We start from the raw sequence: 142,501 nt of genomic DNA on the forward strand, positions 1-142,501 counted from the left end.
TTCCTGTACATGGCAACACATTTTGTGCAGATTCTTGTTAGACCATTTACACACACACACACACACCAGTGAGGGTATAAACAAAGAGGGCTAAGATTAGAGCTTACCCTTAGAGAGATTGCAGTGTGAGGGTGATTGGAGGCAGAAACTAGAGAGAGAAAATTGTGCAGCAAAAGTACGATGAGCAAGGAGGTGGTTGTGTAGTAATGATATGAATTAAGTGAAGCCATGAAAGCATATCATATCACCCCTTAAAGTCATTCCCCATCTAAAAGAGAAAACTAGGTGGCAGAAATTAATGAAAGCTAATTGAGATCTGGATGGCAGTCCCTGAAGAAACTTTATCAAGTTGTGAAGAAGCAAGGCGAGAGAGAGAAAAGCAAAGTGAAGCAGAAAGAGAAAAGATGAAAAAGGAAGAAGGTTTTTGCTTATTTTCCAGAATAGAGTAGTGGTTTTCTTGCCATGGCGTATAGCCTGAAGGAAGAGAGGTACATAAATTGGAAGATGTGTTGGCAGCAAACAAGTAGAGAGGGAGAGAGAGAAAGGGAGGGTGCAGAGTGCAGAGTGTAGCAGAAAAGTGAAAGGAACGACTCAAGAGAGTTAAGCAAATTGGGAGAATCCACATCAGTATCAAGGGCCCCCCCCTTGGACACCGTTCTATTAGTAGTTTGAGGCTTGAGACTTTGAACCTAGTTATTAGAAACTGCTTGGATAACAAATGGCTTTGTCCTTTCTGTGTGTTTAAAAATATCACAGACAGGAGAGGGTAGTTCAAATTCGCATTTATTATGCTAACTAATTTTTGTCTCAGTTCTCAGTTACAGATTCACCTCTTTGACTGTCATTGACCTCTATTACTTACATTCAGGACTCTTTGCACCTGATTATGGCTGCTAGTGCAAATCCTTTCTGTGCCTTGTGTTTGCTCTCTGAAAAATGTGCTGTAAATTAAGGAGTAATGTTTTGGCTCTAATGTAAGATTTTAGATGTTTAGTGTGTAAAGCATGGATTATTACTGACCCCTCAAGTTCGAATGCAGACCAAGAAATTAAATGATAAGTACTTGTATTTATTACCTATTTTCCTTCAAGGAGCACTCCCTACAGAAGTGGTCCCTTAGTTAATATCATGTTAAATTGATTTGAAGGGGACTCGTATTAAATATAACTTAAGGCAATTTATAAATTGCAATTATTGTATTCAATATCATATTAACAACGCTTTATGTAAACACAAAAACTGATATTACAGCAACAAGCTGTACAGTTTTGTTGGAAAAAAAATAAAAATACTCACAGTATTTCTCTGCACTATGCACACACTGTATGATGTGAGTCGAGCAAGATAATAGTAATTTTCGTTTTTCCTTGACTTAATGCTTTTGTGTAACACCGTCCGTTGTAGTACGTAGGTTATGGGTGAAAAATTCTCATACTTTGTAACGAAAAACAGTAAACAGAGATTTGAACAGAAGGTGTTTGTGAAAATTTTGGAAATGAATTGGATGGCTGTCATATATCCTAAAAGGTGGATTTCTAAAATTGATCTAGCACGCATCGAGAAAGCATTTCACACCCAATAAGTTTAAAGGGCATGTGAAACTATTCTCGTTTCAGTTTCCTTTTCGAGGTTTCGGGATTCCTTGCTGTGACTCTACAGCTTTCAATTAGTCAAAGCTGCCATTAGAGTATTGACATTGCACTGAGAGGGTGAGAGGGATTGTGACTGTGTGAGTGACCAGACCTACGCATCTTTCTTACCACTGAGCAGGAAAAAGATGTCTCTGCAAAGATAAAAAATCTTTCCATTTTCTACAGCTTTACCCTTTCTTCTAAACTCTACTAGTCACTAATCAAATGATGTGCTGATCATCATCAAAAACAACTAAAGAGATCTTTTCTTTTTTTCATTCCTTTTTTTTTCCCGAGGTTTCTAATCGAGGATTCGATTGCTTTTACCATTAGCGGAGTACAAAGGTCTCGCAAAAGACAAGGACACTCTTGCTTTGCTTCTCTTACATCTATTTTAATGTACCTTGCAATTCCTTGCTTGCTGTGAATACTGAACATCAATTTTATTGTTTTGAAAACAAAGTACCATGGGTTGGGTTCACATTCACATGCAATCCCTGATTTAGTGGCGTTGATAGTTTCGACGATTGTGACCACAAACAAGGAAATGAATAATTGCAAAGTGAATTGTAGCCTTCTAGGCAACCCAATCCAGTTTTGCGTAGTACCCGAAAAAAAATGTTTGTTTTTTTATCTCAATTTTAACCTCTCATTTTCACTCGTTAAATTCAGATCAAAGGTAAAACAACAGTTGACGTCCTTTTCGGTTTTGCCATGTTTTTAAATTAAACCTTAAAGCTCCTTATTCTTTGCCTCCGTAAATTTTATGATTTATTATATTTTTAATAAGGTTTATGATTTTTTTTTAAATAAGGCTTTATGATTTAAAAATAATTAACGAGATTTTAACATTCTGTGCAATTAATCATTGAACGAATTGATACAAGGAAAAATGGAGTCTTTAAAAATATTAAATACATAAAAAAACAACGTAGAAAAAGAAAAAAAAAGTATAAAATCTCAAAGTATAATCAGCCGTGTGAAATGTGAGAACATAGATAGACAAAGAAGCACGGATTGGGCTATACCATAACCCCGTGAATTACTTTGAAACCTAAAACATTCTCTGTCGACTGACCTTGTCCAGAAGTTTAGAACATCTATATACCACATTCTATTTTGTTCCTTGAAGGAACATCCATAAGAGCTTTAACTATGACAAGGAAGCTGGCTTATAATGGGGATACAATAGGCAAGATCGATCTCCTATTAATTTAATTTAATAGCGCAAGCAAATCAATTACATTTCACTATCTCAATTAAGAACATTGGGAGGAGTTATTTGTTTAAAAAAATAACATTTTTCAAAAGCTCTAGATAATAATTTATTTTATAGCTTGTTTCAACTTTATCTTTTACTTATTTTTCTTTTCCGAATTTATTTTTTCATTTTCCCCTCAACTAAAGGGCATTAAAAATACTCTAAAGTTAACAAAAACAGATAATTATTTCTCCAACATCATCAGTGTATTTGGTTTAGTGAAAAGAAATATAGAAGATGAAAATAGAAATGAAATAAATTGAAAAGAGAATAGGTAAAAAGAAAAAAAAAAAAACAAGGGACACCATACAAGGCAAGAAACGTAAGGCTGAACCGAGCGCCAGAAAAGGGGTATACGAAAAAAAAAAAAAGATGTGAGTGGGGAATTCTGGTTTCTATCTCAAAGGGACAACATACAAGGCAAGAACATCAGCTGAAAAGTTTGCCTCGATAGATATGTGGCCAAGATATTTAAATAACTTGTTAGCAAGATGCCAAATAGATCTAACAAAAAAAGAAATAAATCTCCCCTAAAATTTATCTTGAAACCCGAAGATTGTGTGAGCTGTAGTCCCAGTCCCTAGTGAATACCCTAAAATTCCACCTTTAAAATTCCACCCTAGTGAAACCTACTAACCAACTAATAAAATGGCCAAGGTGATCTCAGGGGTTACAACCTGAAGAATACTGGTGAATTTGCAAATTCGAAGCCCCATCACAGTTCAGTTTCAGAAATTCTTCATTAGGAGGGGAGTGGGATAAGACAGTTACTTTTATATCTACCGCTGGACGATTTCATATTGGAGGAAGGAAAAGATTGCAACCGATGAAGTAATCGTCCAAGTTACCACAGTAAATAAACTAGATAGGATCAATCAGTTTAGCAGTAGCAGCCCCCCATAGGTTGAGCAGTCGTTGAAATGCTGATTTCAGAAAACATCTTATATTGCAGGGATAAAAAGGTCCTTGGCCTATAAATCTTAAACACGAATATCCGTAGTTTTTTATGGCTCTCAACATTAGATTTCAATGTATAGGAGGTGCCGAAGCCTCGAATAGATTTTGCTTTGGGTAATTCACCTTGACCAATAGACATTTCAAAAATTATGAATGAATACTGAAGGTTCATTTTAATATATATATATATATATATATATATATATATATATATATGACACAGAAATATGCAAGGGACAAAAAATGTTGTACCGAGCCCTAATACTACCAATATAAGCATTTAAAAACAAAATTGATGAACAGCTTATAAATTTGATTTCAAAGTACATGCACCGACACGAAGAACCAGCAGATCTTTCCTAAACTTTTACTACAGAGCTGGACAGAGTTCAACAAATGCTCCTACCTTAGTATATCTTACCTCTCTCGAGTAATCTCCTCTCACCTGTATCCACAGCAAATTTGAGGTATTCTGGAAAAAAACGAGTAACCATAAATTATGTGCTGATAAGATTTTGGTAATTTCGATTGTGTAAAAATCTATGATTCAGTGTACACAGAAAAAAGTATAGAATATTGCACCATGATTTGCTACTTCAAAATTTCAGGAATTTCCTCCTATTTTAACCCAATCTTCATATTTGGTGCACCTCCTGTTTTATCACACCCTCAGCCGAGTTTGACATTTCTAATGTATCTTGTCGATCACTGGTTTCGGGCTTGCTTTCCCATAGCTTACCAGCCTTCCCGATTGCAAGAATCAGATCAAGTTGTTTTCGCTGTTGTTCCTACGTGAACGCTCAGACACAACCAACATAATTCAAACTGATGATAAAAAAAAAAAAAAAAAAAAAAAAAAAAAAAAAAAAGAGGATGCTTTGGCAAGTAAAATGGTCAAGAAAGTTTTTTATTAACCAGTTAAGGACAAATTGGATACAAGGTCAAAATATAACCTTTTATATTACCAGAAAAATAAAAAAACAAGGTGTTCTATTGGTTAAAGATTTAGTAGTTTGTAGGACTTTGCCAAAATACACCCAATTGTCCACACTACAAAAGTTCCAACTGCAAAATTTTAGACATCGTCCTTTGAATACATGTCCCAATTATACTGGGCGATCCAAACAAATTCTACCAACTGTAAAACAAACAGGCCACGAGTTCAAAAGTTTGCTAACATACCCCTAAAATTTGAGTATATCTCATCCCCAGTTGTCTAGCTAACATACACTGCATAAACTAAATACATAAATATAAATATATCTTTTGTTCCTGTAATCTACATAAATTTAATTTTTTTAGGTTTTAGTTTCTACTATCAGCAATATACCACTTAACCTTCAAGAGATAGCCATATCAAGATCAATGTCTAGTCAACTATATAAGAATTAAAAAACCTAAAGGGAAAGAAACTATAGGGACCAAACAAAGTCTAGAAAAAAAAACTATAAGGGCTAAAAAACAAACTTTTAAAATAGGGAGCAAAAGCCAAAATTGAAGTACACAATAGAGACCAAAAATGCTTTTAACTTTGATAATTACATAATAAAATTACAAACAAAATAATTCAAACAACAAATGGTGCCTACACTGTCATGCAGAATTCAAATAACATAGGGGGTAGGATTACCTGCATTGCTAATAAAACCTGTTGAATTTCACCTAGTTCCTTCTCTAAAATGTCTGATTGCACTGCTAATGCTCTAGCAGCCTCGGAATTTTTCTGGGCCAAAGCTGCAGTCTTCAGGAAATAAACAAATAATTAGTTATATTTTCCATACATTAAACTTCAAGCATTCACTCAAAATAAGGTATTGCCGTGTGGGAATATGATATATAAATGGCAATGCAAATTTGTTTTTACGAAAAAAAGTGTACAGAAAGGCATAAAGAATAAATACTAAAAATAATTAAAATGTGAATAGTTATTACAGTATATTTTACAATATATTTCATTTAGGAAGTACCAAAGACAAATTCAAATGTTTGTGCTATTGTGTAAACAACAAATAGAGAACAATGAGGGGGCAGACGCTCTCACCTATTTCAAGATTTTTAATACAACTACAGTTTAAAGTTGCCATTTAAGCTTCTTTGTCTCTAACTTTAACCATCATAGTAATTTTTATCATACTATTTTTTTCATGTAAAGATAAGTTGTCACCACCACACATCATGCCTGAGTATGTCACTGAAATTGAGTAACATCACTTCATCACAGCTTTCCTTGGTTCGGCGCTGCTATACTTGTCTGGCTTCCTCTCTAGCCTCCATGTTGGCCTTGTTGAACCTATTCTTACCAGGTTTGTTGTGCTCTGTTGGGATATTCCCCAATTGGATTTGACTTCCATTGTTTGGAACTAGTTGGTGTTGCTTGGCACTGTTGTTGTGTAGGATTGCAGTGTTTCTGCTTCTGGTTGATGGCAATTATATATCTATCAATATGATTTTTTTACTACTGCTGATCAGGACATATGGCGGTGAATTGTTGTTTTCTGCTCAGCAGTGTGGCTATACATTTTATGAAAGTAAATCCCTATATTAAAAGGAATCCAAAGGCCTATCTGAGACACGAGAGACGTAGGTTCAGTTCCTTTTGGTGGTTGAGGTACTACCACACTACCCATCAACTTCACCAAGGTACTTGGTCAATTTTAGTGCCTTGCCGAATTTAATCAGGAGTCAATCTTAAGCGCTGACTGTTGATACTAGTAAAAGGACAAGAAGACAAGCTAACTTGATAATTGTGATGCTAGAGGGTCTAAACATAATGTAAACAAAAATAATTGGTTTCAAGCACCCACCGACTATTAGCAGCCTGGTGTTTTGTAAACAAATCAAATTTGAGAACAGTGGAGGATCACCATCAATCATATTGATGAATGTGTTGAAGATGAAGTCTCTTTGGGGGATGACAATGAAGAACTGACAAAGGTGACAGCAACTGCAAGGGATCCTAAACTCACTTCATATCATACCAAAATCCTAAACTCACACCATATTACTAAAGCTCAGTTGTTAGTATTCAGAAATTTTAACCATCCAGAAGTTGCCAATTATGCATTACAAATATGATCCTCACAGTGATCGGTGAATGAAATATAAGCTAACTCACCCAACAAACAACTATATTCCAAACGTTCAAAAAAATCACGCGCCTAAAAAGAGAGATTAGTTACCTCAGCTATGGGATCCTTCAAGGCCTTTCTCGTAACCCTAAACCTAATCCCTAATTTCTCGAGCTGTCTGGACAAAACCCTAACAACCGTCAGGGAACTCTTCAAATCCTCCTCCAATTTCTCAATCCTCTGGAGAAAGTTAACCTCCAACCCATTCTTCCCGTTCTCCACACACACGCGCCTCCACTGGCGCCTCCGAATCCAAACGCCGATCAAAACCCCGATCACAAGCATCGTGACGCCAAACGGAGCGGCTCTGGTGCCGATCCCGGCCAGTAGCTCGTTCTTGGAAGCCGCGACCACGGTGGCAGCGGAGGACGCGACGGCGGAAGAGAGGAGGCAGGAGAACTCGAGGAAAGAAAGGAGAGAGTCAAAATTGGAATCGGCAGTGACATGTTGGGATCGGAGAGGAAATGAGTTGGCGCTGACTGTGAGAGAATTGAAGCGATGAGCGGTGAGTTTAAGGTTTGGAGTGGTGAGGTGGAAGGGGCGAGAGGTTATGATGGAGAGGGAGAGTGAGAGGTTGTAGTTTCTGTTAGTGGTGATTGCGCCGAGTAAGAAAGGGTGGTGGTGACACGTGAGTAGCATTGTTTGTTAGAAGTTGCAAATTGCGTTACTGTGTATGGAGTAGAAGAAGCAGCATTGATTATAGTATGAGTGGAGATATCATATCATGGTTGGTTTACGAGTTTTGGTGACGATAGTTTCGAGGACTCCGTATATGCACCACCTCCATATCACCGCTCCTCAGTACCTCAACTAGGATTTGATTTCATCATTTTATTTACCTTTTTCTTTCACTCAAGACCATTTGAAAAATCTGATATTACTTTGGGAGTGCTTAACATTTTGCTTATTAAAATGTTGTCTTTATTACTTTTCACAATTTTTAAAGGATTTTTTAACAGTTTATAAGGAGGAATTAAATGAAAACATAAATAGTATTTCATGTTAAAAAAACGTTTAATATTTTCTTTACTTAAAACTTTTAGAACTGCTAAATTTCAAACTGACATTATTAAATTATAGTTTCCTCTTTTTCTTTAATTATTAGATTTTAGACCTGTTCATAACTTTAATACAATTTAATGTTTTAACTATTTCGGCTTTATACATAAGTATTTGTAAGCCATTAACGTCCTAATAAACAGATGCAGAATTATTATAGTTAAACATGACATTAAAACTAAAGCATAAAAATTCAACTCGGTTTTTTTAACCCGAAGTCAACTCAAAGAAGTTACATGTTGTAAAATAAACATCAGTATGGAAATTAGAAAGGACTGAAATCCCTGGACCTGTCTTTCTTCGCAGTAATCTCACCCAAATGGAAACAATTCATCGTCATTATGCTTAAGATAGATCGTTAATACAAAAATCTCGAGATTCTTAGCCAGTCTAGAAGTAGAGCTTCAAAACAGTTTAAACAGGTTTTCTCTGCCTTCATCGGATAAACACAAACTTGTAATCAGGAAGCGGTTCAAACCAGAAACAATCCACAGAAAGGTAAGTAAGAAATTAGGGATCTGCTGTTCACAAACCTTTGCTATTACAATTACGGGTTTAGAGTGCACAATTCGAACTTCCGAGAGATCGAAAGCTTAGAATTCTAAGAAAAACAAGAGGACCTTTTAGCTGATTATATCGGTTATCCAACCATTTCAAGAAAATAAGTAACACAAATTTAATTTAAAAAATGAAATGGATAGTTTTATGTTCAATTTCAATTGATTTTTACTATACAATAAACATAATTGTCGATGAATTTTATAAACCAGTTAATATGAACATCCTAGTATAAAAGGGGGAAAATATAGAAATTGTCTAATGACCCACGTCATAAATCGTAAACCAAAGTGCTCCAGTAAAACGCCATTCAAAATACAATTATAATACGATTATATAATTTTAAATTAGTGATTTGATCCAAATTCGGTGCGACCAGACAGAGACTGGTAAGTTTACCAAAGGGTACATCTTTGGTTAGTATAAACTATAAAGACTGAAAGAAAAGTCACTAACATAACATAATATTCAATGGCAATTGTAAGCCATCATCCAATAACTACGCAAGAAAAGTAAAAGTTCAAGCATCCTAAGACTAAGACAAATGGACACTCAATCACAGAGTAGATAATACTGAATGATGACAGTGTCAATGCCCAAATAAAAAAAATTGCCCCAGGATGCACCATCTTCGTACTTTAACACATTTCGTATGAAACTTCTAATAGTACGGCATGTAACGATTTGGCCTTCTAAACCTAGGAACCTTCCTGCAGGATATTTTATGAATATGAAATAAAAAATCAAAACATCAATCAAAACCAGAGTTCACAACATATGCAAATTGAGATTAGGGGTGCAACATACCCATAACCATAAGGGGAGTAAAAGTAAGGAGGAGTATATGGCCTCCTGAAGCCATATGCCATGTAAGGATTAAACCGTCTAGGACGATGTTGTTTCATTCCAGGTACATTGGTCCTCTTAGGTAAAACCTATAAATACAAGTATCCAAATGATTAAATACTACTAAATTAACTTAACTATCACTTGGCTGATTCAAACAATAGTAACCTAGTTCAAATAGTAACTCAATGGACACAGCGTACCTTCAGTTGTCTGCCATGCAGTTCAGATTCATTCAAGAGGAGAGCCTCTTGAACAGCTTCAACTTCAACAAATTCCACATAAGCAAAACCTTTAGGCTGGCCAAACTTGTCTGTCAGTATAGTGACCCTGTTCACAGTACCACAGGATTGAAAGTGTTGTTGCACTTCTTCTGGTGTGCATGCATAATCAACCTGCACACACACAAATCAATTTCAAGGGATTTTTGATGCCGATAATATCAAGTTAATCAGAAAGGAGCTTACACTTGACTGAGTTATCTTAAAAAAAATAAAATAGATTCCAGATTTACATCCTGACATCATATAAGTGATAACATTGTTCAAGTAAAAAATTATAATATTACACAAATATTCAGAAAAATGAATCCTACTAAATATGAAAAAAATATATATATATAAAAGTGTACAACTTAATTATGATATTTAACTTGGAATTGCATAAATCTAAGGACAATTCAATTGAGAAACTCTTCAGAGCATAATTTCTCTTATCCTTCAATTCTATCTCCTCAATATCACCTTTTCTATTGAAATCTTTACATTAATACTTTTATCTAACATTAGACCTCTTGAAAACGATGGCAGACAGATCACCCTGCTACTGTGACAAATGTCAGTGCAACTCATCAACAAATATGTATTCGCCAACACCTCAAACAACAGAATAATTCACCAGTTCTTACTTCATGAACTCTTTCAAACTCATCAATTATTATTTATAACAACAAAATGCAGAGATAACCATCTTCCCAACTCCTCAAACATCAGAATTTCAACATTTCTAACTCCATAAACCACCAATTCCTATCACCAGGACGTCCAAAACACAAAAACCTTACCAAGCTACACGCTATTCATGTAAATTTAATTTATGTCCATAGTCATTTTACAGGCTCTTCTCAAACTTCAGATAAAACCCTTCCCTTCTACTCCTTGGTTTCAGCCTTTACAAATAGCACCAACATTTTTCTGGCATACAACTACTCCCAATGATGGGCAAAGTAGTAAAGGATGTACAAGAAAAGCCTAAACATATTAATCATAATTCTAACTTTTTATGTAAAAATTTCACTATTAGAATTTTGCATGATGTTAGAAGAGGGATAAAGGGGGAAAAAGTGTAAAATAATCATTCTCTTGAAACTCAATGATGTGTGAAAACACTTTATATGAGAAAGAAAATACCTAAAACACCATTTAGACTAATTTTACAGAGATGAAAGCAATTATGAGATAAAAGGACAGCAGGTAACAGTGGTTGCATGCCAATGGGCATGCTGACCAAATGGAACACAACAAAGGCACTACAGACCACACTGCAATCAACAATAGGGCTCTAACACTAGGATTGCATGCCCAACACTTACATAATGTTCTTCCAAAAGAACCACAAGCTGTCTCCTCCAAGGGTGAAGTTGATGCATCTTTAACACATTCTACTCCAGCTGTACCAGTTTCAGCCATCCATGAAATGTCACTAATAGTTTCCCCAACATTTTTTTTTTTCTCGTCTATTTACTCATTTCTTTTTTCTTTTTTCTCAACATGATCTATTTTTCTTTCTGTATAATTTTTTTCACTTTTTTCCTTTTTTTCTTTTCCAAAACTTAGTTTTTTCCTCCTCAATCTTTTGTCTTTGTTTTCCTTCAAGTATCTTATTAAATTTCACAAGCATAACATACTTTCTTTTTTCCCTCTAGTACAACCCTAAGAGACACCAATCACATTGTCCCACATACAAAATACAATGCAAGCATCCCAGCGCTAATTATAGAACCTGAGAAATAAGAATGACCCTGCGATCATAGTCAGACAAAAGTCAAACCCTGCCTCCGAATATTAACAGTATACACTCCAAAACAAAAGAATATGCATTTTCAAATATATAATAATAAAAAAATACAATGCATAAGAAAGAAACATCTAGAATTCAACTCAAGACCCATTCAACCAAGGTTTCTATTGAAAAATCTAAACAAATAACAGAATGCTTCAAAACCGGCCAAATTAATAGATAGCCCAAGATAGGACATGTCCGTTATACCCAGTGATAAACTGCGGCAATAAGTTTCAAATTTTAGAATTATCAAATGTCAATCAGAAAGGGCATGAAGGTGAAGCTTTGCTAAATACCTTATATGAAATCTTTCATAGATCACTGCTAATTTCCAACATAGCATTGGTAAAACATTAAAAAAAAAAATATCCCCGTAAGTTCTGAAGAAACTACTCAATAAAACTCAAATTTCCAATTTAATAGAATTATTTATATTTCCAATTTAATAGACACCAACTACCAAGATCTCTTGCATGTTTTTCACTACTTTTTCCATGTATCACATACAAACACAAAGGATCGGCACGACAATTTGATCCAAATTTTATGGACCCTGTCACTGGTCTAAGGAAAAAGCACGAAGAAGAAATATTTATCCAACTTAAACAGTTATGGATGATAATAATATTCACTTTTGATTGCATGAAATATCAAATATGTAATCAATGTATAATTTCTACGCATCGTACACAATAGAGCAGCACTCTTAGGCACAAAGAAACTGAAACATAATGCCATTGCCGAGTATAATCTCCACGATTTCACATTGGTTAACATTTAAAGTAACCCTGACATATGAGTAATGCCTAGTGTACCACATCCATACTAAAATTGGAAAAATTAACTTTGATATGAAAAACATTATAACCACTGCCATGGGGTGCCAAATTAAAGTGGAAAATGTATAATCAAATTTGGAATGATAAGGGAATAAATAACATACTGAAAGTTAAGTTACTGCAAATTACAATCTCCCAATTACATAAACTGTTTCACAATTGTGCAACTTGGTTACAGAACCTATGAAGGGTGTATTGAATATTATATTGCACAAAATAACATAGGATTAGGATATTTTTAACAGTAGAAGATTCATAAAACAATATATGGGGAAATTAAACCACTTGCAAACACCATGTCTCTATGTGTGTGTCCAAATAAACTAATATTCTTTTGCAGCTATGCATAAAGACCATAGACCAGTTATAAGTAAAATGTAAATGGTTCCTGCAGTTTTCTGACCAATTTATACTTAGTTAGGTGGTTTAATAGCCAGTATGCAAGCTATCAGTTCAAAGGCTGGACCTAACTATTTGGCAGATCAGTTTTTGATTTTTGGTCCAACTAATCAATCCAGTCGTACTGTTTCAACTTACACGACTTGAGCTAAATAGGACTAATAAATATGTACTAAATACAGTTCGTATTAACCAAATCAGGTCCTATCATTTAAGTTGATTAGGAAAAAGGCATCGATTTTGTATCCAACTAAAAAGAACTGTCGAATGCAAACTTACACATAAATAAGGCAGAGAAGAGAAATCATGATTCAAAAAAAAAAACTAATGAAATAAAGAAAAAAAAGAGGATAGGATGTGATTCATACATTGCCAACAAAAACAGACCGAGAATCTGCCTCCTCCTTGTTTGCTTGAGAAGCAGCTGCATTGGCAGGATCTGCAAAAGGTATTCAATCTTGAAGTTTAAAACAATATGTGGGAACTCTATTTAGACAGTAGTCACTCGATTTGGTAAAATGAATAGATTTCACAGAATATAATTCCGCAAAAGACATTGTGTGTTTTACCAAAATTTTAACCAAAGACAAGTATACAAATAAGAATATTTCAAATAAAATAAATTGATTAGAAACTAAGAATTAATCACAGTTGTCAATGGCAAATAGTGATGTGCGGGACAACCGCAAAAAACACTATAGTAGTATGGCACATAGCAAAAAAACTATAGTGGTATAGTGTATAGCGGACTAACTGCTATTGTTCGATTTCCTGTAATATCAGGAAATTTGACGGAACCACGACTCCAATTTGAAACTTTGATCTCGACTACGACTTTAGAGTGATTTATATTCAATCTCTGGTGTTTTTAGGTTTATCAATACATCAAATTTACTCAAAAACCTGGTGAGTTTTAGGTTTATGAAAAATGATGAAAGATGTTTTGCTCCAGTTCTGGTAAGTTTTAGGTTTTATCAATAATCGTAAAGGACGAATTTAAAGCAGACTGGTATTTGGCTGTGGACAAAGCTCACAAGAAACACAATTCTGGTAACCAAAGAGTTTAACGTTCCACAAAAGAATTGCATAACGATGATGATGGGAGTACTCTCAAGCGCCATCAAATCGACAACAGGGCTTGAACAAGATCCAAGTAAAGCGAGATGAGAAAACTCGAGGATCGGTTCAAAATGGAAATGAATATTGGCTAATCAAAAGATGATAAGATAAAATTGATTAATTGAACTGAGGATAATGAAAAGATGTGATGAGAAACCTTGAACGCTGCCAATTTCCTTCTCCACCTTGGCTTGCATCTCGCGAAGCGCTGCGGCTTCCTCCTCCATCTCCTTCAATCGGCGCTTCATCTCGTCGAGCTCCTTGACCGCGGCGTCATCGTCCGCGGCAGACATGTCAACGTCTCCTTCCATCTCACCCTCGTCGGGGATCTCTCCTCCGTACACCTCGTGCTCTTCCTCCTCCATCTTTCGATTCCACAAAAACCCAACGCAACAAAGCCTTTTATCTACCCTACACTCCCTGCCAACAACACAATTGTTGCAATGGAAATTAGGGTTCTTCTACTTCTTCTTTATTTATAATTATAATACACTTTACGTGTTTGATTTTTTGGGAAATTACACGAGAGTACCGTGTGGTGTTATGTTACCGCCTGGACGAGTTTAGAGCATTCTTTTTACTACGATTTTAGCACTTACGATAAAGTTTAATGTTCATATAATTAAGCCAAAATAAATACCATATTCAAATATATGATATTATAATTATATATTTACAATAAGAAATTAATATTATATATAATGAAAAGGTGTATCATAAAAGGTGTATTTCTTGTTTATTGTTATAACCTATTAGGGAAAGACAAAATTAACCTAATTACACTAACTTATAATTAACTGTATTATATTAAACTAAAAAAGCTAAATTATTTATAATAAAAATTGAACAATTTAAAACAACTAAACTTTTATCAATTAATTATTCACTACCGGTTGTTCATAACTATGTTTTTTATTTTATTTTTTTATTCTTCTTGTTCTAGACATATAACAAGAGATTTCATTTCTAATTCAATCACCATAATTAAGACAGAGATCAAGAACTTCTTATCTTCGGGTGTAGAAAGCCTTGTCATTGTCTTTCCTGCATCATGTTAAACATGAGATGATGTCTTTATCTTCTTGGATTTTCAATTTTAATATATACAATTTATTTTCACTTCCATTTTGTTCTCCATTTCGATCAATCTTATCTTTTATTGGAATGAACCTGTTAGGAATTGAAAAATCGATAATTTCTTCATCAACAACTTGAAATACGGCTGAGAAATATGGCTAAGTGGTCGTTATTGATTATTTTATTTTGTTCGTGAAAATTATAAAATTTAGAGGTTCTTATATTTATTAATTTTTAACTTGAGAAATACTAACCATTTTACTTAAATTAAATGAGACGAGACTAATTTCTTTTTATTAATCATATGTATGCCTTCTTTTTAACATCTATAAAAATTCACTATCATTCCCTAAACCTTGAATCGATAGCGAACAAGTATCGTGAGAGAAAGATGAAAAGGACTTTGAGAAGAGAGTCAAAGAGTGCTTGAATTATCGGGAGCGAAGTGAATGGGTCAACGATATGTCTCCATCGGATGTGGAGCGGTGAAAGGTCTTCCGATCAATTTGAGGCATTGATCGATGCGGATTGTGATGGTGGCCCAAGCCCGAACTGTTGAAATGCTCGTGGAAACGTTATCGTCATGATTATGGACGACAGTGCGTAGTTCAAGGCACCTCTGGATAAGTGCGTGCTCCAAGCGTCGGCATGTAGACTTCCCATTCGGCCCGTGTTGAAACATAGACCAAGAAATCTGACATGTGTGTGAGTCACAAGTGAGAAAACTCATAAGGCGCAAGAAAGCTGATTGATAGGATCACCTTGTGGGTTGCACCGCCGACTGACCCTTATTATGTGTGAAGGGTTCGAGTGAGAGCATACCTGTCAAGACCTGAAAGATGGCGAACTATGCATGAGCAGGATGAAACAAGAATAGACTCTGATGGAGGCCCATGACGAGTTAAAAATATATATAGATAGATAGATTAAAATGTAAAGTCTAAAACTTATAACAAGTTAAATTTGAGAAATTAAATTAATAAATTTGGTTTAACATGATGAGATCTTATTTATTAAAATATGCATATATGTAATTATATTTTATATTAAGAGTTAAAAGATGAATTTAATTATTATTGGTGATGTTATTTCTTAAATACTTGTTGGTCATTTTTAGATAAGTTCTACAATCATTTTCATTAAATGGCTAACAATTTATATTGCTTGAATGTATTACACAGCGCTTATGCGATTAAACATGATTTTAAAGGAGAGAAAAGTGTCCTAATCTCTAGTTAACTAAAGCAATTTTATAATATATAATGATGATTACAATTATTACACATCACTTGGGTATGAACAATAACATATTACTTAAGCTATATTTGACCAAAGAGTCACACTAAACAATCATAAAAATGTATGCATTTCACATATATTCAAAACGATGATTTTATTGGAGAATTTATGCAATCACATATATTCAAATTTTAAATAGTTTATAATATAAATATATTTCAGGTAGTATAACAATTATCACATTATAGAAATATAATATAAATTCATTATTTAGATTAAAGTGTGTTTTAATCAACAATCTCTATATATTTCTTCTCACAATCCCAACAATATAGGTAAATATCCAAAACTTAACTCTACATCAATAATATTTCCTTTTCAACTATCCACTTAGAATATAAAGAAAATAATATACACTATAAAGAAGAAAATAAATAAAATCAAAGTAAGATTAATTATTTTTATCATATCAAAACTTCAACCTATTCAAATCAAATTGTACTACTTTTCCAAGAGTTAGAATTGAAACAAAAAAAAAATGTCTAATAGCTAACTACAAATTTTCATTTTTATTATTATTTTAAACCTACTATTAAAACAATACGAGAGTTTTCTATTTACATATAAACTAACAAACCAATCAAAATATTATATCATAAACCTAAATTAATCTACAGTGCCTCTTGTTCTAATAAAATAAATACTCTATATTACATGGTTGATATAGAAAGAAAAGTGTATTACCCACCTTCTCAACTCTACTTATAGACCTCGATCTCTGGATCTTGACATTTCGATTTTGAGTTTTTGCTCCCATCTTCTTAATTTTAATCTCTCGGCCGTAATAACTCAGTCTTGAGTTCTCGTCATTGACTTCTCAGTTTCGACCTCTTCGTCTCCATATCTCGATCCTTAGTTCTTGTCTTTGCCTTTTTAACTTCAACTTCTCGACCTCAATCTTGACCTCTCAATCATTATCTATCGACCTAGAAGTCAATCAACACTTAACATAACTAACGGATATTAGATACAAGGTAAAGTCTAAATTATGGTTAAGTTGTGATTGAGTCTTCTTTGATCATATAAAGGGCAAAAGCCCACTGAAAAATATTAATAGATAACAAATAAGGTAAAAGAAAAAGATTTTTCTTTGAATTGTATTTGTTTATCCAAAAATAGACTATGAACACATACTAACTTAATCGTCAAAATATCTCTATGGATACCTCATTATCCAAGACCAACAAATGTCTCAAAACCAACCACTCTTCCAAGACCAACTATTGAAGCTCACAATCAAAATCAACAATCGAAACCAAAGACCGAAAACCACATCTTATTAATTTAATTATGTGAAGTACATTGATCTTGTTAAAACAAAAGGGACAAATACACAAAAATTATTCTATTACAGATGGAGTGATAGGTATGTTTATTTTGACAGGATTTTAAAAAGATACATTAAAATCAACTTATGATTAATTGAGTGTGGAAATTGTTATATTCAGCTCCATTTCAGACAAAATTGAAGTTAAAACTTGTTATATACATTTTTTTGGTGTATGCATTTGGAGAGTAGCAACGAGACAACTCAGCCGAGAAATCCGCAACGCGTAGAATAATGTGGTGGGATCGGTGGAAAGTAAAATACATAATAGAGCTGTCTTCAACAACCGTTTCACTCTTCTTCAAACACTCTTTTATGCAACCGAACCAACTAACTTATAATTGGTGTGGGGAAACACGTTTCTTCGCTTCCACCTCATTCCAACACGTGCCACCCGACACGTGTCGCTCCAAAAAAATACCAAAAATTAAACAACGAAGAAATAAGTGCCTCCTTTGATTGATTGATGGAAAAAAAAAAGGAAGAAAAAAGATTGTCACCTTTTATTGTAGTTTTTGAGGTGAAAGGGAAGGAGAAGGTAGAAAGAGAGTGGAAAATGGCAGGTGCGGGTGTAGGAGGAGGGTATGGGGACGCGAACCAGAGGATAGACTACGTCTTCAAGGTGGTGCTGATTGGTGACTCTGCGGTGGGGAAGTCGCAGATTCTAGCGAGGTTTGCGAGGAACGAGTTCAGCTTGGACTCCAAGTCCACCATCGGTGTTGAATTTCAGACGCGCACTTTGCTCATCGATCACAAGACCGTTAAGGCTCAGATCTGGGACACTGCCGGCCAAGAACGGTACTCTAACTTTCCTTTTTCCTACTTTCTTCATTCTTAGCTTCGCTTTCAATCTCTTATCTGCGCCACCGCCTCGTTTCGCGCGTGATCTCATCGCCGCCGCCGCCGATCCTCTCTTAACCAAGCTTATCTCATATCATCATCACGCGATCACGTTCTAGATTCGTGATTGAAGCAGCAACACGAATAGCACGCGGTATTCAAGAGCATGTGCTAGGTTTAATTAGTATCTGGAATTTACCATGAAACAAGGAAAATTGCTTATTCGAGAGAATTTTTGTTGTTGGACGAACAGTTGACATAACTCGTCACCGTGATTTTCGGTAATGATCAAGAAAACTTAATTTTCAATTTTGTTAATTATATTAAAATGTAAAATATCACCGAGCGTGTATATTAACTTTTATGAAACAGTATCAGTTAAACCGGTTGTTTGGAGTTCTAGGTATGTTAGTCTAACTTATGTTCAGAAAACCTTGATATTGGGATTGTAATTATGGTTACAATCGTAGCTGCGGTGTGGTCACCACTCTCGTTGATACCGTGAAAAGCTATGGACAAATATTGTGATATGGTTGCAAAACCTGAAAATTCTTGATTTTGTGGCTAGATTTATGATAGAGTACCCATTTTCTAATCTTGGTTGTGCATTAGAATCAGTTATTTGTGTTAATGCTCTTGGTCGCCGAAATTGTGGGGTTGCTCTTGGTTAATTACCCCGTTGAATTTTTTTATTTTTAAATTTGCAACGGTATTTTTTTCGTGAAAAACTGCTGTGGAAGAGTTTATGGCCACAATGTCATTGTCTTGCAGCATTTATTTTTGTGAATGATGTAGTTATAATCCTGGTAGATTTAATTAAGTCTGCATTTCTCATTGCTGCTTTTGTCTTTCTTCATTTTGGTCAATCGTCGCTGCTATGGTTTAAGTATTGATAAATTTATGGATCAACTTCACCGGAATTGATAGTTATGCCTTTTGATTGATTGTTAGCTTCACAAAGATGCTGACTTTCTTCTTACTCAATTTACTACATCTTATATTCTCGAACTATATATAAAATCATCATTTTCTTGCATGGAAATTATATCTATTTTCTGCTTCCTCTCGTTATTGATTACTGTTGTTTATTTATTGGTTGGAATGGTTGACTTACAAGTTCATCAAATTTCAGTTTACCCTTATATAATATATATGAATGGCTTATGATATACAGCTACAGAGCAGTTACAAGTGCATACTACAGAGGTGCTGTGGGGGCAATGTTGGTCTATGATATCACTAAACGCCAAACCTTTGATCACATACCACGCTGGTTAGAAGAACTGCGAAACCATGCTGACAAGAACATAGTGATCATTCTGATAGGAAACAAATGTGATCTTGAGAACCAGCGTGATGTGCCCACCGAGGATGCAAAAGAATTTGCTGAGAAAGAAGGGTTGTTTTTCTTAGAAACCTCAGCACTAGAGGCAACTAATGTTGAAACAGCCTTCGTAACTGTGTTGACAGAAATATACAACATTCTCAACAAGAAGAATCTAACTGCTGATGAAAGTCAGGGAAATGGTAACTCTGCATCTTTGTCTGGCCAGAAGATTAATATCGTTCCAGGCCCTGCACAGGAAATTCCTGCTAAGAGGAATATGTGTTGTCAAGCTTCTTGACTTTATTTATGATTAGTTTGTGTTTAGTGTATCTCATGGTTGTGTTCTTGTTACCAAATTTTAAAGGTTTGGCGCATTGCTTTTTGTACATTTAAATTTAATTTGTTTGGGTTGCCGAGTAAACCACCGAAATGAACAATTGCTTGGTTCAATATATACGTGATTTTTGTAGGTGAATTGGTTGGACTTGGAACGTTATCGCATTTCACAATATCATCACTCTTGTTTATAGTTTGACATGGCTACACTTCTCCAATGGGGTCATTTTGTATGTGCAGATAATGGGTTTGTCAGTTTTACATTTTGATAAACTAATTGTTAAAGAAATGAAGTTGGAAAACATTTATTTGTTGAAAATGATGTTCTCAAAATAATTTTGTACGAATAAATATAGTGAGACTACTTTTAAAGACGCAGTTATTGCAATAAAACACGTAGTCATGTAATTTGAATTAGAATAAATATGTTTGACCGTTTACTAAATACAATGAATTTAAATTATTATTTCTTAGTTTTGTTCCTTATTATTCAAGTTATTAGTAACGTGACGTGTAATTAAATGTGTTATGGCACATCATTCCAAATTAATAACAGAGGTTAGGTATATCTCACTATATATCGAACATTAACCAATAACAGAGATCATTTTAACTTTTACGTTTCATTTGGTATAAAAAAACCGAGTGAATTAATTGAAAAATATTCAAAATGACTATAGAATAACTGTTAAAAGTTAATAACACTACTATATGACAATTTATATTTGATCAAAATGTTGAAATTTTGTAATTTTAGAAAAGGTTAATTTATGAGGACCAAAACAAACTTTTCTTTAAGAGATTAAAACCAAAATTCGTGTTGTTTACTTATACTACAAAAAATATCCAGTCTTAGAATCTAAATGGCTCTATTCGATTATTCAACCCAGTCTACCTAATTATAATTAGGTTGAGTTGGATGTAATTGCTAACCAAAAAATACATAAACTCAATCACCACTAAATTTAATTGGATTAATTAAATAATTAGATTAAATTACTGAACCTACTTACACTGCTTAACCATAATACTAACTGATTTTAACTAAGTGTAAAAAAAAGTCTAGACTCTCAAAATGCATTTTAAAAACTTAACAGGGAAACAACATAAGAAAATCTAACCAAAATTTGGACAACATAATATGTTAAACATAAAACCATTGTTTTTTTTTTCAAAATGGAACTCTGATTAAACCAACTTAACCACTGATATTAGGTTAAATAATTTAATTATGATCAAACTTATATCAATAAAATAAGATAATTAAGTAATACATAAAGAAATTTTAATTTAATATAATAACATACTTTATGCCACTGAAAACAGAATAAAATATCATTTTAAAATATAACACTCAAAGTACACAATCTAAAACATAAATATGTGCATTAATAATAAAAAAAATTATCTAAAAGAATAAAAAATTAATACTGTTAAGAATCAGAGTCACGATATAAAAAATTATAAATGACTATATTATATTGATAAGAATGAAAATAATATTTTATGAAAGAATTTATACCCAATTTGAAATCCCTCACACAATATTATTTATTTATTTTTAATCATTTTAAAATTAAGAAATAAAGGAAGGTTCAAAATGATTTTCTACATCAGTTTTTACTTACCTATTTTCACTGGGTGTGAAAGAGTCTGATTAAAGTTTCCGATCGAACCATTTAAATTGGCCGATCTGATAATAACCATGATTTTAACTACTCCAACAAGATATTTAAAGCATTTTCAAATATAGAAAACACACAAACTACGTCCATACTCAAATATGGTGCATGTATTTTGGATATGTTCTCCAAAACTATAAATAAAATAAACTTCATAATTAAAATAAATAACATTATATAAATTACAATTCAATTTTTGAAGAAATCAACATAAAAAAAACTTTTACAAAATTAAGTTATGTTAGCTTTATGGAAAGACATTTTACTTTTCTTCTCCTATAACTATTTACGGAAAAATTATTAAACATTTCAAAAGTTTAACATCCCAGGGCTCTAAACCGTATAGCAAAAGAGTTTGAAGAAACAATTTATGAAACCAAAACTATAGAATAATTCTATTGATACAAATATGGACCAATGTCTATCTATCTTTGAAAATAATGACGGGCTTAACAAAACAATAAATTTTCACTAACGTTTCATGGGTGTAAGTGATAAATAGCATAAATATTGGTTACAACAGAGTAAAGAATATCTGTTATGTAGTGACCTTTAACCCAGAAGCTTTCACACCATCATTGTCATCATTTTACTGCTTTACTCTTGCACAGGTCGTATTTCTTCCTCAGTATTAGAGGATTTGTCGTCATGCCCAGAGGAACCATTTACGTTGTCAAAACGTATTAAAAGCCTTTCAAGTAGTTCTTGGCAATCCATTGCAGTAACCATCACAGACAACCTCGCTCTTCCTTTCCAGCATCCAATGGCTATCGTTGACTCATCCACTTGGAGAGACTCTACGGAAGTTGTGTTTCCTGCAGAAAAAAGGCCATATAAACAAATATGTCGATGCCAATGGGAATTAAACTTCTCTATGGCGTGGTGACACATACCTACACTCAGAATTACCACACAACAACCGGGCAATAGGTTTGCCGCCTTCTCACCAAACTTGGCATCAGTAAAATCTTCAAATTTTACTTCTTTGTTCTGCAGAAGATGCTTGAAGTCTGCGGGAGATGCATGCAGAATCTGTTTGGTTATGTATGGGAGAATAAGGGGCAATCCTTCAGACGATATGCGGAAAGAACATGGTGCAGAGCTACCTTCACGTGCTGTTTGTCTTTCCTGTAACATGAAATCACTGGGGCATAAGAATTGATCAAAGCTCATTTCACAATTTAGGACTGACCATTTCTCACAAAAAATGGTCAAGATCGTGCCAGTACAGTCCACTTGGGACATTCTAGAATGATCCACAAGAAGAAATTGAGTATGTAAAACAGTTCGACATTCATTATTTACTTATTATATCGAAATAAATTTTTAGCATATGTCAAAATTAAATGAGCAGATGACTATAATTCAGATCAATAAATCAACATCAACATGAACTTAGAGAAACTGACTCAAAAAAACAAAAATACAACTGCCTAGGTACTGAAATATCATTTCACTCTTTTAACAACAAAATGTCAAAAAAATAATACAATTTACTTTTACTGATCAAATTCTGACTAAATGTGTCTCCCAGGACTAGATTGATCTCCTATGCCCCAACAAATATCCACTTACCTATACTTTTGGATAGCTTCTAATAAGAAATTATTTACATCAACATGAATTATTCATACAATTAGTAGCATGGAGAATAAATAAATCAATCACATAAAGTAACACAGTACGAACATAAACAATATCTTTCAATTCAGGACAAAATATACTTACAAACATCTTCAGGCCAATTGAGGTTATTTTAAGTTGCTGCCCTACTTTGAAGTTCAACTCAAGAACATCTTTGACTGACTTCGAGATATAATAAATTCTTTTCACATGATTTGTATCACTATTTCTTGTAACAAGGTGACCATCAAATGCAAAACGCTCGTCAATTCCATAAAAATCCCTTATACTATTAATTATTGTTTCATCTTTGAAAAAGACAACAGGGTCAACACCCCTCCATTTTCCTTGAATTTGTAGCTTTCTCTTGCCTGGAATCCTCTTCATCGTGTTTTGTACATTATCAGGCACTACAGTTTCCTTACTTTTCTGTTCTTCACATGCAACAGGATCATCTTCCATATCTTCAGTATTGGGTTCATTGTCATCTACATTTTCCTCTAAAACTGCTTTGAAGTCTTCTTCATGTGCATTTTCCGGTGAAGTGATCTGTTGTACTTGCGCATCATTAAGACTCTGGTTTGCTGGATCTACACATTGATCATTAATTTTTACTTTTGGTTTTTCTGGAATTACTGAAAGAAAAAGAAAGTTAAGAACCTGTTATGGCAAGCAAAGAAAGGTCTGTGACAATGAATATAGACAAGGAAGAAAGGTAAAACTTGGAATTATTAGAGACGAGAACTTATAAAAGAGTCGGAGAGAGAGTGAAACAAATGTAGTCATAAATCATAACTAGAGTACTACCTGGCAAAGGAGAAACTTTTTGCAGAACAGCAATGAAGAAGGCTCCAGTATTCTGATCATGAGGCACTATCCTCATACAATGCTCTAGAGGGAAATCAGAAACTTCCTCGGCAGATTCAGACATCACAGGATTCAGTACTGGTTGAACACTATCTCCAGCGCTTTCATTAATATCTCCAGCGTTTTCATGAATACCATTAGTACCAACCTCTACGTTAACATTACAACTACTATCAACAACATCGGGATGTCCTCTTCCAGAAGGAAACATACTGGAAAGAATTACACTTCTACGATACTTTGGAACATCATTATAAGAGACAAACCAGGAGCCCTTGTCATATACCTGCATCTCAAAAAATCAAACACGTTTAAAAAGCCTTAAATGCATGCAGCTACAAAAAGTTAACCCCTTCCATATTTGAATCACATCAGAACCAACAGCATCTATTTAGACTACATGTTCAATTTCGGTTTCGAGAGTTTAAAACTTGATTTTATACCATGGGCTTGATGGAGGGAATAACTTGACAGAACATCCAACAGATAAAAATCATATAGAAGAATGATATACGCACTAAAACTTTGGCATGTATAGTAGGGAAAAAAATTTCTTAAATTTACATGTTTTCTCCAAAACTGCAACTTCCTAAAAATAAATAAATGGTAAGTTGGTCACGGAAAACACACCTTCCATCTCTTGAGACCTGGCCGACGAATAAGTTGTGGAAGCTCACTAGAGACATCAACAAGTTTAACAGAACCTCCACACCTTCGCAAAACCTGCAACATGACAAAACGGGTGGGTGGAAAGATAAAAAGGCTAAGCAGAGCTTCAATTCATATTCTCATCCATTTTTTCTAACATAAAAAAAAGCTTTTGTACGGAAAAAAGTGTCCAATATAAAAAATGCTTTTCCTAAAAAATGCCCATTGAAGGTGCAGTGTTTGTTACCGAATGAAGTTATTGATCACGTCAGTAGAGTTTGCCACTTGGATATGCTATTGATCTTTCATTGAAAGTGGTCTTCGAATGGTTATTCAAGACACTTGAAAGTAGTACTAACATTTGGCATGCGACCTTGCAATTTAGTGTAGCCTTGTGGACTATGGAGACAGTAAATATAATTGCTATAATAGTAGTAAAATCTGTAACTTAAAGGTCTAGTTGGTGATATTGGTGTAAGTCAAGAGGACTTTATTGTGCTTTTTTATGACAATTAGAGTGCAAGTCAGTTAATCGATAACTAGATGATGCTTTGGTAGAAAAAAAGATACTCGTAATAATCTAGAGGGCCTGAAGACAAAAGTTCTCCCGTCAACATTGTTCAAATATGGACTTAATTGGCATAACAAGTGCTCGTTGACACTAGAATAAAAACAACCATGTTAGTCAATGAGGAATGATGCTTTTGATGTAAAGAGGACAAGAATCAAAAAAGGTAGAAAAGAACTGCTTGGGCCATATTCCCCTGTTTGGGCAAATTTTGCAAGTCTATATTCAAGTCATTTTTCTGAAAGCAAGTATCTAAGTCAATTTGCTGATCTTAAAATATGAAAGTACTTTTATCAGTAAACATAAGAACTACCAGAGGTTATCTAAGTATAGAGCATTCAAGGTAGATTACCTCAGCAACCACAGCTTCATTCTCAATAGGATTCATTGAGCAGGTTGAATAAACCATTCTTCCACCAATTTTGAGTAAAGATATACCTGAGAATATGAATATTCTGTTGAGATTTCGAAAATCTTCCTAAATAAAGATCAGCATATCACAAACTATAATTCATTTCTATTCGCTAAGGCAATTACGAGTAGGGTTTCTTACTCCAGTAATTTGTCTCCAAAAGTTATTAGAATGAGGAAAAAAAGAAATCAGTTTAAAATGATAATATGAGATTATTGTTTGGTGTAAAAATGTCTTTCTTCTTCAGAAGACACATAACAAACACAACATGTGTAGAAATGAGAAGTGTAGGAAAGACACTCCTTCTAACGCACATTATTGATTGCAATAAATTAGAAATTACAAAATGATAGGGAAAGTTCATTAAATAAGGACTAAGGGCCAAGTAAATTTCAGTAAATAATAGAATGAGTTAGAGAGATTGATGGAGGGACATGAGCCTTTGGAACTAGGAAGTATGTGTCAGGAGAAAAAAGAAATTAGCTTCAGCATATATTATCGTCATTTCATTGCTGAACTGTTAAAAGAGGCTTATGTGGCAGTTATTTTTGTGGCTTATTTGGTAGATAATTGCATTTGGGTTTGACAGTTATTACTTCGTTTGTGTTCCAGTTATGAAGGTGGATTATATTCAATGTAGTTTTGTTATTTGCTGAGGAGAATACTTCTCTGGAGGGAAAACCTTGCTGAGTGCCCAGAAATCTGATCATCAAAACCAGATTTTCTGAAATACAAAAACTATTTTGTGTTTCTAAATGTTTGAGTTCAACAGTGTCTCGTTCCTCTTGAGAAATTACTAATCTGATAAGGCCCAACATAGTGTGTTCACTTCCTAAGAAAAAGCATATTTATAGGTTAAAAGTAAACTTAACCTATAAGCACAAAATTTTCACTCAATGATACTGGTCAAATATTTTAAAAATATGAATGGAGTAGTTCTACTCAGAATGAACATTCTGTAACCCAAACTAGTTGACAGTTGCCCATGCTAGATAAATCGTGAGGTCAATCTGTAATCATCTGCTAGTTAACAAAACTTTAACAAGCATATCATATACTTAAGTGATCTTATTATCAATTTGTTTTATGATGGTAACAAAATTTGAGGGTGAAGGGAGGCTATCCTAAATCCACGGCAAGGACAAACTACCAACTACAGCAGAAATACGTAGCGATTAGAGAATGCTATACTGCCTAAAGCAAGTATCTTCTAGAAAAAGGTCAATGTGAGACAACCCTTCTTGATTATCTAGCTGAAAAGGTAAAATGAGACTGATGACTGCACAATATAAGGAAACAAAGATGCAAGACTAATGATAGCAAGCACCAAACTGCCGATTAGAGAAAAGAAATGAAAAGCACCTCGCATAGCAATTAAAACTTGTAGGCTGTGAAGGCCATGTCCCATCCCTGTGTTCCTGCAGAAAGATAAAATAAATTATAGAAAATAGTTTGGTGATTGAAAAGAAAATAAAGTGGAGCTACAGCCCAGAGAAAGAAATAAAAACTACCATTTTCTCCAGAGATCAGGTGCCTTGCGAAGGGTACCATCTCCACTGCATGGGACATCACAAAGAACACGATCAAATAATAGTTGGCCAATACTGTGATCTAACTCCATCCTTTCATAATTTCTGTTTAATCGGCATCCTGGGAAGTTTTGTGCTTCATGATTTGTAACAATTAGATTGGCTGTGCACATTCTTTTTGTTTGGTGGATGAGAAGATTGCATCTTTGGACATCAAGATCATTTGCTATAACCTAATTATAAAGTTATAAAAAACACAATAAAAATATTGCATATGTAGCTTGCCCAATCATTACAGGTCAGATTTAAATAACTCTTTTGCCAGAAACACATATTGCTGCTAAACACTACGTGATAAAAACAATGAATATGGGTAGAGAAACAGAAGCAACGTTTTGTAATTAAATGATACAAACCATTCCATCAGGCAGTGATCCCGATTTACTTGATTCGTGTATAATCTCAAGCAATTGAAATGTTTTTGAACCTGGTGCAGCACACACTGAAAAGGGAACGGAAAATTAAACAATAAGAAACACTGAAGTTTGAACGAACTCCAGATTAAACGATATAAAAATGTGTAGGTAAAACGAAAAAAAATATTTTATGCACTAGAAGTTGCTTACTATCAAGCACAAAATGATCTGAATGCACATCCAAGAAGAGAGGAGGAACCTAAGTTTCCAACAACCGTTAGTGACATTAGTTAAACTCTTGAAGGGTTAGAACAATAGTAACCTTCAGGTACTAAAGCATTCAAAATTCTAAAACAACATAAAGTCATTCTGTATGATCATGAAGATTTGAAGCGCATATAAAGAGACTCACCATACTGACAGCTTCCTGTCTTGTGATATTTCCAATCTCGTTTTCTAGCTTTAAAAATTCATGGAACCTGCAAGAATTAACTTGATCAGAGCAGCAATAGATATAACATTTTAATGTATTGGTTGGCTTGGCAGTACCATTTTCATGTATTTTGTTAACACAAGAACAAGAGTGCCCAATCATTTCCCAAAGAGTAGCAAGACCAAAAAGACCAACTAAGTTACAAATTTGCTAATTATAGAATGTGTATTGAAACGGTCCCTAAACACTTCTCTAGAGGAAAAAAAAGCATGTAAAACAGTATATTGTATACCAGTCAACATTATATCAATACAATAAGTCTGTAAACAAAAAAGAAGAATGTCAGTGAAGAACAATGACATTTCTTGTATTGCATCATGCCATCATCATAAACAAGAAAATGCATGACCTGATTTGTATTTTAGTGTATATTATTATTCAATAAATTTATGTCGAGAAATGAAATCAAGTTTCCTATAACGCATCTCCCAAAATATTCAATCACATATTACGTGATTTCTGAACTTCTAAACCTAGTGTTTCTATTCTCCCCATTTAATATGATCAGGCACAGATACCATTACAACCAAGGAATACCAATACTCTCCAAGAAAGAGAATAAAAAGTTCAAATAATTTTAAACCAAGAAAAAGTATAACGCAGGCCCAAAAAGTTGTTACTTAGAGCACAGAACCAAATGTGAAATGTTCATGAGATACTTGGGATGACTCCTAAGGAGCTCGTATTTCAGCAATCGTGAAAACCACCTAGGTAGGTTTTTCTATAAAAAATAAAAAATAAAATCGTAAGTTAGGTCCATTGGATCCATATCAACATTCATTTGGTGATAAACTGACAATTTTTCAATTAAAATACTCATACACATAGATATGAAATATTCAGTGTTATATAAATTAAGGAAGGGGAGAAATATACCACATGTTACAGTCATACAAACAACACTAATAGAAGAAATGAAACACATGCAATGATGTCACAGTGACTAGCTCTATCAATGCCACGCAAACGTATATAACTTATAGAACATCAGAAATTCCATTCACCTCTCGAGCGTTTGATTCTTCCTAAGCTGCATCCTAGAAAAATTTGAATGCCAAGCAAAATTCCCAGGGTACCACAGCAACGGCCGAATAGCCTCAGTCTCACCCCCTTCACCAACCTACAGGGAACAATCCACAACAAAATAATAAACACTAAAACTAAAAAAAAGAAAGGAAATAAAAACCGTAGGAAGTAACATACCTCATCGCGAAGTGAATGCACGAAATCATTTTCCAACTGAGAACGAATGTCGTCGGAAAACTGGCTACTGCAATCGCGAAAGAGAACATCATCTGAATGAGAAAGAGAATACAAAAGAAAGAACATAATCGAATAGGAGAGTCTGAAATTGTTAGTGTTGGTTTACCTAGAGTTGATTCTGAAGGTTGCGGGCAATGGAGTTCGGAGAACAGCAACGAATTGGTCCCATTGTTGAGAATCGACTATTCCCTGCTCTTTGTAGTAGAAATCGAAAGCGGCGTTCTCGGTGGCGAAAGGAGTCCACGAAGGATTGTTTTCTGTTGAAGAAGGATCAGGATCCGATTTGGAACGCTTCCACACGTTCTCTCTGCCCTGGCGGAAATGCTTTCGTTGAGTGCGAGACCTGCCTCCTCTCCCACCACCCCCCATGGTTGTCGTCTCCGCTTGCTTCTGCTTCACAGGGCGGTTACGCCGTTCAGTTTTTAGTAGGGTTTTGGCAAATCCTGCGGTTAACACTTATTGGGCTTTGTACCTCAACACTTGACCCAAACACACTTAACCGTCCCCAACTTCTTTATTTCCAAGTTCCTTCCCATCTACAGTGAATTTTCTTTTCTTCGAAAATGAGTATTTAATATTAAAAAATATATTAATATATTTCTATTATAACTTCTAAAAAATATTGATTACATTTAATGTTTGTTCTAAAGATTGAAAAAACCATAATAATAGATTAACATCTTTTAAAATTATCTTCTTTGATAATATAAATTGTTTTATGACGACAACATATTTTATCTTATAAATTGCTTCTCTAATGGTTTTTGTACTTATTTTTTAATTCTATTAAATCAATTAGAGTCAAGTGATATAAAACTATTATATTAATTTTGCTATAGAAGTCATATCAATAAAGAATTTTATTTCTCGTTTTGGAAATAACCTTTAAACCTCTCCATCAAAAATGTCTTTGCATTTCTTGACCTCTCTTAATATCTCATCTCACCTCCATATTTGACCTCTCTTATTAAAAACATTCCAACAAAAACTAGTGTATATATACACACAAAAGTATATATGTATGCCAAGTAGAAATTGATTATTTTAATAAAACAATGTTAAAATTTGGTTAAAAAAAACAAAAAATCTTGCATATACTAAATCATTAACATATTACTTAATTAAATTATGATACAATTATTTTGATTTAAAAAATATTTGTATCCGAATGCTACTATTTTTTTTTTGTGTTAAATAAACTCCAATTAAAAAAGAACAGACGTCAAGATTAAATTTATAAATATTTTTATAAAAATAAAAAATAAATAGTTATATTTGTAAAGAATATTAAAAGGTATATTTTAAAATAGAGTGGCTTATTAATTGACGAAGATAACGACATTAATTTCCGTTCGTAAATGAACCTGACCAACAACAATATAGGATCCCTTCATTTTCGTTAAGTTTATCCCAGGATTCTCAGTATTTATAAATCATAGTAAACTTCGACTGAACTTAAAGGCATAGAACTTTTTTATCGTTTATTTTTTATTCAGACTTTACTAAAAAGTAAAACAAGTTTAAGTCACTTTAAAAATATTTAGTGAATATAAAGTCAAAAGGTAAATAAGATTAAATAAAAAATTTGAACGAAAGGTTTAATATTTTAATTTTTGCGGTTCGTGAAGAGCATGATGATGCATCAGCATCGCTCATATTCATTAGTTATATCGTGCTTTTATAACGGATGCCGATACAGTGACAACGATAGATCACTTAATATTCAAATGTGAATTTGTCATTTCACGATTATAATAATTGTAAAGAAGAGACATCACATTCGAAAATCATTATTTTTATACATAAAGAGAGAAAGTGAATATAATAACAACATATCTTACAGTGTGATTATTTTGGCCAAGTGCGAAAACACTAAACCAAGAAAATCAGTAACATTCCCAGAGAAGAAGACAACAACATTGGAAGCATCATCATCGTTCACAAAGCACAGACAAAATCACCGCTTGTTTCAATGTCATCGATGTCAGCATCTGCATCAATGTCATCAAGGTCCATGCTGCCCCCAACAAATTGCTCACCAACTCTTGGGCCCTCACCCGGTTTTCTAGCCTCTTGAATTATGGACAGTATTTCTTCAATGCTTTGAGTCTCACATGATTCGTTCATGTCATTTTGCACTCCCTCCTCCATGAATTCTAGTGGCAAGTTCTTCAGGAACCAAGGGTGCATTTTTATCTCTGGTATGCTGATTCTCTGCTTCAAACAATGTAACCAAAGTTAGGATACTGAAATTTATATATATATATATATATATATATATATATATATGCTATCAACACATTCAACTAATGGTACCTTTTCTGGGTTGGCCACAAATATTCGAGACAAAAGGTGTCTACACTCTTTACTGATACGTACATAGTCTGGAATAGAATAGTGGACGCTGAGAATTCGCTGTCAAAATTATCCAAACTGAATTAATAAATTGTGTGATTAATTAGTGATGATAATTAGTGACATTAAGTGTACACTTGGACAAATAAAGGTAACTCCTACAGTATTATTGGTCCAACAAACCTGAAGTGTTTTTCTGAAGTTTCTTGGGTCTTCTGGGTCTTCAAAAGGATATGCACCAACCAACATCACATATAAGGTCACCCCACAAGACCAAACATCTGCAACCTAATCATTCTCAAGGATAAGAACATATACCAGTGGCCAAAAATTAGCTCCAAATGAGTGAATACACGATTACATGATTGGAAAGGGAAATTTAGATGTGAAGTTAAGTTATACCTTCCCATCATATTCTTTTCTTGACAAAACCTCTGGTGCAATATAGGCAGGGGTTCCTACAGTAGATTTTGGTTGGGAGTGCAGAACAGATGACTGAAAAAAGATAAGTAATGAACCGGATGGTTAAGAAATGAATTTTTAGTGTAACTCAATCTTATAAAACCGATTTATAAACACGGACTGTGAAATAAAAATTTAAGTTAAGAGTTATTGCCTTTGAGTAACCAAAGTCACAGATTTTAAGTCGTGGTGCTGAGCTTCCATCCAGAAGTGTGTTTTCCAGCTTAAGATCCCTGTGGCAAATTTCCTGCAACAAAATTGCTTCTTCAATTCAGCTGATGAAAGTGACCATAACCATTCGTTGAGAAATCAACCATTTAGATCCAGATTGGACAAGAAAAAGTTACCATTGAATGGCAATAGCTTACTCCGGAAATCAATTGCTGAAAGAAATATCTTGCCTGTGCAAAGAACACGAGAAATTAAGACAAAATTTTCTCTTTGCAAGTATCTAGCATGCGAAATACTATGCATAAAATAAAACAAAAGGAACAAAGTGAAGTAATTAGATAATAACAGTGTGTTAAATGCGAAAATTGAAAAACTGTAGGAATAAAATATGTTAATTATCAAAAAGCAGCGAACATGCCATCAACTTGCCATTGGAAAATTCATGCACTTGTATTATATGTATTTGTTTAAAGAAGAAACAGTACTCCTATTTTGTTTCATGCAGAGTGTACAGTTGATACAATCTTAGTTTATTACTGTTTTGGAATCTAGAAAATTAAGTAATACAATGGCCATGTTGGACAAAAGCACTATCTTAAAAACACCGAAGCTTTTCCTATCAACTATTACAAATGATTCAAGTCTAATCTACCTCGTCCTCACTGAATCTCCCAGCACTGCATATTCTTTCAAACAGTTCTCCCCCGGAAGCATATTCCATGACTATTGCAAGATGAGTTGGAGTAAGTAACACCTGCAATGAATGGCCATTTTATATGTCAAAATCAGAGTGAAAGACAAAAAACAAGTGTTATAGACAAAAAATGACTCGTAATAAAGTAACAACAATGTATATAAACGATAGATGGCAAAAATGAAAATAAATATCTGGAGAAGAAAGAACTAGCAATTGAAAAGGAGCAATGACTGTTCCTCTTCGCCAGATATTAGTTTTACTTGTATGCATTATTTTTGTAAGAAAAAGTAATCTTTACAAACCAAATCGAAAAGATTTGTTGATTAGTTCCTTAAGAGATTCTGGAAACACCCTTTAAGCAAAATCAGAGTATTTGTTCCATTCTGGGACAAAACTGAATTTAGGAGCATATTCATATAGCACTGGATGCATATTCATTGAAAGAAAAAGTCTGGAACTTTGTACCTCTTTGAATCTAATGATATTGGGGTGCTTCAAAGACCTGTGATTTATAATCTCTCTTTGCACGTGCTCATCAATCTGGAGAACCCAATAGAACCCCATTAACGAACCAAAATCCAAAGTACATGAAAACAAAAGATGACAGCAGAAAAGAAGATGAACCTTGAAGCCTCTCTCAATGAACTTGACAGCGTATAATTGGCCAGTCCATTTTTCCTTGACGAGCTTTGCGACACCAAAGTTCCCTGAGCCAATATCTTTGATTATCTCGTAGCGTTCCATGGTTAAGCAAAGTGTGTGTAAGTACGAGCAACAGGGAATTGTGTTAAATGAGGTGAGAATTGGGCAATCTTTCTATGTTGCTTTTCTTGTTGGAGTTGTACTAGTTGTTTGCGTGTAGCATCGCATCTTTTTTATGGCCTCCAAATTCCAATGCGCAAAAGCTTGCAATAAAAGATGATTGGGTTCTGGGTTTTGATGCCTTTGTTGCAAATTACAATTGGACTGTCACTATGCCCTCAGACACAGGACTTTAGTATGTCAGAAATATATATTTAGTTTAGGTAGGTATAATTTATGAGGGATGACATAACATATCCTCTTTTCACTATTTTTCTTGATAACCACAATCTTTATAAATATATATATATATATATATATATATATATTTTATACTGTATTTTCAAAATTAGTTCATTTAACATTTACAAAATACGGCCAATGATAATAATTATTTGTCTTATTTCACGTGATTGAACTGTTATTTGATATGTAGAAATATTATGTCTCACATATTAAAAATAACAATAAATGTATCACGTATTAAAATAATTTCACTCCTCTGATAAATAAAATTAGTTTGACTTATAAGAAAAAAAAACGTAATTAATTTGAGATACATTCGAGAAAAATGCTTCATTGAATTATGACAACGTCAAAGCTTATAACTAAAGTGTTTACCAACATAATAAGACCTGCACATTTATATGTATTATTTTTATTTAGTGAATTGAGTTACATCAACCTTCTACTTAATACTTGTGTTTGAAACGAGGAGGAAAAGGTAACGAAGGAAAGAAAAATTGAAATTTTAAATTTGAAGTGAAAGAAAAGGTGAAAAAGAAATATTTAGTATCATTGTTTTTTTTTCTTTCTTTTTCGTAAAATAAAGAAAGAAATGTCATTACCTTTTTTCTCGTTATCAGACATACTTTTGGAAAGAAAAAAAAAGTATAGGTATAATATAAAATTGAAAAGAATAAATAAAAATGCTAAGAATGTATGTAGGTTTATTTTTAATTATATAGTATAACATGAAAAAACCTATAGTGATTTTTCTTCGGTACACAGTAAAAAGATAAGAAAAATAATTAAAGAAGTAATGCATAATATCTTGTAATGAAAAAATAATTAGTATACACATGAATAAAATCAGAAGATGGAAAGTGACACGTGGCGGGAATTAATTGGTTGGAAGTAGTAGCAAAGGAACAAAGATTTTGATCCGAGAAGCAGTGAATTGTTTCCGGACCAAACATTGGGTAAGGAGGGCGACGCGTACTCGCCCTTCCATTCCATTAACAAAACACGCGTGATGAAAGTGAGAAGGTGAGTCAATGAGTGTTGACTATTTTGAGCGTGTGAAAGGCGAGTAGAGAAGTTTGGTACGCGCGGAGAGTGGGTGTGAGTGCGCATTAAAGAGAAGAAAGAGGCGCGTGAATGGGATAGAAGTTACGAGTTACGAGGTGGAGGAGCATGGACAGGTCAGGTCACAGCCATGCCTTGCTTAGACAAATTTGGAGAAAGGCTTATCTGACACCTCATCACACACCTTCAAAATGCATCATGTATCACATTAAGGATTTTATTTATTTACTAAAATAAAATTTAAAAAGAAAAAACAATTTAATTATATATTTTATGTGAATAACAAATAACTCTTCTTTTCCTTATTTCAGTTTAATGATTTTATTTGGTAACTCGTCTTAAATTTAAATACTTGTGTTTTTACTTTAAGTAAGAGTGTGAATAATTTTTAAAAGTCATGATTAAATTATTAACTAAATTCAAAAGTGGAGGTATGCGCCTAGAAAACAAAGGGTGCCAAATATCAAAAACTTTCCTCTTTGAATTTTTAGAAAACACAACATTCCTAATCCTTTCTTTATTGTCGTTTCCCCTCTTTAAAGAAAAAAACGTTTTTCTCCTTCCCTTGTGCTTTTTTCCTTTAAACTAGCCATTAAAGTGGGAAACATGAACCTTAAGCTAAAGTATTTTAGGTATTTTGGAGTTTGCTCTCTCGCCTTTTAGAGTGTACAAACATGAGAGGGATCTCATAGGAAAAAAAAAAGTAATTTTGCAAAATTGAATTGGTGGTACAATGTTTGGTTTCTACAATAAGGTGATCAAATTATTTTTTAAATATTTTTTTATCCCTTTTTCAATCTATAGTTTTTTAATCCAGAAAGAAGTAAGAAAATTTAGTTTCGTCTATAATTCAAACTAAAATATAAATTAAAAATTGGAGTTAATTGTATTCATCATCTTGCACATTCAATAGTTGACGAATTATTTTATCATAGGAGAGTTTTGATATAAAAAGTTTGAAATCTTGAAAATATAAGAAATTTAGCTCGAAAATACTCGTGATGGATCGTGTGTATATATATATATATATATATATATATATATATATATATATATATATATATATATATATATATATATATATATATATATATATATATATATATATATATATATATATATATATATTTTTTTTCATGAGAGGTGAAGTCAGTTATCAGTTATGATAGATGTCAAGTATCTGACTTTGTTCAATACACGAGTCTTTTGATAATAGAGTCAGATGTCTATATTATGATTGAGAGGGTTGTGTTTGTGTTGTGTAATAGATATTTGATTCATGACGTGAATATATGATTTTGATTATGATAATTATATGTGTAGTTTGTTTTAATTTTCACTAACTTATCTTTGTTTTTTGTTGTGTTATAATTTTCTCACCTACAATGATCATATATTATATGTGAACAATGATTATAACATATAATAGTAATACAATAACTCATTGAGATGGTAATGTGGATTGTGAATGTATATTTCATTGATCAATAATTTCTCCGATAATTGTAATGCTTTTTTATAAGATATTTTATAAAGAAATTAATTGTACACAAACAAAAAATATACTAATAACTTTTCACATGACAAAAAATTGCATCACTTATATTAAAAGCTGGAACGTAACAAATTTAATTGGTTTATTAAAATAAATTATTTTAAAATAAAAAATCGAAGCAATTAAATTTTCAGGGATTTTAAATTTCTCAGAATTTAAAATTTATTTTGATGAAATTTTCTTAAAAGCTGAGTCGTATCAGTTGGCATGTGTATGTTGATTTTTTAAAAACCTATACTCTGTTTTATTTAACTATTCAATAAACTTGATATTTACAGGTTTACACTTCCTAAATTTAATATAAATTCATTTTAGTTTGTATATTTAATTAATCAAATTACTTTCAAAAAATATTCCAATTTATGGTTTTATATCTTATTTAGATTTAAAAATATTCACATGATACTAAATGTAATTAAAGAAGACAATAACTTGTATACTTGGTAGAAGGTGTGTATTTATTGTATATTTTATGTATCTGGATTTTATTGTATGTAGTCTCTAACCTTCGTTTTTGTTGAGAAAGATGTTTCCAACTTTGGACTTTATCAATCCTCAGCTCATGTCTTCCTCAGTTTTAATGTTTTGTCTAACGTGTCAAACGAAAATATCTTTGAACTGTTTTTTTTTTTTTCTGAAGAAAATTAGGTTTTAATGTGGGTTTTTGACGAGAGAATCTTGTAGGATCCTTTTTTCCATAAATAGATAAACAGAACTTTTCTTTTTTCACAATAGCAACGACAACATTTTTTGTTTTTTTGCTCTTATTGTATATTCATAGATTCTTTCTTTTACACTTGTTTCGTGGTTAAATTGATGGAAGAGGATGAATGAAGAGGAAACTGGAATTAGATGATTGGTGGAAAATAACAGAAGAAAAATAATTTAAAAAACTTGGAATTTTAAAGTGTAAAGTGTAAAGTTCAAAGAGATAATTTTTTTAATTAAATTATTAATCTTTATCTTTTATTTATTTGAAACTTTATTTCTATTAGAAAATTAGGTCTTACGATTATCAATTTTAATGTTATAAAATATTATATCAAATTAATAAAAACAATCATGAATAACTGAACTGGAGATCAAAATGACAGATAATTGAAAAGTTGGGACTAAAATTATGTAAAAGGATTGCGACGCCAATTAATAGACTAAAATAAAAAATGAAAAAGACTGAAATAAAAGATTTATAAAATATAGGTATTAAAATTACAATTACGCGGAAAGCATCTCGATCATACAAAATAAATTATGATTTTTTTCTAATTATGTTTTTTCTCATGCCAATTTAGTCATCATCTATAAAAATGTATAGATTTATTCTTTTTAATCTAATTTTATTAAATTTATTTAATATTTTAAACGAGTTTTGTAAGTCATTTTTTACAGTTATATTCTTGGATCTGACCTTTTCGTAGGCCCAAGGTCAGTCCAACAATAGGACCCCATACCTTTTATGCTTCCTTGTTTCTCTCTGTCTGGATTTTCAGAAATAGAGCTCCCTCTTGTCTCCCTCTACGAAGCAAAGTTCTACTAGGACACGTATCATCTCCCATCTCCCAACTAGTAATATATAAAGGAGATTTCTCTTTTTGTGTCCACTTTTCATTTTCTAATTTTACCCTTAACTATTATTTTAAAAAGTAATTATTTTTTCTTTAACTTTTTTTTTAAAATTTTTTTAATTTTAATTGTTATTCTAAAAACTTTTTTTAAACAATTATTTTATTTAACAACTATTTTAAAATTTATTATATATATTTTAAAAATAAATATTATTAATATTATAAAAATAAAAAAATGTGAATACATGACGACACGACAAGCGCCGTCGTACATGTGTGTTCTCTAGTTTTATCAAATGCAATTTCCTCCGTTTTAGATTTAGTGGATTTGAGATTTAAAGGACAAAGGATAAATATAATTACTAACAAGATTGATAGTGGTAAAATACAAGCGTAACATTACTTTGTTTTATACAGTGAAAAGGGGAGAGAAAATAAATAACAGCAAATAAAACATTTTAATTTTGAGTTTTTTTTTTAACGAAAACATACGGAAGGAAATAACTATTTTTTGGGTGAAATCTACCATAAATTTAATTTCCCACAAATTAAAGAGAAACAATTATGAAATAACAATGTGCTTTTATCCTGACTTTTAGAAAACAAAATGATGGCATTTCATGTATATTCTTTACGTATTTTGACATTTTTTAATAGACACATAAAAAATGTCTCACTTCTCCTTAATTTCTTTTCTTCTATTTTTGTTATTTAACTTTTTTTAAACCAAATAAGAGAAAAGGGTTAACAATCATTGCCTTTCCTGAAGCATTTTAGATATCTTAAAGATATATCCTTATTAATACTCACTAACTAATTTATTTAGAAATAAAGATAAATAATGTTATTATTGCCTTTTCTATTATTTGTTTCATAGATGTAATTATGAAAGAATTTACTTTTAGGAGTATAGTAAGATTTTAAGGTTAAATGATATTTGTACTTTAAAAGTTATGATGTTGATTCGATATATATCTTAAGTTAAATGTTCTGAAACTGATTTTGAATTGAACTGAAAATTGTAGGATTAATTTATTTATTGACCATGACGTGTCAGTATGAATCTTTGATTCTTTAAAAAAATAGTAATACATTAATAATAATTCATATTAAATTATGTTAAAAAATAAAAATAAAAATAAAAAATGAAAATTAGAATATCATTGTCTAAAAAAAATAATAATGATGGAGGAATATTTTTGAGACTAAGGGAAGGTGGTGGGACCCGCGATTTGTTAGTGTTGGGGATTGGTGGAAGAAAGCTTAGGAAAAGTGTGGATCGAAAAGAAAGAAGAAGGAACGGTGGTGGTGAGTGTCATCACAACGAGGAAATCTCAGTGCCTACCTTTCTCTTTTTTTCTTTTTTTTTCTTCTTCAACTTGCCTTCAGCAAACACTGCCAATTCATTATCTTCACACATCCTTTTCATAAATAATATTTCAGTTACCAACACATGCCCATCCTTTCGTGCCTTCAATTCAACTACATCTACTTCAATTCAGTATTAAAAATAAACTGTATTAATATTTTAATTTTTTTTAATATATTTTAAAATATTAAAATTAGTGATAATCAGTATATTATAAAAACATAAAAAAATCTGCAGAGAATTTAAATTTCAAAAATATCCACTTAATTAAGTTTAACATTTTTATTTTTCTAAATTATCAAATTAAACTATTAAACCAATTAAAAAAATATTATTACATACCATACTCATACTCATTACCCAATCCGCTTATAAAATCAAACTAGTTCAAATTGGGTTGAGTTCAACCCAATCACAAATAAAACTCAATCAAACTTAATTGTGTTGGGTTTTGATGAAATTTTATTAACTACTATAAACACCTTTATAATTTATAATGTTTATCTCTTTATATATCATCTCATATATTTTTTTGATCTTAAATTTATCAAGTGTTACCATAATTAATTTTCAAATATCAACCACGATTATGATTTTAATTTTTTAAATAGGATTTAAATAAAAATAGAGAGTAGAAATATCACATCTCAAAATAATTAACATTTATCATCAATCACATGGAAAAGTTTTTAAATTCATTTATTCTAGTTTAAAACTAAACGAAATCTCTTGATTTTGATTAGTATATATATAAATATGATTGACTTAACATATAATATATTATGAATATTAGGATTTGTTTGCACATTTTATATAGATGCCTATGAGTTTGGTATGTAAATATTTAATAGCATAATTTAATGAGTATAATTTAACATCTCTTTAACGATAAGTTGATTCCTTTTGAAGATGTATATACGAAGATCTCGTAAGCTCGTTTCCAAATCACAACAATCAAATTTACAACAAAAAAAATAATAACATGAAGAAAAAAAAGGTGAATATCATTGCACCGAAATAACATGTCTTTTTGGTTTGTGATAAATCGATATTATATTGAATATTGTATTAATCGATACTTTAATTTGGATCATGTATCTATATTTGACGTGTACTTATGTTTACTATTTTATTTTATAATATTTTATTAATATCATCAGTAAATCTTACTCTTAAATTACTATAATTTTTACTCTCAATATTATCTTATATTTTAATTTAAATATATTTTATTGTGTTTTAATTTCATATTTATTTTTTCACTTTTTTATTATCATAAATATTTATGCAGTAGTAGTGCATACATGTTCTTTATCTAATTATAAAAATCTGTTTAAGATTTTTTTTAAGCTATACATAATGTGAGCCATTAACAAATCAGATATAAAACGGAGTGATAGAAATTCTAATGAAGATTTATTGTCTGATATGGAATATTAACTGTTTTTCTTTCAAACAAAATGAGGGTTTAAGTTTTATTGTATATTATTGTCTGTTATGGAATTTAATTCACTATGGCATTTGTGTATATATTTTTAAAATTTTAATTAATAATTAAAAGGGTAAAATTGAAAATAAAATATAAAAAATATATAATTATAAATATAAATAAAATAAATTTTAGTCATAATTAATATTGTGTAAATAATTTTTGTAGATAAAATAAATTTTAGAAATTGAAATAAAAAATATTATAAGTATTATTGTGTAATTATAAGTAATTATTTAAATTTTAAAAAATAGTTATTAAAATAATAAAATTGAAAAATAGTTTTTTTATTATGAATAATTATTTAAAAAACATTTATTAAGAGATAAAATTAAAAAAACAAAAAGATAACAAAGAAAATACACTCTTTATATATACTAGCAAAAATACATGTGTTACAAACAAATACGCACAACGTCTTTATGTTTATATTTTTTTAGTTTTTCTAAAAATTTGAGTTACGATGGATGAAAAATATATAATTAATTTTTAAAATAGTTGTTAGATATAAAATTTAAAAAAATGAGATATGTAAAAAAAAATGTTTTAAAGACAAATTAAGCATTTAGAATAACGGTTAGTAATACTTTATTTATAAAACAATTAATATTTAAAATAATAACTAAAAATAAAATTAAAATAATTAAATATGGAAAAAAATATATTTTTTATATATTGTTATAGATAATTATATATAGATAGATAAAAAATGATGTATACCAGAACAATTAATAAAACCTAATAAAAAATGCAATAAAAATAGAAGAGATGTTTCATTAAATTTTTTGAAAAGAAATAGAAATATTTAATTTAAAATTTTTATTTTCTAACATTATTGTTTGTTAACAAGTGTTGAAAACGTCATAAGATAAAATGAATGAAACTTCAACACGTTCTCCAGTGCATGAATCTTAGTTGTTCTGTCGCTTTTGAAAAGTTCAGAATCAGGTTCAACTGAATTTTCGTCAATGACGGCGCAATTATAAAGATTTAGATAATGTGTGGAAAATCACTAAATTAACACGTATAGATTATAAAATGGACTGATATGTGTAGAGTTTTAAAAATTATAAAAACATTATAAATTATCTATAATAATTTTGTAAATTTTCTGAGAATTAATTTACATAATTTTGGTGAAATAGATTGTAAATCTTAAAATGGGGTAGAAAAATTAAACTAACATATCTTGAACCAAAACATTTATGGGAACTCATAAAAATATACACTATAGAGTAATGTAATTAAATTTTAAAAATAAAGGAATGAAGAACCGTGACTTCTCTTCCAAGAAAAATAAGAGAATAATATATTTCTTTTAAATGTTCATCACTATTCATTATCATGCTTCTCTTCTTAAAGTAAGAGGAATAATGTTAATTCTTTTATGTGGATCTTAATAAGTTTTTATGTAATTTCGAATTTATTTTATACCGTATTTTTTTATAATCGTCGTTACTTATTTTTTTTTCTTTATATAGCTATAGTGGTTATTTTTCTATTATAATTATTCAAGTTTAATTAAGTAAGTAATTTATTTATTTATTTTCATTTAGTTTAATCTTCAATAAAAAATTATCTACTTTTACTTATGTTGAGAAGCTTACCTTTTATCAGTTAATTTGTTTTTAACTTTTACAATTTACTTTCAGTTATTTATTTTATCTATCATGATATTTATTCTCCAATTAATAATTACCCTTGTTATTATTTGTTTTTCATTTAGTTATAATTTATTTTCAGTAATTAGTTTTTTTATTTATTTTTCAGTTCTTTACGCTTTTGCCATTTAATTTCCCGTTATTTTTTGTCGTTTTAATTAGTTTTTAATAACTCGTTCTTCATTATTTTTCATTTACTTTATTTATTTATAATATCTGCCATTTAGTTTTCTTACTTTAACTCATATCTTACTTCTCATTATTTTCTATTACGATATGTGATTAGTTTTGTTTGATTATCCAACGTAAAAGAAATTCTCAAAATTTGAAAAATGTCATTTAAAATAATTTTCAAAAGCAATTTTAGAAAAAACTATTTTTTTAGTAATTTAAACTAAGAAAATTAAATAAAAAATATATAAATTAAATAAATTTAATCAAACTTAAGACAAAAATACACATATTTTATGTACTATTAGTATTCCCACACTTTTTTATATATTGTCTTGATTTGTGTGTAAATTTTATAAATTATTTAGTAAATCCTAATCCTAACCAATCCCAACAAATTAGATCTTATGTTTAATTTATGGGACTTTGTACTAACCTTGAACTTTTACAAACTTTTTATTAAGTTTTTGATCTCTCTCATTTTTAGTCAATGTGAAACTTTAGACTCACATTTAATCATATCATCCCCCTCTAAGTGGATGGATAGATCTTTCTAATTACATCCTAGTCATCTTACTATTTTTTTTTACCCGAGATGTTGGGTTTTAGACTCAATGAATCTTAACAATTTTTCCTCAATAGGCTTTTGGATCCTTTTTACTTATATAATAATCATTTTACTCATATTTATCTAATGTGGGATTTCACACTCACATAGAATCCTAAATCTCTCATTCTTAGGTTTTTGAGTCATTCTACTTATATAATTGCCATCTTACTCACTTTTATCTTGAGCCCTTGACTTTAAGCCATTCTCCTTACATATATTTAATAACACTCAATTTTATTTGATATGAGATTTCAAACTCGTACTCAATACTAATAATCTTCCCATCAATAATAGGTTTGCGAATCTTTTTTACTTATATATCAACGATCTTATCATTATTGCCTGTGTGGGACTTTGGTCACATATTGAATACTATCAATATCCTTCTACTTATATATTCATCTTATAAATTTTTACCCTAAACCCTAAGACTTACCCCTTCTACTTATATATTCATGGTACTCATTTTTATCCAAAATCCTAACCCTAAACCCTTTTACTTATATATTAATCATCTTACGCACCATGTTCTTATTGTGTTTCATGAATTTTTACTAGTTGTTCTTATTGGAATGTTTAAATGCTTATTACATATAACTGTGATGCTCAAGGCAATGTTCCTAAGGTGGAATGTTATTATGTCTCTTGTTAGTTGTAGGTTGTATTGGTTATGAGTGCAAAGGTGAGATTATTTTGATTCCGCTAGTAATTTCAGTCACATAGACGATAAATTTATAGCAATAGGAGTTGAGGAAGGTTCATATCTAGAATGATGGTGTTAATCATACTTAGTAGAGGTACTAAAATTACCTTGTCTAGCTTAGTGGATGGGGAAAAATTTTCCATTCAAAATATACTTATAACTCTTGATAGCAAGAGAAATCCAGCACATACAGGTGCAAAATCCCATAGCACTAACCAATACATCGGTCCTTCAGAGGTTGAATCTTATTGAGTAATAACGTATATTATATCAGATACAACATGTTGAAATGTTAGATATTTTGTAATTTAGACTATTTTTGCTGAAAATAAAATTATATGAATATAGTCTTTTATAAAACTATAAGTTTTAAATCATATATAGTTTATCACGTTTCTTGTTTATGGTGGTATTTTCTTTTTCTATGACCATGGTTTCTATGAGAACAGAAGAGATTGTAGGATCAAGGGAAAGTGACGTTAATGTTACATAATGATGCTGAATTACAAAGTTAGTTTAGCCTTTTGCACATCTATAATTATGATATTATGTATAAGTTGCTCCATAAACATGTTTATTTTGTAAGATTTTATTTGTCAATTTCTCTAAAAGTTAAAATGGAAGGTTGTATCTAAAATCATGAATGGTTGGTTAAATTGTGTGAATTCATGTCTTGATATTCTCTTTTGTAATTCGTAATTATAGTCATCTTTAAACTGCTATTTTCTTTAGATTAAGAATAAAATAAAAAATGAAATAAAAATAGAGAAACAAGAAAATTAAAATGTAAATAAAATACAATAATAAAAATAATTTATTTTCAAATGAATAGAAACGAAAAAAGTATTTATTTTCTTAACATAATTTTAGTAATTAAAAAAATAAATTATATATTATGTTATTTTTTTTCTTAACATCAAATTAATTTAAATAAAATAATTTTACATCATACAAAGTTTTTTTTTTTTCAGATATAAAAAAAGAAGAAAAGGTTGATTTTCCTATCATTCTGTACTAACTGGGGTGGTTATTTTCTGTCGGTATTATGCCAAATCTCGCCTTTCTTAAATAAATAAATAATAATGGTGTAAATGATATTACATCTCTTCCAATAATTTTTAGTTCTTTACGTCTTCATTTCATTGTTGTTTGCAATGATCATATTGTACTATTTATTCTGCAACATATATCCAACAAACCTCAATTTGTCGAGTTCACAATGAATGATTGATTGCCGTTTTTTATTGAAAGTTAACACATTTGGATGGTGACAACACAATCTGCAAAATTTCAGCACACTAATAAGATTGTCCAAACTCATTAGGGGGAAAGTGAAATTTGTCATGACGACTAATAACTCAATTTTAATGCTAATCTTTGCAAGTTTAGTATTAGTTGGATTTAGATATTTTAAATGAATGGAGGATACATTTTAAATAACAGTTATCAGAAATTGAACTGTTTATTATAACTATGAATTAATTCTGTTATTAAACTAGAGCTTCTTCATCTCAAGTAAAAGGCGTTTTTCAGTTACACCAAAAATTTGCTAGCATCTTCCAGAGCCACGCTTTCAGCAAATATTTTGAAGGGATAATATTTTATAATCTCAAATCATTAACATCCTCCAGTTTTCAATCTGATTTTAGGAATTATTAGTTTTCAAGAGAGAGGAAAATACAAGACAGCATGATATCTTATTGGGAGACAAGATCCCTCAATTTTTTGAAATGCTGTTAGCAGAAATTTTGTATTCTTATCTCATAATTCAATGATATTTGCCCCCTGCCACCAGACAAAGTGTATGTTCTATTGAATATTTAAAACAATTTTTTTAATGGGAAATTCAGCATTCAATGAAATAAGAAATGTTTAATAATTGTAAAGTTTATCTCATTACTTTTAACTAAGCAAAATCAGAGCAAAAGAGAGAAGTATGAAGTAGAGTAATATTACAAAACAAGAGAAGAAAAATAAAGGACTTAATTGATCTATGGTTTATGTTTTGTTCTTCATTTCTTTTTCATTTGTATGTTTATGTAGATCCTGCTTATGACAATGTGACTCCTTTTGGGTAGCATGCAATAATTCGGAAACAACAAAGAGTGATGTTAAATAATGTTGTATAGACAATATATAACTTGGGAAATTACATACCTTCATTACTTGTACAATTTTTCACAAGAAAAAATCTTCAATGTGACTTTTTACTTTCATATGTGATGTTATCCTCCTTAAAGCAACATGAATATCATTAATATTAGGGTGTGATGGATCTCCTCCAACGAAATAATGGACTCTGTTTCCAATCTGCAACCAACTATTAGCACTTTGTTTCTTAACTCCTTGCTCTTTCATCAGAACCCTGATTCTATGAACATCCTTCCACTTGCCAGCAGCAGCATATATATTAGACAGCATAACAAAAGCACCAGAATTATTAGGATCCAAATTCAAAATTCTTGTAGCAGCCAGTTCCCCCAGTTTCACATTTGAATGAACACTACAGGCCGCTAGCACCGCACCCCAGATGCTGGAATCTGCCTTGAATGGCATCTCATGGATTATTTTGCAAGCTTTGTGCAACTGACCTGTTCGACTCATCACATCAACTAAGCAAGCATAGTGTTCAGACCTTGGTGGAATGCCATAACTATGAACCATCAAACTGAATAGATTCATGCTCTCATCGACTTTCCCAGCACGACAACACGCAGATAGTAAACTCAGAAAAGTTATGCCATCAGGTTGAACACTGAGTGTCACCATCTGGTCAAAGTAGGAGCGTGCTTTGTCATAGAGACCATGCTGAGCAAAGGCAGCAATGATAGTGTTCCATGAAATTATGTCTGGATGGGAAATTTGTCCAAAAACTAGCTCAGAATCAACAATGCCACCGCATTTGCTGTGCATAGTAATCAGATTATTACTCACCGACAAGTGTGAATCAAAGCCATGCTTAATTACAAGAACATGCACCTGTCTTCCTTCTTCAAGTGATGCAAGACTGGCACAGGCAATGAAAACTGAAACAAAAGTCACGTCATCTGGTCGCATACCAGTCCTGATCATTTGTGAAAACAAATTCAGTGCCTCTTCCCCTCTCCCATTTTGGGCATATCCTACAAACGGTGAATCGATTGTGAAAAGATGGAATAATAAAAGAAAAAATATGCAATGAGAGAGTAGAAGAAAACAACCTCTCCTCCTCCTGGGAATACATGTTATATTAGAGAAGAAAAAACATATATGTTATCTGATGTATAAAAAATAATCATAACTAGTCCTTGTTTGATTAAAGAGCATCTTTCCTTTTTTCAATATTAATATTACATCATTACATAACAGACAGAGATGATCCATTTTTGTCCAAAAGACTGTTAGGATTTCTAAGGTCTAACAAAGACTTTACATTATTAATCAATATTGATAGAACTAGAGACTTCACTAAAGTAAGCCATAATATATGTAAGAATCAATGAAAGATTTCCCACAGCAACAGCATCTACTCAAGCATGAACCTTGTTTAGAAGATGCAGCATGGCAACTACATCATAATTGCAACAAACAGCCCTGAGATATCCTAGCAATGCTTCCTTGATGCTGCTGACCAAGTCAGACTTTGGCTCTAACCTCTACAATAGGATTATTTTGGAAGAAATGTAGTTTCCTGTGAATAAAGATGAAAATTCACCGTCTTGTCTTGTGAAGATAGATGATTCTCCCTTGTCCGAATTGAAACTGAATGACATTTTTTACTTTGTAGGTATCTTTACTTATACAGAGATTTGGGATGATACTCGAGATTGTGAAAATGATTGTCACCATTTCCCTCCAATCTATTATTGTTAGTATGTTGAGTTTGATGTATGAATAATAATGTAAAAAGGGATGCTTTTTAATAGATCTAACCTAGATTCTGATTTCAACTTAAAATATGGATTTAAGTTAATTCAACTCTAAGAAACCCACTTATAAGATAAGGATTCTCCCACACTTATTTACTATTGTCAAGTTCTATCTCTAATCTAAGCAGGAAAGAGTAGAGTTTTTTCCCAATACCTTACAGAGTCAAACTCAGACTTAACCAAAGGCATGCTAGAATACATGCTCTTGCAGGGTAAAGTTTTCCTTTAATCTTGTTCTAGAAAAGAAATCAAAACCAAAATAACTAGAATCCTAACAACCTACCTTTTTTCGTTAGTATCTATCTATTTACTAAATTAAAAAAAAAATCGAATTAAAAAACAAAACACTTATCTCAAAGAGTAAGCACCTAATGATATGCCTTATAAGGTATAATAGATTATCTTATCATCTTATTGTTTAACATTTGAGAAAAGGAAAACTCAGAAAAATAAAAATAAAAATCAATAGATATTGGATGGATGTTTGTGTTGTAAAAGGTGTTTCACCGTATTTTTTTCCTTTTCTCAAAATAAAAATTAAAATCACAGACACTGTTCGGCATCAAGCTAAGAACAAGCGGGTACTACACATGTTTCGAATATTATAGATTCGCATACCCGTTATGATTATATTCCAAGAAACGCGATCCCTGCATCGAATCTCTTCAAACAACGCTCTGGCCTCTTCCATCTTCCCTTGTTTACAAAACCCAGTAATCATAGCCGTCCTCGCCACATCATTCTTCTGCGGCATTCTCCCAAACACTTCCCGCGCTTCCTCATACAACCCATTCTCCAGCAACCCATTGATCATCACAGTCCACGACACCGCGTTCCTCCGAGGCATCGCTTCGAACAGCGCCCTCGCGCGCCCAATCCCACCCTCGACCCTGGCGTACGCATCGACCATGGCGGTATACGACACGACATTCGGATGCGGCATCTCCTCGAAGAGCCTCTGCGCGTCCCTCACGCGCCCGCACCTCGCGAGTCCCGAGATCACGGCGTTGTACGAGGCAGCGTTCTTCTCCGGCGCCGCGGCGAAGTAGCGAAACGCGTCATCGAGGTCGTCGTTTTGGACGCACGCGGCAATGATGGAGTTCCAGGAAACGACGTTTCGCAGCGGCATAGAGTGAAAGAGTGTTTTGGAATGTTGGATAAGGCCGTTCTGTGAGTAGGCGGAGAGCATGGAGTTCCACGTGACGACGTCTTTCGTGGGCATTTGGTCGAACAGTTTGCGCGCGGCGTCGACTTTTCCAGCGCGTGAGAGGGCTGTGATTTTGAGATTGGCGTGGTAGACATCGCGAGTGGAGGAGAAGAGCGTGGCAAGCAGAAAGAGGGAGTGGCGTTGTCGTGCAAAGGGTGGGTTTGTCAGCGAAACTGAGAGTATACCACTGAGCATGGAGTGTCTGCAACTCCAACCTTCGTAGTTCCTTTTGTTTTATATATTTCAACCTATCAAATATATCTTACACTAATTATCCAAGTCTTTTCATTCAATAATCAAAATATTACAAAATTTCTTTGACATTTTGGTGATTTAGGAAAAAGAAAATGATTTTTGACTCCTATATTTTGATAAATCTTTTAATTTTTTTTTTATTTCACAAAAGACACCAGTAACCGGTGGTGGGAAGTGAAGAAGAAGAAAGGCGGTTTCTCACTTTTTTTGATACTTTGGTGTTTCTCTTTCGTTCAAACATTTGGTTTCTGATATTTTGGAAAACATTGTGTAACGCTTGGTTTTCTTTGAAATTTTTCTCTCCTCTTTGTCGAGTGTGTGTGAAAGGGCTTTACAGAGATAATGGTTTTCTTCCATTAGGGTAAGGTGTTTTTTCCTCTCCGAATATTTTTTTTTGTGTTGTGAAGGTTTCTTCCATTTGTGTTGATGTAAAAATTCATGTCCTCCAAAACTAAAATCACTAACCATGTAACGTGTTTTGTCAATAACAAATGTCCACTAAGATCAAACAACACTGCAAGTTCAACAATTGTGCAAAATAAACAACAGAATTCAGCACTTAATTAAACAAAACTCATGTTTCCAAAACTCAAGTAAAATTTCATGCCAGCCTAAAGTTTTGCAGAAATTTCTTTCAAAATGCTTCATTCATGCAATGAATGACAACAAATAACAACCATAACTACTTAAGAAACACGTAACATTCAATCTAATCAAGAATCAAACAGCAATTTCAAGTCCATCATAATTAGCCAAAATTTAAAGTGCAGTAAACATCACAGACTGTCCACAACATACTAAACCTATCTTAAAACTCAACCAATTTAAAAGTCCACAACATATATTTTAATGTATCCAATCTCACGCCCAACAAAAACCTAACCAATTCCATCGTACTTGGAAACAAATAGACAATGATATTTGAATTATTATATTATATGTTATTTAACTTAAGAAAAATATTAGTATGAAAAGTGATTGGTGCAGAAAATACATCTTGTTGAATAAGAAAGAAAATAATAGAAGAATATTATTTTTTATTAAATTCCACATTTTATTTTTCACTCTTACATTGAGTAGAAAAAAATTGAAAAATGTAAAAATGATGATACTTTTCGAAATTACTTCTCTCTCATATTTCTTTATTATAAACTAGTGTAAACACAGGCGCTATCGCGCCTGTGTGTACGCATTTTTTGAATTATATTAATAATTGATGATATTGTAATGTTATTAATTTAATAAACAAAATAAAAGTATATTTATAAAAAATAAAATAAAATGTACGGAGAAAATAAGAGAAAAATAACTGTTGATGAATAGTAAGAGAAAAAAAGAAAAAGGAGATAAGTAAATAATTTTATAAAAACTTGTAAAAGTAACCGTTAATTTTTAAAAATTTAATAAATAATTAAATTATAAAGGGTAAAGTTGGAATTATGAAATGTGGACACAAAAGAGGGAATCCCCTTTATATATAGTTATAGATGAATAAGTAATTTTGATTATATAATTCCTTAATTTTAATTTATTAATTTATTATTATTTTTCAAATTGATGTTTTTCCTTTTTCATGTCACTTACAACGCAAATAACCCTTTATCTATTTTTCTTTTTCTTTTCTTACTTTTTCTTTCTTTCACGCTTTCTTTCCTTCATTTTTATTCCTTGCAACCCAACTTAGAGAGTTACCGGCACCGTAGTATTCCTAATATTTGCAATAAATAGCTATTTTGTTATCCTTTACTTTTTAAAACACTCTTATACACTGTTTGTTATCTCCATAGTAAATAACTATTTCAGTGCATTGTTGGGTCGTGGATGACGCACTCTGGTGCTTTCTTGATTTTCAATCCTCACAAGAAAATCACCCCGTCCACCACAAAAATATTTCTTGAGACACTAAATTGTGCATCTAAAAAAGCTTTAGATTGTTATTTATTTTGTTATTAAATACTTCCACTTGTCCCTGGCTAGTAATTTAAACATTGTTATTTATTTCTTCCGTAAAATATCGGTAAAATCGAATTTGCGACATATTAGTGAAAAATAACGGTCTTTGTTTATATATATTTTTGAAGCCTCTTATCTTCTACTTAAATTTTAATCAGTATTCACATGAGATTGCATTATCATAATAACGTTATCGTATTTCGAGACACATTTCTATATGTAAGTATGATGAAGCTCTGAAATTGAATATACAAGATAAGTAATCTAGTTTGGAATTTTGACAGAATTCGTTCTTCCTACAATACATCCTCCTTAATCAATGATGTTTAAATACCGTCCAATTCTGCTAAAAAAGATAAAATTAACAAGAGTTCCTGTTTTCTTCTTTTCCTTTTGAAAGCTATGAAGTATGAACAAATACAACTAACTTTAAACTAACAACTATCTTGCCACACTACAAAAACAAAATTATCTTGCCACGGCTAAACACATGAAAAATCAGCAGGCACCCATGATGACCTAACCTTGACAGAGTAAAGAGCAAACCACCAAATACAATATATATATAGATGAATGAAGCAGGTGGGGTCGAAGTAAGCAACACAACAAGCAGAAGCAACCATTACCAACAATTTCCTTTTTTACCAGACAGCGCAGGACCCACATAAATACTCTCTGTCCTGTCGCCCGAAAGGTCAACTCATGTTATGCTTTTGATCTGAGGATCCCTAGCTTCCAATGCCTGCATGCAACCCTAACAGTTTACTCGTTACTTTTTAAGATCCAATCTTATGTTTCAGTAAAGTGAAAGGAGTCAGCAACGTCAAAGTGCAGAGCAAGTTGCACGATAGCTGAACGAACGGCTTCAGACGATGGTGCAACAGAAGTGGGTAAATGGGGTAAACAGATTGGCAGATACTGTTCACTTTCCTCAGGAGGGCAGAAAAAAGAGATCACGGATCGGCAGAATATGAATCTGTGTACATAAATGATACCAAGATGTCACACAGCAAGTCCATTCAATAATTTTAATAGCAGTTGACATCCCCCGAGACCAATCAATCACCGATTATAAATTGAAAAACAGAAAAAGACTACATAGACTAAAAAGTAAAGAACAAACACCTTAGAATAAGCCGCCGTAAAAATGGATCACTTATAACCTGCGCCCATACTAAATCCATGGTAGTTGATGAGCAGAGAATTATTTCCCACTCAGTGAAAGCATTAGCTATTATGTTCTCTGCTTCATTGTAGACATCCTACAGGTTAACAAAACACAATTAGACCGACGATAATTGAAGTTAACTTCAGAAATGTTAAAGATTACTCGTGTATGCTTACAGTATCAGCCTCATTTGGGAAGACACCAATCATTTGGCAGAATGCTGACAAAGGACAAGTCAAAAAAAAGGTAAATTGGCTTCCATTATTTGAATTTACATCAGATGGATTTTTGAAAATTGGTCTTAAGGGTGAAAGGAATAAAGCAGCCGTTTCACCCCTTTCAGCGCCGTGTAAAACCTGCAATAATTGGTGATGTACACAATCAGTCAAGGCGTGTCAAAGAAAATAACATTGGTCAATCACTTCTCCAGCCTAAAATGGACCGTATCCAATTTCCTATCAATTCCAACTTCCAACACATATTTACTATGGAAGAAGGCAACAAACAAAAACGGCCTATAAAATCATTATATAACCCAGAAAGATGCTGTAATTGTCGGGTTTTTTTTTTTTTTGGTAAGCACACACGAAAGGTTGATAATGGTCCTTTCTTTCCATCCATTTAACATTGTCCTTGAAGAAAGTTAAACATTCATATTCAAATCGTAGAATTTCAACAAGGCAGGGTTTTCTGTGGTTGGTGAGTTAAAATTCAATTTCAAGGATTTTGACAAACCCTTGGACTACACAGTAATATAGTAATTACAAGTATTATTAAGCCTTTAAAAGGTAAAATTAGATTCTGGGAATATCCTGAACAGCTCAACCAAACAAAGTTCTCACGCAACTCATACATAAGTTCTGAGTTATGACAAACCTGCCTTGAATGCATGGCTGTTATCACTGTCAATAATCAAGAAAAGAGGTTTCCGAGTGAAGGGGATAAGATCGCCAGGGTAGAGATTATTTGTACCTGATAATTTGAATAAAGCACATGTAAGTGCAGCAACATCAGATGTACCTTTTCTATATATCATTTCATTTAAACTAACCCAAAAATTATGAGAAAATATAAAATTCTTTTAACATTTCCTGGAACAATTTAAACAGAAATTTGATAGAGAATAGACTCAGAGCATCTACTTACCACTATTTCCCTTGGGACCAAACCACAGATAATTGTCGTAATAGCCCCTTTCTCTCTTGCCATTATTTTGAGTTTCAGAAAGTCCCGAATTCTGTCCATGGTTAGTCTGAGAAGGGACTTTGTGTCTTGAAGATTTGGATGAACCTCCAGAATTTTCCACCTGAGAGACATTATTAAGACCAGCGTTCCCTGCATGAAGGATCATTAAGGTAACTAACCTATTATAACAGGCATGAGAGGAAGACTATTTCTACTTGAAAAAGAAAGAGAAAATGTAAACCTGAGGCTGAAAGGTACACTAGCACGACACTGTCTGGTGGCAGCTCCTCACAAATTGTGGCCATAACCTGCATAACATCATGAAACTAATATAAGAAACACCAAATTGTGTTCAACGGCCTGTGAAAGATTGCGTATGAATAGGATGTAAACAGCGATTTATTTTCAACAAGTCAAAATTTTGGCATTGATTCATAAATCAGATCATACAACACGGAATAGAAGAACCAAATGTATGTGTGCACAAATAGACAAGAGAGTGTACTATAAAAATCACTAAACTAACGAAGAAGACCAAAGGCAAACAAAAATATCCAAGTCATGATAGGAGAAGCCATAAAATAGTCATGCAATATCATTGATATTGACAAGGACTAGTTACAGAACAGTTTACTGATTTTAGTACGGAGACAAACAAGTATGTAATATAATCTTTCCAGTACACTTGAAAACTCACTGCTATCACATGTGTCACAGATGGACGGTACAGGGTAGCTTTTCTAGGATTAGGAGGTATATTTGGATCAGTCATATCTGCAGTGAGATTCATGTCTATTATCCCAGAAGCTCCTGAGTGATCAATTGTGTCACCGTTCTCCTTAGGTTTAAATGTATGCTTTTGGTAGAATGTTCCACTAGGCTCCCATTCTAAACATTGTATCATTCTATACATGTCCAATGTAAGCTCAGCAAACTTGACCTGAAAGAGAGAATATACAAAGGTTCATAAGCTCCAGTCTATTTTTAGCCACTAAAGTAAACGAACAATTCAAATTGAAGAGTCATCACAGTATTGTGAATCGGTACTAGCCTCATTTCGATGATAACTTGTCAACAAGGCATCTTGGAATTTTAAAACCCTCTTAGCATGAAAACGAGCTACATAAGGAAGAGAAGCTCGATGAGTATCAAATGTGGCACAATACCGCATGGGTCTGAAATTAAAGCCCTTGTCAACTTTTGTGAAACGGTTAATTTCTTGCACCACTTGCTTCCATTCCTTAAAGTTAGTTTCCTGAAAAAAAAAATTATTCACATTCTTAAGTCAAGCATGCAATACATACAACTTTTTCTCGAGGTTGAATAATGGAATACAAAGCATCAACAAATTCTGTTATAACAAAATTAATGAGATCTATTTTAAAAGAAAAAACAGAAGTTAAATATTAATATTGAACAATATGAATTAAAAAGCATAAAACAAAAAGATTGCGAAGTGGAGGCTTGACTTCCAATCCTAAAGAACAACAACCAAAGATGTAAAGTAATAGGTAATTAATTGATAACACCTGAAGCAGAACAATGCAGTGATGATCATGGTATGGGCCAGAGATAAAAAAGATAGAGTATTTTTACAAAGATATACCAACCATAGTCTACAGGACTATTGTCATCATGTGAATAATAAAGTATCATTATTTTCTGCATAAACACTTTTGTTATCCTGATCATTTGATATGCTTATCAAATCAACACATGAAATGTATTTAGGAATTTCGGAACCTCGTGTTTTGTTTTACAAAACTGACAAATTTTATTAGTATGCTCTTGTTTGACAAAATGATTTTGACCATAAAATCATAAATAGAAAATCAATATTAGATTTGAGTAAAACAATTTTGACTGTCCATGTTTAGTGGTATTGTCAAGATTAACTCCTACATCTCACGCTCTCATTAAATAACTCTATAAATATGGTTTCAAAAGAAAATCACAACTGTATCAACAATGTTATTCTACAAAAATTGCCCATGCAATCAGTATAATAAATTGATCAATGTATGTGATGTATTGAGGATATTCAGAATCATTAATTTTGTTTTGCCATCTGACAGTAATTTCATCAATGCACCAACAATTTATTCTAGAAAAAACTGGCCCCCACGTTTAGAATAGTAGTGTAAAACTTGAAATCCAGTTGATCCAGAACATTACTATGGTTCTATAATGGGAAGTCATTTCTTTAAAGAAAACTACAACTTGCTTTTTTCTTCAAAAAAAAAAAAAAACTAAATCTTGCTGCTAAGGCTATGAAAATAACCTATCCTAAAACAACGGGAACAAAGTTCTTCTTAAATCAATATCCATTAGATAACACATCAATTTTATCCTACGGAATCAGATGTCAATGAAACAAAGATTGCATTACTTATATAAAAATCTCCTACAGTGGGATTGTCATCAAACGATGAAACTAACGCAATTCAGTGCCACGAATTCTATCAAAAAACTGTGAATTCTATCATATTACATACAAAAACACACAAGGTTAGGTGGGGCCGGTACACCACACAAATCAAGCCAGCATATGATTGCGGTTCTGTTCTATCACATAGCCCAAAACACAAGAAGCTAATCTAATCATCCTCAGGTTTTCACCTACGGAACCTAAATCAAGTATTATACAATGACCAGAGACCAATTGATCTGCACAGAGCAGATTCTAACTTAATCCCTAAGATAAAGTATTTTCACTTTTCACAAGAAAGGAAACACCAACCCACATCGCTCCACTCCTAACTACTTCATTTGCACAGACAAAATAAAATAACTACACGCACATAAAAAAAAGAGATGAATATTATCAGTTCACTTTCCTCTCCGAAAGCTGAAACAAGAAATTAAAGAAAATTGAGAAGCGAACAAGAAAATGCATAGATTACCCGAAAGGTACTCTTGCAATCCTCAACCAAAGCCCCAAAGCGTTCGAGGAGGTGGTTAACCATCTCGGTCCGGTTAAGAATGACCGAAACAAGTAAAAAGCGCGCGTAGAAGCGCAACTCCTTGGAGCGAACACCAAGATCTTTGACGTTGGGTTCGGATCCTTGGAAGTACCTTCTGCTGAGTATGGCCTCGTAGAAGACGTAGGCCTCGACGAGGAACCTGCACTCGCTCGTCCTAGTGTACTGCCCGAAGTACAGCTGTCCGATTCGGCTCGCGATCTCGCCGATTTCCCACCGCCTTAGCCCGCACTCCACCAGCTTCGAGCGGTTCTCCTGCTGGTACTTCCACAACCTTGTGTACGCCTTGAACACCTTCTGGAACGCGTGCTGCTGCTGCTGCTGTCGGCTCGTGCCGCCGCCGTACGCCTCCACGTCTCGAACGCGCCCGAACTTCCTGTCCGCGCTCTCCACCAGCGCGCGGAACGTCTGCAGCGCCCGCTCCTTGTCCTCGGACATGCCTTCCGGATAATCAGACAGAGAGAGCCTTCTTAGGTCTCCGTCCGGTGACGCTCCTCGCCGCCGGTCATCGGAGAATTCGAGAAAGCAGTGCTAACCGGAAAATGAAGACGAAATGCGCGTTTGTGTTTGTGTGTGTGCGCGTCGGAAAAAGAGAGAAACGGTGAAGACTCAAGAGGGCGGTTACGCTTTTCGTTTGCCAAAGACTGTGTAAGAAAAGTATATAATATAATTTTTAATATTTAATGCTATAAATCATACTATGTGCATGTGATTTTCTTTTCTTAATTACATCGCATTAAATTATAAACATTAACATTTATTAAATTTCATGTTAATTACTATGTTTACGTTCATTTCTTCATTACAAAATACATCAATTAGTTTTACAAATGGTCAAATTTTACCGCTGACATTTAATTAACCAATTTTAATAACTTCATATAAATATATTTCTTTTATTATTTAATGTTCCTCAAATTAGCAATATGTTAGCTCATTCAGGTTTAATTGGGTCTGAGGAAGATTTTCTATCACTCAGATAAAGTTAATGAATATTTCACAATTTAAAAAACAGCATTTTGCTTGACTTATTCTTTTGAAAAAATTGAAATTTGTATCAACGATGATTTAAATTTAATTAATAATGTCTACCTTTCTGTAACAATAATAGAAATCTGTCTATAAACAATAACATATAATTGTTTTTTGTTAATGAATGAATTCAAAATTAGATTTTAAACTAGTGATGGTATTAAATATATGAAATGAGAAGTGTATTATTATTACTCGTGGCAGTTGTATCTAATCATATCTATAATTTGAAAAATAATTATCATTCATGACAGATACGTGTAATTTTATAAATATAAAGTGTATTCCTCTAACATATATTTATAATATCTTAGATGTTAGAATATTCCGAGACGAAGTTTCTTTAGAGAACAAAAAAAAATGGAATTTACTGTTTTTCCGCTTTTGCTTTTTGGGTTTTCTTTTGCGCTGTTTGAGAGATAAATCGAATGATAGTGTTTGGATTTTGGATTATTTGCTGAAGGGACTTTCTTTCCAGCCAATTTATTTTGGCTTTTGTACTGAAGAGCCACCAATTTATTCATTTTCATTTTTTGTTCTCTCTTTTTTTTTCTTTTTTTTTACGTGAGAGATGAAAGCAATGGCAAAAGCAGGACCAGAATTGAAAAAACCACGACCTTACAAATGAAATCCCAACAACATCAGCCAAAACAAACGTTGGTATGGGGTTGGCTCTTTCATGTTTGGGGACAGAAATTATTTTATTGTAACGAGTTAATTAATTAATTACTTGTATGCAGATTAAGCCAGAGAAGGAATAATAATGATGCTCAGAAAAACATTTGTGTCTGGTGTCTTTTTCAGAATTTTTAAAACATCATACTTAATTATTACCATTATTTTACTCTTAGGTATGGTACTGTCTTTTTTCTTTTATACGAAAAAAAAAATAGTCAAAGTTTCAAATACAGGTATACATTTGAATAAAGAAGAACTGCTTTTAGTAAACCAGAGATAGAGACTGTTTGTTTGAAGTTATTTGCTGGCACCAAACGTGAAACTAATTTATTTATTTTCTCACAATGTCAAATGGTGAAGCAAAGCAAACTTCATATCTCTCTCTATCTCTTCTTCATGCTGCGTTGGCTCGTATTAAATTGATGCATCGTCCATTCGTTACACCATAAATGCAGTTTTTGAGTGGTGGACCTTAATTGATTCATAATGATATCCATTAATTTGGAATTTAGTTATATGTCATTTTCATGCATATAGCATTTACAACCCATAGAAACTTCAACTTACAAATATAGAGTTAAATATAATTTTTATCCTTCAATTTTTAGTAAAAATTAACATTTGTCATTTTTGAAAATTTTAAATTAATTTAATCTCTCAACTTTGTAAATATATGAATTTAATATTTTAACTAAATTTTATTAAATTTATTTAATATTTCAAAACGAGATTGAAAAATGGCAATAGGGGAGGTGTGTTTGATTGTAGCCAAAAAGGTTTGTGATGACTTATTTAAAAAATTACCCAGTAAAGTGTTTTTAGTTTGTAGTTTCACTTTAAAAAAAACTAATCAGAAATATGCATAATTGTGATTATAATGTGCCAAAATTGTTTGGCCTGATTCAATGAGGAGGGTGATTCACAAGTTCAAAAGTGGACAAGCATCATGTGACTTGATTGACATCATTATTCTTTATCTTTAGCTTAATCAAAAACCAAACATCGAGAGCAACACACATGTAGATTCCAAATGTTACTACCTTGTACAAAATTAGTAGAAATCATGAAATACGAATTTAAGTTGATTTAAAAGTTTTACACTAAATACAAATAAGAAAGAAGATCATTTGTTATCGTTAGGATCAATTACCATGCATATGAGATATTGTTTGTTTTGAAGTTGTGTTCCATCATTTGTGTCCTTAAAAGGCACCCAGAAGGTGAGAGGAGAAAAAAAATATTTAAATCGTTTTAGACCTCGACTTCTAAACGATATAAAACTATTAAGTACGATAAGAACATAAGCCCCTAATTTATATCTAAGAGGAATGAACGAATCATTTCCAATTGAAGGCTTAAAGAATTGATGGTTCGTATGTAGAACTTCATTATCGATTCCCACGATAAGTGTTACTGTTACGATCTCATGACATCGAGTCAATCACCATGCATGCAAAATATTATCCATAAATTTATTAATCACTATATAAAATAATCCGTAAATATATTAATTTAAAGTTTTGTATCGTAATCAGCATCTTAATTTTTAATATAAATTTGTTTTTACTCGTTCATATTGAATTTTTTAGTGTTTTTTCTCAAAGTATTACATCAGATACTGTGCAAATAAAAAATATTATTTTAATATTTTTAATCGTTTATTATGTGTTTGCAGATATTGAATTTTTTAGCGTTTTTTCTCAAAATATTACATTAGATACTGTGCAAATAAAAAAGATTATTTTAATATTTTTAATCGTTTATTATGTGTTTGCAGATAACAAATTAAATAAAATAATGACATTTTTATTTTTTAAATTGACAAGAATCACAAAACAAGAGAATTTGGGTTTGGAACTCAGTGAAGAAAGGAATGAAATTTTTGGCAAATTAACAATCAAAGTACGTTTGGGTTTGTCAAGAAGAAAATAAGCGGCGCTTAATTAGCTAAATTATGTACAAAAAAAATATATTAGTTTTTTAAAAGAAATTAAACTAAGTTTCTCTTAAATAAGATTGGTTGAACTAAATTAAATTATAATTTATGAAATTGAAAAACATGCTTTAAATAATATTTTGTCCATGATAGTTTAAAATTATTTTAGAATACTTTAATTTATCCAAATTAAAATACATTTCGTTCCATCGTATCTCCATAATATGAGTTGTATGTCAACATGAAAGCTAAATTCATGGTTTAGTATAAATCACTAATTTTGGAAAGATAATTATAAATTACTATAATTACCTGTTTAGTACTCCGTTATTAATTTAAACAGTGTCACAAAAAAGATGATCATTTTAAATCTTTGGTAAAAATGAGGATTATCCACAACAAATACTACGAAAGTAAAGACCATTTTTAATATTTGGTAAGAATGAAGACCATCCACAATAAACACTACGAAAATAAAGATAAAAAATATATTTAAGCCTTACGATATTTGTATATTGATTGTTAATCCATAAGTTTTAGCTTATTAACTTATATAATAAAATATGACATTAAAAGTCTGTAATTGTCTAGATACAAATTTTAATTCTAGTTAGTTACTTTGTAAGTAGCATTCCAGATGCCTTTATAATATTTATTTATGAGTCACTGCAACATACATGAAGCATTAAATATTTTTCTGAATTTTCTCTTAACTTCTTCCCTATAAGCACTTTTAATTTTTCAATTATATACATACCGATCTAAGTTTAACATTAAATAAAGATAAATAATTTATAATTTTTTATTAAAATAGAAAAAAGACATTGAAAAGAATAAGACTTTTCAAATAAGATGAAATTTTAATATTTTTGTCAAAACTTTCTATAAAATAAATAACACTTAACAAGAATATTGAATGGAATTCAAAGAAAAATATAAATTCCACATCATCGTAGCATAACAAAACATTATTTAGGAGTAACAATGTGTGTTTGGCCTAACAAGCCGGCTGACAGACCCATAAAAAAAATCAAACGGATTGAGATATTGAGTTCGTTGATTTACAAAAGCCTGATCGACATAATTTGCAATTCATGCGAGTTAGTCTGCGACTCGCATAGAAAAGAAACATACATCTGTGTATATTGATTATTTTTCTTATGGACTTCTGTATAAATTTTCAAATTTTTCTATAAATAAAAAAAACAAGTGTTATGTGTTTTTTAACGTGATAACTTAATATGAGACGAGTCTTAACATAATTAATAGAATGACAAAAATATTGCAGAATTACAGAAGTTGAATTCTATCTGGAAAAAGGTTGGACTACGAATTTGGTAAAAAGAAAGACAGACAATTGGCTCCATTACTTTTGATATTCTTAGTTGTAATGGAAGCATTTTTCAATGGGTTGACTTTGACAGAAAAAAAAAGGAACAAGAGGAGCCAGAAATCTATGAACATGTGTGACCACTAGGTTATGCCCGACCAAATAATTCACCTTTTTCTATGTTTCCAAATTCAACCATCTCGATAATTGGATCTCTTAATTTTCCCAGCTGTCTTCGTTGTTAAATAATCTGCAATATGTGTTTCATCTCTCTGCACCCATTATTTTGAGTGGTTAAATTCAATTACTACTATGCGTGTCTCGTAGATTAAACTACACTTTTTTTTCATCCACACAACTTGTTTTATTGCTCATGGAGGGTCACATTTAGCTACAATTTCCACCCAACCATTGTTGTTGCTGCCTGCAATAAAATCTGGAGTTGTTGCATCTTGATGAGTGTTTATTGTCCTCATTCAGCCCCTGGACCCATCACATATTATTTTACCATTTTTATTATATATCTTATTTTTTTCATTTTTCAAATTAAATAACTTTTCGTTTTTTGGATTGGAATGTGATGAAACTTAAAAAGTCATCTAATTTGGGCCATAACTTTCAAACAAGTCATTTTCCCTTGCTTTATTAGGTACAACCTTTCCCTACTCTCTAATATCGTGTTCCTTTCATGCTACAAGCTCAGCATTTTAGTATTTTATATATATATATATATAAAAGCTTTTTTATTTCAAAATAGTTTATTAGCAAATCTTACCGACGAATAGCGTTTGAGAAAGAATAGTTAAAGTTTTTGCATTGTTTAATTATAGAATTGTTTATTTTAATAATCACCCACCAATAGTGTAAATTCGTGGGGTATGGATAAGTAAAATTTGGAAGAGTTATTCTTATAGGAACAGAAATAATATGTTGATTTTTTTGTTTTTTTGATGAAAGATCTTGTGTATAACTTAAAATTTCTACAATAATGTATTTAGTTTAGCATGTTGACATAGAATAAAAACATTTATGGATTGCGTATAAGTTTATTTATTAATAGTAAAGATAATCAAATCCACTTATTTGCAATATAATATAATATTTGGTGATAATTTTGGATATATTTTGTTTATGAATATTAATTAAATAGCGTGTAAAAACTGACAATTTTGTTTTTCTGAAAAACAAAGTCTTTTTTTTACATCTTGTAAAAAAAATTAAATATTTATAGTCTATGTTCATATATCAAACTTTGAAATATTTTAATCTTCAAATTTTAAAAATGAATAAAATTTAAATTGATATTTGAGTTGTGTCAAATAATTTAAACAAATATTAATCTAAATCATGGTTTAACACATAATATGTAGTTAAATTAAGAAACCTAAATCTATTAAAGACAAATTATATTAAAACTTTGAACTTTAATTTTACACACTAAAAATTTATTCAACTAACAAATAATAATATTTTATTTCGATATTTGAACAAATCAAAGTTTCCCCTAATTATTAACTTTTTTTCCATGTTCCTATTAAGGTGGCAAGGCCACTTTTTGTGACTTTCATCCTCAAGCACATGTTTTATGATGGGTAGGACATGTCATAATAGTAAATCATACAAACAAATTAATAATATAGATAAATAAGTGTTCATAAAATAATAATCAAATAATTCAAAAATATATATTTTTATATAATAAATCATGTTAACATATTATCAAAACATTTATATTTTATCAAGAAAATTCTAAAGATAAATACTTGGTTCAACATAATTATTTTTATAATGTAATAAAAGCAAATGATTTTTATTACCAAATTTTAATTTTATTACAAAAAAATAATAATTTTACTAATTTTGTTTGAACTTTTAAACTGAATAGAAATATTTACTAAGTCATATTTATTCATTGGAATGCAAAATTTAATATTAATGGACAAATAATATGAACCGAATCACTAAATATTTCAAAATTACAAAATTAAAAGAATGTTTCTTCAAATTTAATTACGTATTAACATTATTTTCCCCTCTAGCAATCAATTATTAAAAGTTAAAACACGCATTTAATCATCTTAATTATTAAATGAGTTGAAACTAAATTAATAAAATTAAAATTTGTACACTGAAATTATATTTTTTTATTACACTAAAAAGAAAACATGTTAGACTAATTATGAACCCACCAATTCATTATAAAAATAAATATGTTTCCTATTTCATTTATTATTTTTATTTCATTTAATATCTAGTACCTATACAATTTCTTATTTTGAAGTTAAATGTTTAATATAAAATATCATGGTTGGCGGTTATAGTAGGAAGAGCTGTTGGAATTGTTTTTTATACACCGAAAGAATTTATTTTTGTAATTAATAGACTAGGGGAAAAAATGACTGAAAAATTAAAAAGTTATTCTTGAAAATATCATTTATTCAATGATTAGAACTATACGAGAATATAACGAGAATATATAACTCATAAATGAAAGACAAAAATTCGTTTATTCGTATCAAATTTTTTGTAGAACTCATTCGAGACTTATCTGAATTATTATCCAACAAAATTTGAAAGCTAAAAAAGACTGAATGCTAAAAATAATATTCACAATAATGTCAACATCCTTGTCAAACAATTAATACAAATATAATATTTCAAATAGAAGTCACAAAAAACGTGCTTCAAGTCAACATTTTTTTTTTCTTGATTCTAAGATAAGAAGAAGAAAAAAATACTATATTCAGTACATGTATTATGTATATGTATTGTAAATTTGTGCATGAGTAAATTAATAAATAAATAGAAGTGGGTTAATTAAGAGACACTCTTTGATGAAACTAGGCATGATTTGCGGTTTCTTATTGAACACAAACTGTGTGAAGAGTGATTTAAAGAAGAATTTAGAAGTTGACACTTGTTTGAAATCTTGTCTCTTCTCACTTTTTCAAGTTAATCTCAAATCTCAAATGAGAAACAAAATTTGAGTACAGTTTGAAAAATAGAGCACAAGTTCAGTTTAGCAATGTGGTCATGGCACACACCAAAAAAGGCACACAAAGGAGAATCCAATGGTTAAAGGAAGAGAGGGAAACTTTTTGTACATGCTGATTTTGGTTTGAGGAATCTTGGTAGTGTTCACTTGTGGAGTCAAAAAGAGGGAACGTAGACCTACAAGTTTGTGTTATGAATCATATACCTAATCAATTATTAGTGTAAGAGTGAAGGAAGTTTCAAAATTGGGCAGTTTGTGCGACTCTTGTCCTTTCTAAATTGATTGGCCATAGGGTGTGGGGTTTTGTCTATTAGTCTATTGGTGATGCTATTTGGTGCCCAAAATGGAACGATAACAAATTCACTAAGTGCCCATTTAAGGTACTAGATCATAAGAGGGACTTTTTAGTTTACCTATATAAAGAGTCATAAATAACTTATTTTTTTACGTACTTGAAAGTGAGTTAATTTAAGTAATCATGTTTAAAAACTTGTCTTTTTTCTTAAAAACAAGTTTAAACCAATGAATTGTGATTAATAGCTATAAAAGTAAAATCATAATTATCTCCTTCTTTTCAAAATAAAATAGAACCATTGCTCCTTTTTATTCTCCCTTGTTCCTCGATCATTTTTCCTTGAGTTTTATAAATAATGTAGAACGTCCATTTTCAGATTTTTACACTAAGTTCGTTTTTTTTTTTTTATCGTTCTCGATTAGAATTCATCTATGCATAGTTTGGAATATTTTTTGTGTGCATGGAGTTTGTGAGTTTCAATTTAACTTTAAAATGTTTATGGCTGGGATTTGTATCTTGGGTTGATCAAGTTGCGCTTCAACCTTTCCCTTGATTTCTAATTTCTTAAAGCACAAATATAATTAAGGTAAATGATGTTAATTTTTGTTCTAGTTTCAAATTGGGTTATAACTGATAATTTGTTGGGATATATTAAGATTCTTGTAACTTAAAATTTATGAATGTTGCTATTTGATGTAGACATACGTGTTCGGTTGACATTTTGGTAAAATAAAGCTTGAATGTGAAATTGAATAATGGGTAATGATTTTAATTTGTTACTTAACTTTGTAGATGATTTAGAGTTAGAATTTTGAGATAATACAATGTTGATATAATTCATTTTAGTTTAATATTGAATATTGGATTAAATTTACATAAGGTATTTATGTTGATATAATTCATTTTAATTTAATATTGAATATTGGGTTAAATATACATTTTTTTAAATGTGGTTAAGCATATAAAAGTATAAGAAGGAAGCTATTTTGTTTTCTGTTTTTTTTTATTTATTTATTTTTTTAACTCAAATATGTTGAACCAGTCGTCCTAAATTTATCCTACTCGTCTAACCAATTCATTGAGTCATACAGCGAGATAGGAAATTTATTTGTAAAATCACAATTATTTCAAAAAATATCCCTACCGAAAACAATTTTCTTTGAATACTATACACAATGCCACAAGATCTGAGTCTCTATCCACATTTTTATCTTAAAAATAATAATTTAAAAAGTAAAGAAAAAAATTTTCTTAAAGATAAAAATTAAGAAAAAATATAGTTGTTTCTAATTAAAATATCATGCAATTACTTTTTATTTCGACAAAAAATATATGTTTATATTCAATAGTCTTAGATCAACTATGAGTTGAAGCTTAATATGCTTTAAATTTTCCTTCGTCTTCCGACATTTTGAAATGTTTTTTAGAGATAAAACTATGATGAAATACACGCATCGGAGCAAACAATACCTCAAATGCATAGTGATTGACAACGATTCTATCATTAGACTTGGGATCAGAATATTGACACCCACCGTGGACCGATAACGAGATTTTGGGACGACCATCCGTCTCTTTAAACTTTCTGTTGAGGATGATCTGTCATTCTCTTTAAAGTCGACTAGGGGCTTATGTTTATACCACTCCTAATAGTTTTACATCGCTTAGGAGTCGAGACCTAAAGCGGTTTAAATACCATGTTCCAAAGCACACAATTCATCAATACATTGGATGCATGGTGATTAACAATGTTTTTATCATCAAATTTAGGATTACAACATAGTTTTTTTTTTTTTAGGTTAAATTACTCTTTTGGTCTTTTTGTTTGTCAATAAGTTTCAATTTGGTTTTCCAGATTTTTTTTTGTCTCAACTTGGTTTTGATTGTTTTTAAAAATGATTCAATTTGGTCATTTTCGTTAGTTTGATCAGATGGCCTTAAAGTTAATGACACATATCAATATGTGATTTTTGAATTTTTTGGATTTATTATTACTATTTTTTAATTTTTGTACACATGTCACTTCATAGTTGTGTCAGTATCAACAAGTCTCAATTTGATTCCTATATTTATTTTTAGTTTCAATTTAGTCTCAATTTTTGTAAAAAATAAAACAGTATTGTACCCTATTAAATTGAGACTCAATTCACTTATTATCATTGAATTCAGACTCAATTTTAATGAGGGGTATATATTACTTTATTTTTATAAAAATTAGGACTACATTGAAACTAAAACCAAATATATGAATTAAATTAAAATTTATAGGTAACAAACTATGAAGTGATATGTATAATAATAATAATAATAATAATAATAATAATATTAATAATAATAAATTTGAAAAAAATATAAAAATTAAAAAATTCAAAAAATCACAAATTGATACGTACATTGACTTTAACAGTGTTTATTCAAACTAGTGAAAATGACCAAATTGAATCATTTAAAAAAAAAATTAGAACCAAATTGAAATAAAAAATATTTGAAGAATCAATTTGATATTTTTTTGACAAAAAAACTGTAACAAAAATACGTACCGGTGTTGGGTACTAAGTTAATGCTCACATATATTGTTGTAGATAAACTAAGGCTCACAGATATTGCAAAAGAATAGTACATCTTCTTTATTAAGAGAAATGAACTTGTATAAGCATTTACAACTGAGAGTGAGAAAATGCATATGAAGCTCGATTGGATCATCCATGAATCAAAATTAATTTTTTTTTCTTAGAGCACATCGAAGCCAATGGACAATCATAATGTGAAAAACAAATTTAATGACAACAAGATATCATATAATAATAAGTGAAGAGATTATTAACGAGTAAATGTCGAACCTTAAGTTGAAGCTTTTCCGTTTTTTACGGAGTCTAAACTTAACCCAACCTCGACCACGGTTACTTTTATCATTTTTTCAAACCCATTAAAAATTTTCAAAGTAACTTTTATCTTTGGAATATTTTGATTCATTTGTAGTCTATTTTATCATACACAGTTTAAAGAATGTTTTTTAGAAGAAAAATAGTTTAAATAACATTTGAGAGAAAAATAATATATTCTGATTTTTTCCAAAACAATAATTATAAAAAGGAAGTGATAAAAGGATTCAGTAATTGTAAGAATATTATAAAAAAGAAGAAAATTAGATTAATCATAGCTGTGTAACGGAAAGAAATGTAAGAAAAACATTTCCGTTGAATTGGTTGCAGAACTGACAGCAAGAAAAAGATACGGGCCCTGAAGGCCCAGATAGATATCGGAAATAAGGCGCGAAGCCCAGAGGGAGTGTTGCGTGTTGCGTAGTGGTGCAGTTCGTTCACGAAACTTTACCAGAAGCTAAAGTGAGTCACCGCCACCTACACCTACACCTCCGCCACTACCATACCGCCGGAATCCGATTCGATCCGATCCGATCCGATCTGATCCATCGAGTGTTCCGTCGGAGAGAGAGAGAGAGAGAGATGTGGGTGTTTTACATGATCTCTCTGCCCCTCACAGTGGGGATGGTGCTTTTCACGCTGAGGTACTACGCAGCTCCACGCGTGCCTCGCTACGTGCTTTTCACCGTTGGATATACTTGGCTCTCTTCCCTCTCCATCATCGTCCTCGTCCCCGCTGATATCTGGACGGTACTTCCTAACCATTCCAATTCCATTTCGTTGAGAATTTTAAAATATCGTAGGAGAACTTCACACGACTAGGTTTTTAGGAGTTTCGCTATGGAATTCAAATTAATGATTAGGAGGTTTTGGAATTGAAGTGTGACGCATTGTCAGTGTAGAAAAGTTGTACTATCGTTTAGTTGTTGATATATAGAGTGTGTTTGTTTTGTGACATTTGCAATTCGCAAAACATGTTTATGCTAAACCTTCCCCCACTGTGGATTTAGTTGAATGCCGCTCTATGGCTTCACAAACATAGCCTAGACTTAGTCTTACTCTTTGAATGAGGGGTCAAAGCAAGATTAGAATGTTTGAGTTCTTTGTTTGTACTGCTAATTGGCAGTGTGTTTGTCTTGCTTCTTTTGATGTTCACATCTAAAGTGTTGTTCGTTTTCTAGAGTGTTTTTTAGTTTCTTTGTACAGCTATAGTTTCTTTTTCCTTTCTGGATTGGTAAAATGAGAGCCCTTTCTCTATCTGCAAGAGAGGCCCTAGCATGTAAAACATGTGTTCCCAGATAGATTCCAAGAGGACAACTCAGTCCCTCTAAGGATGAAAGGGAAGAAATTTGTTGTTAGAAGTTGGAGTAGTCTTTACCATCCCCTGGCAAAACCTCTAAAATGAGTAGACACGACCCAATACAGAACTGTGCACAAACCCAATGCTCCTCAAAGAGCCAAAAGTCAATTATTGATGCACAAAGGAATTTCTGTGGTTGTGGGTCTCAGAACACGAGAGACACATAACTTAACATAGAAGTAACCTCGTGGTGCATACCCACATCGAATTATTTGTTTTTTACTGCTATCCAACAAAAGCCTTCTCTGCCTTGCCATTTGGTTAGCCTTACAAAAAGACTTCGGTGTCAAGAACTAGATTTCATTTGGTCTGAAATTTGATGAAAGATTTCGGCCTTGTTTGATTCTAGTTGTCAAAGCTATTTCCCGTTTTTAAAAACAAAAGAACAAAAGAAACATGTTTAGATAACTATTTTCTGCATGCGTTTTAAAAGAAAATTATTTCCAAATTACGGAAATTGAGAAACAAAAATAGCTTATAATTGTTTTTTATGCTTTTATTTTTAAGTCTGATGTTATTCTTGTAATAAGTAAAGCACTATTTTAATCTCATACAATGTGCCAAGGTGGTAAAAAAATTGAGATTATGGTTGAGGTCATGAAAGGCTCACAAAATCGTAAGGTGAAGTTTGAACTTATTTATATACTATAATTTAGTCATATCACAAGCATGAGACTAGATATTTGTTTGGTGGTTTGATAGTAGGGGTAATGATAGACTCAATAAATCTTACCATGATAAACTCTGATAACATCTTAGAGATTGAGTTTTTGGTGTATCTCAATCTCACAAAATTGGTTTACAAGGTGAGATTTGCACCCATTTATATATCATAATTTGGTGATACTTCTAGTTAATATGGATCTCCAACATATATATAATAATAATAATAATAATAATAACAATAACAATAACAATAATAATTAAAGAAAGCAGTCACAGCTGTGAGTGAATGAGAAAATTGTTGGACTATTATTGGTGTGCCTCTGTGTAGCTTCACTTTTGAAATCGAGTGATCGACTTTTTTAATTGCGATTTGGACTACACTGATATGTGCAATTGACAAATATTCATGTCTCATGTACTATTCTCTTAAAAACTTTTTTTGAAACTTCTTTTAGCATTTTAGCGTTTTTTGGTTTTGTTTCTAAAAGCTACACTGAAAACAAATATTAAAAACTGCATTGCTGACAAGTTTTGAAAGTAAAACACTATAATTACTTCAAACAAGCCCTTATTCATTTAGCCCTGGATATATCGACTTTGTAATAATAGTGTAACAAAAACAGCTCTTGATTTCAGACAAAATATTGTGTTGCCCTATGGTTTAGACAAGGTAGATTTATGAACTTCTATTTGCATATAAGTTTGTAATTTTTTTTTCCTTTTTCTACTTCAATTCAACATTTGTAGGCTAACACATAATATATTTCCCTCCTTCCAAAAGGAAGATTTTTGAATTTAAATTGTTAAATGCTGAATAGTGTTGTGAATCATTGAAGAAATATATGTGCAATTATTTCATTTGTGTATTGAGTGTTACTTTCTTTGACTCCTACAGACAATATCTTCCTACCATGAGAAAGGAGCAATTTCTTTCTTCTGGAGCTGGTCATACTGGAGTACCTTTTTGCTTACATGGTACGCCTCTTGGAAAAGTTTTTCCCATCATTTGAGAAATGCCAATATTTAACTCCATGTATTGGATGATGGTTCAAGGCTTTCTTGAACTCCTGATTATCTTGTGATCTTTATTTTTGTCTCTGTTTTCCTGACAATAAAAACATTCTCCAGTCTCCTTATTTGAATCAATGAACTGTGAACTTTGTAATGTGGTATAGAATTTAGGGTGGAAAGTTGAAAGAAACAGAAAGGCAGAGAAAGAAGAGGGGAAGGTGGAATAAAACAGAATGAGGAGATTTCAGGAAGAGAGTAGGGAGTAGAGAGATCAAAGAATATGTGTACTGCACTTCTGTCATTAATATTCTATCTAGATTCAGCCCTGTAGAATACAGCAGCTTACCTTATTTATAGGCAGCTAGCAAACAACTATGAGCTAACAATACCTGATTTACGAACTTAAATCCTAGTCTTATTGATATTTACATATAATACTTATGATATGCGGAGAATTTAATTTGAAATAACTATTACATGTGAGCACGAATGTTGTCTATTTAAATGAAAATTGTCAAATTCAAATTCCTGTAATTTTCATCAAAGCATACCTATTGATAAGATTATTTTCATTTGGTTGTGTTATAGACCCATGAGAAAGAGTTGAGAGTTAAAGAGTATAGAAAAGTTACAACCATTCTATGATAGTAGATTGAATGTGAAACCCTTAATTTTATAAAACCTTAATTTTCTAACCCACTCTGTAACTGCTCTTAACTGCATATTCAATTTACGAAACTACTGTAACTGCTTTTCCTGCTTTTCCTGCTTTTCCTTTATTCTTGTACCTAGGCCTCAACAGGATGGCACTTCATTGTGATACTTTTATTTTTAAATTTTTGATAATATATAATGCATGTATGGTGACATTGGAAGTAGTAATGACGGACAACACATGAGTAGTTATTATGAGAGCTTGTTAAACTTAGATTTCGTGTATGTGTTATTATGCCATTTGCTTTGTCTTCTCATATACTTGCCTGCATACTAAGTATTTCAAGTATTTGAACAGAACATACAAATCAGAAAAGCAAATTTACTGATGTATTTATGTCAATTTATCATGAGCAGGATTGTTGTGCCCCTTATCCAGGGTTTTGAAGATGCTGGGGACTTCACTGTATCAGAAAGATTGAAGACCAGTTTACATGTTAACTTGATCTTTTATGTAATTGTGGGATCCATTGGCATTTTTGGAATCATTCTTCTTGTTATGATGCATCGGCATTGGTTGGTCCTCAACTTCTTAATTTTAGTTATTTTGAAATATATATTGTTGAATGAAATTTGTTCTAAGATATTGCTTCCTAGAGTTTTTTAATTATATATTTTTTCTGATAAAGATTCCTAGTGCACTCATGAGTTCTGTTGTTCCCGCACATCCATCAAAAAGGCAATATTTGGCTGCATTTGTTGTCATGGCTGATGTGTTCCAGAACGTTTCCCAAATGCTATTTCTTCTGCTTTTTGTAATTGTGAATAATGATGATTTCTGCTAAACCACTTTTTATGAGACATAATTATCTGTTAAGACATGCAGTAACAAGTCAAATTTTTATCCAACCAATGTAGTTTTTTTTTTTTTTTTAATTTTTGTATTTACTCCTAGAGACTCATATTTCCTCTCTGAGAAACTTAAATGCTATGGCTACTTGGCCCAGTGTTTCAACTTTCAACTCATAATGAAAAGCCGCGACATTTTGGGAATCATAGATTTGCTAAAGTTACACATATTCCACTACTAGAGCACTGAATTTTTAGGTTGTATGGTTTTCATAATACACAAATGCATACCTTCTGTTCAACTATTTTATATTTTTCAACACGATAGTCGTGATTGCCTAATTAACTTTCAATTAAGGTTTTCCACTTCTACGCACGTTTATGCTACTTGGTTTCAACTTAGGTCCCACTTTGCTTCTTTTAATTTTTTTATTCTTATTAAAACAGGAGTGGAGGTCTTTTGGGATTAGCCATGGCTTGCTCAAATACTTTTGGACTTGTTACTGGTGCATTTCTTCTTGGCTTTGGTTTAAGTGAAATTCCCAAAGGCATTTGGAAAAATGCTGATTGGACAATCCGTCAGAAAGTTCTTTCCCACAAAATTGCTAAAATGGCTGTTAAGCTTGATGATGCTCACCAAGAACTTTCAAATGCTATTGTTGTAAGTGGTCTACATGAGGCAGGGAAATTTCTTATGTAGTTTTAAATTTTTATCTCTTATATTTTCTCAATCTGCCAGCCAAGCTTGAAAATTTTGTGGATTTTTTTCAAGCAAAGTATAACATCTGGGTAGTTCAAACTATTTTACTTGGGCATCTGGGTTCACATCATGGATTGGTGGTTTGGGGTAAAAATCCCATCATCAATACGTTTACTCCATGCGCATTGCTAACTGTACACAGTAGGGAAGATCACTGCCTATTATGCAATGTCATCAAGTCCACCCTGGATCCCTCCATAAATTGATTTTTTGTCCTTATGTAGCCCGTTAATCAGTCTAGATTGAGGCATGTGCTCTTTATACTAATGATACCTAACATTAGTATGGGGTTTGCCATGACACAATGACTCCTCTTGCACCTTAATGTTCTGATGGTTGTATGTTTGCATACCTTGGGCATGTTAATGTTACTTTGCACAATTTTAATGAATTATTACCATTTGTGGTCCTTATTCCAATTGAGACTAAGAAAGGATTTGAGGGTTAGGCGTTTTTTATTGTCCTTGCCCGTAGTGGTTTGCCTTTTGATTAATCTATCGCTTGTGACCAAATTCTCAGGCACCATGGTCCCTATGATGACATAAACCTCTTTTTTGTCTGCAATAATTCGTTTTGACTTCCAATATATTTTTGTAAAGGAATTTTGGGTTGTTCATATTTTCCATATCCATAACACTGTTCTAATCACGTGAAATTAACACATATTTTTTATATAAACGAGCTATGTAGTGTCAGTTAGACACAATTTCAACATTATGTGTGACGATCTCATTAAACAATAGAAGCCTTGATTTTAACGATGAAGTTTATTTTTGTAGATTGCTCAAGCCACATCCAACCAAATGTCCAAGCGTGATCCTTTGAGACCTTACATGAATGTAATCGATGATATGCTAACTCAAATGGTATTAAACATAGATTTCTTGATTAAATATTTTGAGTACACAACCTAGGTCTTTGTTTGGATATAACCTTCGATATTCCAGTTCAGGGAAGATCCATCCTTCAAACCACAAGGTGGCCAATTAGGGGAAAGTGATATGGATTATGACACTGATGAGAAATCAATGGCAACACTTAGGCGTCATCTACGAGGAGCAACTGAGGAGTACTACAGGTATAAAAGGTAAGCAAATCATCAACTCGGTCTTTTAAGTTGGTTTATTGAAAAATTGTTCTTATCTATTATCCTTATTAACAGATTTCACGTATTGAGATATTTTATGCTTATGATCCATGCTAGTTTTGATGGATAATTAACTCTTTCTGTTCACTGGCATTGTCTTATCCCTTGACTAGGTATATATTACAACTTTATTATTTGGTTTGTATCTTACTTTTGCATTCTTGTAGTGAGTATATTACTTACGTGTTAGAAGCCCTTGAATTGGAAGATGTGATGAAGAATTATGATCGGCGCAACTCATCTGGATGGTTTGCTTTCAATCATTTTTTCGTTTTTGTTTTTCTTCGCCCCCTTGCAATATCTTCTATACTAAATATATTATATTAATGGTTTTTCCCCTTCATCTTACTCAATTGTTATGCTTTCGTTACAGGAAATATATTTCAAGCTTTAGAGATGCTCGGACGGGCAAGTTTGGGTCTTTATGTGACAATTTAGGTCAATAAAGAATACTAACCTATTTGTTCTTAAGTAAATATACTTTTCCCATGCGGCTAGAAACATATTTATTATTTTTAACTAGTAATAATGTGTCTATCTTAAATTTGGACTTAAGACCTAGTTTAACCCTGCAAAACCAACTTATAAAATGAAGATTTTACAAGTTCTATTTGTAATGTTTAGGCCTTATCTTTAGTCTATGTAATATCATAAACCCAAAGAGTCAATGTCTTGATGGTTGTACATTATGATGCTTCACTTAGCCTTTTTGGTCAACTCTGTCATAGGTGGTCCTTTCGTAAGGTAAGGATTGACCAGGTTTTGTACGCACTATTTAGTTCTTATATCTAGTCAATATGAGATTTCTACCCTTTTAAGAGCCGAAGTCCTGATTGCTGGATACTTTGATCTTTGCCATCCTTTCTGCTTAGTTCCTCCATATATAGCCCATTCCAAGACATAGAGAACCAACATTGAGAGGCAAAAATTAAGGCAGCCTAGGACGAGCTCAATTAAGACAACTTTCCGACATATCAACATGCAACATAAATGGCTTAATTTACCTGTTACTTCCTGCATAAGAAACATTTGCTGTAACTATTTTTGTAGTGTATATTTTTCAATGTGGAGTATTTGGGGGAAATTGTATGTAACTAATCAAGTACTAATTTCAGAGGTAGCAGTGATTAATTATTGTCCTGACTACAGATGGCTAATATTCTTAGGTGCTAAATATATTAGTGGATTTTGATTGGTATTTTTAGCTCTAATTTAGTTAAATCTTATTAAGTGCTCATTTTTTTAAAAGTAAATGCAACAAACAAAGAAAATTAAGATTTGAAACAACTTAGCGCAACGTAACCAAATATATTACTCTCATTGACAGTGTTCTTGGTTATAGCTCTTGAAAATCTTGGCTCAAAAATACTTTAAGAACTCTTTTGGCATTCTCACCCAACATGCTGAATTCCCTTTACTAGTAGTACCTAGGACTCACACAAACTCCCAAATTTCAAGGTAGCAAGATTACTAAACTCTCTTGGCCCACATGACAGCACCCATCGTTTAACCTGATCTGTGCTGAAGCATTAATGGTAACATATCCCCTTAACCCTTCACCTAAACGTGATTATCTTGGTCATTGGGCATCCCTTTTACTCATTGAGTGGAATAGAGCACCTCAGTCTTATACCAAACTGGCCATCATATGCATTATGGAGTCACCCCATTCTGATCCCTGAATCAACTTCCATCCCTCTGCAACTCCGTCGGTCACACTCTGGCCTACCTCCTCAGTCATGGCTGCCCCCGAACAAACAACAATTCATTTGAACCTTTGTCATGCATCAAATCCAAGAAAAGGCAGAAAAAGTACCTTTAGCTGTTGAATAAAAATTGATAAATCATCAGGGAAAGCAAACAATTATAAACATAATTGATTCAAGAAACAAAGGGAAAGAGTGGAAAATGATAGAAATGCAGTTCTGTTGGAACAGAATACAGCGGAAAGATGAATACATGTTGGTAACACTTTGACACCTAGTTTAAGCATAGAGTAAATTGCACTCATCTTCCCTGTCTCCTTTTCGAATCTACCTGACCCCCTTCCCTTTTGGAGACCTATAGAAAACTTTCACAATTGTTTGAAAAATATTATTTGTACCCTATAAGGCTTATTGCTTTAAACATTTAAGAAACAAGAGTATTATGTGCAATCCGAAAAAACTTTAGTTGTTAATTTTCTCTTGATCATGATATTTGGGGGATAGTATAGGCCTTGTATACTGAAATTATTTTTTATGTGTAGAGTGCATTAAGAACATTAGCTAATCAAGGACTAATGGGGCAAACTGAAAGCTTTTAACAACAGTCATAATTATAGTTGGTTAGCATTTTAGTATGTTGTAAATGTGGTAGTAAATTTGAACTTTCTCTGACAGTACATAATGATGGATTTGACTTCTCTAAAGTGTATTAAAGGGATACAGAACGAGTGCATCCATCTCTGATCTCAAGTGAGTTAATTTTACAAGATTTTATCTGAGATCAATGGTGGATACGTGATTCCTTCCTCGCTTTACAATTTCTCAATTTAAGAAGGCCAAATCCATTACTTTTTGTGCATATAGATTAGAGTGAGTTTGTGTTCATTGTTCAATACAAGGAGGTATATTGAAGTCATTTAAAACATTCAAGCTTGTAATGGAGATTTCTTTTGGTTTAGAAAGAGCAGAGAATTTGAATCTAATGTTTTCAAACCTGGTGGGAAGTCTATTTAATTTGGTCATATACATATGTGCTTTCTTTTTTTTCAAAGATTCTTAAACTTCATTTTGCTCTATATTTTCCTTTCTCAGTTAGGATTCCTGCTGCATCAATTTTGCATCATGATATCATGTACTCTGTCCTTTTATGGATACAGGCTTCTGAATAAATGGTGGTTCTTTGCAGAATTTTTCTGGCGATGCATTTTAAGAAAGCAAGTTCAGAAAGGCTTGGCTGTTATACTTGGTGTCATGTCTGTTACAATTCTTTTAGCAGAAGCTACTCTTCTACCTAGTCTTGATTTATCACTTTTCTCGATTCTTATAAAAGCTGTTGGAACAGAGGAAGTGCTTGTGCAGGTAGACCAAGTTAATAAGAGATAAGTATTTTTAGTAAACGTGGACACCAAGATGCTTCTATGTATATTTTAAATCTTAATTTACCTTGTAAAAAGAAAGATTGGATGAATATTTAATTCTAGGATATGGAAATCTTTTATCAATTTAAAGTAAAGTGAAGTCTCTCAGGTCCCATGAACTTTTGTGATTGAGTAACATGTACTTGTTTGGTATATATTGATCAACTGCACGTGCTTTTCTGTCAGTTCCCTGCTTATCTTTTTCTAGCAAATTGAACTTGTTTTTTGGCTTGAGGCTGTAATTCAATCCCTGTGAAATTGTTACCGTCATCATATATAGTTAAAAAAAGGGTTTGAAATTAAAGTCAAATTTGGAGTTGGGTTATACATGAAACTGAAGTAAACAAATAATTCTTGTAATTTGTCAATATGCATTATTTCTTTGATGAAATATGCTTTATATATACCATATTTAAAATAAAGACAGGCTGCCCTTTGAATCCCATTTCTTCAATTTTTTGCTTAGGCCTTTGCATTTGTTCCCCTCATGTACATGTGCATCTGCACATACTACTCCTTGTTCAAAATTGGAACATTGGTGTTTTACTCATTGACACCCCGACAGACCAGCTCGGTTAGCCTGCTTATGATATGCTCGTAAGCTTTTATACACCACCACTACTGCTACTTATTATTTCTGTTCCTTGAATTGCTGATTCTATCTTGCAAATTATTATTTTCTCTCTCATTTCCAGTATGATTGCTCGTTATGCTCCTCCTATCTCATACAACTTTCTCAATCTTATTCGTCTTGGTTCTGACAAAACAACTATCTTTGAAAAGGTAAGTATTTTTTCGTGGTTTACGAATTGGTTTCGTGCTTGTTTAATATTTTCTTCTGAACTTATCTGCATATAGTATTGTTAAAACTGTCATTGAGTGTAAGAAGTTATAAGAGAGAATTAGCAATAAACTAAAACTAATAACCTAATAATTCTAGTTAAAGAAGTAACAACCTCTGGTTGCTTTGCGATTAGATGAGTAATTTGATTCTAGAGACATTCTTCAGCAATTGAAAGTATCAAATCACTTCTCAGATTTTAGTAATCCTGGAAATTGTGATTTACATGGCTATACTGCTTGAGTGCACGACATATTTAACTAGAAAAAGGCATGGCACTGAACCATTCCTTGATCAAGTTTACTGACAAAAAAAATGCTTTTCTTCTCTTTATTTTTTCCATTTTTTGTTTATTTTATTCTACCTGATATATGTACTTATTTTTCCAAGTGTCTGATGGTCTTGTCTTTTATTTAGTCTCTACCTGCCTATATATAAATGTCCACTTTTGACAAAAAAGCATTGACACCTGCTTATCAACATTGTTTGCTTTCCTTCCTCTTAGTTCCTTTTGCTAATTTGGTGCATTACATTATTAATTGCAGAGAATGGGGAACATTGATAATGCTGTCCCTTTCTTTGGAGACAAGTTTAACAAAATCTATCCACTTATTATGGTTGTATACACCATTTTGGTTGCAAGCAACTTCTTTGACAGGGTATTTAATTTTCTCGGTAGCTGGAAGAGATATGTTTTTGAACCTGAAGCTGAAGATATGGATGGTTTTGATCCGTCAGGACTAATTATCTTACAGAAAGGTATGCTAGCGAAGAATTCTGTAGTTGTCATCAGTCAAACTATTAAATGATAAATCATGTCTAACTTAGTGAACGCTGTAGAAACGTGGGTTTGTGATGATTTCTTATACTGATTTTCACACAATCTGTAGAACGGTCTTGGCTTGAACAAGGACGCAATGTAGGCGAGCAAGTTGTTCCATTGGTGAGGAATTTTAATGGAATTGATCTTGAATCTAACGACAATAGTACGGTATGTCAACACCCTACCAATAAGAAAATTGAAGCTAAATTGAAGCTATTTTCTTTCTATTTTCATCATTCATGCGACACTGTCATGAATTTGATGGCTACAAGATATGACATTTTTTACTTTTGTTGTCAGAGTTCAAACAGTTCACTCACATTATAGCTGTGTTATGATCAGGTGAAAAATGATGTTGAAATGAAGGGAACCTCAGCTTTAGTTAATAAAGAAATAGATGGAAATCAGCCTAAAACTTCAAAAGAAGAGACAAGGAGACATAGCTCGAGCAGGGAAGCCATCAGCAGCAAGTATGCTGCTATCAGACAGCAAAATGGATCAGCATATAAATTGAAGGCAGAAGAGAAAAATTTAGCATCTGCTAAGGTTTCCTTAGTTGAACACGACGATGCTCGTCCTGGTAATGCTGCTGGAACTTCAGGTTTGGCCTCAACATGGCAAACAATGAAAACAAACTTTCAGAGTTTCAAGGCGAACTTAGGGGCCAACAGGTTTATACCTATTCGGCAAACACAGGAAGATAAGATCCCTCGTGTGTCCTCATCTGAGTCCCTTGATGATATATTTCAAAGACTGAAACAGCCTTCATTGGACCAAAATATTAACAATGATGAGGAAAATTTGATGGGGCGCAATATTTCTGGCCCTCGCAGATGATATCTATTATTTGGGCGAGAAGTTGCAAGTGTCCTATAATTGATCATGCAAAACCATATTATCATGTACAGTTTCTTGTTTCCTATGGTAGTTTATACACCGATTGCATTCTAAAGATAGATAGTTTACCATACAGGAACTCGTAGTAGTTACAAATGAACTTCACATTAATTGTAGATTACATAGAGAAGGAATACTTACAAATTGCACCACTATACAGAGTTGCAGATATTTGTTCTGTTTATATTCATAATCTCATTTCACTTACCCGCGCATCATACAACAGCTCTACCCAGCGTTTCAAATCTCGGGTTTTGGTTGTGTTTGTACACCTTGATTAACTTTTCTTACTTTGAAAACTTTCTAGTAGAACACTTGTGGAACAATGGGAATAGGGGTTGCGTGAACCACTCAAATTTCTGGAACTAAATACCCATCTACCATAGAAGAAGTCCATGCTCATAGACCAATCCTCATTTTGAGGTTAGTTTAACTTTGATTTACATCACAGGATAAAATATGAAGCTTCAACAAAAGCCCCTCTTCGAAATTGGAGCATAAGTCTATGTTAAACTGATGCATCAGCTTGTTTTTTGAATAATCTTGTTATTGATACTGCGATTACCAAATTTGCTTGTCGGAAATGTGTTAGACAGTAACTTAATTCTTTCTAAGATGAATACACACTTATGACATGGAAACCTCTGCTCCAACCCAATTGCAAACTCAATAAAAATCCTCCACATTTATGTGTAGTTTACATGAATAAAATAAGTGAATCTACAATAACATTAAAAATGCAAACTCTTTCCCTCCCTCACGGTCCTGGAATGCATGAAGGCCTCCTTACTGTTCTTTCTGGTCAATTTGAGCAGCTTGGACCAAACACCCTTTTTCTTACTCCCCCCGCTGTTTTCATTGACTTCCTTATCTGTGTTTCGGCTTCCTGAACCAAAGGCAATGGAGTTGCTCTTCTTCAATCCATAGTTGAAACCAACCACGGAGGAGACAGAATCCGCCACACTAGAAGCATGACGACGGTGGTGGTGGTGGTGGCGATGAGACATGTAAGAAGAAAAGGGTTGAGAAGGAGAAGGAAGAGGATAAGTTGGATTGTTGATATCATAGAGCTTCAAAAGTTTGTCTCTTAAACAAAAGGCACAAACACCTTGCACTTGTTTGTTATCAGGGTGGTACTTGCACCCTCCTCCTGATGCTTCTAACTTCATTTCTAATAATCCAATGCTACTACTTCTCTTCATTCTCTTTGCCTCTTCTCAATTTATAGTTTCATTATTCGCAGTTGCAGTGCATAGAAAATTCACAACTACTACTTTCCTCGAACTTTCTTCTTAATTACAACCACCAATGGCAGCGAATCAACTTCTATGACTACGTCCAATCTAATCCTATTTCCTATGCTTCCTTTTTTCCTTAAATGATTTTTTATGCAATCTTTTTTAGAAGGAAATGACGCAAATCAATTTAAGAAAATTGCACACGTGAATAGATAAATAGTGGTCAAAATCATGTACTTCACAACCCTATTTGTATAAGAAACAAACAGAACTTTCTTTTCACACTGCCAATAATGCTTCAACAACGTGGGTTTTGAGAAAGGAAGAATATCTCAGCATTTAATGGAGGAAGTTATAACGGGCGTCAAATCCAGCATATACAATTTTCAATTTGGACATCTACTAATTCTAATTTTAATCAATTCACGAAAAAAATCAAAAGTAAACATATTCATTTTGTTTGACTTTCTCTATATGTTTGGGTTTAAATTGAATTAAATTACAGTAATAAAATCAATTATCTCTGATTCAGAAATTTATTTTTGTAATTGAAGGTTTGTTGACTTGTTTGTTATACTTGAATAATTCATTGGGAATAATTACAAATTAGTAAACAAATCTGTTGTAATTAAGGAATATAATTACTGTTTATATACACATATTTCTGAATTTTGGTCTAGTTTTGATTATTTATTATGTGATTGTAATATATATTTATGACAGATTATGTATTCTTAAGAAATAAATCTGCTAAATATTAAGACACGAATCTTCTGCTAATCTGCATATCTCTATACATTATAAGACACTATTCGAATCAATCAGTTCAAATATCTTCTTAGATTTATTTTATTTTTCTTAAAATGCACAATAAGACATCTTTTTTATTATTTGAACTAATCAACTTGAATTTTAATTCTGATTTTTTGCAAAAAAATTATGAAATCAAACTAATTTATTCAAATTGTTTTCATAAAAATAAATAAATCAAACCGAATGCGTTCATAATTTGCATTGTATAGGTATAATTTGATTTCCATTTTTTATTTGTGAATCAGATTTTTTCTAAACTTCTCTTACATAGGAAAGGGTTTTCTTAAAAAAAATTGCATAGAGAAAATTAAATCAAACCGAATACATTCATAATTTACATTGTATATTTATAATTTGATTTCCTTTTTTATATGTGAATGACATTTTTTCTAAACTTTCTTACTTAAGAAAGGACTTTTCTTAAAATAAAATGCAGGCATTTGTAATTGACTACTGTATTAAGTTTGACGTTAATGCATATGTAACCAAAAAGTTAATGAATTAGAAAATGAAGTATTTCAATGATTGAGAAATCAAACAACATCGTGTGAAGAATATTTCTTCCAAGAAAAAAAAATGGCAAAAGCAGCAAAATCAAAGGTTTGTCCTTTGACTCGGAGAAAAATATGTAGCAAGTCAAGGTTGCGCACGTGAGGTGATTACATTAATTGTTTTTAGGTTTCGTAGAACTAAAGAAATTGGGAGAAAAAGAAAGAAAAAATTGTTATTTTATTATTTATATGATAAGTGTTGTTCGATTATTATGGTGATGGATTGGTATGCAAGGAAACTTCTCTGAACATAGCGCAATACAATGTTTCTCGTTTTTTGAAGTGGTCATCAGAGAAGAAGACATAAGAGGTTCAACTTCACGTAAAAATCTATTTTGTACCAATGCACCATTTTCAACATCTAAATACATAATAATATTATGGTTTACAAAGTATGAACTCTTTTAAATTAAATTTTAATAAGTAATTGTAATTAAATAATTTAACATGTAATTAGATTTATTAATTAATCAATTAAAAATTTTATACATTAGTTGACAATTATAACTAAATGAGCTGACTTATTTTGTGAGTGTTAATTATGTTAAATAAAAGTATGATGAGTCATTATCAAAAGTAAGTAAATCACATCATATAAATAAATAAATAAAAAGTATATCAATATATATATATATATATATATATATATATATATATATATATATATATATATATATATATATATATATATATATAATATATATATATATATATATATATATATATATATATATATATGGACAATTATATATTAAAAATATTAAGGACACCTATTATTATTGTTGTGTATTAAAAGTGATCAAATGATATTAAAATATTTTAGTAATTATGTATATGAAAGATTATGGAGGTTTAATGTGTGATAATTAAAAGATAATTCTATTTTGTAATATGTACATAGAAATATGAAAGGACAATCTATTCACACAACATTTTTTCCTATCCTGACATCTCATCACCGGTAAGAGTTAATTTGAAAGGCCAAACCATTTGCTATATATTATCATTATGAATTTATGTATATTGTCCTTTTCAGTTTTGATGATTAACATAACAGAATGAATTTTCTTACTTTTCATAAAAAAAAAAAAAATTCAAGTTTGGTTCTAATATACACCACTAACTTCAAAAAATATGCCTAAGATTTTAATACACATGAACAAAATCACGTATATAAGTATTTGATATTTGATATAGTAACCCATATTTTTCTTCATATTTAATAAAGAAAATTTTATGTATATAAATTTTCAAAGACTCATTTCCATTATACTTTTAACCAAAAATCTATTATCCAATACACATCAATTTGGATAATGATCAACAGTTAAATTTGAGAAACTTCATTTTCTTTTTTGGGTCATTATACATTCGAAGGTTTGCTTTTCTACCATCCATGAAGAGATGGGCCTAATGGGCTCATCGAATGGCACAATGCGACCTCCTCTAAAAACTCTATCAGCCCAAACAAAACCTTTATTGAAATAACATTTCTTTATATATATATATATATATATATATATATATATATATATATATTTTTTTTTTTTGAGCCCATTATGTTTTTGAAAAAAAATAAATAAATTTGGTCTCACTAGGAAGTAGGAGTAAGACAATTCTCAAGGTTCAGAAAATGTTTCCGAAAATACTTATGATCCAACAATTTTAATATGAGTAATTAGAATTAAATTACAGTTTTATAAAACAAAGAGTTTGATCTTCAACTGGACCCACAACTTTTCTTTTTCTATATTAAACTAAAATAGATGCAATTTAAGTATATATGGTAATCCTACTGCGGATATTCATAATATGGAGTTTATTTAGTGTACGGAAAAAACTTTTACCGGGAGAGAAATATAAGAATAAAATGTGAAATCAAAGATGTTGGAGTTATTTTACATATCTAAAAAAACCCATTTTTCAATGGTTGTATATTTAATTTTTAAACTGATTTTATTTTTCTTTCTGAAAAAAATGGTCATAGTTTTATTAGTTTATTAAGAAAAGATTATTCGAAAGAGGACCATAGAAATATACCACTAATAAATAAAAAATTGACACTGTTCTTGATTCAAAATCTTACTCTAATAAATTTATACATCTTTATCTTTGTATAATGTTTAAAATTTTCATTTTTATTAGACGTAAAAGTTATATTCATTATTAGATTTTCAACTTTTATGTATAAGATAGATGAGTGAATTTGTGAGGAATAGGAAGGTTTGAAATTATGTAGTGAGTAGTGTGAGTGGTAATGTAAAGTAGATTTGAGTGTGGTGATGATGAAAGGGTGGTGGGAATGGATTATGTTCACACAATATGTTATAAGAGAAGGACACAAATTAATTCTACAAGGACTGGCCATCTATATTATAGGTGGGTCATTTTATCAACTTTTTATTTATTTTTTACAGCTTTTATTGTACTATATCATCTTTTAGATATTCTTTTTTAATTTTTATTCTAATATAAGAGTTTTATAAAACTCATGTTTTTATCAACATTTTACTTGGTTATTGTGAAACTGTATATTTTTAATGCTAATATTTTATTTTTTTATGTGATGTTAGCATACTTTTACATTAATATCTTACAAAACTCAAATTTTATTAAATTTAGATATTATAAGATTCTCATTTTACTCTAATATGCCAAAATGTTTTTTTTTTTAATTTTAAATAAAATAAATGTTTATTACCTAAATGTATACCATATATTGACATAACTTTTTGACGTTCAGTTTTTTAAGTGTCTATACCAATTTTGATATATTACTTTTTTTAATATATTTTAAAATATCAAAATTAATATATATTAAAGACATAGTAAAAGTACAGAAGAAAAAAATATTAAAATATCCATTCTTAACTTTTTGACACCTTAGTACATGGTCATAACTTTCTGGTTTTTGGTGTGCCATACTTTTAATATGGACCAGTTTCACTACTTATCACCACTACTATTTCGTATAAAGTTTTCTTTATCATTGTCACATATTTTCCAGTCACCTTTCTTTGGATAAAGTAATTTAGAAGCTTAATTTATTTATTTTAATATTTTTAACACTAAAATAACTTCTTTACATAAAATTTTTAGAAAAAAAAAAATTAATTTAAAAAATTTTGGAAGATATTTTAAATGAATAAAATAGAATAATTTTAAATACATTTTAAAAGTATAAAGAATTTTAAATTTCACTTCTTTTAATTTCACTATCACTCCAACGATGATCAATTTGAGTTGGTCCGGATTGAAAACTAAGTCAAAATGGTTTTGACCAAAGGTTAAATTGAGTTGGTCTTGATTAAAGGTCAAGTCAAATTGACTTGTGTTGAAATTCTAACCAAATTGACTCATATTAAGGTTGTGCCGAATCGATCTAGGATGAAGGTTGAGATTAAACAACCATATAGTTGAAGATCGATATAAATCAACCTGAACTAAAGGTTGGACTTTGTCGATGCAGGTTAAATCTTCGCTAACAGAGTAATAATGAAGTTAATCTATTAAAAATTTATAAAAGAATGAATTTTTTAAATAGTTCTAAAGTACTAAACAGTGACAAAATGTAATAGTCTTTCTATTCTTTAAAAACACACATTAAATACATAAATTTTAACTTTCAATTGGGACACATAACATAAATGTATGTTTATGTTTTTGACATTTAAAATGTAAAAGTTTTGGGTGAGTAGTACGATGAGATTGAATCCTAGGGGCGAATACAACTGCAACCTGCACAAGGTTTATGAGTCCTTTCTTTTTACTTATTATTTATGATTTGTTGAGTGTGTGGACAGTGTTCATGCATGAACTGGAAACAGGACAGAGCTGAAAAGGAAAGAAAAGAAAAAGATGTGTTGTGTTGTGATGAGTCCTGACATTAAAATCTTTTTCACTGGCCCTGCGTGCCTCATAAGTTACACTCAAAAACAAAAATTAATTCACCAAATATCAAAAGGTAATGACTGTATTTCAATCTAACTGTTATTAAAAATATTTTAACAAAAACAAAAACTTGATTTTCCACAATTTAAGAAACTATCCCCATCCCCATGATATATAGTTAATTGTACCTACTAAATTAGTTAATATAAGAATAATCATATTTTGTCAACTTTTTCTCACAATTTGAGATAATATTTTTTAAGTGATCTTAAAATATAAAAAAATGAAAAATTATTTAAAAGATGTTACCTTAAATTATTAAAGAAAATTATTAAAATTTAGTTATGAAAAACTTGTTAAGAAAAGCAATTTCCCAATCCAATGGGAGTTGAAAAGTATTATTGGGTGGATGCAAAATTGATTCTTGCTTTGTATTCTTTCGATTTCACTTTGATAATGTGTCTCATGAAATGTAATGTTTAGATGTGACCTAAGAGTGAGTGAATGAAGTTGTGGGGTCTACTTCATACTTCTCACCAACCATGTCCTTCTTCTATATGGACTCACCTACCATTCTTCCCTTAGACATATCAATGGCTAGGGTTTGGAAAAATATACTGTGATACTGATTCTTGTGTATGTATTTTAAAATTCTACAATTTATATCTGCAATTTTTATTCTCGTCTTCGTTAAAAAGTATAATAACTTTCATAATTGTATTCGAAGATGTAGAAATTTTTTATCTTATACATAATATCACTAATTAACTACAGGTAAGTGTAATGATTCATATAGATATATGATGTAACGTTGAAGAACAGGTTAGTTTAGAAGTGGTTTTATGTGACAAAATAAGTGTAACACTTGTTTTGATTTTGAATGAGAGAGACAAAGATAATATTTTTCTTTTGAAACTATATCTCTTTAATAGTATGAGAGATTCTCAAGTGATAAAGTCTTTTTCAATATGAGAAAATAAAATTGTTCAAAGGACACTTAGATGATGATGATGATGATTCATATGATAGATTAATTATTGTGTATATGTGTTTTGGTAAAATAGGAGAGATTGTTTGAGTCAAGTATAATTAATTAAATTCAATATATTTTCATTGTAATTTAAGCTAAAGTTAACTCTTACATAAATCATTATAACGTGGTAAATGATGAGTTTATCTTTAATTTTGAACATCTAAGTGATATGAGTTAACTTACATAAGGAATTGACATAACTTTTAGTTTAAAAACTTGAAGCAATTGGTTCAAAGATTTTTTTCTTATATAGTGTATAATTTTGTGATTTTTATTTAATCTAAAACTTACATGTATTTCTAAAATTAGGGATTGAATTTGGCCAAAGCCAAAAGAAGAAATTAATTCTAATTTTTACTACAAGTTAAAGGATAAAAAACATATTTAACCTTTTTTTTTAATTGAGTTTCAATTCTTATTAAATAGAGTTCATATGGTCTCTTGTGTTAAATTGGTTCACACCATATTTGAAAAAATCCAATGTTAATCTATTAAAAGACTTAATCAGTAATTGGTCCTTTTATTTTTGTTCTCACTCAATAGAATCCCTATATTTTTAACACATAAATAAGACTTAATCAGTTATTTAGTATTCTAATATGTTACTTTATTCATTTTGGTCCCCTTATTATTTTTTGGTTCAATATAGTCTCTCATTTTTTTTAAAATATTCAATTTGGTCCCCTTATTTTTTATTCAATTTAATCCTCTTTTTTTTAAACGATCAAATTTTGTCCTCTTCGATTTGAGACCAAATTAGGAATTAAACTCAATATACATGTTAAAATATTTCTTTTGTGATATATATATTAAATCACTCCACCTAAATACTCAAATTATTTAATTTTTTATACCTCACCTAAATATTCAAATTTTTTACATGTAGGTGGAGTAATTTGATATATAAATTCTAATAAAACATTTTAACATATACATATAAGTTATAATTAAGCTTATTTGTTAATTTGGTTTCAAATTGGAGAGGACAAAATAAGATCGTTTCATAAAAAAATGAGAACTAAATTGAATCAAATAATAAGAGGACTAAATTGAACATTTTAAAACATTAGAGATCTAAATTCAACTAAAAATAATAAGGGAACCAAACGAACTAAAGCAACAAATTAAAATACTAAATCAATAATTAAACCTATAAATAATGTGATTTCTTTTTTGTTACTCCTTAGTGAAAGAATCCAAAAATCACAACTGAGTTCATATTTACAACAATAAACCAAATACAAAGATCTCCAACATATTTAAAGAAATTTGACTTAACCTGAACCTTATTCTTATGGTGATTTTATAATTCTGTTTTTTTTTAAATAAAATAATAAAATAATTACAATTTTAATATTAAATTGCTCGAATACTAAAATATTCAAACATAATATTATATTATATTATATTATATTATATTATATATATATATATATATATATATATATATATATAATCTTAAAGTCATTTAACAAGTTACAACTAAAATATTTTAAACTTCTTTAAAATTTAAATTATAGAAACTGTTTGGTCACATAATAAATGTAATTGGGTAGTGTACCCTCTCCCCTAATCCTATATTCATGCATATTCGGAGTTCAGATTATGATAATCATTAGCATTCATTTAAATTTACATTCCACTTAAATCCACATTTAGAAAGATTAAACTTTTGAATTAATAATTTTGTGACATTATAATTATATATATATATATATATATATATATATATATATATATATATATATATATATTTCCATGATTTTTCCTTGGATCTGATTTCAACTCCTCATTTTATGTCTTCCAAGAAACAAATAAGTAGCAATCTTTATGGTCCACAATTCAACATCTTCGACGTCGTTTAAGCAAATTTTGCAGTCGCCGACCAACGTAGAACGCCACATAGATGCATAAAACACAAACATAAAACATACAAAAATGTTAACTTTAATTAGTCAAATGATTATTTAATGGCATGTGTTAATTTGATTTTTTTTTAAATATTTCAATTACGTATCAATTTGTTAAAAAAGTCATTTAAAAAAATATTAACAACATTAACTATGTATCATTTTTTAAATTTTATTTATTTATAATTTTTTGAAAAAAAATCATATGTAATATTTTAGTATAATTTTTTGAAAAAAAATCATATGTAATATTTTAGTATAACACGTGTTATATGTCAATGTCACTAACAAGTGTCGTTATCTTGATTTTAATATAGTTTTCGGATATTTCTTTTTGTTTCAGTATAGTTTCTAATATATTTTTTCATTCAATTTAGTTACAATTTTTTTTCTTCAAAATAGAACTATATGGTATCTCTCTTATATTTATATCAAATTAATTATTTTTATAAAATATAGTAAATACAAATTAACATAATAATTATGAATAAAATAACTAAAAGTAAGTATATTTAATAATGAAGTAAAGTTCTTATTATAAGACTTGAGATTAAATAAAGATAAATTTTAAATAAAATAAAAAACAAAGCTCATAAATAATTTATATATATTTATTCTTTCTTTAATTATAAATTTTATCTATTTTAAGTTGTTGCTTTTTTAACTTCTAAGAATAGATAATAACTAAAAAGTTATATTATCATAATGTGAAACAAGAAGATCAACTCATTAAGTCGATTAAATTAATCTTGATTTGGGTAAATAGTTTATTAAATTCTTGATTCGTGTAAATAGTTTATTTGGATTCAATTTATTTATAATTTTTTTTAATGTTTTGTAAAGAGGATATGTTATTGATACAAGGTTGGATATTAGAATCTTAGTTGAAAGAGTACAAAGAAAGTTTTGTTAGGTAAAGAAAATTAGTTATAATTTATTCAATTTGATATTGTTTAAGTGTGGAAAGAATGTGTTAAAAATATGGTATGCACACTTATTAAAAGACACTCACATAATTTGACTTTTAAAGAATTTCAAAAATATGAACAGCTTGCACCTTCATTTCTCCTTACAACCACAAGCATGATGTCCTCATAGTTTTGTTTGGTAGGACAAATCTAAGCATATAGCTTTGTATGACTAAACAAACATAAACACAAAACCTTTTGCTCGTACACTTTGTTTGATAACTTTTTGCTATGATAGATGAAGTTCATGTATAGACCAAACATTCATAGTACATTTTGAAAATTATTCTTGCTTAATCTATGTGTGCAGAGAATGTTTATTTCTTTGTTTTTTTTCAAGATGATCTCACAAACCCTTGATCATTTTTACATCACAATCTTCTTTTGGATCAGTCTTAACAATGTTTGAGCTTAGAAAAAATGATCATGTCCAAAGATAAATTGTTATGTAACCAAAATTGACTTTGTCCAAATCCAAATAATACTTAATTTGTAGCTTATAGTGTTAGCCTCCGATGATGAAACATCTATATTTATTGATAAAAGATTGTAAGTAGTTCTACTTTATTAAACGAACTAGTGTAAAAAAAATAATTTAAAACTAGTAGTTTTGCTTAATTGTTCTATAATAATTTTGAAAATTTGAATTCTCTTAAATTTTTAATATTATTTTCTATTTTATCTTCAAAATATATTTATTTTAATATTTTAAAATACATTAAATAAATTATTAAAACCAGTATATTTTATAGGCTTTATAGGCAGCACAGAAGGAATAACAAAAAAAAAAATGAAAAGAAGGTGGACTATAATTTGAAAGCAATCAAAGTGATTGGAGGAAGTAACGAATTAAGGCATAATATCTTGCAAGATGAAGCTATCACAGTATAGAGCTTAGTGGCTATGAATGGTCCCAAAATTTACCCATTTTTTAAGTCTTGGACGCACTTGTCCCTATCATCCAGCTCACACCTACTTTCTTTATGGGCCTTACCTAAAAGAGCAACCTTTATCACCTTCACCATCATTTTTTCTTATCACTAATTCAATTTTTATTTTAATTCTATTCTAGAATCTTATAGTAAATTACAATTGTACATATCACCTTTTTTTTTACTTTTTATATTTCGAATTTCTATCTAATGCCAAAATATATCATTATATAAACAGAACTTTCAATTAAATTCACATCCGAGTCTATATCCATCACCCATAATACACTTAAAAACGCATTAAAAAAACAATGAGATTAAACTAAAACTCATTAAAATCACAAACGTATACTTGCAACTATTTATCTGTAAACAAGAAACTTATAATTATTTTGTTCAAAGTTTTCAGTTTTAGTAAAATGACTGAAATATTTTTGTTTAAAATCAAAATATTGAAGAAAAGGTGTTTAATAAAGGAGTATATAAATATTGAAAAAATGAGAAATATGAATGTATGGGCCAAGACTGGGCCCATTCTCAGAATCCTGCAGTCTATTTCAACCTAGGAACGTCATCACGCACTGGAACTGCATTGGCTATAGCTTCACACACCAAACTTTTAAAAAGTTTATGCTAAATTTGAGATGTTTAATAAAAGTCCAAAAATAAATTAATAAAAAAATATGTTCAGATAAGGTCTAGGTATCACTGTTGGCTCCAGGGCTAAGCACTCAAACTCAGAACCAACCAGAGCTATAACTAGAATCATGATAGCAAAATTTGAAAGAAAAAAAAAAAACAAAAACTTTAGTTCACCTTTCTCCGATCTTCAAAATGAATCAGAAATTACATTTTAGGGTTGGGATTTTAGCATTTTCCTCGAAAAAAAAGAACAATTGATGGCGAAGGTCCCAACCAGATAGGTTTTGTTTTTGACACACTTGACCACATAGCTGTTTGTTCCATGCACTTTGTGCAAAAAAATGTCGTTTTAAGAATTAACTACAAAGTGCCGACATTGCACAGATCGAGGAAGTGCGTCATTTTATGAATAGGTTAGTTTTTTGTTTATTAAATTTTTTGTTTGCTAAGTTTTTTATGTTCTTTTTTGTATTCTTCCTCTGAACCAAACATGTGCACACTATTACTATGTGTCGGCAGGTTTCGTGACCACAATTTTGTTATCTATTCGCTTCAGAATTTGTTCAAACTAATTGTTTTATTTTTTATTCCACACTCAGATGGTGACAACTACTGGGTATGATTTATCAATCCATAAACTATGCAAGAAAATCTGTTGAGAGAGCACAAAATCTAGTATTTAATTCTTATTCCAATATCAAACTATTTTTTGTGTTTAAACATTTGTGCTCTCTTTTTCTTTACTATTTTTTTCGGACATATATTACATCGCAGCCAAATACCAAGTTCATACTCTGCAAAACATTTAAATATTGTTCATACGATTTATGGTTTTTGTTTTTTTGTTTGACAGAAATTCAAACACGCAACTGAGATGTCACAACTAATTGTTGATATTGTGTAATCCGTTTTTTCTTTCTTAAATAAAGTATTCGGTTTTAGTTATGTGAATTAAACCACCGACTTTGTCAGTTTTCATTTTCCATGATTAACATTTAGTAAAAATTTCTCAGTGATTATGCTCACACTGTACAAGAGTATTGCTGTAAAAAAAAACTGTTAGATTTGTTCTATAGTCGTATGAAGTGGATTAGTAAGTAATTAGAATTACGAAATTAATACCTGATTAATAAATTACTCGTAAAAATGAAAAAATAAAGAGCTAAAACTGAAGTGAATAAAAAGAAGGGATGCGGATGATTTAGTAAACACATATGTTAGTCGATCATCATAATTAACAAACTAAGTCTTTATTTATTCCTATACAATATATTCTCAAATAAAATAAGAATCATTCTCGATGTGTTTGATTTTTTTTATGAAAGACGAAATTTGAGTTAATACGAAGACTTTTTTTATTATTATATATAAATATTATTTGAGTGACCTTTTTTAAATCGTAATTTATTAAGTAAATTTTTAAGATAAACAAGTTCACGAATAGTTGAATTCATAACTCTATATTTTGTTTTTACATTAGATTTTGTTACAATATTTTATTTTTTATTTTTCTAAGAGATCAAATTATAAAAACACCAAATACTGCTTGTCATAAGGAAACAATCAACACTTGAATAATACCCAACTCTAAGGTGATTATTGTGTACATATAACAATCATTTTTCAGCAAAATTTTTAATTTGCTTCGATAAATGAATGACAACATTCCAATAATGATATGTGTATAGATAATTATGAAATTGACTCCCCACTAACGATAAAAGAAATGTTAAGGTAATAAAGGTAAAATAATTTCTTCTTCGACTAATCTTTTACACTTTTTCCTTGAATACCGAGTGATATTATATCTCTTAAATGATACTAGCTCTAATACAAGCATAATTTATTTGAAATCTTCTTGCTTGAATTTTTCATGTCATCCAAGTGACAATCCTTCCTCTTGTATTTCTCAAGTGTTACATCAATACTTGGATTAGGAGAATTATATAATATTGATAGTTGATTAGAAAAAGTACATAATGACTACAACAAAACTCTTAAGTAGTGATAAATTTTAATACTAAAAATATGTTTATTAGAGACTAATTTTCTAATTAGAGATCAATTCTTTTGGTAATCAAAATCTTGGTAGCTAATGTTAATTATCAATTCTTAATAGAAATGATTTTAGTTACCAATTATAATTTTTTGAAACTATTTTAGTTACCAATAATTTTTAATTTATAAATTGATATCTAAATTGATCACTATAATAACTAGCTATTTTTTGTCATTAAAATTGATCATCATTCAAAGATTTTCTTGTAGTGAATGTCAAAGATACATTTAAGATGATTTTTTAAATTAAATACATTAAATATTAAGAATAATATTTAAATTATTAAATTATTAAAATATTAAAATATTTATTCATGTATAAGTTCAATTCAAAAATATTTTAGTAACATTAATTAATTGTCCATTATTTATGTGTAAAAAAAATTGATTATCGTACTCGTAAATTATATTATGTTGGTTGTAAGCAAATCTAATATAAGATATATTGATTATTTCTTTTTAATTGGTAAGTCAGATTTTCATAAATTATGTTGCAGGATGTATTTAATTATTATTTGAAATATAAAAAAAAATCTTATAAGAATACATTAATTGTTGCTCATAAATAAATAAAAAAATAGACCATATAATGATAATGATAAGCATAGGACTTAATAAGTAACTAAATAATGTGTCTGTTTGGAAGAAGGAATTCATCGATGAATTCATAATTTTTTTTATCATATATAAGTGAAGGTATTTATTTGTAACAAAGAAAGGTTTGAACCTCAAAACTTGAGATGGAGTAGTTGGTTATAGTGTAAGGGTTCCTGAAAGAGGAAGAAGCAAGGTGAAATGTACAGAGAAAGTGAGAAAGGAGAGTGTCATAAATATGAATATAAACGGGATGGATAGCGTACGGGTAATAATTCTTTCGTATATATAAGGTATCATAGTACCTATTTAATATTATAATACATATATTTATCTCATTAATATACAGATATAAAAAATAATTTCAACGAATATCTATTTTCAATATTTATATTTTACCCATTATATTTTATCCGCAGAGGCTGGATATTTTTTTTGAGTTACCTAATCATAAATAGTAGTCCCAGATTTTTGTCATAAACTGCACTGTCTCTCTCATTCCCCTTTTCCTATTATATCTATCTGCTGGTCCTTGTCGTACCTCCTCAACACGCTACTCCTTTTTCCCACTTCATTAACAACGCTCTTTTTCTTCTTTTCCCACTTATCCATCTTCATTTTCTTTTATCTTTCTAAGCCATTTCTTATTGGTGGAAATAAAACCAGGGAATTACTAGGCTTAGTATTGTGTGACATTACTTAGCTATCTGATAATAAAAATTACAAATTTCATATTTTCTTAAAATAATGATGTGAATCAAAGGATATTTTTTATAATTTTGAAATGTCTTCTTTTTAAAATCACCGGAATGATAAGGAAAAATATAGTGTGTCTAAATTAAGTTAAACACAATTAATAAAGAAAAGGAAAACACACTCATTTTATTCCAATTTCAACTCAAACCTAACATAAGTACCACTAATGTAAACAAAAGTAGTGTACATAATGCGTCTAACACCCACATTTTTTAAAATTAATTCACTTTTTAATTTGAACAACATTAAAAAGTAAAGTATTATTAATATTCTTTCGACGTCTTATTAATATTGAAATATTGTGTGTTGTTTCACTTCGTTAATTTGTAACTCTAGTTTGCTTTATAGATATAGACACAACAATATTAATTGATGAAAAGAAAATATTAATTTAATTGAATCTATACCTAATTGAATTTATGAACTTAATTATATAAAATGGGAAATATACATATATGTGTGTGTGTGTGTGTGTATATATATATATATATATATATATATATATATATATATATATATATATATATATATACACGTATGTATAAAAGAAATTAATAATATTTTTTTGGAATAATTAATTGGGTAAAATATACATTTTTCTTAAGTTTAAAAAATACGTCAAAATCATTAATTTTAATAAAGTTATTTCGTTAATTTAATATGTTATTGAATTTTCATGTATATATTACTTCATATGTTATATAAATAACTTGTTAGATTTTTTAATTATAAATTAATTAATTTAATTATTATTAATTAATAATTTTATTTTAATTTTTTTCAAAATTTTCTTCAAATTTAAATTTTGAAAAAAAGAAAACCAAACGAAATTTTTGTTTGATGAGAATTCAATTCCGATCGAGTTTTTCGTGAGATTAAAATTGAAAGCCATAATCTGGCTCTCCAAATTATGATATTTGGCATGCTAGAGTGAACCGGTTTATAAAAAAAAAATAGAAAATATGTGTTATTCATTTAACTTTTGTTTTGGGAAAAATTTTCACGGTTTCTGCTTTGGGCTTTGTGAGATATATGTTATATAATATATACGATGAAATAAATTGGTTATGAAAGTGTGGCAAATGGATGTGAAAACGTAATTATATAGCGTATGACATACAAATTAATATATTGTGTGTGGCAATTTTGTTACTTTAAATTTATATTTATCAGTATTTAATATATAAAATCGAAGCACAGTAAGGAAAATTTTTTAAACGATCAACTTTAGTAACAAAAATAATTAGTTATTATATAATGATAAATTTAAGTATCAATTTAAAAATAAAAAATTATTGACAACTAAAACAGTTTCAAAAAATCATAATTAGTCTTTAAATTGATAATTAAAATAATTTTTATTATGAATTGATTTCTAAATTGGTCACTAAAATTAGTTATCAAGATTTTGACTATCAAAATAATTGGTTTCTAAATTAGTCATTAGCATTAGCTACCAAGGTTTTGACTACCGAAATAATTAGTCTATAAATTGGTCTCCAATTAGAAAATTGGTCTCTAACATATTTTTTGTTACTCAAATTAGTCATTTTTTAAAAGCTTTCTTACCGTGGTACTTTTATGATGACAATAATTTATATTTTTTATATTGATAACTTTAGTACATATAGTCTTAATTTGGATTTACATAATAATAATCATATATTTATTATGTTTGTAAAAATTATTATACTTATTTTTCAATATTCATATATCGTGTATTTATCATGTATCGTGTCTTATTATTTTTAAAATAAACGTATCGACATATTAGATAAGTGTCGTATCCAATACACGTACCGTATTCATGCATCATAGCATATTAATATATTGTGTGCGGCAATTTTGTTACTAAAATTAATTATTTTCTAGTAATCTACTAGGTTAATACTTGTTTTTATTTTCCACGATTAGTCAATAATTTGGATTTTTTAAGTGTAATCAGAAGTTGAATGTCTAAGCATAGGTTAAAATTCTTAGTAATCCAATGAAACTCCTGAATTTATGCAGCTCTTTACACCATTTAAGTAAATATTATTTTAATGTTTACGACAACAACAACAACATAGATTATAAAACCTTAGACGGTGCATAAGGAGACAGAAAGCTATATTTTCTGCATGTTCCTATTCCCTCTATTTTATTTTACTTTACGTAGTTGTTGTAAGATCCCCGATTAATGGACAGGATTAACCTGTGTTCTTAGATAAAACTTAAGTAGTAATTAGCTTTAATTATGAAATATTAATTTAGTGATAGTGTTGCGCCGGATTAAGAGTAGTTGGTGGTAGCATTTGATGTAGAAGTATGCAGAGTAGGCATTAAAGTGTGCATCCACAACCACTCTTTGTTGCCCCACCCACAAAGAAAGGGATAGATAAAGAAATTTTATAGGTCACCACTAACGTAGCATCACCAACCTCTACCTAGGCTTCATCATCTTACATCAAACCCTAATTATATTATAATTACAGCATAATCTGCAAACACACAAGGATATATTTTTATCAGTTTCTTTAAGTGGAAGTTTAAAGGTCTCATTTAATTAAGGTACTTTGTATTTCATTGGTATTCTTGTTCAATGCTTCCACTAATCAATTTTTAATGGTTTATTAGCATATAAAAATTTTCATATTTATCGATGGATTCTTACTTTATCGATAAACCTCAATTTACTAATTGATTTTATTAACAATTTTAAAATTTAAATTACCAACACATATTTTTATCGATAAGATCTGTTAGTAAATTAGAATTTGTATTATTGATAGAATTTGTTGATAAATTCCTCGAGTAGTTTGATGTCTTTTTTTTTTTTGTTAATAAATTCGTCGGTAAAACAAAACTTTTGTAAAGTTTGATTATATTTTTGTGTATATTAAGAGGATATGAGTGAAAGAAAAAGATAAGGAGAATAAAAGATGAGGAAGAATAAGAAGAAAAGAAGGAGGAGAAACAGAAAAGGAAGACGAAAAAAAAGGGAAGCAACCGAAGGTGACGACTAGGGATGGCAAAAATACCCGTGTCCGCAGATATCCGCAGATAAAATTCTCGACAGATAGTTACTACCCGCGGGTATTTATTACCCGCAGGTAGCGGGTAACGGGTATTTTAATACCCGGTTATAAAAGGGTCGGGTACGGGTATCATAATATCCGTACCCGCAGGTACCCGTTACCCGCAAAAAATTAAAATTAATATTTAATTTATATTTTATTAAGTTAAATTTAATTAAAATTAGAAGTAACAGTATATTTTATTATGTCAAATTTAATTATAATTATAAATATAATTATAATTTAATTTAATTTATATTTTATTTTTATAATTTTATATTAAAAAAATTTATAAAATTCATATTTTTTTAAATATTTGTGGGTATCGGGTATCCACGGGTACCCGCGGGTTTTAAAAATATCCGCGGGTATTTTTTAAGCGGATACCCGGCGGGTAAACGGACGGATAACAGGCGGATTTTTTTTTTAGCGGGTTGGGTACGGGTATCATACTATCCGTGCCCGACCCGACCCGTTGCCATCCCTAGTGACGACAGTAGAATAGGATGACGACAATGGCAATGGTGGAAGGGGGAGGAGGAGGAGTAGAGGAGGAAGAAAACAAAGAGAAAGGTGAAGAAGAATAATAATACCAAATTACATCATGTACTAGTGAATTTTAGGCTATTAATAATTATCGACTGATTTCGCGATCCATTTATAAAATTTATCAACGATAATTTTATTAACAATGTTTTAGTTGTCGATAATTCATCGATAAACTCGAATTATCAATGACATTTTGCTACTATCCACATATTGTGTATGTTAGTAATACATGATTTTCTTATAGTGTATGAGTAAAATTATTATGATAAAAGTTGTTAAATAAGTTTTGTAATTATGAAAAATAAATATTTTTATTATAGAACTTTTATGTAATAAACCATTTAAAAGGTTGATATTAATTATATTATTAATTTTTATATATGGAAAACTCAAGAGACGGGTAGATTTGATGTTGATTAATATTTTCTAAAAAATTGTGGTTTAAATCTTAATTAACTATTTAAAATCGATTTGTTTTCTATTTATATTTATTTATATGTTTCGATCATAAGTTTGTTGACATATTTAAATTAATTGTAGTCGTTAATATTCTAATCAATACAAAATTAAATGTATATATATATATATATATATATATATATATATATAAAAAGATAGAAGTAAAAAGTATAGTACGTGATTTTGATAATAGATTTAGAATAGAATATTTTTTTTTGTTTTAAAAAAACATTATTTATAAGTGTTCTAAAATATCATCTCAAACTATTTTACTCAACTGAGAAGTAAGTGAAGCATAATCAATTATTTTTTTCACCAAATATCAAACTAAGATAACTTCAATTTCATCTTTAATTTAATATTTATTAATCACTTTTGCAAGAAAAAAAAAATGTTAGATTTAGAATATGTTAGCCCTCGCTTGTATGCCTCATTTTGAACTTATCTCTAATCAACTAGGAGATAGATTTTTTGTTTTCAGGCACATATTTTAAATTTTGATGTTAAACTAATAACAAAAAAATAATTCATATTATAAAGCATAAACTAAGACACGTGTTACGAATCAATTAATTTTAACTATAATCTTATTACGAGCGGGACGACTTTCCTATGTTTCGATTTCATTATTTGATAAGAAGTGAAGTTATTAAAAATAAAAGAAATACACGCACAAATGTATGTTAATGGAGTATAAATCCCTTTCATATTAATTTTCTTTCCTACTTCATAAATTTCACAATATCAATAAGAATTATGGAATAATATTTTTATTGGTATATATATATATTGTTTTATGAGTTAAATATGTTTTTGGTCCCTCAACTGACACGATAAAATTTGGAATCAGTCAATCTTCAAAAATTTTGACCAATTTAATCTTTCGTTCTTAAAAATATGTAAATTTAGTTTCTTTAACCAAATTTTGTTAAGTTTATTTGACAATTTAAATGTTTTTTATAATAATATTTGAGTTAATATTAAAGCAAAAATATGTCAAACGGAGTAAACAATTCAAATATTATTATGCAATGAATTTGAAACGTCAAATAAATTTAACAAAATTTGATTAAAAAATTAAATACATACACTTTTAAAAGTAAATTACTAAATTAATCAAAATTTTTAAAAATAACTAATTTTAAATTTAACTGAAACTTTAGGAACAATATTTATCCTTTATTTTATTCCTGAATATTTAATAAGCATAGGAAGCTACAAAACTTGGAAATAGAGAATGAATTCTATTTTGAAAACCGGATTGGACAGGTGGAACTAACGAGGTTAGACAATTCATTTAATGAAATCACAAAAATTGATATTAGAAATCTATTTTACGTTTTATTTTACTTTGCAGTATCATAAAATTATGTTTCTTAATATACTATTGTCTATTATTTAATTATTGGCTTAAATGGTCTTTTGGTCCTAGTTTTGGACGACTTTTTTCACTTTGGTCATACTTTTGAAAATATTTGCAGTTTGGTCCTACCTTTCGTAATTTGTTTTCAATCAACTCCTACTCCGTCTAAATCGTTAACGGGACAGTGTCAGCGTGGTGATTTTGTGTGACGTGGATATTGTTCAGTGACATGTCCGTTTGCACTGTCATAGCCCAGATTTTAAATTGAAATTTAGGGTTTGTGTTTATTGTGGTTTAGGGTTTCATTAAAGTTCAGTTGAAAACGAATGTCTCGTGGGGCATCTTCATCTTCTTACAATAGTTGGGTTCACCAAACATGCAATTCCTGCCATGGTGGTTCTAGGGTTTCAGGCTCACCCCCAATTTGCGATTGCGAAGACATTGCAGTGGTGCGCACAGTTAGAACTATAAAGAACTTGGGTAAACCCAATCAATACTGACCAAAAATAATACCCTAAAGCAGGACATACCTTCGCGATGAAAACGTTTTTCCCTCCGCAACGATTGTCCAAAGATGAGTGACGAACTGAGAAGACAGAAATTGATCCGAAAGGCCAAATTTCAGAATTTCAAAAAGCGACGACAAAATCCCCAATTCGACCCCCAAATCCACAATTCTACATAAACAACCCTAAACATAATTTAATCCAACTTAAACCCTAAAATGAATCCACAATTTCAATTAAATGGTCAGCACAGTGCAAACGAACACGTCACTGAACAGTATCTACGTCACACAAAATCACCACGTTGGTACTGTTCAGTTAACGATTTAGACGGAATTAACGAAAAAGAGTCTATTGAAAACAAATTACGAAAATTAGGATCAAACTGAAAATATTTTCAAAAGTAGGACCAAAGTGAAAAAAATCGTCCAAAACTAGGACCAAAAGACCATTTAAGCCTTAATTATTATAATAATCCTATTGATATTAATTTGATCTCAGGTTCACCATGTTTAAATCATTGAACATTTGTTTTAGACCCATTTAATGACCGGTGTAAGGACATCTTTTTGTGCTTTATTATAAGTGTGAAAATAAATTTAAAAATAATAACTAAATTTATTTTATGCTGAAGCTATAATTTAATAATTATGTGTTTAAGATATGTATATGTATGAGTTAGTTGTAGATTTAAAAGGAATGTAATGGCGGTATTTGAGCATAGAGGTGAGATAATAGTAATTTGGAGAGGTTAGATAGTAAAAATAGTAAAAGCATGTGGCTTTTGGGCTGAAATTGATATACAAATTTTCGGATGAACTTATGCATTGATTCAATTTGTCTCGGTGTGAGAGAAGGAAAATAAGAAAATAAAAGAAAATGAAAAAGAAAAGATAAAGTTATAAGAATTTGATAACATAATAAATTTTAAAAGTTATAAGATGATACATTTAAGAATTGGATTAAGTTATTTTATTATTATAAATTATTTTTAATTAAATATTAAATTATAATTGTATTATTATTATTGTTTTGATTTTTTTGTTAACTATTAAAAGGCAATTATTGTTTAGTTTTAAATTCAAATTTCTTCATCCACTTTAACGTTGCTTAACGTGCCACATTCATAAATTTGTTTAAAATTTCTTTCAAAAGCTCGGTAAATGTTACAAAGAGGATAAGGGAAAAAAGTATAGTAAAATTGTTTCTTTGTGAGTATCACGACAAAAATTTGTACAAGTTATCTTCAACAGTAAACATTACATTCATTAAAACAAACAGCGTTAGAATGTAGAAACAACTACTTCTTTGTATATTAATGATATGTTAAAATAGGATTAAATATCTTTATAGTATGAGACCTTGGTGCAAATTTATAATTCATTTTTATTTAAAAGGTGCATAAGGTGAAAGAAGTATATAAATTATACTTAATCTCAGTTCTAACATAGAGTTTCATTCTTAAAAAACATCTTAAAAAGTGAAGCAGGAAGAGGTATTTAAATTGTGTTTGATCTCAACTTTTAAGCGATGTAAGACTTATTAAGTGTATCGGAATAAATTATTTTAATGTGTCAAAGATGTTTTCTACTAATCTTTGAGTTGTTTACACCGTTTGAAATATTCCAACTTTAATATCAGCTGAGAGTCGTGTTTGACAAGTAAAAAAAATCAACGTAATTAAGTTAAAAATACTATATTTGAGAACCAAGATGTATCGAATAGAGACGAATTTTAATTTTACATCAAAATTAAAAAAAAAAACATATTTAATGGTTGATTATATTAAAAAACAAGAGCAGGTACAAAATTGAAAGAAATATATTGATAGAGGGTGGTGTAAGTGATTTAATAGTCATGTTGGGTTGTTGTAGAAGCAAGGTAAAAAAAATGAGTTAGTTTATGTGCGGAAATAGATATAGTGGAATCCATGATATATGGGGTTTGTTTTTTCATGGTAACCTTTAACTGTGTTGAAGAGACAGAGAGTTGTGATGAAACATATATACATTTTTTGGCAGTCATTTTCTTATCCGTTATTCTCCACCTCCCAACACCCCTATCTTCCTACTTCCTTAGCTTCACATCATTAACAATTTTAATAATAATAATAACAATACATCACCAACCACTCCCCAATTCCCATCTATCATGTGCACCCCGTACACTATCATAACACACATGTTTCATACTAATAAACATGGATAAACTATGTATTTCTTTCATATATATATATATATATATATATATATATATATATATATACCACTATGTATTTATTTAATTCATATCATACGAGTTAAATCACACACAAATTTTCATAATAGACTATATATGTTGAGTTGGTGTTGTTGGATTTTGGAAATTTAAGTCCATATAGACTATGCAAACCAAATGCGGGTCAACTTGTTGTTAGCTCGGTGGGCTGCGGGTTATGTCAAACAGGCCTAAGCGAACTAACAAGTTAAAATACACAATTTGCTTCATTATTTTTCTTGCGAACTTGCAGATCAGGACACATATAGTCTATCTAACATTGTTATCCTTATCTATCTAACATTGTTATCCTTATTTTGTATGTAAATATTTGATGGTAAAAAATATAATGTATTAACACATAAAAAGAATTATAATTATTGAATTATATAAGTCAATGTTTAATAATATATAGGACTCATAGTTTAAAGAAAACAATTTTCAAAACATTGAAATAAAAAAACAAAAAAACAAGAGATTTTTTTTAATTTATTTTGTTAATAAGTGAATTTTAAACTTAATCCTATTTTGTAAAAGTGACGTGTAAGGTGAAATTTGTATTATGAAATTTTTAACACATCATTCTCACATCAAGATATACATATTGAATGGAGACTTTAAAACATATATTATAAATTGATTTTATCTTTAATATTAGTATATATATTCCTAAACTTATAACTTAAACAATATTATTTTGAAGTAAATATTGTAATCCATGTGTTAATTTAGTAATGTTGGTTGAATTGAAAGAAATGAAAAGTTTTTCTTTATAGTGTTCTTTTGAGTGGATATACTATTTATAGGGAATGGAAAGTGATGGGGATGGAGTAACATACTCTTTTGAAGATGATACAAGGTGATGGCAGGAGATGATTAGGGAATTCGCTGAAACTTCAATTTCACTATCCATAGTGAGATTAGAAGATGACACAACTGGATTTACCAAATTACCCTTTCATTATTTAATTTTTGTTGCATGTGGTTTAGCTGTTAAAATTAATATACGTGATTTCAGATAACTTTTTTAATTATATATTGACTGTAATAATAATTTATTATGGTTATAATAAAAATTTATTACTTCTAAAATTATTATTAAAAGAAAAAAAGTTTCCATATAAATAAATTATTTTCCACCTTATATATTAAATTTATTTTCATACAAAATATATTATATCATTCATTTTTTTATAAATATTTTTTTTTATATTTTCAATCATTCAATAAAATTTATAAAATAATTTTAAATTATTTATATCTAATTTTATATTACTTATAACAATAAAAACATTTTGATAAACTACCTTTTTTTTCTATTAATTTTTTTAATATATTACATCATCAATTCAATCACAAATTTCATCTTCTAACCTATTCTAAAATCACCTTTAAATCCTTTAAAATAAACAACACAAAATCACTGCCTGATCCTTCCCACAATTTCTTCTCCCTCTTTCTTGAATTCTTTTTATCAAAAGAATACAATTTTAAAAGAAATTAAAGATCTACACGGTAAACAAGGTAAGAATAAACCAATTTTGTAAGAACCATTTATATAGCTAAATAATAAACGGAATGGAATGATATTAAAATATGTATTAAGACAACCTTAATGATAATTATATATCAAAACATATTTTTTTGTATAAAATACATAATTAGTTAAAAATAAAATAATAGATGTGGGTGGTAGAGTAATGGGATATTTTGTTAAGTAAGAAAAGAAAATGTGCGTCCTGAGAGGTGGGAAGTTGATTAGGTGGATGGATGAGGTGTAAGCAAGCATGTTTACGTGACGGTTGACCCTTTCAAATTCACATCTTCCATGCACTGCGGCTCCCACATCACATGCCGCTACCAACACAGGAATCAAAACCTAGGGGCAACCTAGGACCCACACCTACCTAGGGACCACCCTCTTTTCCTTTTTTTAATAATTTTTCCTTTAAATTCAAACATATCTAAACCCAAACAAACAACCTTCAAATCGAATCTCATCAAATAATAATATCAATCTCATCACAAATTTAAAGTTACCAGACACCGTCCCGTTCCTCCCATTCCTCCCATTCCTCCAACTTGGACTGGGTCCCGTTTCCAATTGCTGTTGTTTCCCATTTCTCAAAGGCCAACCAAAACAAAAACACTGTTTCCCCGTTACACCACATCACACTTTATCGGAATTTAATATTAACTCACAAAAATTAACAAACTGAATTAACTGTTTTTTTTTTTATTTCGACCGGGGCTGCTCAATACGCTGTCGTGTTGATGATGATGCCAGAGAGGTGGACCAGCTCCATCACCGTACACGTGTAGAAATAGAAGACGTACTCGTACACACGATCACAAAAAGCTAAATGCAGAATATCACAGACAGAGAAGAGGGTGCCATGTGCGACCCTGACCCTGCTGCAAACAATCAAAGCGGGGTTCTATTATCCACTGTGCTCATGCGCATCGCTCCACCCGTACACCACCACAGTAAAAAAATGCTGTTTTGTTTTTAGAGAGGAAATAAATAATAATAAAAAAAAAGATTGCATTTTCCGGAAGCAGACACTGGCTACGTGTCTCGCATCATCTTATTGGTTCATCGTGGGGTTGCTTTCTCTTTCTTTTCTCTTACTTTTTTTATTTTATTTTAATTCAAAATATTATTGTTGTTTTTTAAATAAGGGGTAGCTTGACCTTGATGCATATGCTTCGATCATGCTTGATGGAAAATCGAAAAATGCTCTTGGGAGTTTTTTATTTTATTTATTTATTTTTAGCTTTTAACCTTTAACACAAAAGTGAAGGATGTTAATGTTACGAAGCAGATCCAATCATACGGCACAGCTTTTTAGGGACGGTCTCTTTAATCATGTTTTGTCTTTTTCATTTTTAGCATCAGATTTGATTAAAGTGGAAGAAAAGGTGGTGAAGGAAAGGAAACACAAACATACCTACTAGTACTACTACTACTACTACCTCCCAAAATTCATGCACCACCACTTCGTGCCAAATTCCGAATAATCATAAAATTATCAATTCATTATTGCAAATTACTTTTTACATCAAATTTTAATAATAAGTTAAGAAGTACACTTTAATGTGTCCAAAACTAAATATTATTAATCATTCTTTGTTTTGAGAATGCAATTGAAGTGGAAGACTTTTTCATGCTACAATATTGAAACATATCGAAGAAAATGAATCAAGCTTGAGATACATAATTTCTAGCTATGCAACTATTCAAAACATTTAAAAGGGTTGAAGCCTGATATTTAGAAACAACAAAATCAAAAATGAAAATTTCCAGAATTATATATGTCTGAATATGCCTTAAATATAAAAAATATAATTTAAAAAAAAATCATAGGGTGGCAATATATCGGAGGCTACATAAGATTGCATCATGCAAATAGAATAAAGAACTCAAAGAACTCATTTGTAGCAGAATAGTTGTGTCAGAAGAAGGAAACTCACTTGATTAACAAGATATAATGCAAACAAATTGAAGTATTTACAGAAAATGCGTCTACTCGGAATAAAAAGATTACAAACATGGAAAATTTTTCAGTAGCTAGAATCCAAAGTGATTCTAAAAGTTGTTAGAGAATATTTTATTGAGGAAATTCAGCTTGAACAACTGTGTAAATTCAAAAGGAGGATTTTAAATTAAAGGAGATTATTATCTGCAAAAAAGAAAAACAAACCTTAAGGGTAACAAACAAATATAGAGTAGTAAAAAACAATGTAAAGAACAATTTTTATTAAGTTTCAAACCACATAGAAGATTGTGTTGAGTTCAAACAATCTGTTTAAAGTTTGATTAGTTCTTCGAAAAAGTCAATAATTTTTTGCTTTGCCACAATATTCTCCTACATAACGGAGACTTCAAAAAACAATTCAATATTTACAAATAAATAAACAAAATATCAATAAATTTAAGTTACACAATGTTATCGGGAAAAAAATCATTTTAATTAGATAAATACGTGTCTTGAGTCTTCAATCGGATGTCATGTTAATTTATCTTTAAGAAAATCAATAAAAATAAATAGATAAAGTATTTAACTAAAATGTTAAATTACCGTTGAATTTTATCAATGAAAAAAAAATCTAATTAGTAAAATAGAAATTATTAATGATTTTTGGAATTTTAACTATTGACAAAAATATTCATTGGTAAATCAATAAAATTTGTTAATATAATAAATAAATTAAAAATTTTATTAGCAACAAAAATATTTATCGATAATATTTGTCAATAATTTATAATATTTATTTTCTGACAAATGTTTTTGTTAGTAAATTGTGTTGATAAAATGTAATCAAATTTTCCACTTCAGACTTTGACTATGTCATGATTAAATTCGTCGGTAATTTAATTTTTTAGAATTCATTTGTAATATATATATATATATATATATATATATATATATAATTCAACGATTTTTTACTGGTAAAATGGATGTCAAATTTTTCATTAAATATGATGAAAAATTATGTAAATTAATTGGGGATATGTGAGAAGAAGAGAAAAATAAGAGAAGAAGAAAAAGAAAGAGAAGGAGATGGTGACAACAACAACAACGATGAAGGTGGCACATGCAAATTATTTTGAATCAATAAAATTTATTAACGAGCATTTTACTGACAAAGACAATTTCTTTGTCATTTGTCAATAATTTTGCTTTATTGACATCCAATAATTTCACCTTTCAAATACTTTTTCCTTTTACCCTTCTAAGCGTTTTTTAGGGACAAAATATTGATGAAGCTCTAAGTTTGAAAATGGATAATACTTTGGTGATTGACCCTTATAATTTTAGACGGATTTGAAATGAAACAATATCTATAAATATAAAAGAAGGAGAATGCTAATAGTGGGCACTGGTTAAGGGATCATTAATGTATATCGATTCCATCATTTTTACATTGAAAACTAAAATAATTAATTACATTAATTAAAATAGTATAAATGCATATAATAGATATTATAAAGACAAAAATACCCTTTTAAATTTTTAGACAATAACTCTCTGATACAAAAACAAGGACTTTGAAAATTTTAAGGTCTCAACTCAAATTAATTGATACTTTAGTTCTATTTTTTGTAAATTTTTTAGATGTTTAACACTGTTTTTTTTTCTGATTTTTCTATTAATTTAAACTTTCTTATATTTAATTATATTTAGTTTTTAACAACATTCAAATATTAAACACACATGTTAAACACTTGTGAACATTTTTATCCTTTAAATAAAATAAAATTACATTAATATTTATTAGGTCAAATTTTATTTAATATTACATTTAACAGATTCAATACATATTAATTATCACACTCACCACACCTCTAATCAACAAAACCATTTAATAAATGGAAATATTGATTTTCCTTACGTGAATGTAACATGCCTGGTAGCCTAAAAAGATTCCATGGTCACTTCTAGAATTCCAATGACATCTCTTTATCAAACCACCCAGAGAGGAGGATAAAAATACACCCTTAATAAGAATTGAACCATTTACCTAGAATTAGCTATCACTAACTTGTTTTTTAATTCTGTATTCTCTTCGGTAATACAAGTTAATAGAATAATAATATTAGTCAATTTTTTCAATAGACTAAGAAAGAACTCAATTTGAGAGAGATAAAATTCCAAAAATGAAAGTACAAAGTAAATATTATTACATATACAAGACTTTTTATTATTTATTCATTTAAATTTTTATCTTTAAAGTTACATATACTATGATTTAATAATTTTTTAACTCAATATTATTTTAAAATTAACACTATAGGAACTTAGTATGAATCCACCAACCAGTTTTACTATAAAAAAAACTATTTCTTATATATAACTTGATGATTTATTATTCTAGTTTGATAAATTTTATATTGATTTCTTACTGTATTAAAATTGACGTTATTCGTATTCACAGTTTAATAATTAATCAAGTGGTTTGAAATAAAATGTGATTGGATAAAGGGTAATGGCAGATGATTATTTTGTCCTTTGTAGTCTCGGAATGCTGAAAAAGACAGTGACCACCACAAACGTCACCAACTCAAAATGTCACGGAATCTTCTTCGCTACATAATTTTCTTCACTCTTCCACTGCATCATTCACGTATCATGTCACATACTTTATTTTAATAAATAATATCAAACAACTTACAATTTCACATATTTCAATTTTAATTTAATTATTTATACTATCTTTGTTATTTCAATAGATAAAAATATCTTTTTATTTCTAACATGAAATGTTGAAACTGTTTATAAAGATAAGTATGATCATTTTTAAACAACTTTTAAATATTAAATAAGACCGCTTCAGAATTTATTTATTTATTTTTACTTCGAAAAATCTAAAACAATATCTAAACAACTTTTATTTAAAATAGCTTCCCATTATCTATTGCTGTCACAATTTCATATGACATTTTCATCAGATGTGAACTTGATAAATTACAAAGTTAAAAAAAAAAGAGAAATTGTTGAGTATTTAAAATATTTATTATAAAAAAAAGTTAAACCAGCTATATTAAAATTTATAAATTTCAAAAGGATCTTTGCAACGTTATTCGTTCAGACAATAAAATAATTTGTTTAATATTTTTATTTTACAATATATATATATATATATATATATAATTTTTGGATAATTTTAAGGTTAAAATAGTCTATTTTTTTTACCAAAATCTCAAATAGGTCCTAAGATTTTTTTTAGTCTCAATTAGATTTATGTTTTTTAAAATATGTATTAATTAGGTCAATTCCGTTAGTATGATATTAACGGTGTCAATGATGTATCATTGTCAACTCATCATATTTTTTATTTTCTTTTAAATTATTTTTTTGATTTTTTTAAAAATTATTTACGTCACGTGTCAGTCAGTATTGTGCCACTTATCATATCAATATTGTGACACGTGGCAAGTCATTATCTGAATCTTAATTTGATCCATATATTTATTATTTTGATTCCATTTTAGTTCTTTTTTTTTTTCAATTTCATCATCTCCTCCAAATTGAGACTAAATTTAACTTTTATATAAATATTGTAATGATATTTTTATTATAAGTGATATTTTCATGACATATTTTTAACAATATTAAGTTCATTTAAATTTAAATTTTACATTAACCTCTATTTTTTATTTTAAAATTTTAAATATATTTATTTTAACTTGTTACAAAATTATTTTAAAATTTCACATTTAAATTTATAAAATTGATATTTTTATACCAATTCTAACATTTGTATATAAATTATTTAAAACAAATTTATAATAAGTTAAAATAAATATATTTGAAATTTTTAAACAAAATATAAGTAAAATTTAATGTAAAATATAAATTTAAATAAATTTAATACTGTGATATCATTGAAAGTTATTTGAAGAAAAAAATAGATGAAAGTTATTTACTATCATTATTCTTCACGTTATTTGAAACAAACATTTATTTATTACTGTGATAAACTGTGTTTTATTTTTGGAAAAGTAAAAATTTTATCCGGATAATACTCCGTCTAAAAGTTTGTTATGATGTAAAGTCTTTTGAATTGAGTCATACTATTCTACATTGTATACCTTAAGCTTTTATGTTGACTAACAAGTTAAAACTTTTCTTGTGAAGAATTATAATATAAGTTAGAATCTAATTTCTATAACTATTGACAATTTAATGGAATGAGTAAATATTTATTAATGAGTTAATACATATAATTACATATTTCTATCAATCCCATATACTCTGATAACAATAAATTACGACTTTCAAACAAACTAGCAAGTATATAATTTAAAAATTAATTAAAAAATATTTCAATTATTAAAAAAATAAGATAAAATTGAATCAAAAAGACAAAAATAGAGACTAAATTAAATCAACTAGACATATATTAGAATTAAATTGAAATTAATATATTGTCATTATTATGTGTCACACTATAAATTTGACATATGGCAACAAAAAATATTTGCAAAAGGAAATCATAAAATATATATACAAAAAAGATATCCACATGTGTGGCATGCCGTTAACACGTTAATTATATTTTTTTGGAAAGAGAGAAACATTTTTCAAAAATTGATACACAATTGACATTTTTTAAAAGAGGGTACCAAATTGACATACCTCTACCAAAATGAGAATCATCCGAATAATTAAACATAAATATAACTATGATAATACTATGTTGTTTATATTTGTTTAAATAATTATTACTTTTTTATATGGTTTAAAGCTTGAATCCCGTAAAATAGTAGATTTTATAAAAATAACTATCCAATAACATGTTGAATGGTTGGATGTGAATATGGATACAAAGAATTTACTTTTAGAAAATATTGAAAAGAAAACTAAAAATAAAGATAAATATAAAGAAGGTTTGGTTATTACGGTCTTATAAATAAGATAAATATTTTTTGCAACAGATATTTAATATTTATTTTAATATTTACATAGTTTAGTTATTTTTTATTTATACCTTTTTTCTTTTTTCCTTATTTGGATATAAGAGTAGGGAATGAGAGTGTTTAGTTACTCTATCTCACATCCAAGTCTCTCAATATAAAAGAGGACACATTTGAATTATGTCCTCAACTTTGATCAAATGCAAAATTGAGTGCATTTCATGAAAGATGTATTTTTTTTTTTCTTTCCAAGAGATTTCTTATGTTGTACAAAAGCTCAACTGACAATCCTCTTTTTTTTCTTTTTTCTTTTTATTATTTCATGGCAAGTGGTGCACAAGATGATCCAAAATTTCTTGATGAAGCTTCGAAATGAAGCCTTTCTATAAAGGTAAACATCTTCCATTACTTAGAATGAGACATAAATATAAGAATCCTTTAAATATTTATATTTTTCAAATAATACATAAAAAAATCATAATTCTTTAAATTTTAATATTTTTTATTTTAATATTTTACATATATAACAAGAAAAAGAAATTGTTAGGTCAACCTATCCTATCCCATGTATGACCTAGTGGACTAGGCAGATGAGTATATTTTTAATCGTATTTAAAACACTTATTCTTAACTTTCAATTATAATTTTTAATCATATTTATAACTCATGATCTTTACTTCATTGAATTATAATTGAGTTTAAACTCACGGTTTTAATTGAAATTTGTGTAGTTTGGATTATTTGAGTTTTAACTAGAATCATTGATTAAAATATGTTTTTAAAGTCTTGATAGATGGTAGACGTTCTAGATAAGCAATAAGCAACCTTCATTAGACTATGCATACATATGAGTTTAATTAAGCAATTTAGTTTGTTGAACTTTATTATACAATTTGATGGATCATCCATGAGTTGAGGGTTGATGATATGATGTATTGCATAAATACTTTCTGAATGTTTTGACTTGTGCTTTGTGCATCTGAAATATATGCAATCTGATAAGTTGTTTATACATGATATATTGATAGATGATATACTAAACTTATGGACGGTGTTAACATATTGATTTGGAGATTTTTCAATAACTTATGAGAATCTAAGATGATAAGCTTAATGAGAAATAAAATGTTTTAAAGATAAAAATGTTGTTTTGAAGATAGCTTGGAGAGTATCTTTTTGTTTGGTGTTTTTTCACCATAATATATTATTTTGGATTATTTGTCACAAAAATTTAGTTCACTAAAGACTGTAATAAATAGAAGTCCATCAATGCTCAATGATCATCCATCACTACTCAATCATCCATCACACTATGCTCTCTTTTTTATTTGTAATGCTTTTAATTTTCTTCCACATGGAATACTTTTTTGGGTTGATTTTCTTATGACTTCAAAGTTAATTATGAGATTATGTACATTTAAAGTATTGTTGTTTAACAAAATATAATTTCTTTTTCATTTTTTTTATGTTCTTAGGATTGTTGTTGAACGCTTGTTTATAGTTTAATTTTATTATTTAATTAAGAATTTTGATTAATTTACTCATTTCTAAACCTTTTTCTTGTTTAATGGGAGAGGTAGAGAATAAAACTTCACATACATATATGCATGAAACAAGAGACAAACTTAATGAATTGATTGACAGGTGTTTAATTAATTCAAATATGTTCAAAAATTAAATAAATGTAATCATATGATAATTTACGAAGGATTTAACTATGAATGATTTGGTTAATCAATTTGTCTCTATGTGTACATATTAAAAAAAAGTTATGTAGATTATAAAATGTGAATATTAAAAAGTAAATTAGTAGTTTTTAGAAAACATCATGACCAAATAAAATGAAAAAATATATATAAATAAATAATAAAAGGAAAGAAAAAAAAATATATATATATATATATATTAAAAATAAATATTTTAAAAATCTTCTAAAAACAAGGAGAAAGAATAAATAAAAGAGAAAAAGAAAGTGATAATAAGAAGAAAATGAGGATTATCTCTTCATTAAATGAGGTAATCATGAGTTGAAAAACAAATTAAATTAAAATAAAACTTGACATATAAATGGATGAAATGGAAGCTATGATAAATGAAGTGTAAGATACTTAATAAAAAGAGAGAAAGAGAAAAAGAAAAAGAGAGAAAAAAAAGAGAAAATTTGGAACAAGGAGTTTTAAGAGATTTTAATAATCTAAAATATTTATATCTACTGTATTACCAATTTTTTTTTTAACATGAAACAAAGAAAAATTGACGAAAATATTAGGCCAAGAAACAAAAATTGAATAAAAGTGGAAATGAGGTTAAATTCTATTAATCTTAATAAACTTTATTAAACTTACATTTATTTTGAATTATATATTATTTATTTATTTAATTTATTTATAATTATTATCTTTCTGTTTATGTATACGTATATAAATTAATTTCATTAATGCATTTTATTTATTTATTTATTTAATTTAATTTATATTTAATTTATTTTATTTAAGCTCTGTTTTGTTCTTATTTATTCATTTCATTTAATTTTTTATGAGTTGTTGTTTACCTTATTTTTTATTAATTTATTTCTAATTATATATTATTTCACTTTATTTTATTTATTTCTATTTAAAAACATATTTAATTTATTTCAATTACGCATGCACTAATTTACTTTATTGAATTTATGATTATGTTAATTAATTTATCTTTAATTATATATTAATTCTTAATTTATAATTTTGTCATTATATTTGTTCATGGCATTTTCGTTCATATATATTTATTTATTCAAAGTTTCTTTTTTGTTTTTTATTTTGTATTATTTTAAACACCATTTTTTTTATAATTCGAAGAAATACATATAAAATATGAACAAAATATATTTTTTATTCATTGAAATTGTATTAAAGAAAATTACTTATATGCTTTATTCAAATATCAATGAAATAATTTACTTACCTAAAAAATAAAAAAAATGATAATAAAAAAAATCCTTAACAGTTATGTGTAATTGAATTTTCATTACAATTACAAGATTTATTATTTTTACTGTTGGGAGGAAAAATATTGAAAATTTGAATGAACTTGATAAATATAAAAGGAATTGAACCATTGGACGTGAGAATAAAAATTTGTGTAGCTAAAAAAGTATTATTCGAATAAGCAAAATTAATTACTAAAGACAAAAAAGAAGGTGAATTATGTTACTTAATAAATCAATAATTTATATGAGTGAACATTTTAAATTAAAGTCACACATTCTGACGTGACAAAAATAAATAATATTAAAAAATATCAAGTATGTATTCTATAAATAATTTAATTCAATAAAAGTAAAATTTACATTTTCTTAAATATAATACGTTATTTAAAGAGAATAATTAAAAAAATTAATTAAATGTAATATATATAAGTCGAATAATTAAAAAAAATAGAAATTTATTTAGCAGAAAAATGGTTCTTCATTTTAAACAAAACAAAACGAAAATTACTACACACTCTTATGCTTCATGATAGACATTTTCTTACACTAATTTCTCCTCTCAATTTTCTCCCTAAGAAAAATCAAATTACACGAATTCCTCAAAAACCTACTACAAATTTAAATTCAAGAAAAAAAAATCAAATTAATAAAAGTTTGAGGTAATTGTTCAAAATAAAGTCGAAATTCTGGTTATATAATATAAAAACACACTCAACTGCATCTAAATATTCTTGGAAAATCCCAAAATCTATAATTTTAACCTTTAAAACTTACTATCTTATTTCTTTTTAATAAAATAAAAATAAAAAAGGAAAATGAATTTAGATAAATACAAGAAGCTGATAATAGAAAAATGGTGAGAGAGAAAGAAAGGTGGAAGCAGAGACAGGTGAATTGTGGATTTTTTACAGCATAGATAGATAGATTTGATTTCATTAGGACCTAATCATTATTATATTATTATTATTATTATTATTATTATTCATAAATTACCCGCACGCCCGAGAGATTGATGATTATTATTATTTTTACCCTTTTCTCGTCATCAACCTCTCTTCTCCGACCCCACCCTGTTCCTGCAACCCTTTCTTCTTCTCTCTCTATCCCTCAAACTCTTCAGTTTTTTTCTCTCTTCGTCAATCTTCACCATGCAACCCTTTCCCTTTTTACAAAGCTTCTTTCTCCATTACTATACACCCTGCAAAATAATGCCTTATTCTTCTCTCTAATCCTCTTCTCAACAAGGTGGCCATGATTCTTCCTTTTCTTCTGTGTTCATCTTCTTAACTCCACTCCTCTGAACAGTACCACTGCAGCGTGGGCGCTTGTTCATCCGAGAAGAAATTGCACGCCTCGTCCGCGCTCAGAAAATTATGCTCCTCCATCTTCACGTACTGCGGAAACTGTTTCTGGAACTGGAAACAGTTCATCGGAGAAGACGAAGACAAAAAGCTCTGACTTTGCATAACCCCAGAAGATGAAATCGTGGCGTTGTTGGGACTGTTGTCGTTGTTGTTGGCATTCTCTTCGTTCAAGATCGCGCTGGAGTCGCTGTCGGAAGACCCGTCTTTGAAACCCCCTAAAACCTCATCACTCTTGTTGAAGCATTCGGATCCAGGAATGGCGGTTTCACAAAGTGGGTTACTATCTTGCAGTGTTATCATCTCCTCCTTCACCGAAACATCGCTTTCAGTGTTGCTCTCTTCCTGCAGCAGCAACCTTGATTTCAATTCCTTTATCTGCCAACACAACAAACCAACCTTTTAATACTCTTTCCACGCTAAAAATCAAAGACAAAAAAAACTTTAAAAAGTTAGTGATGAATGCAAATTGTTTATTCTAGAGTCATGAGATTGATTCTATTCTACCTCTTTGAGCAAGGCTTCGTTGTCTTGTTGGAGTGTGTCGTAGTTGAGTTTGAGGGAATCATAATTGGCTTTGAGGACTCCATAGTCTCTTTCCAATTGCTTTGTTTTCCATCTGGCTCGACGGTTTTGGAACCAAACCGCAACTTGTCTTGGTTGCAACCCAAGTTCTTGTGCCAGCTTCACCTTTCTGTCAGGTTCCAGTTTGTTCTCTACTTCGAAGTTCTTCTCCAAAGCCTTCACCTGATCCACGCTCAGTCTTCGTTTCTTCTCCGCGTGGTGTCCTGGTTCCTCCACACACCCTTCATCGTCTAGTCCTTCCAACATAGACTGGAACTCCCTGCCATACACGTGGTTGTTCCTCGGACTGTGTTCGTCTGAATGCAAATCGGACACAATCATGGTTAGTGCGACTGGTTTTGTTGTTTGTCTCTTCAAACAAACAAACGCACAAAAAACATCACACCATGAGTTGTAAATTGTAATGCAAAAACAAAGGACAGAATAAGGAATTTGGGGTAATTTAAAAAACATGAAAGGTTTGCAACTGGTGCGGTTGATCACAAAAAAAGTTAGAGACAAGACAAGGCACAAACATGAAACAAACATGCATCATGGATCTATCTGTCTGAATTAAAAAGAAAAAGAAAAAAAAAACCCGAAGCTTTAATTGAATTAACCTGTTGTTGGACAAATGGTCATGAGAGCACCCAGAGAATCGGAGCTGCCAAGTCTCTTCATGAGTGCAAAGCAGGGATGTTATTAGATCAAGGAACTTAAATTTGATCCCTTTATGTTGTTTAGGCAATGTATATTAAGATCTAAGAAGAAAAGGTGAGAAAAAGGTTTGTTTTGTTGTGTGTTTTACTTAAAGGGAGGCATTGAAGATGAATTGTGGTGTCTTAAAAGGGGCCAATTTGCAGAGGAAGTAGTATAGAAGCAGTCATTTGCATAAACTGGCATGCTTTTTTGTTCCTTTTCTATTGAGACCTCTTCTCCCTCTTCACCCATGAATCAAACAATTCCAAGAAGAAGCAATCTCTTTCGGAGTGGACAAAGTGGTCTCTTTTCACTCTCTATCTACATCATCAGTGATGAAGTGAAGAGAAAGAGGAAGAAGAGAAAAATGAAGAAAAGGAAGGGTGAGGTGAGTGAGGATTGAGGAGTGAGGAGTGAGGAGAAAAGGGTGAACAAGTTCACAGGCGAGCTTAGGTGAGAGTTTGTGTCTTTAAATAAACCAACCTGGGTTAGAATCTGACTGGGGTTAAGTGACTGCTACTGCGGTTGGCTACCAAATGAACCCAAATTCAACCCAAATGCAACTTTTTTGGGTACCGGGTTAGCCGGTTAAGCTTGAGTTTCCTCGAGGAGCGGTATTTGGGAGGTAGCGCAGAGTGTGGACAGATCAAAATGGAAACGGCGTGGCTCTCGGCAGCTTGCGTCCACTGTTTAAGCCGGCTTAAGGTTGCTTACGTCACCCAACTTTATAATAATAATAATAATAATAATAATAATAATAATTTATTCTTCTTATCAATATCAAATAAATATTTTTTAACATTTGTTTTTAGGGCACGGTATGTTTCATTAAAGGTGAAAATTTATATGAGTTTATAAAAAATTTAAAATCCAACAATTTAAGTATACTGTTATAAATGCATTTTAAAATTTAACAGTCACATGCTGATTCTTTGAGGCATTTCTCAAACTTTAGTCCAACAACTATCTACTTTCAGTTATATCATGTTACAATAAATTTAACTTTTATCGACCAAAAAATAAAATAAAACAAACTTTCAAATGAAAGAGTTGTACCAATTATATGGAGTATTCATAAACAAAGAACACCAAACTTCAAGGTAATTAATTAGGATCCCTCTGCTCGTGAGGGAAATTGGAATAGTTACACCTACAATAAAAGACACTTCTAAAAATAATTACAAACCTTGAATCAAAGCATTACATTGATAGTCATTCTCATTAAAATTTCTAAAAGTTCAAAGTGAGATTTTATAAAAGTCAGAAAAGTAGTTGCAAGAACTACAAAGATTTTCATGACAACTTCTGGATCAAGTGTTTTACTTATTTGCAAATTATGCTATTTTTTTTCTTGTGGTGTTCATATTATTTTTTATTATTATTTCTTCTAATAAATGTTCCCCTTCTCGGCATCTCCTATTCTAGAGTCAACTTCAGCCAATATTACAAATTGATTATTATATCTATGTACGTTATGGTGAATTATTTAGTTTATTTCGGTGTATATATAATTTAATTATTTAAAGAGTTAAGAGTTTGATAATTGGGAGCAAAATTCATTTCAGTAAACATTCAAGACTTTAGCTTATTGGACAAGTATCTCACGTTGAATAAACAAAATTAATGATTAATAAAATTTAGATATGTACTTAATTCAGCGAATTTAAATATGTTCTTAATTCACTTGGCAAGTAGTTGGGTGAAAACAATATACTATACTTGAATACTATTATAAGTATTATGATGCGATGAAAGATGAATTCAAAGTTATTAGTATTTATTTATATTATGCTATTTATGTCGTGTGATATATATGATAAACATAGTTATTTTTAAAAAGAAAACTATGTTAAGATGTTTAAGTTATGTATTGAATTTCAGATTCTGAAAGAAATGTTATAACAATATTGATATTGAACTTACATGGAGGGAGAAAATTAAACGGAGATAGTTGAATGAAGTTCTTATGACACAATCTAGAGTGTGATAAAAGAATTGTATTTTGGTCATAGAGATTCAACTAGTAACATGAGTAGAGTGTAGTGAAGTGTAGTTAAATTCTTATTCTGGAGGGTGTGAGTGTACTTTGGATCAAATGGTTGAGAGTGTTTTTTATATGATATACAAATTTGAACATAGTAATTATTTCTTTGGTTGTCTTTAAATAACGACTGTGGTTTTTCTCTGAATTTTGGAGTTTTCACACTATATTCTTGTGTTTTTTGTGTTAATCTTATTTACCTGTTAATAGGGTGATTCTTGTAAATAAAGACGACAGTGTTCTTAATTGATATTTCGTTTTTCCCAACATCAAGGTTGTGATTATCCACACAAAATTTTAAAGACGGTCTTTCATTATGACATAGGAGGGCCTAGGTCCCCCCAATTGTTTTCATCTCTACATAAATTAATATATAATTTAAACTATTTTTTTAAAATTAATATATTTTAATATACTTTATATATTTGGCATTTTCAAAAGATTTTATACATCTATATAAAGATTTTGACATCCCTAAAATATTTGTTGAAAATCTGTCACCGCTTAAAATCCTTAACCATCTTAAATGGATATTCGTTGGTTATGAGAAATATATAATTATCTTTAACTAGCTTGAATATTAACTTGGTTGGTGTTAGTAAGACAATTATTCATTTCACTTTTAAAGATGAAAGTTATTTGTTCAAGATCATTAATGATATCATATGGGTATTTAAGATATAACACTTTGATTAATCATGTTACATGTTCATTTGCATTTGGATCACATCTCACAATGATTATGAGTTATAATGTTGACATAATTGTAAGGTCAAGAAAAAAGTGAGACATGTTTTGAGTTTAAATTATTTCACTAACAATTTGAAGATATAAAATTGATTTATAGACATGAAAAAAAGAGTGGAAGAGATTATGAATTCAGCTTCCTCCATAATAAGTAACTGATTATCTTCTTAGATATTTGATACATCATTATCTTATTATATGGTAAGAGTAATATTGGTAAGATTTTTATATTGAAAAGAAAATATTTAATTAATTAAAAATTAACTATTGCATTACAAATAAAGAGCATGTCTTAGAGTTTCCTAAATTATTGCATAATATAATACATTAAAGACTCATATAAGTTCCGTGCAAGACATTAAATCGCTTTCTAATTTAATTTTCTCCATCACGATATAAAAAAGCATTTTAAAAGGTAAATTCCTATGTCGTATATACTTTTTAGTCACTACCATTAATAAAACAACAAATAAAAAACACATTTTTTTGCTTACTAATTCTAACAAGAAAAACTCGCATAAGACCAATAAATGAAAATAATGCAGATTCTTAAAAATTGAAATGAATATATATCTTAATAATTTTTAGAAGGATTACCTCTCATTAATTCTTTCAAATGATTTGATAAAAATCATGAAGTGCTAAAACCTTTACATTACAATTCTTAAAAAAATGTAGTAAAATGCACCAATATAAGCAAAAATATTATGTTGTAGTGAAAAAAATGTATTCTAGGAGACGATCCTAGACATCATTATGTAACAAGCCAAAATAGAAAAAAAAATACTATATATGTATATGTTTATGGTCACCAACAAATAAAAATAATAGACATTTATATCACAAAAAAAAAATTATTACTCACCTAGATTATCAAAGTTCTTCCAACCGCTTCTACCTGTTGTAAAATAATTTTGTTCACCCAATTATTCACCTTAAATTTTACTATTTTCGATTTTTTCTTTCAAGATGGGAGTGTACACAAGTTAAGCATTAATGCTCATGCCTACTAAACGGTGAATTAGTGTCAACATTTATTTTGATTAACTTATATTATGATATCTTTTACAATCTAATATATTTAGTGTTTAGAACAAAAGTTATTTTTAAACATTTCACCCGTACCCATTAAGAGTGGTTTGAGAGAGAACATATCCCTCATTTTTACTAATAACACTCATTTATTGACAATCCCGTGTGTTTTATACCCTATTGTGAAATTCTAAAACTTTAAAATTCTTCAAAAGAATAAATTATTTTGTTCAAAATGTTTCTTACTTCTTTAATTTTTTTTGGGTGCAATTTTGATTTTAAGAAAGATGAAAGATTGAAAGTAAAAATTGAGATTAAAGAATGTGAGAAAAAAAGGTATCGAGAATAGAGAAACCAAATAAAAGAGAACCAATAATAACAAAAGAGGAAAAAAATGTAGCTTTTAAATTTATTTATTTTAAATTAAATTAATATAAATAATAAAATAATACATAAATATATTTTAAAAATATATATAAATTAAAAAATAATATTGGAAGAGTCGTGGCTTCCCTCGGTCTCTTAAAAGGATTGATCCTATAAGGATTGATCCTATGGGGGGAATTGATTCTCTAATTAATTCCTATTGGATGGATAAATATAAATAATAATAATAATAATAATAATAATAAACATTTAAAAATACAAAGGATTAAATGAATAGAAAGAAGAATGTAACAATAAGAAAACACATCTAAAGGTATTATAAAGCTTAAAGCAATGAGGTTATGTTAAACAAATAAATTGCAAAACTAAAGTTCTATCCCTACAAATGTGATGAGATACAACCATTTATTAAGTAGTAATAATCTAGTTACCTCTTAAATATGTCAAATTTTCATTCTCAAGTACTCAGATTTTATTAGGGTATATGTGGACACATGTATTTTGATGTAAAATGTTATTTGAAATGTTAAGTTAGGTTTAAATTTCACTTCATAATATGATATTAAAGTCATTAGAAACATATTCTAGCGAGACTTGTTGTTTCTTGAATCTATCATGTCATTCGTTATTAAGTCGCAATTGGACTATCATTAATATCTAATTTCACACTCAAGATATATATACCTTGATTGGTTTTGTAAGGTTAAATTAGACTCAAGTCCAATTTTTAAGAACTCAAACCACTATTAACATGCACAAAGTCTGTAATGACGAAAGTCCTTCCTTGTCGACAAACCTCTCTCCAAAAACGCACCAAATATCAGGATAGAGAATAACTCAAAAAATATTTTTTTCTAACAAAAACATACCCACAAATAAAAACATAAATTTAAATAAAAACATATAACAAGTTTAATGAGATGGGACACCTCAAGTCCTATATTCATCAATACTCAAAAAAAAATATTATTATTTAATTTACATATACAAATTACAAATTCTCTTCTGTAATTTTTCTTTTACAAAAATTATAAACACAATTATGATATATAACTACTAAGTCCCTTGTATATCCAATAACCTTATTGATTTCTATTACTTAAATCATTTTATAAAAGTGATTTTTTTTTCCTAATTAGTCAATGCAAGACTTTATCGATAATCAACGTTATTTTATGGTATCATCTATGTAAAATATCTAATAGGACCACAAAAGTCCATGGAATCAATAGGAGAATGATGACTTTTTGTGTATGAAACTTTACATTTTTGAAACAATGATAGAAAGAATATTTTGAAATAAACATGTCATCACTCTGTAAGTTGAACGATATGAATTATTGAGAAGTTTACTTGATGTTTGAGTTTATGAGATCAAATATTTTTTGAGTTTGCAAGGTTCCTCACTCGCATTGTAAATTGATGGAAAAACGTTGGATTTAATTTACCTAAAACTTGATCACTCGAAAAATTATATATATAAAAAATAATTTTAGTACTATATTATTTACGTCCTAAGTAGTTTTAATATTTATTATTATGTCTCAAAATAACTTATATAATATACTATTAATTAAATTGTTTCTAATTTAATCTCACGTAAGTTACCTCAGTCTTCATGATTTTTGGTTGTTTTATTGATTGTTGAAATACAACCTTACAAGAAAATGTTTCATAAATAACGCGTGTTAATGAACAAAAATTGTTGGTCATTATAATAATTAATTTATATACCAATTTATAAAATAAAAAATTATAGATTACTAAAATAAAATAATGAATAAACAATTATAATTGGTCTCTAAATTAGTTTTTAGAATTTAACTACCAAGGTTTTAGCTTCCAAAAGAGACTGGTGAGTAAATATTAGCTATCAAGATTTTTGCTACTTAAATAATTGATTTCTAGATTAACCTCTAATTAATTAGTGATCAATTTAGCGACCAATTATAATTTTTAGGATTAAATATGTTTCTGGTTGCTTAACTTTTAATGAAAATTGGAATTAGTCCCTCTTGAAAACTTTGGATCAATTTAAATCCTTCAACTTTAGAAAAGCGTAGATTTAATCCTTTTAACAAATTTTGTTGAGTTTCTTTGATGTTTCAAACACGTTTTATGATGGTATTTGAGTTTGTTTACACCATTTGACACATTTTTGCTTCAATCTTAGCTGAGAAACGCGTTTGAAACGTCAAATAAACTTAAAAAAAAAATTAGTTTAAATAACTAAATCCACGTATTTCTAAAGATAAGGGACTAAATTGGTTCAAGGTTTTCAAAAGACTTATTCCAATTTTCAATAAAAGTTGAAAGACCAAAAATATAACCCTAATTTTTATTCATAATAATAACTGTTTTAATAACGAATAATTTTTTTATTTTTGTGGATTTGTATCTAAATTAGTCACTATAACTATAGTGACTAACAACTTTTGGTCATTAAAATGAATTGTTAATGGTGCATTTTTTATAGTGTAAGAAATAATCAATAATATACATAATATATATAATACATTCTTATGTGATACTATTTTATTATAATTGTATAAAAGATATATGTATCGTTAGTATTAATTTTTTTTGTAAAATAATTTGGTACCTTGGTCGTAAGAACTAAAACAAAATCAATAGACATATGACATATGACATATTGTGTAAAATAAATAACACCCCTTAAAAAAACAATTTTTCAATCGTGTAGATATGATTAACATCAATTAGTAAATGTTTACTTATATTTCACGTCGCATATCTATATGATAGTAATAGGTACAATTTGTTAACTAATCTTTAAACATATAATTTGATATTTAAATATATAATTTGGTATAAGATTAAATATGTTTTTTTGTTTTTAACTTTAAGTTAAAATTTAAATTAGTTTATTTTTAAAATTTTAAATTAATTTAGTCATTTATTTTTAAAAATACGTGAATTTAATTATTTTTATTATATTTTTTATTATATGACGTTTCAAATGCAATTTTTTTATTAACATTGAGTATAAAATGAATATGTGTTAAGTAATATAAACAACTCAAATGTTATCATGAAATAAACAATTAAAATATTAAATAAATTTAATGAAATTTGGTTAAAAAAATTAAATATATAAATTTTCAAAAATAAAAGATTAAATTTATTTAACATTTTAAAAATAAACTAATTCTAATTTTTATTCAAAATTAAGAAGATAACTTATTTAACCTTTGATATATTTTACGATAACTTTTAAAGTGAGACTGATACATTTTACTTTTGCCAGATATTAATTGAACATAATTTCTTATAATTCTGACAACTAATGCAATGATTTTTATAGTTTGTGGTTAAACATTAAACTATATATATATATATATATATATATATATATATATATATAATACAACAAAAAATAAAATAAATTATATTAAAGGATTGACATTGAATACACTCATTCGCTATCGTAAAGATTGAGTTTTATATCCAACGTGTTAAGGCAGATTAAGAAGAAATCGACAATAAAGATATACGATAATCTTATTATAAATAAATATAAATATAAATATATTTGTTTGAACTCTTTAGATTTTGATGTAAGATGTAATATGTAAATAATGTTTTTTAAGTTAAAGTTTAAAGGGTCCAACATAATATTATATGAGTAATAAAATGAGCTGGACTAAACTCCTGTTAAAAGAAACGAGTTGAGTCGAAGATTTTAATGCGTCAGATCTGGTCTGTTTTGTCCAATTTATCATTTTGTCGGACCAAATTACAGACTAACCTGTCTCAACCTATTTTTAAAAAATAAAATAAAAAATAATAATTAAAAAGATTAATTGTGCATCATATTTTTTTTAATTTGTAAATAGATAATAGTATTGTGTTTAAATCATTAACACCTACAAAACAAGTATAAATTATTAGTTATAATTGAGTAATTTAATATGTAAATGTAATAATTATTTTAATTTATCTAATTAAAAATATTAACTAATTAATTAAATTTTAAATAAATATTTTATTTGATTAAACATGTTTTTACTATTAATTTATATGTATATATAAACAAATTTTGAAAACAAGTTAAAAAATTTAAAGAAAAAAATTGACGGACCAACCTGATCTGGTCCATTAATTTGTCCTGTCATGTATATAACAAGTTATGATTATTGACCCGTCCTGATTTGACGGACCAATCTAGTCCAACTTATTTTTGATGAGTCATAAATAAGATAGATCAAAACACACCGAACCGATAACGAGATGAACCAAAACAGACTGAACCGACTCATTTTACCACCCATTTAATATTGTGTTTACATCATAGCTTTGCATTTCATTTTTTTTTTCACATTTTAGATGACGGGAATCTTTATTTTCTTCGTTTCCTCCTCCTCCAACAACTCGGTTTCTGTGTGTGTTTGTAAGTGTTGGCTTAAAGTGTATTGTTAAGGTACACGTTTTATATTTCTATTATACTACTCAAATTAAAATTGTGATTGGTTTTTGAAATTTTAAGATTTTTATAATTTAAATTGTAATATTTTATTTGTTAAATTTGATTTTTGAAATTGTACTGTATGGCCCATAGGACCGTCGGCATTGCGCGACCCACCGATCTATCGAACAAGGCTGGGAGGGTTAGCGTATGAGAGAAGACCATCGGTCCATCGGCCCCACAAACTAATTACACTTTACCTTACAGAGGTCCATCGGTCGATCGACCCCCTAAGTTAATCGCGTAGTACCTTGCAAAAGACCACCGGTCCATCAGTCCCACGAGCAGATCACAAACCTACAAAGGACTATCGTCCCATCGACCCCACAGATGAATCATGTGTTACCTTATAGAGGTTCATCGGTCGATCGACCATCTAGATTAAATATATCACTTAAGTTTATTGAACTTATAGGAGATAACCCACCTAGCCAAGCGACCATCGGTCGATCGGCCAAACAGAATTTGAACCAGTCAGCTGAATTAATTAAAATTAAACAAGTCAGTAATCACGATTAAGGGATCATTGGGCCATGCTTAAGGAACCTTAATCATAGGCCCACACCGGAAACTATAAATAGGCCCAGAGGTAGGTTGGTAAGAGTCTTAAATTCGCATTTATTATAGCAGTTACGCTTATACACCGATCGGCCTATCAACTGACTTAAGCATCAGAGCCTTTTAGACAGGTACCCCCGATCGTCTGTTCAACCGATCGAACAAGGAGGAAGATTGCTTAGCGAGGAAGTTACAGCGGATTACTAGGAGAGAAGACATAGAGGAGAAATGAGTAAGGTTGAAGTGGTTCTTAGTAGGTGCTTGGTCCCTACACCCGAAACAGAAATTATTTCTTTAAAGAGTGAGTAATATTATATAATGATTAAAATTATAATTTAGCTTTTAGGAATAGTAAAAATTATAAAAACTAATTAACTATTTTAGTTTTTAAGGGTGACTTAATCTTTTAGTTCCTAATTTTTTGTTTAAATCGATAGGGATTAGATTATAGCAAATTTATAAAAATAGTTTACATTATTGAATATGTTTGGGTGATATGGTTTGGTTTTTGTTGTATTAATTTGATTTAAATTAAGTATATTATTCATGTAGTGGTGAACCTTAAGTTTTGACTTTTAGTTTAAATATAATTATTTGTATTAAATGTTATTTTTTTTATTGGACACTTTGAAAATATTGTTTTGTATAATTGGTTAATACATACAATTTATTATATTTAAAATATATATATTTTTGAAGATAAAGTAAGATTTTTTGTAAAAGAAATTTCAACCTGATCTTTCTTTGAAATAAATATTCATTGCAGTAATTTTCATCTTGTAATAATTATTAAATATATATTGATAAAGTGAAAAAAATTAAAATTAGATAAAATACTAAGACTAATTAAGAATATGTCATCTTATCACAATTTAATATATATATATATATATATATATATATATATATATATCTATATATAACCCATAAATTTGTATGATTTATCAAATATATATTCATTCTGTATTAATGCTGATATAATTCCCTCACCTACTACCCAATCTTGAGATTAAAAACTGGTTGTTTTGCCACCACTTGCTACTTATCTTGTTGAACTTGAAACAGTGTTTCATTCAGTTCAAATTTTGCATTGTTTGCTACTAAAAAAATGAGAATCTAAGACTCTGCATCACTCTGAATTTTGCCTGCTCCTGGAACTTTCAACATTCATCACTTCATCTTGCATTCAAACATAGTCCACACCACAAATGCTTTTTTAGCTAACAAACTCCACTTTCAATCATCATCAAACAATTAGGCTACGTTGCACTTTGTACCTTCAAATTCGGCATGTGTATCTCGTTTTGCATATGGATTCAAGTTACTTTCAGATTAATATTTATATATATATATATATATATATATATATATATATATATATATATAAAAGTGGTGTAAATTTCATTTTACAAGTTGAGTTAGATATAAAATTCATCTCTTAAGATAATATCAGAGTAGGGATAGTGATATGGGCTTTCAATTTTTAATAAATTGGAAAACTTTTAATAAGTTCATAAAATTAAGAAAAGACTTTGGAAAGTTAAATGATAAATTGATAATACAACATGTTGATCATATTCATATTCGTACTTTTACATACACGATGAATTCTTCAAATTGTAGGACATTCAAAAATACATCACGCTTGTCTTTTCCACTCATACAAGAATTTGTAACGTTCATACAGAAGTCCACAAGAAAAGTAACCAATATATACAAGTGTAATTTTTTTTATGCGGATCGCGGACCAACCCGCACAGGCTGCGGGTTATGCGAGCTAGACTTTTACAGGTCAACAAATTTAATATCTTGTGCCCTACGTTTTTTTTTTTCAGCAAGTCAACCTATCACACAAGTGTAATTTTTTTTATGTGGATCGCGGACCAACCCACACAGGCTGCGGGTTATGCGAGCCAAACTTTTATAGACCAGCAGATTTAATATCTTGTGCCCTACATTTTTTTCAGCAAGTCAACATGTCAGACCAAACTCACGTTATCACCCTTATATCAAAGTGATTTAAACCTTATCTCAATAAATTTTCTTATTTGATTGGTCTATCTTATTATCTTATCGGGTTGTTATTAAACGTACATCAATTTATAAGTCAAGTGACTTGATAGATTAAATTAAACTTGAAATTTATAGATATCTGATATTAGATTATTTTTAAACATTTTTTGATGATTTTAAATCAGTGTACTTCACATTTGATTTATAAATTAATGGGAGAGTAAATTAGAGAGTGAAAGATAGGCATAGATGGTGGACCATACCAGCTCCCTTATCTGTAATGCAGAAGAAACAACTCTCCATTGACCATTAATTTCGACCAAACAAAAGACAAATTGACTATTAATTGCAAATAATGGCATTCTCTTATCAAATAGTAGCCACCATAAAAACCCTACACACACACTCCTCATTAACTACTTATCATTTACGTTTTTTATTTTAACAAGTTGAGTGTTGGATTTGAATACCTCTCTCTTCTTTACTAATTTATTACAATATAGCGTTTTTCAACGTTTGAAAAGTCTTGTTTACATTTTTATTGCAGTTGTTCTTTTAGGAAAATAAACTATCACAAACTATTTTTTTATATACACATGTATATGACCAGTTCAACTTTCCATTTGTTAAATGCGGCCATCATTTTATAAACTGGTTTTAGCATAATTTGATTTTCAGTTCCTATGTTTTTTTGTAAAAGAATTTAAATTCGGCACTTTTAATCCTTGTCAAATATATGAATTTTGGTTATAGTTTTTATAAAATGTATTTTTCAACTTTTATTGCTTCGAATTTTGAAATCATTTATTTTGTTCATCTTAAGATCAGAGTAGTATGGATCTGAACAGTTAAAGGTGTTAAGTTGAGATTGTATTATAAGACTATAATATTTCACATATATATAATTGATGTTATGTAATACTAAAGATCAAATGTGACGTTTTACAATTTTGAGGATCAAAAAGTAAATAAATTTTTAGAGACCAAAATCCACTCACTAGAAACATATTAGGCCTTATAATTATAAGTAATAACAAAATTCTTCTGTTAAATATTTATCTAAACACATCTAGCTAGTTCTTTATATTCTTTTAATTTTCATTTATTTCATATATATATATATATATATATATATATATATATATATATATCATAATTTACATGAAATTATTGTCACTAGGATACGTGCAATCCTTAAATAAATAATGTACTTTGTCACTTAATGTTTTTCCAAAATCTTGTATTTATGTTTCAGAAAGATTAACACTTGAACCATTGAAAATACAAAAAAGTAAAAACAACCTAAGGTGTTCATATCACGGTATTTTATGCAACTATGTACCAAGCTTCATGTGCAAACTTTTGTCAACTTCTCACCATCATTATCTGATGTCTTAATATATATAATCTAATCATCAATGAAGCATATGATATCTCATTTTCTTAATATATAACTTTCATGTTGAATGAAGCATATGATATCTCATTTTCTTAATATATAACTTTCATGTTGAACGCCTCAACTCTTGGAATGGAAAGTTATTCGAGGTATCCTCACCATATAGTCATAAAAGAGTAACACACCGAGAAGGGTTCACACTCTTGAATGGTACATATCATATATATAAATATCGAGGTTAAATATGTTTTTGATTCTTCAAGTTTCAGTAAAATTTGGAATTAGTCTATCTTCAAAACTTTTGAACAATTTAGTCTTTCATCTGAAAAATACGTGAATTTAATCATTTTAACCAAATTTTATTAAGTTTATTTGAAGTTTCAAGCACATTTCATGATAATATTTGGATTGTTTATACCGTTTGACACATTTTTGCTTCAATGTTAACTCAAATATTATCATAAAAATTGTTTAAAATGTCAAATAAACTTAACAAAATTTGGTAAGAATGACTAAATCCACGCATTTCTAAAGATAAAAGACTAAATTGGTAAAGTTTCGAAAAGAGACTAATTCCAAAATTCACTGAAATTTGGAGAACCAAAAACATATTTAACCCTAAATATCGTCATACACAAACACATAGGTGTGTATAACACTAATAATTTTCTCTTGTTTTTGTCTCATTGTTTGCACACCATTGGAGGTAACCATCGTAGGCTCACCTCCCCTTACTTCATCAATGCGTGCCTTGGTCCTTCCATTGTCTAGTCCCATTTTGGAAACATGCTCTCGAGTTCTCTCTCAAGTGTGTTCAGGTTGATCTCTCACTTTATTCTCCCTCGTTTTCACTCTCTTTTCTTCATTTGAGTATCTCGCATATGGGTTCGCAGGTTCGTCATTGCGGGTTATGTTCTCTCATGTTTATGTCTCATTGTTTGCGCACCATTGGAGGTGATTGACGCATATTTGAAAATTTGGACTTTAATTGATTTAACAATCGAAATCATTTATTGTAGTATGGGCTTTGGTCGAGAATCATAGCCTAAACCTTCATCTTTTTACTACAGTTTTCTAACTGAAGTATACAATAAAAAAAAATCAAAGTTATAGTCATTCGGTGCACTAATCCACTATTGATTCATTTTGATCCTTATCTTATTATTTACTCAAATTTTTAATATGGTAAAAAACAAAATCGTAATTATTATCTAAATTTAGAAAGAATTAAAAAAAATAAACTTTAAAAAGTAGAGTTCTAAATGAAATAAAAGGTAAATGTTTATATTATATTTATAAAATTTTAGTTTTAAGATAAAAACTCGATTTTTATGTCTCCTCTATTTATTTGAGATGCTAGCATAAGGCAAGTCCAAAGTCTTGCAGCTTTTAATGACACTAATTAAATATTATTTACATTGTTTTTAATGTTTGATTAGTATGTTATGTGTATTTCCAAAATTTGTAGAAAGGTGGACTTCCCTAACCACAAAGTCATTAAATATAAAACACATGTTTATCCCATAGTAGTTGGTGGTTGAAATTGAATTAAAGAAGTTGCACGGAAATAAACAAGAGGTTGCTTGTAAAAACGACGAAGCATTTTGGATGTTTCGACAAAGTGAGAAAATGAAGATTATGAAAGGGAAGTTTTATGAATGTAACCAGAATATTGGTCGGAGTTTTTTTTTTTGGTTAAATTCTATTATGCTCTACAATGGTATAATCCTAATGGCAGTGGACTAAGACAGGGGAAAATTACCCTTGTTTTTAAGCCTGTACAAAAATAATATTTACACCTTTTTAATTTTAAAATAACTATTTAACTTCTTTGTTTTAATAAGATAATAACTATACTCTTTCTAATTTTTTAAATATATTCTCTTCTCTTATATTTTTAATAAAATGACACTAACATCTCTCTCATTTTATTCAAAAGATAATATACTAAATAAAATTTAAATGAAAGTTATGAAAATAAAAAATTAGCTTTAAAATATAAAAAAATTGTTTACAAAAGATATTAAGAGGTTTAATTATTATATATTAACAATAATAAAAAATTAGACTACCCTATGTAAGTTTGTTATAATGAGATAAAGAATTATATTTTTGAGAAAAAACAGTTTCGTTATAAAACACTATAAGAAAAAACTTTATTATTTACGATCAAAATTCGTATGTAATTAAAAATATTCGTAGGTAAAACAATTTTACCTACGAATTATCTATAGACAAAAATTCGTAGGTAAAATAGTTATAGCTAACGTTATCTACGAATATTTCACCAAACATTATGAGAGCTATTTTCCAATTTATAAAATCATTCATGAAAAAAAGTTTACAAAGAAATAATTATTATCTTAATAAAATTTGTCCCATTAATATTATATATATATATATATATATATATATATATATATATATATATATATATATATATATATATATATATATATATATATATATATATATATATATATATATAACAGACATGCATCTAGAATGGGAACAATTCACAATTTGCCATGAACGAAATGGATAAGGATAAGTCTAGTTTAATACGGATATTTACAGCACAAGGGTGTAAGCTCCAAAAGTCGAGCAACCTGCAACGAGCTCAAGTGCAAATGGTTTTAGGGACGGGCCAATTTAGAGGAGGCGTAGCAATCTAGTTTAATACGGATATTTACATACGGATTTTTGACTGTAGATAATAGGATTTTCTCCTTGTAGTGATTAACAAATAAATAGTTATGAAAAAATTTAACCAATTATTATATGTAAACATTAATTCAAAATACGTATATAAATAAGTTATAAGAAGAATACAAATATAAATAAAATAAAGAATATGTAAATTATTTTATTCATAGCATAAGAATGAATGCCTCTTATAAAACTAAAAAAAATATGATTGCTATTAAAATAAAACTCCAGAAGAGTAGATGCAATTTTTCCCGTGATTGAATTAACTAATTATTATATTTAAACATTATTTTAATATACGTATATAAATAAGTTTTAAGAAAAATACAAATATAAATAAAATAAAGAGTGTGTAAATCATTTTATTCATAGCATAAGAATGAAGGCCTCTTATAGAACTAAAATAATATGATTGCTCTTAAAATAGAACTCTAGAAGAGTAGACGTAATTCTTCCCATGACTGAATAATTTAAATTTTATTTATAAAAATAATTAATATTTATATTTAAAACTTTACTTTTAATTCTTATATTTTAGTTAATTATTAGTTAAAAAATCATTAATAAAATAAGTAAAATAAGTAATGTTTTGTTAATAGCATAAAAGAAATATGAATGTGATTTTTTTTAAAACATAAATTTTCTCAAATAATAATTATTTTGAAAGAGGTTGTTTTTATAATTTCTCTTTTATTAGTAATTTTCTTTTACTTTAAATTCTATTATAGTTTTTCCCACAAATAATTTTTTTCATAAAGATTAGTAAAAAATATATAAACTAAAGATAGGTTATACACACTTAAAAAAAATAAATTAACCGGGTTATATTTGACATTTTTTGTCGGAAAAGCCACCGTCGTTATTGGATTAACCGAATTTTTCGATAACCCCTGGAACAACGAAACATACTTGAAGTTTGCGAAATCCTGGTATTTTCGATTATTTGAAAGTCGGGTTACTTCCTGGAGTTTGTAAAACTCCGGTAACTTTCGAATTTGTAAAACCTTTATTATCGTTGATGATTTAGGAATGGATAATAATATTTTAACATATTTTTATTTTATTTTTAATTTATTATTTTAATTATTATTAAATTATTATATTATATCATTAAAAAATTAAAATAAATAAGTTAATGATAATTAAAGTATTAAGTAAAAGATGAGTCATAAGTTAAAATATCATTATATTTAAAGAATATTTATCTACTTCCAATGGCATAAAACCCCTGTCATTTCAACATTTACCTTTCACTTTTGAGTGTTTTTTCTTTGGTTTCAAATCTTTGTTTCTTGTAATTTCTTTTTAATGTACATAAATTTTGAAACAAACGAAAAATTATAGAAGATAAATATTTTAAAATTTTGGTACTTATAATTTGTAGACGTGGTAAAATGAATTAGAGTTAATGGATCAGTCTCTCAACCCTTGTTAAAAGAGATTAATTGGGTTAAAATTTTTAACTCATGAGTCTATTCTGATCCATTTCATCCAGTTTATCAATTTGATGAATTAAAATACGAATCAGTATGTTTCGATCCATTAACTTTTTTAAAAGTTAAAATAATTAAGTTTTATATTAAATATTTTAAATGTATAAATATATAATAATATTATAATTTAAATATTAACACAAACAAATTAAATCTCAACTATTAATAATAATAGAGTAATTTAATATATAAATGGAATGATTATTGTAATTTATCTAATTAAAAATATTAATTAATATTAAAATTTTAAAAAATATATTATATAATTAAATATGTTTTTAATATTAATTTATATATACATATAAACAGATTTTAAAAATAAATAATTTAAAAATTTAAAAACAAATTAAAAAAGTTAAAAAAGAAAAACTAACGATTTAACTCGACCACCCCAACCTGTATAGAACAATTTATAATTATTGATTTATTTCTATTTAAGATATTAACCCAACCTAACCCATTTTTTACGGGCCACCGATTAATCTGACAAAACAGATGGCCTATTTACCACCACCACTGATAACTTGCATCTAATTTCATAAAAGTATAAAAGAAGAAAGTCTATATCTTCAATAACAAATAATAAAATTGACAGAGAAAGAACATACTGACTGTGTTTCAAACACGCAAAGTGAACAAAACCTCTTTTTCCTTGGAGGCACAACACGCCAAGAAAGGAGAAAATGTGAATAACTAAATTAAATTTTTTAGAAATTATGAAAAAATGAAAAAGAAAGTGGAAACTTATAATTTGCTAATTTTATCATAATTTCTTAAAAAACAGTCAGTATATTTATTAATAATTTTTAAAACTTCCACTATGTTTATCTTACTTAAGGTTATTATAATCCTGCTAATAAATCTCACTTAAATTAAATATTTTTTTGTTTGATCTAGCTTAATATAAATTAACTTTAACTAAAGAAAAACTTTCTCTTTCCTTTCATCTTCTTTTCTGTTAATGTCTATATAGAAAGTGTACAAATATCCTCTCTTTTTTTTTTAATACTAAAAAATAGATCGATTTCATTGCGTATTATTTAATTTTTGATTAGATTTATAATATATTACTGGAAAAGATCTTTCAAAACGTATTGGAGAAAAATTCAAGACACATTTAATTAAAATCATGGATTCAATATTCACTATGAACCCCTTCTTTTATGGATGAATATTCAGCTTATTCATTTAAAAGTATATGTTATATTTCAATAGTTTAATTTCAACAATTAATATTATGGTGTCAAAAGGGTGAAATGAGGTGTGTTAGACTAGAATTTATTCTATGTGATTACCGTAAAAAATTAAATATTTAAAATAAGATAACAAATTAATATTAATAATAATAAAAAAAAGAAAAGTCAATGTTAATTAGTTAATAATGTTAGATTTGTATATGCGACGATTATATAATTACTAATAGTTATTCATTAACATTGATTTTTCAATATCGACTCTACGTAGTGTTTATATCACTAATTTTTAAATTAATTTTTTAAATAAGGCAATCTAGCTTTGATTTTTTATTTTAAAATTCATTTGTTTTAACATTGAAAAAAATCAGCCATAAATAATTTTTTTAATATTAATTTAATTTGTTCCTGTGTAATCGATGTTACTGATACTATATGTTGAAAAATTAAAATATAAGTGAAAAATATTGTAGTAAATGAAATAGATTATTATGGATAAAAGAGATGGACGTGAATGAATTGAATTAGGAATAATAGAACAGATCATTCACCAGTTTTTGGTCTGTAAAAAGCAGGTCAATTTGAGCTAGTTTATTACAAAAAGTAAACTAGAAATTACAATCGATCCCGTTACAAGATGAGTTGGCTTGTCATCTTTTTTATTTTATTTTTTAAAATTTATTTTATATATACTTCTAAATAAACATTAAAAGAGACATTCAAATTAAATTAAAAACAATTATTACATTTATATGTTAAGTTAGTTTATTATTATAAATAATTGAAACTTAATTTTCAAGTGTTAATAATGTAAATTATAATAATATTATATATTTACAAAAATATAATTTTTTTTTATCTTTTAAATTATTTTAATTTTAATTTTTAATTTTAAAAAATAAAAATAAAACTAACAAATTAATTAAGATAGATTAGATCAAAACGGATTAACATATTAAAATTCTAGCCGGATAGAGTTCGTTTTATAGGTTAGCATGCCGACCTACAAGTCCCAACCCATTTTTCCATTTTATTTCTTGAAAGAAAAAAAACAATCTTTGTATGAGTAATGAATTTTATTAGTCTAAACTAAACATCTATATTAAGACTCAAAAGACTCAAAGTAGACTTCGTTAATGTTGGCTCAATAGATTCTAATCTATATAACACAAATATTTATTTATTAAAAATTAAAAAAATCATATTTTTTTTAATTAATTTTTAAATTAACGTTTTACGTAATGAAGTAAAATTAACAATAGTTTTACTATTTTATATTATTATTATTTATTTAAAAAAATTACTATTTTTATTATTCTTTAAAAAAATTGACTTTTTTTAACAAATTCTCGACTCTGATGTTGCTTAGATTTTAGACTCCCAATAAGTGACTTGACCTATATTATATCCTAATCAACGAATTACGTACTAATGGGGAAATATAGTAAAAAGGAAAAGAAAAAAGGTTTTCAATGGTATTAAGAAGAAGGACCACTTAATTCATTTTCAATTATTTAATGATGGATTGGGTCTATATATAGACCACTAATTATATTAATTGCATTAACCTAACCATCCAATTCATTTAATTTTGTTTTTTATAATAGATGGTTTAATGAATTTTATTAAAACTAATTGATTGAATATTTGATATATGATTTATTTTCCCACCTGGCAAATGCATAACTATAAACAAGACATCGCTTATAATACGGGATGTTTTTAATTTTTGTTTAATTTGGCAATAAAAGATGAATTACTCTATAGAATGAAATAATAAAGTATCAATGAATGCATTAATAAGTAGCCACATTTGAGAGTTGCAATTAATTAAATTAAAAAGTTGTATATCGAATTTCAAAATTTATATTATAAGCATTAAAAATATACAATATTAATATTTTAAAAAAATTAATATATTTAAAATTTTTAAAATAGTACTCATCAATAGAACAGAAAAACAACACTGCAAAATCCAGAAAAAAAATCCAAATTCATTGAAACTTCTTCAGGATTGCCTAATCATCATACAAAACCTTCTTAATATAATGTTTAAAAACAGTCTTTAGTGAAAAGAATAACAAATATTCATTCTATTATTACCTTGAATTTGGCTAAAATATAGTTTAAGAAAATTAAGCAAACATTTTTTAAAATAATGATTCCATTAAAAGATGCTCGTATTATTGTTTCCCTTTCAATTAAAGCTTCATATTATTTTTTTTAATACAAATAAATAACTCATAAATCATAAGGGTTTTGACTATTTTTTCCTCTCATAGACAAATCTTTTTAACTGTAAATGGTATATTATTCTCTCCATAGTGGATATCGATATTTACATACGTTGACAGTGTAAAACACTTCTATTTGATTGCTTTATTACAAATTACTATGCATATATTTTGTATTTAAATATGTTTTTAGCTATTCAAATTTAATAATTGAGTTTTCCGTGGGCCTTTAAAATTATACCTATATTTTACTTTTACAATGAGTAAAAAAAAAAACTTAGTATTTTTGTCCTTTGTTCTAGACGAATACTTATAAAAAACATGCATGCAATTGTATATTTTATGATAAAAGTGTGAAATGGTTAAATACTTTTTGTGATTCCTAATTTAGACAAAAACATTGAAATTGATCCTATCCTACTCTTTAATACGTTTTGGTACCAAAATTTTGAATATGAATGAATAGTCCTAATAATTAAATGGTGTTACACTGTTTTTTTAATTTGTTAAATGGCCTTACATACTTACATTTGAGCTCGAAACGGTTATTATGAAAACGTAAAATGGTTATTTAATGTATTAAATAGCTTAAACACTAACCTGAAAGTACATTTGATATGTTAAAATTTTTTATCCTAATTGTATCCAAATTGTATTATAGAAAAGTTGTATCTATTTATTTTTTAAATCTGTAAACCAAATTATATCAAAATTTAAAATAAAAATAATTTTGATTTTGTATCGGAATTTAAAGATTAAAAATATATTTAACTAAATGTAACATTAAAATTACCCGATGAACCACTTATTAGCAAATTTTTAACAATAATTTCAAAGGCTAAAACTAGTGCCTTTTTATCATTGATTAAAAAAACAATTTTGATTTAGAATACTAAATGCAAACTCATCCAAATTTAAAGACAAATTGATTTTTTTTTTTCCTTTTGATAACTATTTCACGTCTAGATTTTAATAAGTTGGGAGCAGAATTACGTATAAAAATTAAGCTGTATGATCAAATATATAATTGAGTGGAACAAATATTTTACTTTAGATAGTAACAATGCAAAAGTTGGAATTCTAAGTGCTTTAATATATAGTAATGGAAATAGTCATTTTGTGAACCAAATAAAAAATTGTAGTTTAGTTTCAAAAACTTTAATTTCGTTAACTTTGTTTAAATTTTTTTTAATGGTTAAAGTAATTGAACATATATTTTTGGTTTTTATTACACTGTACTCATCCAAATCCATAATCAGTTAAACATTCAACTTTGATAAAATTAAGTCTTTTGAGGAAGAATTAATCGAAGAGACACAACACGAGTGAAACCTAAATTCAATCCACATGAGGGATGACATCATCTCAAACCTAAAACTTTTCAATGAGTTTATTAATCTTCATTCTTATATGATACTCAACTTTCTTATATATTCACTTCATGTGGAGCCTAAATTCACAGTTGAATTTTCTAACAAATTCTTACTCTATCTCTATCTTATACTTAATAGAGTGAATAATCGTTTCAAAATGATAAATATTGATATATTTTATAAACTTTATTTAGATTTCATTAATGATTAATATAATTGAGCACATGTTTACTCTTCAATAATTACATACCACATGTTTATTAAATAAGATTTGACTGTGAATCCAACTATCAACCTAAAACTTATATCGGATAGATATGAAAAAAATTAAAATCATATACGGATGAAAACTCGTATAAATCCGTTATCTTAAGGTTTTGAGTTGAAAGTGATATCAATCCCCTATATAATATGAGTTCAAGTCTAATTGGTATTGTATATCCCTAATCAATCATTATTGAAGAAACCTATCAAAAAAAAATTTCTTGGAAATTTATGACAAAAGACAATGATGAGCTTAGTGAATGTAGGTAGAAGGTAGAGGGATGATTATTACAATGAGGAATGGTGATGAAGCACAATTTTGTGATGGAAAAAGCAAATGCATGCATGAGATATAATTAGGAAAGCAAAGAGCATGAGACCCCCACACTAGGGTTTCCCTAATCATATACACATATAAGGCAGAAGTTGAGAGTATATGAGTGAGGTTTGGTGTATCCAGCTAGGGTTTGATGTGTGGACAATTGTAGTGGCAATGTGTCAAAGCAGTTACCGACCAGAGACAGCCAAACATGCATCAAGAGAATGGGAATGGGAAGAACAAACCAACTTTCCTCAAAACTATACCTATCACTCCTCTTTGGTCCCACTCTCATGGAAAAAAACAAAAACCTAAAAGAAATTTTCTTACTTTATGGCCGACGGGACCCACTTTTGTTCATTGCTCCAACACGTGTGTGTTTCGGCAAGGAAAAGTGTATTTGTTATAGGGAAAGTTAGGTCTGATTTCAAACTCAAATCAATAAAACAAAACAAAATCTATAACTATATTATGTTAAACAATTCCGACTGCAATTGGATGAATAAAAAGTATTTGTTTTTAAGGGAGAAAATATTAATTTACCTTGAAAGTTTATTAGATTAGATGTGATATATTGGTCGATTTTTTATATGAATTTATATATGATTATTGATAATGGAAACAAAGTTTACAAATCTATTATTTTTAATATTTTAGATTTTAGAGATGATATTTTTGTTTTATATGGATGTTTTAATCGATTTTTTTTCTTGTCTCGTTTAAAAAAACATTAGAAAAAAAGTAACAAATAATTTTAGTATTTTTTATTAAAAAATAGTTGTGGTTTTTGTTGAACACTTGTTTATATAAAAATTTTAAACGAGAATCCATTTATCAGTGTATTTATGTTTTCTTGGATTAGTATTATTATTAGTTCAGTTTTATTCACTCACTAGTTTGGAACTCAAAAGCATAACAAGCAACTTTTGCACGTTGCAATCGCTGGTATATGTCTTTTCCGTGATTGAGACTTCAGTAAAAGTGGAGTCAATTACGCTGCACAATTTGGTTCCAATTTTAATCTTCCACCAATTATTTTTTTACCCCTGATTTAGATTGTCGGTGATGTTAGATTTTAGTTTGAAGGCTATATTATTTTGATAGTTTGTTTTACTTTTGAGATTTTTTAACATTTAATTTAATTATAAAAATTATTTTGGGTAATTCATCCATAAATTTGAATTAATTTAATCGTTTTGGAAAACTCTCCGTTTTCGGGTTCAGAAATTGAGTTTTTTTTTTTTATGTTATGTTTAAATGAGGTAGAAAAGTAATTTATTTATTTGAAAAATTAAAATTATTCACAATAAATAAAATAATTAGAAAGAAATTAAATTTAAGATTTTTTTTGAAAGTATCTAAATAAAATAGAAGAATTTAAAAAGAAAATATAAAAAAAATTAAATTATACTTCTTTTTACCCGACTCTCGTTCCATTCATAATGATCGAACTAAATTAGTTCGGGCTAAAGGTTCACTTGAGTCATTTCGGCTGAAAGCTCATTCAAGTTGGTTTGGACTGAAAACTTAGTCAAGATAGTTCAAACTGAAAGCTCATGTCAAGATAGATCAAACTGAAAGCTCAATCAAGAAAGTTCAGACTAAAGGCTAAACTAATTCAGCCCAAGCAAAATGCCAAATGATTCAATAGGGCAAAGTTTAAGTAGAAATAGTCTGAATTAAAGGTCAAGAACAATCAATATAGCAAAGTTTGAGATAGGTTAGTTGGGTCGAAGATCAAGACAAGTCGATAAAGATTGCAGGTCGAGCCAAGTCGATGTATACCTAATGTAGATCCGATTTGTTCAGGACTAATGGTCGAGACGATTTGACATGGATCAATGCTCAAGTCGATTTGGCCTTGGGCAACGATCCAGGTTGAATGTCGATGCCAGTCAGCCTACACCGAACTTCAAAGGGAGTGGCCCTAGGTTGAACGTCGAAGTGGTGGGTCTGGGTCAAACGTGGAATTGAGTGGACCCAAGCTAAAGGTTGAGTTGAGCCAATTTGAGCAGAAGGTTGAGCCAAGCCGCTTGAGACCAAATATTGAGATGAGTTATCCAAATTATAGGTCGAGAAGAGTCAACATGATCAAAAGTAGAGCCAATTCGGCTAGGGTTAACGATTGAGTCGAGTTGACCCAAACAAAAAGTTGAGACGAGTCAGCTCGTGCTAAATGTTAGGACAAGTGGAACTGGACTAAATTCATGATGGATCAACCCAGATCAAGGTTGAGATGAAT

The 142,501-nt window shown here is 29.4% G+C and overlaps 10 protein-coding genes across 12 annotated transcripts; 2 read left to right on the top strand and 8 right to left on the bottom strand.

Moving 5' to 3' along the window:
• Nucleotides 1-4,091: 4,091 nt before the first annotated feature.
• Nucleotides 4,092-7,786, bottom strand: LOC114178809. The gene is made up of 4 exons (XM_028064909.1): nt 7,029-7,786; nt 5,480-5,590; nt 4,432-4,637; nt 4,092-4,321 (listed from the first exon to the last, which is right to left on the bottom strand). The coding sequence occupies exons 1-3, from the start codon at nt 7,614-7,616 to the stop codon at nt 4,485-4,487; spliced, it is 852 nt and encodes a 283-aa protein (XP_027920710.1). The 5' UTR covers nt 7,617-7,786; the 3' UTR covers nt 4,092-4,321; nt 4,432-4,484.
• A 1,117-nt stretch (nt 7,787-8,903) lies between these two features.
• On the bottom strand, nt 8,904-14,350 carry LOC114176241 (polyadenylate-binding protein 2). 2 transcript variants are annotated; one of them, XM_028061211.1, is made up of 6 exons: nt 14,016-14,217; nt 13,108-13,178; nt 11,032-11,460; nt 9,644-9,835; nt 9,402-9,529; nt 8,904-9,304 (listed from the first exon to the last, which is right to left on the bottom strand). In XM_028061211.1, the coding sequence occupies exons 3-6, from the start codon at nt 11,086-11,088 to the stop codon at nt 9,256-9,258; spliced, it is 426 nt and encodes a 141-aa protein (XP_027917012.1). In that variant the 5' UTR covers nt 11,089-11,460; nt 13,108-13,178; nt 14,016-14,217; the 3' UTR covers nt 8,904-9,255. The 2 variants fall into 2 exon arrangements, with proteins under 2 accessions (XP_027917012.1, XP_027917011.1); XM_028061210.1 differs by lacking the exon at nt 11,032-11,460 and having other exon boundaries at nt 14,016-14,350.
• Nucleotides 14,351-17,907: 3,557 nt separating this feature from the next.
• On the top strand, nt 17,908-20,239 carry LOC114177682 (ras-related protein Rab11A). Its single transcript, XM_028063139.1, has 2 exons — nt 17,908-18,359; nt 19,576-20,239. The coding sequence occupies exons 1-2, from the start codon at nt 18,028-18,030 to the stop codon at nt 20,024-20,026; spliced, it is 783 nt and encodes a 260-aa protein (XP_027918940.1). The 5' UTR covers nt 17,908-18,027; the 3' UTR covers nt 20,027-20,239.
• A 1,874-nt stretch (nt 20,240-22,113) lies between these two features.
• On the bottom strand, nt 22,114-30,045 carry LOC114177680 (tRNA (cytosine(34)-C(5))-methyltransferase-like). Its single transcript, XM_028063136.1, has 14 exons — nt 29,672-30,045; nt 29,506-29,572; nt 29,307-29,422; nt 28,222-28,288; nt 28,020-28,068; nt 27,810-27,895; nt 27,376-27,626; nt 27,227-27,282; nt 25,805-25,890; nt 24,867-24,959; nt 24,177-24,522; nt 23,475-24,004; nt 22,640-22,874; nt 22,114-22,561 (listed from the first exon to the last, which is right to left on the bottom strand). The coding sequence occupies exons 1-14, from the start codon at nt 29,932-29,934 to the stop codon at nt 22,344-22,346; spliced, it is 2,463 nt and encodes an 820-aa protein (XP_027918937.1). The 5' UTR covers nt 29,935-30,045; the 3' UTR covers nt 22,114-22,343.
• Nucleotides 30,046-31,324: 1,279 nt separating this feature from the next.
• On the bottom strand, nt 31,325-34,243 carry LOC114177681 (serine/threonine-protein kinase SAPK2). Its single transcript, XM_028063138.1, has 9 exons — nt 33,875-34,243; nt 33,716-33,790; nt 33,206-33,307; nt 32,730-32,783; nt 32,537-32,629; nt 32,323-32,415; nt 32,104-32,208; nt 31,882-31,980; nt 31,325-31,779 (listed from the first exon to the last, which is right to left on the bottom strand). The coding sequence occupies exons 1-9, from the start codon at nt 33,992-33,994 to the stop codon at nt 31,504-31,506; spliced, it is 1,017 nt and encodes a 338-aa protein (XP_027918939.1). The 5' UTR covers nt 33,995-34,243; the 3' UTR covers nt 31,325-31,503.
• Nucleotides 34,244-46,570: 12,327 nt separating this feature from the next.
• On the bottom strand, nt 46,571-49,837 carry LOC114175979 (pentatricopeptide repeat-containing protein At4g02750-like). Its single transcript, XM_028060851.1, has 2 exons — nt 49,009-49,837; nt 46,571-47,604 (listed from the first exon to the last, which is right to left on the bottom strand). The coding sequence occupies exons 1-2, from the start codon at nt 49,790-49,792 to the stop codon at nt 46,661-46,663; spliced, it is 1,728 nt and encodes a 575-aa protein (XP_027916652.1). The 5' UTR covers nt 49,793-49,837; the 3' UTR covers nt 46,571-46,660.
• Nucleotides 49,838-52,025: 2,188 nt separating this feature from the next.
• LOC114178458 (protein SCAI) lies at nt 52,026-57,790 on the bottom strand. 2 transcript variants are annotated; one of them, XM_028064377.1, is made up of 9 exons: nt 57,062-57,790; nt 55,210-55,413; nt 54,856-55,098; nt 54,400-54,466; nt 54,120-54,308; nt 53,854-53,945; nt 53,150-53,329; nt 52,931-53,067; nt 52,026-52,781 (listed from the first exon to the last, which is right to left on the bottom strand). In XM_028064377.1, exons 1-9 carry the CDS (start codon nt 57,575-57,577, stop codon nt 52,595-52,597), a joined length of 1,815 nt encoding a protein of 604 aa, XP_027920178.1. In that variant the 5' UTR covers nt 57,578-57,790; the 3' UTR covers nt 52,026-52,594. The 2 variants fall into 2 exon arrangements, 1 of the variants encoding a protein (XP_027920178.1); XR_003603327.1 differs by lacking the exon at nt 52,026-52,781 and having other exon boundaries at nt 53,850-53,945.
• A 10,855-nt stretch (nt 57,791-68,645) lies between these two features.
• LOC114179407 (LMBR1 domain-containing protein 2 homolog A) lies at nt 68,646-80,605 on the top strand. Its single transcript, XM_028065743.1, has 14 exons — nt 68,646-69,037; nt 71,209-71,288; nt 72,396-72,554; nt 73,275-73,488; nt 74,367-74,453; nt 74,535-74,674; nt 74,902-74,982; nt 75,108-75,172; nt 77,627-77,799; nt 78,325-78,455; nt 78,554-78,641; nt 79,245-79,458; nt 79,590-79,690; nt 79,865-80,605. Exons 1-14 carry the CDS (start codon nt 68,870-68,872, stop codon nt 80,357-80,359), a joined length of 2,196 nt encoding a protein of 731 aa, XP_027921544.1. The 5' UTR covers nt 68,646-68,869; the 3' UTR covers nt 80,360-80,605.
• Nucleotides 80,606-80,948: 343 nt separating this feature from the next.
• On the bottom strand, nt 80,949-81,632 carry LOC114179408. The gene has a single exon (XM_028065744.1). It carries the CDS (start codon nt 81,619-81,621, stop codon nt 81,151-81,153), a length of 471 nt encoding a protein of 156 aa, XP_027921545.1. The 5' UTR covers nt 81,622-81,632; the 3' UTR covers nt 80,949-81,150.
• Nucleotides 81,633-116,207: 34,575 nt separating this feature from the next.
• On the bottom strand, nt 116,208-118,455 carry LOC114177755 (homeobox-leucine zipper protein ATHB-6-like). Its single transcript, XM_028063263.1, has 3 exons — nt 117,933-118,455; nt 117,256-117,629; nt 116,208-117,126 (listed from the first exon to the last, which is right to left on the bottom strand). The coding sequence occupies exons 1-3, from the start codon at nt 117,991-117,993 to the stop codon at nt 116,671-116,673; spliced, it is 891 nt and encodes a 296-aa protein (XP_027919064.1). The 5' UTR covers nt 117,994-118,455; the 3' UTR covers nt 116,208-116,670.
• Between the last annotated feature and the right edge of the window lie 24,046 nt (nt 118,456-142,501).

This window comes from Vigna unguiculata, chromosome 3, assembly GCF_004118075.2.
Source record: "Vigna unguiculata cultivar IT97K-499-35 chromosome 3, ASM411807v1, whole genome shotgun sequence".
NCBI classification, from domain to species: domain Eukaryota; kingdom Viridiplantae; phylum Streptophyta; class Magnoliopsida; order Fabales; family Fabaceae; genus Vigna; species Vigna unguiculata.

What these genes read in the sequence shown, in the direction of transcription:
- LOC114178809 (XM_028064909.1), bottom strand. Translation starts at nt 7,616, where the DNA reads ATGCTACTCACGTGTCACCACCACCCTTTCTTACTCGGCGCAATCACC. An exon ending in TGAAGGATCCCATAGCTGAG is followed by an intron (nt 5,591 to 7,028) that starts GTAACTAATCTC and finishes TATTTCCTGAAG; the next exon opens with ACTGCAGCTTTGGCCCAGAA. An exon ending in AGGTTTTATTAGCAATGCAG is followed by an intron (nt 4,638 to 5,479) that starts GTAATCCTACCC and finishes GCGTTCACGTAG; the next exon opens with GAACAACAGCGAAAACAACT.
- LOC114176241 (XM_028061210.1), bottom strand. Translation starts at nt 14,223, where the DNA reads ATGGAGGAGGAAGAGCACGAGGTGTACGGAGGAGAGATCCCCGACGAG. An exon ending in GGAAATTGGCAGCGTTCAAG is followed by an intron (nt 13,179 to 14,015) that starts GTTTCTCATCAC and finishes TACCTTTTGCAG; the next exon opens with ATCCTGCCAATGCAGCTGCT. An exon ending in GGTCTGTTTTTGTTGGCAAT is followed by an intron (nt 9,836 to 13,107) that starts GTATGAATCACA and finishes GTGTGTGTGCAG; the next exon opens with GTTGATTATGCATGCACACC.
- LOC114177682 (XM_028063139.1), top strand. Translation starts at nt 18,028, where the DNA reads ATGGAAAAAAAAAAGGAAGAAAAAAGATTGTCACCTTTTATTGTAGTT. An exon ending in GACACTGCCGGCCAAGAACG is followed by an intron (nt 18,360 to 19,575) that starts GTACTCTAACTT and finishes TATGATATACAG; the next exon opens with CTACAGAGCAGTTACAAGTG.
- LOC114177680 (XM_028063136.1), bottom strand. Translation starts at nt 29,934, where the DNA reads ATGGGGGGTGGTGGGAGAGGAGGCAGGTCTCGCACTCAACGAAAGCAT. An exon ending in ATGAAGCTGTGGTTGCTGAG is followed by an intron (nt 24,960 to 25,804) that starts GTAATCTACCTT and finishes GTCATGTTGCAG; the next exon opens with GTTTTGCGAAGGTGTGGAGG. An exon ending in CAATTGGCCTGAAGATGTTT is followed by an intron (nt 22,875 to 23,474) that starts GTAAGTATATTT and finishes TTCATGTTACAG; the next exon opens with GAAAGACAAACAGCACGTGA.
- LOC114177681 (XM_028063138.1), bottom strand. Translation starts at nt 33,994, where the DNA reads ATGGAACGCTACGAGATAATCAAAGATATTGGCTCAGGGAACTTTGGT. An exon ending in GAAAAGAATATGATGGGAAG is followed by an intron (nt 32,209 to 32,322) that starts GTATAACTTAAC and finishes GAGAATGATTAG; the next exon opens with GTTGCAGATGTTTGGTCTTG. An exon ending in TTGTGGCCAACCCAGAAAAG is followed by an intron (nt 31,780 to 31,881) that starts GTACCATTAGTT and finishes TGTTTGAAGCAG; the next exon opens with AGAATCAGCATACCAGAGAT.
- LOC114175979 (XM_028060851.1), bottom strand. Translation starts at nt 49,792, where the DNA reads ATGCTCAGTGGTATACTCTCAGTTTCGCTGACAAACCCACCCTTTGCA. An exon ending in TTGGAATATAATCATAACGG is followed by an intron (nt 47,605 to 49,008) that starts GTATGCGAATCT and finishes CACCGTTTGTAG; the next exon opens with GATATGCCCAAAATGGGAGA.
- LOC114178458 (XM_028064377.1), bottom strand. Translation starts at nt 57,577, where the DNA reads ATGTCCGAGGACAAGGAGCGGGCGCTGCAGACGTTCCGCGCGCTGGTG. An exon ending in CTGTGACACATGTGATAGCA is followed by an intron (nt 54,467 to 54,855) that starts GTGAGTTTTCAA and finishes GATGTTATGCAG; the next exon opens with GTTATGGCCACAATTTGTGA. An exon ending in ATAACAGCCATGCATTCAAG is followed by an intron (nt 53,330 to 53,853) that starts GCAGGTTTGTCA and finishes CAATTATTGCAG; the next exon opens with GTTTTACACGGCGCTGAAAG.
- LOC114179407 (XM_028065743.1), top strand. Translation starts at nt 68,870, where the DNA reads ATGTGGGTGTTTTACATGATCTCTCTGCCCCTCACAGTGGGGATGGTG. An exon ending in ATGATATGCTAACTCAAATG is followed by an intron (nt 74,454 to 74,534) that starts GTATTAAACATA and finishes TCGATATTCCAG; the next exon opens with TTCAGGGAAGATCCATCCTT. An exon ending in ACTAATTATCTTACAGAAAG is followed by an intron (nt 79,459 to 79,589) that starts GTATGCTAGCGA and finishes CACAATCTGTAG; the next exon opens with AACGGTCTTGGCTTGAACAA.
- LOC114179408 (XM_028065744.1), bottom strand. Translation starts at nt 81,621, where the DNA reads ATGAAGAGAAGTAGTAGCATTGGATTATTAGAAATGAAGTTAGAAGCA.
- LOC114177755 (XM_028063263.1), bottom strand. Translation starts at nt 117,993, where the DNA reads ATGAAGAGACTTGGCAGCTCCGATTCTCTGGGTGCTCTCATGACCATT. An exon ending in GACCATTTGTCCAACAACAG is followed by an intron (nt 117,630 to 117,932) that starts GTTAATTCAATT and finishes ATTTGCATTCAG; the next exon opens with ACGAACACAGTCCGAGGAAC. An exon ending in ACGAAGCCTTGCTCAAAGAG is followed by an intron (nt 117,127 to 117,255) that starts GTAGAATAGAAT and finishes TTGTGTTGGCAG; the next exon opens with ATAAAGGAATTGAAATCAAG.